Raw genomic sequence first — 131,390 nt, 5'->3', positions numbered from 1 at the left:
ATCTGCAAGCTACTCCTCTTCCCCTCTTCAAGTTTTTTTTTTTTTTTTTTTTTTTGCCTTCTACTGCGGATATAAGTTTATTTATAAATAATTTGTTGTTCCAGATTTTATTTTGGATTTACAAGTTATATAATGACTTAAAGCCATGAATAATGGATGTTCCTACATTTCTCGAGTCATTTTAATCCGTCCAGGACTCCAAAAACAACCGCCACTTTGTGTTTGCTAGGTATTTGTTAGTCATTAAAGTGACAGTAGGAGAGAATATATATGTAATTTTATCATGTGATTATCGATATGCATTCTTATGTGTCTATCGATTTGCTCTAAGTTTAGTATCTCAATTTACAGGGAAATAGAATATTATTTGTCTTGATTTGATTTTCTGCATGTGCATCATCGATTGATGTGATTGATATCACAAGAAAGATGTGAAAGACTAATTTATTTATTTTTTGGTTGAAGAAAGACTAATAATGGCCTTAAAAAATGGACCGTGAGAAGATGATGAAGCGAGGACTCTCCTAGGGATCGAAATTGTCGCATTATGGAACTTTTCGAGGCGTTGGTTATAGATTAACGCCATTCTGTGTGTGTGTCACTTGTAATGAGAAAATGTTGGAAGTTTCAATTTGTTATGAGAAGAAAAGATTAGCGGTGAAGACTAGGGCAATGGTATCTGTATTGTTGCCCTGTAGACAAACGGTTAGTGCGCAAAGATGGCTTTGCTTAACCAAGGGATTATTTCTGACCAAAAAAAAAAAAAAACCATGGGTTTATTCCTGTCTTGGTATAAGCCAAAGGCATTGACGGTACCTATGACAAAAAGATGATTGACTGTGCTCATGAGAGATCAAAGATTTTCCTATGGTGCGGGATTGTCATTGTTTAATGACCATGTCAAATGCCTTTCCTGCGCTGATGGGCTTTTGGATTACGGCACGTAGATGGACAGACCCATCACGTGAAAAGATATAATCTCGGAGGGAACGTGTTTAGTTGTGCTTTGATTGGGTCATATGATGTGTCCTTACGTTGTTAAAAATAAGGTCTTATGCTGTCTCACCTGACAAGATAGAATACTATTGCTTGCAATTGAACCAAAGTTCCAACACCTGTCTCTCTGGTCATTGGTCACTCTGTGTGGAAGCATTATGTCAGAGAGAGTATTGTCACTCCCTAGTCATTGTGAGAGTGACATGTCACCATCTTGTGAGAGAGGATCAGAAGAGTATGTCCCTCTGAGCAACGTACTCTCTGTTTATTGTGTGGTCATTATGAGAGAGTGACATATCACTTACCACAATTTCCTATGATGGATGATTTTTATTGTTCAATGACCATGTCAGATGCCTTATTTGGCGCAGACGTGCTTCTGGATTCCGGCACGTAGATGGACAGGCCCATCACGTGACAAGAAACGCGGGATCTTACAAGATTTAAGCAAGTAAAACTATAATCTCGGAGGGAAATTTGTTTATTTGTGCCTTGATTAGGTCATATGGCGTGCTCTTATGTTGTTAATAATAAGGTCTTATGGTGTGCTCTCACGTAATAATATTGCTCGCAATTGAACACTGCTCCTCTCTCTCTCTCTCCCTCGACAGCCAACAGGAGAGAAAGAAAACGCTGTGCTTAGCGTGGGCATGAGGCTTTAGGTTTTTGTCCTCCCTCTTCCCTCGCACGCCATCGCAGGTCTCTCCATCCTCTCGCTCGCTTGGAGCTCATTTCTAAAATATCAATGTTTTGCACCTTGTTTTGCCGTCAAATTGATCACACCATCTATACTTATTGTATAACACCCCTGCGGGCTCATCCACACAATTCTTGAGTATCGCGAACTGTCCCAGCAAATTCAAGTTGGCAACGATTCCAACTCCTCAAAATCACAAGACAATCAATTGCTCTGTTGATGAACGGTTTAATTTATTTATTGTCCCAACTAAACCACTATATAGCGGTAGGTATATAATATGAACTTTACTATTATCTTTTAGGTTCTTTTTATTAAGGCCCTAAAAAAAATTAAAATTAGATTTTTTTCTTTCTTGCTATAATTTCAAATATTATTTAAATATAAAAAGCTATGGAAAAACTATATGCAAATCTACGTGTCACAATTATATAGTGAATGTTTCAAGTGCTTAAGTTTGAATAATGTCAAAGTGCATAAGCTGTGATATATTAATAAAGTAAAAAGAAAAAGGTAAGTCATTCGAGACGCCCTCTGGTTAATCTTTCGCTTCGTTCAGCTAGTAAAGTTCAAGATGGACTTTCAAGTGATGTTGGGCACTTCCATTTAACATAATATATATATATATATATATATATACACACACATTATAACTAGAATGAGACCCCGTTTCTTGCACTGGACATAATGACTTTTTTTTTAAAAAAGAAGAACCAGTAACATTTAATATACCTATTTCCTGTGAGTTACTATGGTCACGTTATTTGATCTTAATCACTCTAAAAACTAGGAAATTGAAAACCTTTTATTGCATAAACATCTCTAATATATCGTATTAGTATTACTTCTCCAGACATATTTAATAGATAACCGAGACTTGAGGACCCAAAGGTTGATCACGTAATTTATCTACTTCGTGGATAAGATTAACTTGACCGAACGTGCCGGCTAATGGCTTGACCACATGAACACGATGCATCTTACTAAATACAATTGGAATTCATTGAAATGGCTCATTCCCTGCTCTAAATAGACAGCAAGTCATCTCAACAAATGACATATTCCAAACATTCGGTCAAATTTCCTCACATTAGATTAATGTACTAATTAATCACACTGTATAATACAGCTGGACTTAGTTCAATTAATTTCCTTCTCCTTTGATAGAGAAAACACCTTCATAATCGGGGTCCAACTGGTTTGCCCAAAATCAGTGAAAAAAATGTCAAGCGCACACACAGCATACGGACGAAATGTCCTGTACGCTGTCAAGAGTGATGGTTTTTCTTTTTTTTTTCTTGTCGAACATGAGAGATGGTTCGCTTGTGTCACTACCGTACTGTGTTGGTAACTCACCAACACTAGCGATTTCCGTACTAACTTGCCAAAGTTTATTTTACAACTTACTAAATGGTCGAATTCACTAACTCTGATACGAAAATACCAATGGAAAAACATCAAGAACATACCTCGCCTTTCACCCAATGACCACTATATAACTGTACTACTGAAAATACCAATTACCTATATGAGGTTTACCTTGGAGACTAATTTGGACCTCGCATCAATGTCACTTTCTTCTCAAAAATGACCATCCCCAATCCCAAATTCTCACACACCCCAAACGCTCAAAATCCATTAAAGACATACCCATCCAAACATGCTAAAAAGAGTATGCGAGGAGGGACAATTTGATCTTTTTAATGTAAGGCTTTGTTTAGAGGTATCTGAATAGCATTTGCAGAAATAAAGGTATGTAAATAGTCATTGGATCAAAAGTGAGGTATGTATTTCATGTTTTCCTCAATTACAAACCAATATTAGAGCAACTCACCGACTTTTGTTATTGTAAATTACCCATTAGTTTTGGATTAACAATTTTTTATTTGAGTACCTACCAACAGAAGCCCATAGAGCTAGTCTTAATGAATCAATCTGCTATGCACTAGATCCCTTAAGGATCAACACCAGACATTTCATTCTCCCGCTCTAATTTTTTGTTGAACTTACAGGTGAATAGTAGATCGGACTGGTGCCTATCATGATACTTGTTTGCCAGGGCAGGCTATTAAAGAATCAAAGTTATCTTATGTTAAAAAAATTCATAAATGCTTGCCCTCTTCATACAAGATTATTCAAATTTGTCCATTAGATGGTGATGAGCAAAATCATGCATATCTTTTAAATGAACAATGCCTACATAAACTTGACTTATGTGCCTTTCATGAAAAGCAGAGGAGATATTTGCATCACGTGTGAATAGAACAATTGATATGGTATTGAGAGAAAAAATCGCCAATAAAATCCAACTTATTAGCACCAATTTGTCAATGCCCTTTTAGATTTTTTTTTTGTTGATAGAAACCACACTAATATATTGATTATAGAGGAAGATTACACCCTGCAGCCAAAGCATTCGCATACAGTAAATCCAACAGTTCAAGCGGAGGAAAGAGATTACAGTTTTGGGCTGGGTGAGCTAACTGGGCTTTGGCAGCCCAGTCAGCCACTAGGTTAGCTGATCGACAACAGTGCCGCAGACAAAGGTGAGAGAAGTTGGATAGCTAGAAGAGAGTTTCGTCTATCACTGGTCGCTGCTCCCATTGCGGCGAGCGAACACCGTTCACGATCTCGACAAGGCCGAAGGCGGTCGGACTCAAGTTCGAGTGGAGCGTCTTGGAGGCCTCGTCGATGAAGATGTTGGAGAGTTAGATGAAGCGCCTGGAGCTCTGATTCGAAAGGTGAGTGCGCTAAATAACGTCGTGAAAAAGTGTCTGTGAGGCGACCTTGATCATCTCTGCAAATACAGGCCATGGAACCTTCAGGTTTGCCCTCTTGATAACTACCATCAATATTACATTTCAGGACACCCTTGTCCGAAGGTCGCCAAAGTCGATCAAGTTGAACAGGGTCCAGGCCAGATCGTGATGGATGGGATGCAGCAACAGAAAGCTGGTAAGATCTGGTTTGTGCCATGGCCGACTCCACAACCAGAGAAGGATTCGGCTGCTGATTGCGAAAGATAAAATGATTTATATTCCGCGGATCTACCAAAATATACTAGCTACAACCTCTAACCCAGGAGATGGATCGAGGTAAAATTACATGTTTTGATAACCACCACGTAATGCTGGAAACTAAGGTTGTGGAAGATAATAAATCAACCTGTGAATTTGATCAAATTGTTCTTGTCCAAGGACATTGTATAAGTAGATGTTCAATTGTTTCAGGAACAGATTGCCGGCATAGCGGACAAAAGGGGTCTAGAACAATCGACGGTGGAAGAAATTATCTCGGGTTGCAATAGCGTTCGGCGGACGGACCAGAGAAAAGTACGAAGTTTGGGGACCGTCTTCATCGACCAGATTGTTTTCCAGAGGCTATGTGAATTCCAGTAAGATGTCAAACCATTTGACACTTGTGGCTTGCTACTTGACTGTAGAATCGCATGATAGTTACTTTTTACAGTGTGCGTACCAGTCGATGTGGCTAACCATATCAATTTGTCTTCTGAAAATAAAGGTCGAGTTGGTATTGAGATAATTTCTGTAGCAACCTGTTCTTCAAAAAAATCTTGAATCACCGATGTCTTCCAGATTGGTTAGTCTGGTCAATGATATTTGCCACTTTAACTAGTTCCTCTCTTGCTATAGGTCCATAGATGATTCCCATAGGTAACCATCGATCACCACGAATTCGAATAGAATCTCCATTCCCAACAGACCAGCAAAGATTTGGTAAAATAGCATCCCTACCTTTTAGAAGGCTTTGCCACCCCTAAGATGGCCGATTTCCTCTGATAGCCAATAAAAAATCAGATGAGTGAAAATACAAACCCCTAAACAGAGCTCCCCATAACGAGTCAGGATTGTTCATCATTTGCCAAGCTTGTTTTCCCAATAGTGCCTTATTCAAAGTAAGCAGATCACGGAATCCCATTCCCCTTTGTATCTTTCGATCTTTCAAAACAGCCCATTTTTTTCTAATGCACACCTCCCTTATTCTGATTAGTTCTCCACCAAAATCGAGCAATGCACTTCTCAATAGATGAACAGATAGAAATAAGCAGCTGAAATATAGTCATCGCATACTGTGGAATAGCCTGAATAACGGATTTAATTAAGATTTCCTTACCCCCCTTGGAAATGAACTTCTCCTTCCATCCCTCAAGCTTAGCATTAACTCGTCCAATTATCCAAGAGAACACCTCTTTCTTAGACCTTCCCCAATCCGATGGTAGGCCTAGATATTTTTCAGTCCACTGTAAAACCGGAATCCTAAGTTCCTCAGCCATATTCTGCTGTAAAGAGATAAGACAGTTCTTGGAAAAGATGAGACCCGATTTATTTCGGTTAATCAATTGTCCTGTAGCCACACAATATAAATTCAAAAGATTTGCTAGATTGTGACATTCAGAAATAGTGCCAGCTAAAAAAGAAGATGGCATCGTCAACGAAAAATAAGTGTGATAAGGTGGGATACCATCTATTCAAACGAAGGCCTTTGAGATGTCCAAAACTGATAGCTTGGGTAATTAAAGTAGACAAAACATTAGCCACAAGAATAAATAGATAAGGTGATAAGGGGTCACCCTGTCTTAGCCCTCGAGTAGGAATGAAATAGGGTAAATTTTCTCCATTAAATTTCACACTGAGGGATGAAGTGGTGACGCATAGCATAATCCAACCTACCCATCTTGGATGAAAACCTAGTTTGAGGAGATAATCACATAAGAAATCCCATTCTACTTTGTCATAGGCCTTTTTCATGTCTGTTTTGAGAATTGCATTGAACTTTCTAGTATTCTGGTGTGTTCGAAACTGATGAAGAACTTCTTGGATAATAAGAATATTGTCTTGGATCTATCTGCCTTTAACAAACGCTTATTGTTCCTTAGAAATGAGAACAGACAATAAGGGTTTGAGGCGATTAGCAAACACTTTTGAGATAACTTTGTATGCAACGTTACACAAGCTGATGGGCCGGAATTGCTCTAGTGTTTCAGGTCGAAATGTTTTGGGAATGAGGGTGAGAATAGTCTGATTTAGACCTGGAGGCATTTCCTCGTATAGCATAAAATTATGTACTAATAAGAACAGGTTGTCTTTGATTGCTGCCCAATGTTCTTGATAAAATAGACCGGTTAAGCCATCCGGTCCCGGAGCTTTGGTAGCTTCCATTTGAAAAGTAGCTTGGCAAACTTCCTCTAGGGTCAGAGCAGCTGTCAGGTGAGAGTTCATTTCATTGGTAACAACTGTCTTGAATTGGTCCAGAAGCGGATGGTAGTTGCGATAACCCTCGGAAGTATATAGCTTAGAGAAAAATGAGAGTGTCATATTCTGGGGGCTGGGATGTCACGTATCCACTGCTGATTCTCATCTTGTAACATAGTAATTCGATTACGTTGTCGGCGCTGAATAGTTGATGCATGGAAGAATCGAGTATTTTTATCGCCCCATTTAAGCCATTTAATTCGAGAACGTAAGGCCCAGTACTGTTCTTCATGTTGCCAAGCTTGTCGAATTTCTTCTTTCAATCTTGATACCTGTACCCTGTCAATTGGGGAAGCCCTCTGGTTGATCAAATGCTGTAATTTGTCTTGCAGGATCACAAGTTTCTGCTGACCATTGGTAAACTTTCGGCGGCTCCATCTTATAAGGGCTGCTATCACATTCTTCACTTGCCTACTAAAATCAGCATTCCGTAAGTCTCCTGAACTCCATGCTTTCGAGATAATGTGCCTGCATTCAGAATCTTCATTCCAAAAAGCTTCAAATATAAAAGGCCTGCTATGTTTGCGTAAAACTGGTGAAGTATTAAGCACAAGGGGATAGTGATCAGAACCCACCAATGGAAGGGCAACAACTTCAGCTGCCGGAAAGAGTAATCGCCAGTCCATCGAGCAAACCATTTGATCGAGTTTGGCCTTCACAAGCTCCTCTCCTTCCTTATTATTCAACCAGGTAAATTTACAACCCTTGCTTTCTAACTCGGTAAAAGCACAATCATCTAACATAGTTCTAAAAGATTGCATTCTTGGCAGCAAGGCAGGTCTTTTGCCTATCTTTTCCCAAGGGTAAAAGGATGTCGTTGAAATCACCAGCACAAAGCCAAGGAAAATTGTTTTGGGAATGAATGTGGTGAAGGTCATCCCATACCAACTGGCGCTGATGAAAATCTGTAGGAGCATGAAGAAAGGTAATACGAGTAGTTCTTCCGTGCAAGCCAACCTTACAGCTCATGTCTAACAAGTGTTGTGTTGCTATTATCACCTGTAAAGAGATAGGATCGTTCCAGAACGCTGCTAAACCTCCCGTCAGACCAACTTGATCAAGTATATAGGAATGAGAAAAGGTGAGAATTCGCTGCACTTGCTCAAGCTTTTCTGCAGAGTTTTTAGTTTCCATTAGGAGTATTATATCGGGCTTTTCATTGGCCATCATGGCCCTAAGGGCTCGAACTGTCAAGGGATTGCCCAAACCCTAACAATTTCAACAGATAAGCTTCATTTGTCAACAAGTGGCTGTTGAGGGCCAGCCACTAAAGCCCAAACTTCTGCCTCGTTTGCTAGGAAGATAGGGGTTTCCATTAGGTGTAGGTCAGGAGGTTCCGCTATTACAACACTCTTTGAGTCATATGGGTTATACCTGCGCTGTTTTTTGGCAGATCCTAGAATAGGTTTCGATCTAGGAGTAGTCTGCTTCTTTGATGTTTTGCTGTCCAGAGGTGAGGACTGAACTCCCTTTAACTTTTTGTCAGCAACTACAAGGGTTGTACTATGCATAACCAATGTGGGTTGGTTCGGTAAAGAAGGTACAAGAGACTCAGTACGGTAACCTTCAAACTCCTTGTTTTGAATTTCTCCCATAATCGTAGATGGAGGAGGCAATAATGGAACTGTAGTTACCCGTGCAGGGGGAGTTTCAAGAATAACCTCTTCAGTTTGCTCTGATGTATCTAGTGGGCCATAAAAGATTTTACAGTAAGGACTATTCATTTTGACCTCGGCTCGGAGCCATGGCCCATAGGCCATCTTTTCTCTTCCCTCATGCTTATCTTCAGTGTATGGAATGTCCTTGCAGTACATCGCATAATGCCCGAGCTTGCCACAGGAAAAGCAGAAATGAGAAAGCCGTTCATATCGAAAGTCCAGCCAAAAAGGTTTGCCCTGTATTCGTATTAATTTCCCTATTACAAGAGGTGTATGCATGTTAAGTTGAACACGAACTCTTCTTGCTTTGGACAATTGACCTTCCTTGGAATCCACCTTCACGTCTCTGATCTCACCAAGGTGCTGTACAGCTTTTATTAGCATACGCTCTGAGTACCATTCCAAAGGTAAGCCAATCACTTGAATCCAAAAATCACAGATAGAGAAATCATAACAGTATAGAGGGGTATTGGGAATCCAAGGTTTGAAAATAACCAAATGTCCTGAAAAAAGCCAATGTCCGCCATCAAGAACTCTTTGCTTCTCTTCCTTGGTTTTAAACCTTGCAATGTAGAAGCCTATCTCACTTTGTGTTATTTCTACAGAGTCGATACGCCAGGCTTTCCGGAGTGTAGTTTGAAATTCAGGAAGATTGATAGATGGGTCGGAAAGAATTTTGCCAACCAGTGTTAAACAGCATTCCTCTACCGTGTCAGAGGGCGGAGCTTCATCCCAATCATCAATTATCTGTTCAGTAGTTAGACGACTCAAGCTAGAACGGAGAGCAGCAAGACGTGAAGATTAGGCCGTTTCATTCTAAGTCATTTCAATGGGAACCACATCCAGTGAAGCAGAAGACAGAAATAGAGACCACGGCGAGGACAGCAAATGGAGACTAACAACAATTTGATGCCGTCATTAAAGATCACCGAGAATGATAGACATGCAGAACTAACCAGTGACAATCGACGCTGAATTTGGCAAATCCAACATGGTTCTGAGTCCGACGGAGAGAGAGGTTTGAGCCAAATGAAGGAAGATTTCAAGCCATGCAACCTCTCAAAGGACGGGAGGGGAAGGGAACGGATGCGACCAGAATTGTGGATTCTGGGTTGGTTGCCAATTCGAGAAAACTGAGGTACAAAGTGGGGTGAAGTACTGTATAGAACTGATGGTGTATGTTAAGAGGGATGAGGGTTAGGGTTAAAGAGAAACTACCATTAGAAGTAGATGAAGCTCGACATAACGAGAGGATATTTGAATGGTCTGAAAACTCCTCCGGTCTCTTACATGCTTTCAGCCAAGGCAGCTAACTAAGAATTTTCCACACACAAGTGTGGAAAATCTAGACAACCAACTTGTGACCCTAGTGATGTCATCTCAACTTCATGCACCGCGCTGTCTTGTCTTTCGCCCTTTCTGCGAGGTAACCGGATACTAGGTGACAATCACTTTATTAGACTTAAAGATACTTTATCACTCTATCTTATATTCGACATTAAATCTAACTTCGAGAAATAACAATGTCGAGACTCTTCTGTTATACATGTTTAGACGCAATCCATATATATGTACTAGAGGCTTCACATTGCTAAAGGTTGTTGAATAGATAGCCTTTCTTCATAAGTATATTTCCTTCTGTGACTAATTAAACCTTTTAATTCTAGATTTGAAATTCAAAAAAGAAAAAAATCTGCAAGGTTGCGTTGTCAAAAACAAATATGTTTAAAGAAAATGAAAGTGAAAATGATTTTATCCAAACTCCACTTAATTTGAAATTGAGTTCTTACAAAAAAAAAACAATTGATAAATACATTTTTTTTATCTAAACGTTATAATCTCTTTAGCTTTATTAAATATCTTTCACAAAAAATGAAATCAAAATAAATTAATCTTATCTAAAACTCCACTTAATTCGAAATTAAATTATAATAAATAGATAAATGGAGAGTCCATAACCTTTAAACTATTTCAACATGAAGATAGTGATAAGGAGATACGATCTCAGTTCTAATTTATAGGCTGCATTTTGTATGTCCAATTCGACGAGTGTTTTTATGATTATTTTCTACGCTCATCGGTTAATAACCCAAATAAAATACATATGAAAAAATTAGAGACATTAAATATTCAATTAATGGGATACTTCATCCAGGGCGCTAAAAGTCGCCCCCGCAAGCACGGCACACTTTTGGTAGTAATAAGTGGGGAATAAAAACGAAAAACATTCCCCAACCCGCAAGGCGTAGATGTCGTCCTGTCGGAGATAATGCAAGGAGAAGAAGTTGGAAGGCTATGTGAGCCACCGACAAACCTTTCAGGGAAGACTTAGGGCCTCTTTGGCAACTTGCCAAATTTGTTCTTTTATTCCTGAGAGTAGATTTAGAACAGAAATGTGTTTAGCAAAATTTTTGTTCCCCAGAACAAATTTCTATTTTTTTTTGTTCCCGGAAGTAAATTTGGAACAAAATAGAGAATAAAAAAGAAAATTGATTCTTTGTTCCAAGGAACAATTCTAGAATCAATTCAACCTATTTTTTCTTTTTCCTCTTCTTTCTTCTTGTTCTTCTTCCCTCTCCCTTGTTCTTCAAGTGCTGCTGCCACTGTCGCCGTCCGCTGCCACAGGTCGCCAGCGAGCGTCACCTGGCCGAGTGACGATCGGCCTAGCCATGGTTGGGCGAGGCTCAACCTTGCCCAAATCTAGCGAGGCTGAGCTCGCCCGGCCGTCGGCGGGGCTCGACCTCGCCGGGCCACCGCGAGGTCGGCCTCGCCCGGCCGCTCGCCCGGCCAAGGCTTGGGCTGATGAGGCACGGCCTCGCCGAGGGCCTCGGCAATGCTCCGATGAGGTCGCCGGCCCTCGTCGGCCGGTTGCCCGAGTCATCCCAAGGCTAGCAACGGCCACCTTGAAGAAGAAGAAGAATGAGAGAAAGAAAGGAAAAAAAGAAAAGAAGAAAAAAATTGATTTGAAGTAAGAATTGAAATTTTGCTATATATAGAATACATAATTAATTTTGCATTTTAATTTATTATTTAGTATTTATATTGATAGTTTATACTATAGTTTATTATTTACTATTTAATAAAAATTTGATTAGTTAATATTTTTATTACTTAGTATAAATATAATTAATCGATAGAATTTCTATGATTTGATAGAATTTTAAAACGGAATAGAATTCTAAATTTGAATTCCTTTGAAATTGAAAATATAATAAAATATAATATGATTTTTTTCACTCATAAGAAAACAATTATATTGGTGAGTGGTTCATGAGAATTCAATATCAAATTTACACTCATCTAAAAAGGTATTTGAAAAAGAATTGGAATAGAAATTTTATACAGTTATCAAACGCATTTCTATTATTTTTCTATTCCAGAAATTGAAATTTTGTGCGGTTGCCAAACACGCTCTTTTGCTCAGAAATTGTTTCCGGGAATAGAATAAAAAATAATCATTTCTGATAAGAAATTGTTCCCGGAAACAAAATGGTTACTAATCGTACCCTTAGACTCCGTTCATTGTACGGAAAATAACTTTCTAAAAAATATTTTTTGGATTTTCCGACATTCGTTTCACGAAAAATCAACTAATCAAGAAAAAAAATTTCCACTATTGAAAAAAGATTTTCAAAAGTGAGGAAAATATTTTCCACGTTTCTTTCAAAAGTGGAAAACATTGTCCATAACTTCTTCCTCCTCACTTTCTTTCACCAAACTAATTTTCATTTTCATTTTATATTATCTTTATCTTTTTTTCTTTTTTAAAAAAATCGAATTTTTAATTTTAATTTTCTTTTCTTTCTTTCCTTTTCTTCTTATTAGATTGATCTTAAGATTCTTAACCCATTCAGCCAAAGCCGTTGATAAATTAATTTTCCGTGAAATATGTTTAAAAGCTGTTATATATTGTCTTTATTAGAGAAGATAGGTCAAAGTGGAACAGAAAAATGTTCAATGAGATGTTCAAAGTATCTTCAAATTCCAAATAATTCTCCTAAAAAATAATAAAAGAGAGTGCCAACCCCAATAATTTACTATCCATATCCAAATTACTTATCTACCACATGGCTATGGACATTGTCAAGCATGTCTTTATCAATGGTCACATTTGGCCCATCGATGGTCTCATAGATAAAAGATGCGTCTGCAACTTAAGGACATCGAACAGACTTCCTCACCATAATGGAAGAAATTCACTGGTAAATCCAAGTTATTAGATCAGCTATTCAACGCCCATTTCACATTGATGCCCTGAAGACGTCTCCAGTGTCTCTTGTGGATTCAGTCTAGGAATAAAACTATATGGCACAAGAATTGGCACACCCAAAAATTCAAATCAAGTAATCTGGTTTATGAGTACTGTGACAATAAGACTACGAATTCTATAACAATGTGTTTTGTATTTGCTCTTCTCCTTTACCTATTAGTTTTATATCCTTTCTTCTCGTTTATGCGTCTTTTTTTGTTGGTTTATATTTTTAGACACATCGGCCGCTCTCATTTTATGATGGCGATGTAGAGAAATTTCTCGAACCTAATCTCCTTTCACCCATTTACAGATTGTGTTTCTTTATACATAATCCTAGATTTCATCTGTCAATTCATCGATTTGAATCTGAAAACGCTTCAAAATCAGTCATCTTTCCGATATTCATGTAAGGAGCTTTACAGAAGAATCAGGGGACAACACAAAGAAACTCCTTGTTCTCGAAGAACTCTGTAATATGGACTGGACCCACGCTGATTTCTCGGAGGGTCTTCTAAATTTTCCATTCATGCTTATGCATTTCTCTCCTTCAGCTCGACTTATGCCGAGCACACAGCCCACAGTGGGGCGGAATGTCTTCCGAATTGTCATTATTGAAGTAATTTTCATGGACGGTTGTCGTTAGACGTTGGTGAAGTATAATCCACCGAGAACTTGCTTAGTCGGCAGATGCCGATAAGTCCTCCGCTTGCATCGCATAAATCTGTATCTTAAGCCTCAATTTCCTCATGGAACACACTTGTTGATTCTTCCTGAATTATCTTTATCTTTTTATATGTTTACTCGTATCTAAGGTTTAATGAGTGGCAATTTACGTACTTGTTCAAATAAAAAATATCATTTTCTTCTTTTCTTCTTAGTAACTAACCTTATGACTATTCGGTCCAAAATTCAAACTCCTAATAGACCTTTGGTACGCTGCGAAACCATATGGTATAGATCGGAGTATTCATACTTTCCAAAAAGATCGTATTTCACGTGCTTGTTAAAAAATTTAATCATTATTTAAATCCGAAAAGTTATGGAAACCTATATGTAAATTTATGAGTCACGTTTACATGATGAAAAGATTGAAATGCTTAAGTTTAAATAAAGTACATGCACATGAACAGTCAATAGTTGAACAAAAATAAAAACGAAAATGTAGAAGTCATACCAGATACATCCTAACTTAATCTTTTGCTTTGTTCAACTTTCAAAGTTTACATGGACTTTCATCTTATGTTGGGCACTTTAGAAATTCCATATTCCAGCTAGTACAATTAACACACGGGACTTTAGCTAAAATTGAAGAAAGTGGGGAAGAAATGGGTGGAGAGAGAGGGTCTAACTAATATTACTCATTGACAATGATTTGATCATGCTAACACATTATGCCCAAAATTTTGTTAGTGGAAATTTCCTTTTTCCCCTAAAATTGACTTGAGTCCTTTAAAACTCAAAACACATATATTGCGAATCAGCTTGGGATCTCCTAAACACATGATGCATTGGAATGCCGATCCCCCGATCCCTTAAGAGCCGCCTCCAATCCCGATTGACGTCGGCCAAATCCGGGTCAATGGACGTCGCACAGTCTCAAGAGCCATGCATCTGTCCTAACCAATTTTGGGCTACCCACCGACCACCAGGACGCGCTGTCAGAAGAGATTGCGGTATCCCTGAATGAAAGTGGTTCAACCCCCGGTATCCGAACGTTGTTGGACGGCATGATGACCTTAGAACTATGGGCAGGGGAATTATGGCACAAGAGATAGAAGCATCTCTATCTCACAACAAGCTAGGAAATTAACAAACGATTCGGGACTGAAAGGGCAAATCTTTGATCTGTTGGGGAGCTTTGAGCAGAGTCTGCAGCCGCTCGGATGCAGTGCAAGCACGTCTTCCATACAGAGAGACCGGCGGGTGGTCGGAAAGGAGCAAGTCATGTCCTCTTTCGCCGCTCCGTCATGCCATCTTATGGTCCTAGCCAATCCTATTGGCTTTTTCCTACTGTTCTACTTATTTATTAGTTGCTTTGACTAAGGCATGCCTATGAACGAATCACGAATAAAGCTTGCTTTGCCTTTTCTGATTATGCGATTACGCATCTCGCAAGATTAGGCCACGTTATCACTTTATCAAATGATTTCTAATTTGGGACGTGATAATCTTAAAGATTTTAGTTTCATTTATTCTCCTTATTTTTAGGATATTCTCTATTACAAGAATTTAGTCTTCGTTTCCATTGCGCCAGCTTCAAAAGCTGACTCTTGTAGATCGCAAAAGCATCTTGAATTCATGTATGATTGGACCAGCTTTTTTTTCCTCTATTCCCTGATAGACCAACATGCCCGGGTAGCCCTGCCAAGGTATTTTGCAATCTCTTTCCAATTGGTATGGTGCAAGCCCAGCAGTTCATCCTTCACATTATATCACCGCGCTTTCTTGGTGGCTGCTTCGCAAATTGAACAGTTTTATAATTAGTAAAGGTTAAAAAAAAAGCTGTGCTGTGCCGGTGAACATCCAAATTGCAGCATGGATCGTTGGGCAAAGAGAAAGGAAGAAGACTAAGAAACATAAATCTGCCATGTCCGGATCTTCCTGTGTAGATGAGGAACTATGGACATCCATGCTCCATCGCGTGTTCTGAAAATATCATATAATAAAATGTCTATCACATGTGCTCCGATATTCAATAACAAAAAGGGCATCAAAATGTTAGATTTTAGGACAGTTTAGGTCTTCCTTTACAATCGGACTCACCATATTTGTATATCTGTAGTAACTAGAATCTTGAGTCAAGATTACAACCATAAGCCTTGGCATACTAATGTATATAATGCCCCTCTCACCTGGCCTTAAGTTTCATCAGTCTAGACAACTGGTTCTATCAGGACCACTGTGAGAACCGGTAGCTGCAGATACCTATGGACCAAAAAGATATTCAATATCAATATGTCTTGTTGGCAACCGACTCCCTTCCGAGCAACAGGCCCCGCGAGATAATTTAAATCTATCAGCATGCGATTCAGATAGCAGACACAGAAGATGCACAAGAGAACACTTCTCCACAAGCAATCTATTTCTCATTTCAATGCTAGAAACTCTGTCCAGAAGAATCGAGGAGTGTATTTTAACAGACTATATGCTCTGTGTTCCTCTGGAAGACTGCGGGAATCGGGGCTGGATGCATCACCAAGCGCATCAAGTCAATAAGTCTGTGGGATCTCCTGGTCTTCTGGCTCTGAAGGCAGAGCTGCTATGGCATAATTCCAAGCCTCCGTAGTCACTCTTTCTCCATCGAACTTGCTTCCACTCGTTCCATTTGTAAAACCCATGGCAAATCAATAATCATAAATGAGTCAATCAAAAAGAAACATATGGTAAACAAATACACTAGCACGTGCTCATGGGCCACGGTTGACGAACCGCCTAACACAGTAGGAAACTGTCCCGAATTATTTCCAGAGGAAGACGCATTTTCTCTTAGCCATAGGATTAGAACTGGCACTTGATGCGTGGAAACTCTACAGACCTCTGCAGGCAAGTCTGGGACATGAGCTGTTGATATAACTGTGCCTATCCTCTGTGCACCGGACATTGTCTTTCTCTGTTAGACAGTGCAATTGAGAAGCAATTGATTACGGGGCACTGGCCGAAGGAGGTGAAATATCATCGAACGGTGATCTTGGATTGCTATGTAGCTCTAAAATTGAAGTGTCACATTTAGTAACTGACATTTGGCTGCTCTAAAAGAAGTTCAACACATTGAAAGCCCAGAGCCAAAATGACACTTTTCTAGTTTGAAACAAAAACGAACAGTTAAGAAGCACAAGCAAACTGCATCAACGAGAGAGAGAGAGAGAGAGAGACAAATCCACCGAAGCCAAAGAGAAGAATCAGAGGGCCACATCTGATAATTTATTGAAAGGGAAAAGAAAGAGGGGTTCAAGAAATCAGGAAATTCAGCAAGAAAGGAGTCGAAGAATTATAAAAACCTTCAGATGGGAGTCTTTGAGTAATGGCAGCGCTGGAGTCCATACCACCTATTTCGACCATTTTGCAGAACCTCTTGTCTGGGCCGGTCGGGCACCATCTCCATTGCACATTCGACTCGCTGCTCCAACTCCAAGGCAACCCCCTACGTGCTCAGCCCGTAGCGCCATATACACATGCACACATATATACATATATTTTATTATAATAGAGATAATTCAGAAATTTTCAGCCCCTCTTTAGGTTATGTATATGCATTTTCCTTAATCGTGCACGTTCTCATTTGACCATGATCGGTCATGATTGATGTGATTGATATCGCAAAAAAGATGCGAAAGACTAATTTATTTATTTATTGGTCAAAGAAAGACTAATTTATTAATGGCCTTAAAAAATTGGCTTCTGGATTCCGGCACAAAGAGGGACGGGCCGGTCACGTGAAAAGATATAATCCCGGAGGGAAACGTGTTTATTTGTGCTTTGATCGGGTCATATGATGTGCTCTTACGTTGTTAAAAATAAAGTCTTATGGTATGCTCTCACGTGATGAGATAGATTACTATTGCTTGCGATTGAACCAAAGTTCCAACACTTAGGTCATGTTTGGTAACCATCCAAATAGGGCCAAATTCTGATTTTTTGTTTCGAATCAGTTTGGATCCAGAATCGCGTTTGGTAAAATTTTTGTTTTCGGGAACAAAGTTGTTTCAGGGAACAGATTAGGAGTAGAATTAAGAATAAAAAAAAAATGTGATTCATGTTCCAGAATCAAAATTGAGAATCAAAACTCTTCTTCTTCTCTTTTCTTCTTCTTCATCGACCGCCATCCCGCGATCGCCGCCCACCGCCGCCGGTCGCCGGCAACCAGTCCGGTGAGCTCGCCAGGCCAAGGTGAGGTCCGACGAGCTCGCCAATGGCCAGACCGGCCTCATCGGGGCTGGGCGAGGCCCACCTAGCCTCGGTGAGGCTCGCCTAGCCCCGCCTGGCCACCAGCGAGGCTCGGCCGACGAGGGCTGGCCTCACCGAGGGTCGGCGATGCTCTAGTTAGGTCATCGGCCCTTGTCTAGCCGATGCCGGTTCGGCGACCGACTTGAAGAAGAAGAAGAATAGGAGAAAAAAAGAAAAAAAAAAAAAAAAAAAAAAAATGGAAAAAATGAAAAAAATTATACAAATTATTTAAAAATTTAAAAAAATGATTTGAAACAGAATTAATAAACACGGTACCAAACACAATTCTATTTCAAAATCAGAAATTTTGTACGATTATCAAATGCGTTCTTTTACTCATAATCAATTTCTCGAAATAAAATAAAAAATAATCATTTATAATCAAATTTATTTTCGAAACAAAATTGTTCTAAACGCGCATTTTCTCTCTCTCTCTCATCATTGGTCTAGAAGCATTATGTCGAGAGAGGATGTCACACTTCGGTCATTGTGCACCTACCAGAACCAGAGAGGATCGATCATTGTGCACCTACCAGAACCAGAGAGGATGTCACACTCCGGTCATTGTGCACCTACCAGAACCAGAGAGTATGTCACTCTCTTGTGAGAGAGATCATGAGAGAGTGACATATCACCAACCATTTTTTTCTATGGCGGATGACATTTATTATTCGTGACCATGTTATATAAATGCCTTATTCCGGCACGTAGATGGACAGGCCCACATCCCGCGACCCTCAACACCTCTTCCCTCCCACGTTGTCGCCGATCTCTCCGTCCTCTCGCTCGCTCGGAACTTACTGATCGTCGCCATGTCTTCGGAAGCGGAAGCCCCCGCCGCTGGAGCAACAACCCAAGGTGAGCAAGAAGGTCGCCAAGAAGGAGGAGGCCAAGCTGGAGAAGCTCCGCCGCTGCCAGGAGGCCTCGTCCGCCGGCGCAGGCGCCGGACGAGGAGGATCCCCTGGCGGGGAACTACGGGGAGGTGCCAATGCCGGAGCTGCAGTCGAAGGAGGAGGTGCGAGAGCCCTACACGGCGGTCAGGGCGCTCGCGGAGGAGATGAAGGATGAGACCGTGGTGGTGAGGGGGAGGGCCCAGACGATAAGGGCGGTGGGGAAGAAGATGGCTTTCCTGGTGGTGATGGAGAAGGGGTTCACCGTGCAGTGCGTCGTGACGGAGAAGGAGGGACTGGTCAGCCGGCAGATGGTGAAGTTCGTCGTCTCCTCGAATCGCGAGTCCATCGTCGACGTCCACGGCTCTCTCACCGTCCCTCGGTCGCCCATCAAGGGCGCGACCCAGCAGGTGAAGATCCAGCTCAGGAAGATCTACTGCGTCAACAAAGCCTTGCCCACCCTCCCCATCAATCTCGAGGACGCTGCTCGCAGCGAAGCCGACATCGAGAAGGCTCTTCAGGTACCCCTCTCTCTGATAATCGTTTCATCTCTCCGCTCGCGTGAAAGCTAGAGTCTCCCGTTTATGTTCCGTTTTTGCAAAATTTGTAGGCTGGAGAGCAGCTCGTTCGTGTTAATATATATTTGTAGTCTCCCATATATATGTATGTGTGGGGCGTGGCGCTGCATCTCTTCTCCACGGTCTCTTTCTCCACATCCGCCGAGGATAATATTGCTGTTCTTCATCAGAGGTGGTTCACATACTGAGTGCCCATAAAGTATTCTCAGGAAATGTTTTTATTTTTGCTCTCATATATATCTTTATTTATTTTTTGTTGTGGTCTTCAGTGCTGCTGAGGAAGGTGAAGAACATCGCCTAGCTCGGGATAGAGCATTAGAAGAGCTTAACAACATTCTCAGCATCATCAAGCTTGGATACGTACTCGTGCTGAGTTCGGCTAAACAAATCAAAACGCTTACCGAAATGATGCCAGAATTCTTTGCAGACCGAGGCAATCTTGACCGCATCCAGATTGCCGATCACGTTGTGCAGACAACGAGGAAGAGATAATATCACAGTTGGAACGGCTGGATTTATTCTTGAGGAGACCAAGCCGATCATCCATTTTTCAGGAGCCTAATTTATCTTCTTTTTAATCCTTCAGCAATGTAGTGTTTTGGTTTTCCAGAACTATTTCGTGCATCGTCACCGTTGATTGATCCGCACGGAAATTCCGATCCGACAGATCAGACGCGAACGGCCGGGAGAGAGGTACGCCGTGTCCGTTTTCTCCTCCTCCCGCTGCTGCCGGAACGACAAAGCGGGGAGCACAGCCTGCCTTCGAGTGTCGACCCTCTTTTGCTGCTCGAGCTGGCCTGGCCGTCGACGCTCTCCTTATCCGGGTTCGCCCTCGCGCTCTGCTGCTTCTGCTGCTTCGAAAGTCCCGCAGGAACCGAGAAGAAGACGATGCCCTGCCCCCCAATAACCGTCCCGGTCGAGTTCCCGAAAGAGGACGAGGGTACGCCTTTCTTGGATTTCTCTCTGTCCTTGCTTTGCTGAGTTTGTGGAGATTGCTACTCCTCGTTTTCACTTGGTGGGTTTTTTTTTTTTTTTTTCTAGGTTCGTGAAGCTTCGACCCTTCATACCAAGTTGCGAAATTTCCCCCTTTTTGCTCGCGCCGTCCGAGCTTTCCCGTCGCCGGTTGATGTTTTCTTTCGAAAAAACAGTTTTTTGCTGCTTTAAAAAAAAAAAAAAAAAAATTGGTGGGTAATCTGTGTTGCAATTGGTTCTCTTGTGTGGGAAGAAGAGAATTTGGGTTTCCATGGCGACAGAAGCAATTCGTGCGTTTCTGTTTCTTAGTTTCCAGGAGCAGAGAGCACTTTAATGTTGAGCTAATGCGAACCTTTTTTGTGCCTTTTTAGCATCGTTTACTTCATTCTGGGTTAAAATGGGTTCTGCAGGAACGGCGGATTTAGCTGGGGACTGTGGAGACTTCACATGTGCAGAGTGTGCGAAAAAGTTCTGTCTTTTAGGAGTTATCGATGCTAATAAGAAGGTCTTTGAGCAAATTGCTGCCGTCGGCGACGGGGATGGAGATAATCTTGGGCCGAATACTCCTGATACGGACAGAAAGGATGGGGACACTTTTTTGAATCTCAAATCCCCCATGATCCCACCGGAGATGACGTTGGAAGTAGATGTCCTCGATTCCTGACGGAAATCGGTGATCGGCCGCTCCCTCATGTCAATCAGACCAGTAGCATTACACTGCTGAAGGATTTAAAAAAAAAGATAAATTACGCTCCTGGAAAACGGATGATCAGCTCAGTCTCCTCGAAGAACAAATCCAGCCCGTTCCAACTGCGATATTATCTTTGTCCGCGTTGACTGCACAACTTGATCGGCAATCTGGATCCGGTCAAGATTACCTCGGTTTGCGAAGAATTCTAGCAGCATTTTGATAAGCATTTTGGTTTGTTCAGCCAAACTCAGCATGAGTACGTCTCCAAGCTTTATGATGTTTAGAATGTCGTTAAGCTCCTCTAATGCTGTGTCCTGGGCTAGGCGATGTTATTCACGTTCCTCAGTATTGAAGGTCACAATAATAAATAAATAAATATGTATATGAGAGCCTAAAATAAAAACATTTTCAGAAAAGAGATTTAGTACTCACCCTACGGTTGCCATTTATTGATATTTTGAGAATTCTTAACGTCGGAAGTTGCTTTGCAATGTGTTCGCTTGGATTATATAAATATGGCTGGCTGCAAGAGGCGGTTGGGACAATTTACGTCCATCGCCATCTCAATTAAAGGGGAATGGACCATGTTTGGCGGGCAACCACTCAAGGAGAATCCGTTCGACCCTTCCTCTTTGAAGAAAGCAACCAGTAAGAACAATCAAAAGAAACTATCGGTCGTGTCATGGGTGTCTCGTACAAAACAAATCTTACTCTCATCCACGCTAGGTTATCCACACTAGTTCACATGGAAATAATATAAAATTATTGCATTGGTATCAATTCAATTTTAAATGTTTTAATTTGACCAATTTCTTCCTAAATCTTTTCAAATTAGTACTAATTCATCGCCAACCTAGACATCTAAGCAAGGCAACCCTCGCTAGCCGTGGCCAACGACTTGCTGGCAAAAAGAAAAGGGAAAGAAAATGGAATGGAGAGAGAGAGAGAGAGAGAGAGAGAGAGAGAGAAATTCTATTGAAAACCACGTGTGGATTACAGAAAAAATATTTCTATACTCGTTATGGCAACATGCTTTTAATTGTGCTTATATTCCAAATAAACCAATGACCATCACGTTCAATTAACAAAAGGTAAATGGTCGATTTAGACGACCCTTATAATCGGACACGCAATTTTGTAAAATCTTGGAAGCTACCCAATACAATCTTATGCGTTGAATTTCAGGGACTAATAATACTCCGGCTAAACATTTACGAGAAACTGGTGAACGTGCTCTTTCTTTAAAATAAAAGGTTATTGGGTTTGTCGATTGTTTTACGATTTCTTTTTACCAAAGGTATAACGATCCTGGCCTATAATTATCATTTCTCGGAGCGTCCAATGTGATCCATGTACTAATATATGTCCCACGAAGGTATCAAACTTAAGCCGTCCAACTAGCCGGAACACAGACCAAAATTAAAAAAAAAAAAAAAAAAATGGCCCATGAACACCTGATTTTAGGAAAATTGTCCAAAATCCTAAACTTAAACTTATTGTTTAATATAAATAAATATATCGAAAATATATTTAAATAATTTTTTTTTAAAAAGTAGCAGTTTAGGATTTTTGAAACGGTTCAAGATGTGACCACCCAACGGGAAGGAAAAACAAAGATATCATCCCTTCATTCAGTTTTAAGCAAAATGTCATGGACCAATGTATATAATGGAAGCAAATTTTGTTTTCTTGTCCTCTATGTGGTTGACATTATACATGCAACCAATGATAAAGTGTCATTATATGAAGTGAAACAATTTCTTTCTAAGAGTTTTGATATGAAAGATATAGTCGAGGCTGCTTATGTCATTAGTATTCGGATCCACAAGGATGGACTTCGAGGCATATTAGGACTACTTCAAGAAACCTATAATTTTCAGACGAAAGATTGTTTATCAAGTATAACATATATTGTGAAGAGTGATCAGTTTAATTTGAACTAATGTGTGAAAAACGATTTTGAAATGGAACAAACAAAAAACATCTCATATACTTTTGTCATTAGAAGCTTGATTTATGCTCAAATTTGCACTTAACCTGACATTGCAATCACCGTGGAAATGTTGGGGAGTATAAGAGTAATGTGAGTATGTGCCACTAGAGAGTTACAAAGAAAATGATAAGGTATCTTCAAGGTACAAAAGGTTACATGCTTATATGTAAATGAACCGACAACTTAAAAGTAATTGGTTATTTGGATTCAGACTTTGTTATGTATATGTATAAGCAGCTTTGATCTACACATGTTTATTAACGGATTGTAGACAAAGCTTATTTTGCCTTTTTCTAATTATGCGATTCATATCTCACAAAGATTACGCCACTCTACCACTCCAGGTGATTCTAAATTAGGACTTGATAATCTTAAGATTTTAATTTCTCCTTATATTTAAGATAATCTCTATCTAGTGAATTTAGCCCTCCTATCCATTACGCCAATTTCAAAAGGATGCGACTCTTGTAGACCACAAAAGCATCTTGGATTCATGTGTGAATGGGCTTTGTGTTGGTGTTGTGGATTTAGTTTCTTGTTTCCTCTATTCCTATTGGCATACCTGTTCCTATCCCAATAGATCATGCTCTAATGAATTCTCCCACTGGAGAAGATACTAGAGTAATGTTTGTGTCATGCATGAAATGTATGAAAGTATTAAGATTAATCAATTATTCATGGGCGTGCTTGAATTAAAATCCTAGGATCCATTTGTTTCGTTTGCTCAGGAAAATGAATCAATGTAAAATGTTTTCCTAATCAACAAATAATATTTTCCTTAGAAAAATATTTTCCTACCAAATCTTAAATTCAGGAAAATAATTTCCCCTTTAAAAGAAATGGAAAAAAATTTCCAAAATATTTTCCTAATCTTAGGATCCTTGGTTAATGAAAAGTTTATTCTTATAAAAATAATTTAAAAAATAATCAATTTTTTTTTATTCTTTTATTCTTTCCCTTTTTCCTTCTTCCTTTACTGGCCTCGTGCCTCGGCAATGGCCACTAGCCCAATGATAGGCCATGATGCGAGTTGGCAAGCTTGAGGCTCAAGCTATCTAGGCAAGCCCAAGGTTTAGGACTTTTTTGGCACTTTTCCCGTTGAATTTTTGTAAATTTGGGCTTGGGCTTTGGTTAAATGAATTTGGACTTGTTTAATTTGGGAAATCTGGCCCGATTCGATATTGATAACTTGCTTGTTGAGTGTGGGTTCGATTTGGTGGAGTGCGTCTGGACTTGATTCTAGTTATGGTCGGATTGGGCTTTGAACCATTGAGCCCACTTCTTCCATCAGGCTTTTAGGGGGTGCATGACAACTGCCTTTTTCTGTTCCAGAAACAATTTTTCTATTCCAGACCTGTTTTTGGAATAGAAATCCATTTGATAAACTTATTCCGTTTTTCTATTTCTGGAATAGATTTATATTCCAGAAATAGGTTTGGAATAGAAATCAGAAATAGAAATTTTTTACTTCTCTATTTCTAGAACATAAATGAGAAATAAAAAAATTTCTCATCGTTCGTCAACTAGTCCTTCATCCGTTGCAGTCGACCACCGTCCGTTGGTCGTCAGCCGCCCGCCGGCCCCGTCACTCGTCACCGCCGCCACCATTCACCGGTTGCCGGCCCTGGCTACCGCTAGTCACCAATCGTCGCCCGCCGTTGGTTGCCGCCCGCCGGTCCACCGCCATCCGAAATGAAGAAATTTTGTATTGTTATCAAACGAATTTTTATTTTTAGAGTAAAATTTTGTGTCGTTATCAAATGGTTATTTTTGCTTAGAAACTCTTCTAGAAATAGAAATAAAAAAATATATTTATGTTCCAAAACTATTTCTGGAACAAAATGGTTGTCATGTGCACCCTTAGTGTTCACGGTTTGCTTGTTCTAGTGTTAGGTTACCTTTTTAGGATCTTAATGAGTACCAAGAAACATTACATAAACAGTTAATGGATGAAAACTTTAGGACTCATAATTCAGTAAGAAGACTACATGCCTAATTAGTTAACAAATCAATCAAGTTAAGGTATTGAAAGAGCTTTAATTTGAATTAGTGTAATTAAGTTCCTGACCCTAGATACTTAGTTGCATAAGAAGCGAGGTATGCTCACACATACCTTACTTGGTTTTTAGCCAACCTTTGATAAACTAGTGGTGGCTTCTGGTCTAGTTAAATTTCATAGTTAGATTTATTCAAATTGAATTTTCCAATACAGTGCGATGTAAGGGTTTGAGGGAACCGAGCCATTTCAGAATCGTCGGTCCACCCTCGGCAATACCTTTAAAGCCATCATACCCCCAACACTCCCATTCAGGAGGGTCGAGACAAAAAGACAAAGTCCCAAAGAATGGCACACTTGATATCCTCACATCTTTGAATTTGATTATAAAGAATTTCAAACATAGTTTGAATATTCTAACTATGTTTGCTCTATGTTGACAAGAGAAATGAAGTGCCGAAATTAAGGATATCTAGTGAGGGCAATATTGAAAATAAAAGAAAAAAAGTCATTAAATTCCCACAATTTCGAAAATGCTGAAAACCTAAACCAAGTCTCTACCTACCTTAAGCTTTCAACTTTCCGAAGTCTGGCATTTAGCTAATGGAGACTACAAAATACTTAATAGACACCTTATATATATTTTCTTCAAGGGGTTTTAGAGGCTCAAAGTCCCATGGGAAAGTTGAACTAAACGAGGCCAAAGTATTGGGTGAAAATGCATTTAAAATATTGAAATATTTTGACTCGTTAATAAATGAAAATTGTATAACACCGAAAAACCCCAAATTGATACAACTCTAATATTTTACTCAAAACTAATTTTTTTTGTGACCTAGGGAACCCGCGCACCGTACCAACACGGACAACCTAAAAGGCCCAGGGTAACGGGGGGTAAATCCTGGGGGCAACATGTGCTAGCCACCATACACGTGCCACCGGGTAAGTCACCCTGCGACGCTCGGGAATTGAACTCCTCCCCCTTGCGTTAGGGGGAGAAGCTCGCCGCCAGCAGCGCCACCCGGGTGGGTGGTTACTCAAAACTAATTTTCTTGATCATGAGAAACCCAAAAATAGTACACATGTGATAAATTTACCCCAAACTAATTTTTTGACCTCCAAAAATCTTAAACTAGTATATTTGTGATAGATATATCCTCCATTAAATTGGACTAATACCACAAAAAATAACAAAATAGGCACAATTGTGAATTCCAAACTAGTTCACTAGTTAACTATCATGTGTCATTCAACTCAGCAATTTGACAGTAAAATTTAACGGAAACTAACATAGGGTAAATTTGTCATAAATATACAAATTTAAGGTAAATTTGTCAAATGTGTAATAGTCTCAAGTTTTTTATGATAAAAGAAATTCGAATAAATTTATTATAAGCGTACTAGTTTAAAGTTTCTTATTATATTAACCACTTTTCCGAGACCAATTCGTGCTGTGTAAATCCAAGTCGCCCTAAGATTAACCCTTGTGTTGACTGGGCCTTTCACACCCACGTGCTCCGAACAGTGGACGCCCACCACGTGCGCATCTCATCCGCCAACTAATGCGCAGATGTTCGACCAAAACAAAAAAAGTATAGATAATTTACACTTCCGCATTTTATTCCTCATAAAATGTAATTGCAAATTTTAGAAAAAGTATACAAATTCGGACTTACGGCAAAAATGCATTTCAGTGGTATATTATAAAGATCTTTTTTTTTTCAGGATACTAAGTGAATTCTACTAGTCGCCATTGCGGGCCCTTCCTTTTTCTATTTTTTTTTTCTATTTTAGGATTTTTAAGACAATTTTTTTCCTTCTACAAACAAGTATTAGAGAGAAAATCCTTTTTATTTCTATATAAATGAAATAATAGAAGACGAGCAGTTTGGTTTTTTTTTTAAAGTATAAAATTCAATTTGAAACTAATCTTGCCACCTACTAAGCAAAGTTTGGCGTATCTTACCATTTTAATAATGGGGACTTTATTGAATGATATTACACCCCGTCAGCGACTTTAATTTCATCTTCAAGATTTACATTTCTCAAACAAACTACTGAGATTAATGTCTCGAATTCAAATGTGATTTATTAAGACCAAACTTAAAGTCATAACTCATTTCATAATTTATGGATGGTGCATAACACGTTCATATTGAATCCCAAACTAAATTCCAAATCCCTTTCATGATTTGTGGATGGCCCAGACTTTCACCACCACCTTCAAGCCCTATCCGCAACCTGATCTCAAGGTTCCTCACTAAGTTGACATGCCGATCCATGGAGTCATCCATTCTTCAAAGACAACAATAAAAAGAGAAAAAAAAATCAAAAAAATGAATCTCGATACAGATTGGGTATGAGTTGAGAAATTTGCTTAATAAATAAAGTGGTCAATATGGGTGGGGTCATTTATGACCCTTCCCATCCTACCCATTTTTTGCGGGCCTAGCAAGAATATATGAAGTCAAGTAAAATGCAAAGAGTTCGCAAATTGGCAGGCAACGCAGCAACCAATACGCAATTTGATAGATTAAGCAGGAAAATGAATGCCCTTTTCTGATGTCATACGTGCACCAAATAGATGGAGCCCTCCGAGGCTTGAAATGGGAACAGCTTGATGGCCTCCCTTCGTGCGCGTCTTCCGAGCTTTGCTGATCCTTTGATATCGACTCCTCCTTTTCTATAAATAGAGAGCCAGCGATTGAAGGTCAAATCGGAAGATGAATAACTCTCCTACAGGGAGGGGAAATTTCAGTAGAAGCTGATTTTTAAAGAAAACGCAAATGCTCCAGAATTTATTTGGTTGGCCATTGGCAAACAACTCATATCGTTCCTTGGTTGAAGGTCGTGATATAAACAAGGGAAAATTCCAAATAAGGACCAGAAGTGGATCAATTTTCTCAAATAAGGACTCCAAATGAACTTTGTATCGGATAAAGATCTAAAGTGAACTCATTATCTCAAATAAGGATCCAAAGTGGTTAAATGAATTTTAAATAAGGACTTGAGCTTGCTGGTTAGCCAAATATTCGCCGGTTATCAAGCATGTGACATTTCCGACGATCGAGTTTGGGCAATTTTTTCGAAAAAAAATCTAGGGAAAATTAACAAATCCTAAAATAGAAACAAAGAAACCCTAGTTTTCTACGGTCTCCCCATTCCTTGTACCCATCATTTACAAAGTCAAAGGCTGAAGTTCTCCCCATTCCTTATACCCATCATCCATGGAGTCGAAGACCCAAATTCTCCACCGGTTGAGGCCACGGATTCAAAAGCAAGAAGAAAACCATATGCTTCTTTCTTTGTTTATGGAGACCCAAATTCTCCACTGGTCAAGCAAGACGAGGAGCGATGAGAATCAAGTCACAACGATAACTGGGTAGCAATTTGGTTGAGGAGCAACGGGGGAGAAGAAAGAAGTAAACGTAAAAAATTGCCCCTATTTTAATCGCTGGAAAATGTCTGTCGACGAGCTAAGGTCCTTAATAGATATTAACTTGATCACTTCGAGTCTTTATTTGACACAAAATTCATTTCGGGTCCTTATTTGAAACAATGAGTCCGCTTCGGATCCTTCTTTGACATAAAGTTCACTTTGGGTCCTTATTTGAAAAAATAGATTCACTTCAAGTCCTTATTTGGAATTTTCCCTATAAACAATGGGTTTCTTGGAGTTAATCTATGAACATTTGATCGGATCCTTATTTTTTCTCATACAATAGCATCATATGAATGGTGAATTAAGCCTCTGATCCATGGTTCGACTCGAGACTATAAAGAGATTCATGTGCATGAGTACAAAAAAAAAAAAAATTGTATCTCATTGCAACAATTAAATTATCACATTTCATTGTTTATTTTAAAATCTCAATGTGAAATTTTCGAGTATAGAAAAGTCAAGGTGAAAAAATAAAAATTATTTAAACATGCCATTAGCGATAATATATTTCTGACAATGCTTTTTTTTTTTTTTTTTTTTTTTTTGGTGAGATAATTTTCAAAATGTTAATCCGTGTACATAATTAGAGAGAATATCGCTGATTAGGAATTTTGAAAAAGATATCGCATCGAAGGGTGTTTTTGAATTTTGCTTAAAATCTAATAAAGACTAAACATGTGATCGGGAAGGCAAAAAGATGGAGACGAACGGAAGGTGAACTAATGCCGGGGTCTATGGATTCTCCATCTGCAAAGAGGCTCCCCTCTGATTCTGAAGCCGAATCTGCCGACAAGGTAACGTTTTAGTTTTTGAGGTTGGAACTGATCGCAGGAAGAGCCCTGCCCTATCTCTCTTTCTCTGTGCTTGGTAAGCCAACGTTGCATACACACGTCTCAGATTACCAAGGAGGATTTTCAGTTGAATTTATTGGCTGGTAGAGCAAAGGCCGAATCTGCCGACGAGGTAAAGTTTCGTTTTTGGGGTTGGAACTAGTCGCAAGAAGACCTCCGGCGCGCTCTCTCTCTCAGATTACCATAGAGGATTTTCAGTTGCATTTATTGGCCAATAGAGCAAAAGTTGTGCCTCTTCTTGGTTGGGTTAATGGGTCTTCGATTTTCCTTATCTCGTTGTTTCTGACATGAAGCTGAGTTTTTTTTCTTATGTTTGACTGTTGAATTTTCCTGCGTCCTAGTTTCCATCTATCTTATTTCCAGATTTTTCTTACCTGATTCTGAAGCCGAATCGGCCGACGAGGTAAAGTTTCGTTTTTGAGGTTGGAACTAGTCGCAAGAAGACACCCCCGCCCTCACTCTCTCTCAGATTACCATAGAGGATTTTCAGTTGCATATGTTGGCCAATAGAGCAAAAGTTGTGCTTTTTCTTGGTTGGGTTAATGGGTCTTCAATATTCCTTTATCTCGTTGTTTCTGACAGGAAGCTGAGTTTTTTCTTATGTTTGATTGTCGAATTGTCCTGCTTCCTATTTTCCATCTGTCTTATTTCCAGATTTTTCTTACCTTGTTTGTTTCTCTTTTGGTGAAGCTCAACCCAAAGGATCGGATCAGCAGTTTGCCTGAAGATGCTATAGGCTTTATATTATCTCTTTTGACATCTAGAGAAGCACAAGCGACTTGTCTTCTTTCCAGAAGATGGAGGCATTTGTCTACCTGTCAGGTCACCAACCTTGACTTCGACTGGTCTTACTTGTTGGCCGAGATGAAAGCTAACCCCGAGATAGCTGAAAAGGAGAGGGCTAGATATGTGCAATGGGTGGACAATGTCTTGCATCGTCAAAGTGGAGGGTACCATTTACGTAGATTGGCATTACGCTTTGACTTGAATATCTCATATAAGCCTTATATTGATCGATGGATTAGGTTTGCATTGGCAAAACGAGTTAAAGTTCTCCAACTAGATTTCAAGCCTGCGGTTTTCAAGGATTTGACTGATGAATGTGACCCTAGTCAATTGCCATACATGTTAGGGCATGAGACACTTATGGATGATGATGTAGGGTGTTCACAGCGGACTTCAGGTCTAAGTAATGTTGGCTTGAGCCCTTCTATATCATGGCATGTTGGATTTAGGTATCTTGAAGAGCTCAGCTTGAATCAAGTAAGTGTGGATGGAGAACTCGTTGAGCAACTGCTTGCCAATTGTCCAAAACTAGAGCGATTGGTTTTGGAGGAGGCTCATACTTTGACAGGGTTTAGAGTTTCTGGCCGATCACTAAAGCTAAAGTACTTGCACATATTATGGTGTGATGATCTTGAAGACGTTGAGATTTATGACACTGATCTTGTGTCCTTCACTTTCGTGGGAATGAGTATGCTGGTATATTTGGAAAAGCTCCCCCAGCTGTCTGAGGTGTCTATTAGAGTAAACTCGTTGTTGCAATTGCCTTTTACGTTGCCTCCTTTTTCGAGCCTTCCTTGTGTGCAAATTCTCAAACTTGAATTCTTTCAGCTACTCAGTGTAAGAGCACTGACTGATTTTTTAAAGGTTTCATAAGTTATTTCCTTACTATAATCCGTGTTGCCTTTGATTCTCTCTCTATAATATGCAGGAAAATTTACAGATTCGTCAACTACCTAAATTGACAAGTGTCAAGCAATTGATATTAAGAGTTCCAGTATTTAAAGAAGCAAGTCTACTTCCCTTGACTCTTGTGATCGAGGCATGCCCCTGCGTGCGGAGTTTTGTGTTAGAGGTGGGTTTTCAGGCCCCATTCAAGTCTTCATCTATTTAGGTATTAAACAGATGCATTAGGGTCGAATATGATATACCAAGCCACTGTTGAATTCGGACATCGTGTGATTAGTATCTACTCGATGTGACAATCCACATAGACATACTTTGTTTTGCAAGTTCTTTTTTCCATTGGCATTCTCCAATGCGACGCGATTTTGTGTCAATTAATAATATGCGGCATTCTTATCTTGCCACAGTTGATGTACCCGGATGACATGCTATGCAGGCAGAGAAAATTGAAAAGAGTTGATGGACCTCCCCATCGATACTTAAAGGAGGTTGAATTTCATAATTATTATGGTCGACCTTGTGATCTTGAGCTAGTGATTTACTTTGTCGATAATGCTATTGCTCTTGAGAAGTTAGTGGTGAGTCCTTGTGAGGAAGAAATGGTCACGGTTGGCGAGCGGAGAATGTTGAAAAAGTTGAAGGAACCTAGAGAACGGGCTTGGCAACAACTCAAGGGAAAGTTACCTTCAAAGATTGATCTAGTGATTAATTAATGGAATCCAAGCCTGTTCACGCGGCATCCTCAGAGCCGATAAGGATGGCTATTATTCTGCGAGCTCATCCTCTTTCACTCTTCAAGTTTTTTTTTTTTAATATACTACCGATATAAGTTTATTTATTAATAATTTGTTGTTCCGGATTTTATTTTGGACTTGTAAATTATGTAATTACTTAAAGCCATGAATAATGGATGTTCCTGCATTTCTCGAGTCATTTTAATCTGTCAAGGGCTCCAAAAACAACCGCCACTTTGTGTTTGCTGGGTATTTGTTAGTCATTAAAGTGATAGTAGGAGAGAACAGATATGTAACTTTATCATGTGCCTTTTGATCTGCTTTCTCATGTGTTAGTATCTCAATTTACAGAGAAATATAATATTATTCCTCTTGATTTGATTTCTGCACGTGCTATGGAATCGATGGAGATTAATGTGATTGATATCGCAAGAAAGATGCGAAAGACTAATTTATTTATCTTTTGGTTGAAGAAAGACTAATAATGGCCTTAAAAAATTTACCTCCTTGTCTGCAACCCGTGAGAAGACGATGAAGCGAGGACTCTCCTAGGGATCGAAATTGTCGCGTTATGGAACTTCTTGAGCCGTTGATTATGGATTAACGACATTCTAAATGTGTGTCACTTGTAATGAGAAAATGTTGGAAGTTTCAATTCGTTATGAGAAGAAAAAAGATTAGCGGTGAACACTAGGGCGGTGGTATCTGTATTGTTGCCTTGTAGACAAACGGTTAGTGCGCAAAGATGGCTTTGCTTAACCAAGGGTTTATTCCTGTCTTGGTATAAGCCAAAGGCATTGACCTACGTATGACAAAAAGATGATTGACTGTGCTCATGAGAGATCAAAGATTTTCCTATGGTGCGTGATTGTCATTGTTTAATGACCACGTCAAATGCCCTACCTGCGCTGATGGGCTTCTGGATCCCGGCACGTAGATGGACAGGGCCGTCACGTGAAAAGATATAATTTGGGAGGAAAACGTGTTTAGTTGTGCTTTGATTGGGTCATATGATATGTTCTCACGTTGCCAAAAATAGGGTCTTATGCTGTGCTCTCACGTGACAAGATAGAATACTATTGCTTGCAATCGAGCCAAAGTTCACTCTGTGTGGAAGCATTATGTTTGAGAGAGTATGTCACTCCCCGGTCATTATGAGAGTTACATGTCACTATCTTGTGAGAGAGGATAACAAGAGTATGTCCCTCTCTAGTCATCACGAGAGAGCAACGTACTCTCTGTTTATTATGAGAGAGGATGTCCCTCTTTGGTCATTATGAGAGAGTGACATATCACCTACCATAATTTCCTTTGGTGGATGATTTTTATTGTTCAATGACCACGTCAGATGCCTTACTTAGGCGCCGACGTGCTTCTGGATTCCGGCACGTAGATGGATAGGCCCATCACGTGACAAGAAACGGGGGATCTTACAAGATTTAAGCAAGTAAAACTATAATATTGGAGGGAAATCTGTTTATGTGTGCCTTGATTAGGTCATATGGTGTGCTCTTACGTTGTTAATAATAAAGTCTTATGGTGTGCTCTCACGTAATACTATTGCTCGCAATTGTACACTGCTCTCCCTCGACAGCCAACAGGAGAGAAAGAAAATGCTGTGCTTAGCGTGGGCATGAGGCTTTCGGGTTTTGTCCTCCCTCTTCCCTCGCACGCCGTCGCAGGTCTCTCCGCCCTCTTGCTCGCTCGGAGCTTATTTCTAAAATATCAATGTTTTGCACCTTGTTTTGCCGTCGAATTGATCACACCATCTATACTTATTGCATAACACCACTGCGGGCTTGTCCGCACAATTCTTGCGTTTCGCGAACTGTCCCAGCAGATTCAAGTGGGCAACGATTCCAACTCCTCAAAATCACAAGAAGACAATCAATTGCTCTGTTGATGAACGGTTTAATTTATTTATTGTCCCGATTAAACCACTATATAGTGGTAGGTATATAATATGAATTTTACTATTGTCTTTTAGGTTCTTTTTATTAAGGTCTTAAAAAAATTTAAAAAGTGACTTTTTACTTTCTTGCTATAATTTCAAATATAATATAAAAAGCTATGGAAAAACTATATGCAAATCTACGTGTCACAATTATATAGTGAATGTTTCAAGTGCTTAAGTTTAAATTATGTCAAAGTGCGCAAGCTGTGATATATGAATAAAGTAAAAAGTAAAATGCCTCTAGTTAATCTTTCGCTTCGTTTAGCTAGTAAAGCTCAAGATGGACTTTCAAGTGATGTTGGGCACTTCCATTTAACACACAAAAAATTATACATTATAACTAGAATGAGACGCCGTTTCTTGCACGGGAAATAATGATTTAAAAAAAAAAAAGAACCGATAACATTTAATATACTTATCTCTTGTGAGTTACTATGGTCACGTTATTTGATCTTATTCACTCTAAAAACTAGAAAATTGAAAACCTTTTATTGCATAAACATCTCTAATATATCATATTAGTATTACTACTCCAGACATATTTAATAAATTAACCGAGACTTGAGGACCCAATGGTTGGTGACATAATTTATCTACTTCGCGGATAAGGTTAACTGGACCGAATGTGCCGGCTAATGGCTTGACCACATGAACACGATGCATCTTACTAAACACAATTGGAATTCATTGAAATGGCTCATTCCCTGCTCTAAATAGACAGCAAGACATCTCAACAAATGACATATTCCAAACATTCGGCCAAATTTCCTCACATTAGAAATAGAGCTGGACTTAGTTCAATTAATTTCCTTTTCCTTTGATAGAGAAAACACCTTCGTAATCGGGGTCCAATTAATTTGCCCAAAATCAGTGAAAAAAATGTCAAGCGCACACACAGCATACGGACGAAATGTCCTGTACACTGTCAAGAATGATGGTTTTTTTTTTTTTTGTCGAACAAGAGAGATGGTTCGGTTGTGTCACTACTGTACTGTGTTGGCAACTCACCAACACTAGCGATTTTTGTACTAACTTACCAAAGTTTATTTAACAACTTACTAAATGCTCGAATTCACTAACTCTGACACGAAAATACCAATGGAAAAACACCAAGAACATACCTCGCCTTTTATCCAATGACCACTATATAACTGTACTACTGAAAATACCAATTACCCATATGAGGTTTACCTTGGAGACTAATTTGCACCTTGCGTCAATGTCATTTTCTTTTCAAAAATGACCATCCCCAATCCCAAGTTCTCACACACACCCCAAACGCTCAAAATCCATTAAAGACCTACCCATCCAAACATGCTTAAAAGAGTATGCAAGGAGGGACAATTTGATCTTTTTAATGTAGGGCTTTGTTTAGAGGTATCTGAATAGCATTTGCAAAAATAAAGGTATGTAAATAGTCAATGGATCAAAAGTGAGGTATGTATTTTATGTTTTCCTCAATTACAAACCAATATTAGAGCAACTCACCAACTTTTGTTATTGTAAATTACCCATTAGTTTTGGATTAAAATTTTTTTTGTTTGAGCACCTACCAACAGAAGCCCATATAGCTAGTCTTAATGAATCAATCTGCTATGCTCTAGATCCCTTAAGGATCAACACCAGACATTTCATTCTCCCGCTCTAATTTTTTGTTGAACTTACAGGTGAATAGTAGATCGGACTGGTACCTATCATGATACTTGTTTGCCAGGGCAGGGTATTAAAGAATCAAAGTTATCTTATGTTAAAAAGATTCATAAATGCTTGCCCTCTTCATACAAGATTATTCGAATTTTTCCATTAGATGATGACAACCAAGATCATGCATATCTTTTAAATGAACAATGCCTACATAAACTTGACTTATGTGCCTTTCAAGAAAAGCAGAGAAGATATTTGCATCGAGTGTGAATAGAACAATTGATATGGTATTGCGAGAAAAAATCGCCAATAAAATCCAACTTATTAGCACCAGTTTGTCAATGCCCTTTTAGATTGAAAGGTATTAAAACTCCTCCAGTGTCTTACATGCTTTCAGCCAAGGCAGATAACTAAGAATTTTCTACACACGAGTGTGGAAAATCTAGACAACCAACCTGTGACCCTAGTGATGTCATCTTAACTTCATGCACCGCGCTGTCTTGTATTTCGCCCTTTTTGCGAGGTAACCGGATACTAGGTGACAATCACTTTATTAGACTTAAAGATACTTTATCACTCTATCTTATATTCCACATTAAATCTAACTTTGAGACAACAATTTCGAGACTCTTCTGTTATACATGTTTAGACGCAATCCAAATATATGTACTAGAGGCTTTCACATTGCTATAGGTTGTTGAATAGATAGCCTTTCTTCATGAGTATATTTCCTTCTGTGACTAATTAAACCTTTTAATTCTAGATTTGAAATTCAAAAAAGAAAAAAAAATCTGCGAGGTTGCGTTGTCAAAAACACATATGTTTAAAGAAAATGAAAGTAAAAATGATTTTATCCAAACTCCACTTAATTTGAAATTGATTTCTTACAAAAAAAAAAAAAACAATTGATTATTTTTTTTTTTACCTAAACGGTATAATCTCTTTAGTTCTATTAAAGCTTTTACAAAAAATGAAATCAAAATGAATTAATCTTATCTAAAACTCCACTTAATCCGAAATTAAGTTATAATAAACAGATAAATGGGGAGTCCATAAGCTTTAAACTATTTCAAAATGAAGATAGTGATAAGGAGATACGATCTCAGTTCTAATTTATATGCTGCATTTTGTATGTCCAATTCGACGAGCGTTTTTATGATTATTTTCTACGCTCATCAGTTAACAACCCAAATAAAATACATATGAAAAATTAGAGACATTAACTATTCAATTAATGGGATACTGCATCCAGGGCGCTGCAAGTCGCCCCCCTGCCAGCACGGCACACTACTGGTAGTAATAAGTAGGGAAAAAAACAAAGGAAAAATATTCCCCAACCCGCAAGGCGTAGAATTCGTCCTGTCGGAGATAACGCAAGGAGAAGAAGTCGGAAAGCTATGTGAGCCCACCGACAAACCTTTCAGAGAAGACTAAGACTTCGTTCGTTCCACGAAAATAACTTTCTGAAAAATTATTTTCGACTTATTCGACGTTCGATTCACGTAAAATCAACTAGTCAATAATTTTTTTCCACTATAAAAAACATTTTCAAATTTGAGGAAAATATTTTCCACTTTTCTTTCAAAAGTGGATAATACTATCCGTAAGTTCTTCCACCTCAATTTCTTTCACCAAACTAATTCTCATTTTATTTTTATTTTATCCTTTTTTTCTTTTTTTAAAAAAATCGAATTTTTAATTGTCTTTTTCTCTTTCTTTCTTCCATTTTCTTCTTCGTAGATTGATCTTAAGATTCTTAACCCATTCAGCCAAAGCCGTTGATAAATTAATCTTCCGTGAAATATGTTTAAAAGCCATTATATATTGTCTTTATTAGAGAAGATAGGTAAAAGTGGAACAGAAAAATGTTCAATGAGCTATTCAAAGTATCTTCAAATTCCAAATGATTCTCCTTAAAAATAATAAAAGAGAGTGCCAACCCCAATAATTTACTATCCGTATCCAAATTACTTATCTACCACATGGTTATGGACATTGTCAGGCATGTCTGTATCAATGGTCACATTCGGCCCATCGATGATCTCATAGATAAAAGATGCGACCGCAACTTTTAAGGACATTGAATAGAGACTTCCTCACCATGCATCATGTGGCAGAATTGAATGATGAAGGAAGAAATTCACTGGTAAAATTCAAGTTACTAGATCAGCTATTCAATGCCCATTTCACATTGATGCCCTGAAGACATCTCCAGCGTCTCTTGTGGATTCAGTCTAGGAATAAAACTCTATGGCACACCGAAAAAATCAAATCAAGTAATCTGGTTTATGACTACATGACAAGAAGACTATGAATTCTATAACAATGTGTTTTGTATTTGCTCTTCTCCTTTACCTATCAGTTTTATATCCCTTCTTCTTGTTTACGCGTCTTTTTTTGTTGGTTTATATTTTTAGACACATCGGGCCGCTCTCATTTTATGATGGCGTTGTAGTGAAATTTCTCAAACCTAATCTCCTTTCACCCATTTACAGATTGTGTTTCTTTATACACGATGGTAGATTTCATCTGTCAATTCATCGATGCGAATCTGGAAACGCTTCAAAATCAGTCATCTTTTCCGATATCCATGTAAGGAGCTTTACAGAAGAATCAGGGGACAGCACAAAGAAACTCCTTGTTCTCGAAGAACTCTGTAATATAGACTGGACCCACGCTGATTTCTCGGAGGGTCTTCTAAATTTTCCAATCATGCTTATGCATTTCTCTCCTTCAGCTCGACTTATGCCGAGCACACACCCCACAGGGGGACGGAATATCTTGCAAATTGTCATTATTGTAATTGAACCCATTTGAAGTAATTTTCATGGACGTTTGTGGTTAGATGTTGGTGAAGTATAATCCACCTCGTGGAACACACTCGTTGATTCTTCCTGAATTATCTTTTTCTTTTTATATGTTTACTCTTATCTAAGGTTTAATGAGTGGCAATTTACGTACTTGTTCGAATAAAAAATATCATTTTCTTCTTTTCTTCTTAGTAACTAACCTTATGACTATTCGGTCCAAAATTCAAACTCCTAAGATAGACCTTTGGTAAGCTGCGAAACCATATGGTATAGATCGGAGTATTCATACTTTCCGAAAAGATCGTATTTCACACGCTTGTTAAAAAAATTTAATCATTATTTAAATCCGAAAAAGTTATGGAAAACTATATGTAAATTTATGAGTCACGTTTACATTATGAAAAGATTGAAATGCTTAAGCTTAAATGAAGTAAATGCACATGAACAGTCGATATTTGGACAAAAATAAAAACGAAAATGTAGAAGTCATACCAGATACATCCTAACTTAATCTTTTGCTTTGTTTGACTTTCAAAGTTTACATGGACTTTCATCTTATGTTGGGCACTTCAGAAATTCCATATTCCAGCTAGTACAATTAACTCACGGGACTTTAGCTAAAATTGAAGAACGTGGGGAAGAAATGGGTGGAGACAGAGGGTCTAACTAATATTACTCATTGACCATGATTTGATCATGCTAACACATTATGCCCAAAATTTTGTTAGTGGAAATTTCCTCTTTCCCCTAAAATTGACTTGAGTCCTTTAAAACTCAAAACACATATATTGCGAATCAGCTTGGGATCTCCTAAACACATGATGCATTGGAATGCCGATCCCCCGATCCCTTGAGAACCGCCTCCAATCCCGATTGACATCGGCCAAATCCGGGTCAATGTAGGTCGCACGGTCTCAAGAGCCATGCATCTGTCCTAACCAATTTTGGGCTACCCACCGACCAGTGACCAACAGGACGCGCTGTCAGAAGAGATTGCTGTATCACTAAATGAAAGCGGTTCAACCCCCGGTATCCGAACGTTGTTGGACGGCATGATGACCTTAGAACTTGTGGGCAGGGGAATTATGGCACAAGAGATAGAAGTATCTCTATCTCACAACAAGCTAGGAAATTAACAAACGATTCGGGACTGAAAGGGCAAATCTTTGATCTGTCGGGGAGCTTTGAGCAGAGTCTGCAGCCGCTCGGATGCAGTGCAAGCATGTCTTCCATACAGAGAGACCGGCGGGTGGTCGGAAAGGAGCAAGTCATGTCCTCTTTCGTCGCCCCGCCATGCCATCTTATGGTCTTAGCGAATCCTATTGGCTTTTTCCTACTGTTTCTACTCATTTATTAGTTGCTTTGACTAACGCGTGCTTATGAACGAATCACGAATAAAGCTTGTTTTGCCTTTTCTGCTTATGCAATTACGTATCTCGCAAAGATTAAGCTACCTTATCACTCCATCAAGTGATTTCTAATTTGGGCCGTGATAAACTTAAAGATTTTAGTTTCATTTACTCTCCTTATTTTTATGATATTCACTATCCCCGTGAATTTAGTCCTCATTTCCATTGCGCCAACTTCAAAAGCCAACTCTCGTAGATCGCAAAAAGCGTCTTGAATTCATGCATGATTGGGCCAGCTTCATTTATGGATTTAGTTTCTTCATTTTTTTCTCTATTATCACTGGCATACCTGTTCCTAATAGACCAACATGGCCGGGTTGCCCTGCCAAGATATTTTGCAATCTCTTTCCAATTGGTATGGTGCAAGCCCAGCAGTTCATCCTCCGCATTATATCACCGCGTTTTCTTGGTGGCAGTAAAGGTTAAAAAAGAAGCTGTGTCGTGCCGGTGAACATCCAATTTGCAGCATAGATCGTTGGGCAAAGAGAAAGAAAGGAGACTAAGGAGGTTTTTCCATCCCCACGAAGCTCTTTGCCCCTGCCTTGCATGCCAGAAATCTGTATTGGGGAAATATAACCCTTTAAGGAGCTGAATCCATAGTATGGGAGAGTATTCTGCCATTCGCCATGCTTGCTTGCCTAACATGGCTTTATTGAAAGTAATGAGGTCTCTAAAACCCATCCCACCACTATCCTTTCTCATTTTTAATATATTCCAGCTTTTCCAGTGAATTCCAGCTTTCGCCTCATTGTTTTTCCACCAAAAAGAAGCTATCTTTTGCTCGATGGCTTTGCATATGGATACCGGGATTTTAAATATTGACATTGCATATTGTGGAATGGCCTGAACTACTGCTTTCAATAGAACTTCCTTTACAGCTTTAGACATCAAGTTTTCATTCCATCCCTCTAGTTTCATATTAACCCTAGCCAAACTCATGCAAACATCTGTTTTTTTTTTTTTTTTTTTTATAACTACCCCAACCAGAGGAGATGCCCAAATATTTCCCTGTTTTCTCGATCTCTGGGACTCTCAGCTCGCTTGCCATATTTCTTCTTAAACTTTGAGGACAGCTCGTACTGAAGAAAATTCCTGATTTGTTTAGATTCACCACTTGCCCAGTTGTTGTGCAATATTGATTTAACACCTTAGCTAGGTTTTGGCATTCATTAATCTTGCCATCTAAAAAGAAAATAGAGTCATCCGCAAACAGTAGGTGCGATAGTGTGGGGCAGTGACTGTTCAACTTTATGCCTTTAAGACTCCAATCAGCAACTGCTTTTTTCATCAAAATCGATAAAACATTGGCTATAAGTATGAAAAGGTAAGGGGATAAAGGGTATCCTTATCTAATACCTCGAGCTGGTTGAAAATAAGTTAGAGTTTCTCCATTGAATTTCACACTGAAAGATGTGGTAGTTACACATTGCATTATCCAGGATACCCATGTTGTGCTAAACCCCATCTTCAACATATAAGTTTCTAGGAAATCTCATTCAACTCTGTCGTAAGCCTTCTTCATATCAAGTTTGAGCACAGCCTGGAACTTCTTCTTTATTTTCCTAGTTCTTAGTTGGTGGAGGACTTCTCGGACTATGAGAATGTTGTCATGCATTTGTCTTCCACTCACAAAAGCGCTTTATTCAACTTCAATCGGCTCTGGAAGCCATTTTTTCAGTCTATTTGCTAGCACCTTCGAAATAATTTTATAGGTAAAGTTGCAAAGGTTAATCGGACGGAATTAGTCTAATTTTTCTAGGCTTGGGATTTTAGGAACGAGTGCGATTTGGGTTCTATTTAGAATCGGGTGGGGGTATATTTTCTCCATGAAGTCCCTACCATTTTCAGAATATCTTTTGGAATGGCTTCCCAATGATGTTGATAAAACTGACCATTCAATCCATTTGGTCCTGGAGCTTTGATGGCACCTAACTGAAAAACAGCCTCTTTGACTTCCTGTAGTGTAATTTTTGCTATTAGGTCTGTATTCATTTCATCAGTCACCACAGCGGGGCATTGATCAATAATGGGTTGGAAGTCGCGAGGTCCAACCAAGCTGTATAATTCAGTAAAAAGGGCTCAAGTTTCCTCTTTCAGTCTTCCCTCATCCTTGCTCCACTCACCATCTCGAAACTTGGAGCATGGATATTCTGTTTCGTTGCCTAAGCTGTATCGTGGTAGCGTGAAAATATTTAGTGTTCCCATCCCCCCCCCCATTTCAGCCATGAAATTCTCGATTTCATCCCCCAAAACATTTTTTCTTGTTTCCATAACCGCTCTATATTTCTTTTAACGTCTTGTACCCTATTGTTATCATGCTCCCCCTCTCGGCTATTAGTAATAGACTCAAGTTCTCTTTTTAAAATTCTGATATGCTTTTGGGCATTTGAAATTTTGTATTCCATGTCTCTAACGATGTAGTGGCTTGCTGTATCTTTTGCCACCAACTCAAATTTTCCATACCGAGATCATTCAACACTGCATGTATGTTCTCATATTCCTTGTCTTCCAACCAGTAGGCTTCAAACTTAAACGGCCTTTTCCTCTTCGTCCTTACATTCGTGAGAGACACCAGCAAGGGACAATGGTCAAAAATTTTCGCCGACAAGGTAAAAACTAAAGCTTCTAGGAAAGAAACCCTCCATTTTATAGTGCATAGGACTCTGTCCAGTTTTTCTTTTATAAAATCAGCTCCTTCTCAGTTATTTGCCCATGTGAACGCGCAACATTTTCCTTCTAATTCCATAAAGAAGCACTCATTTAGGACTTCTCGGAAAGATGCTATTCTATAATATTCAGCTAGTCTTCCTCCAACTTTTTTCCAATGATATAAAATATACAATTTTATTAAAATCTCCAAGACAAAGCCATGGTTGAGAATTGTGGGACTTGATATTTTTCAATTCCTCCCATAACGACACCCTTCTTTGGAAAGTATATGGAGCATGCACAAACGTACTTCGCAGAACTGTTATGTCTTCCTTCCACTTACAAATGGCATTTATCAACTCAGCAGAGTATGATTCAATTGATACCTGAATATCTACATTCCACATTAGAGCTAGCTCCCATACAATCCTAATTGGGTTCACCACAAAGTGATTCTGAAACTTCAGTATCTTCTTTAGCCTCGCAACCAGTTGTTCTTTGTTCTTTGTCTCCATTAGGAACACTAGACTAGGCCTATTTTGAGCCATTAAGGCTCTTAGTTCTTGAATTGTCAAGGGGTTGCCCAACCCCTGACAATTCCAACTTAATAGGTTCATTGGTACTCCGGTGGCTTATTAAGGTTAGCCACCAAAGCCGATGTACCCTCTCCCTTTACAACTTGGATTGGGGTTTCTAAGAGTTGTGTCTCATCCAAAAGCTCCCGGTCTAGGGTTGAACCTTTTTTGTTTCTTATTGATCTGCCTTGCTATTTTTCCTTCTTTTTTTCTGATGCGGTCCTTCCTGAGGGTTTTGTTTCTGAGTTGAAGAGGAAGGCGCTTTGTCTGGCTATGTTAATAACAGAAAATGAGAGCTGGATTTCCCTTGTGCTTCTATCGGCTAGAGACTCCCGTTTATGTTCTGTTTTTTTGCAAAATTTGTTGGCTGGAGAGCAGCTTGTTCATGCTAATATATATTTGTAGTCTCCATATATATATATATATATATATGTATGTGTGGGCCGTGGGGGCTTGCGCGCACTGCATCGTTTCTCCACATCTTCTCCACAGCCTTTTCTCCACATCCGCTGAGGATAATATTGCTGTTATTCATCAGAGGTGGTTCATAGACAGGAGTGCCCATAAAGTATTCTCAAAATATCAATTTTCGGCAACTATAGGATTAATAGTAAATCTCTTTTCTGGAAATATTTTTATTTTATGCTCTAATATATATCTTTATTTATATTTTGTTGTGGTCTTCAGTGCTGAGGAAGGTTAACAACATCGCCTAACTCAGATAGAGTATTAGAAGAGCTTAACAACATTATCAACGTCATCAAGCTTGGATACGTACTCATGTTGAGTTCGGCTAAGCAAATCAAAACGCTTACCAGAATGATGCCATAATTCTTTGCAGACAGAGGCAATCTTGACCGCATTCGGATTGCCAATCACGTTGTGCAGACAATGAGGAAGAAGATAATATCACAGTTGGAACAGCTGGATTTGTTCTTGAGGAGACCAAGCTGATCATCCATTTTTCAGGAGCCTAATATATCTTCTTTTTAATCCTTCAGCAATGTAATGCTTTGGTTTTCTAGAACTATTTCGTGCATCGTCACCGTCGATCGATCCGCACGGAAATTCCAATCCGACAGATCAGACGCCAGCGACCGAGAGAGAGGCACGTCATGTCCGTTTTCTCCTCCTCCCGTTGCTGCTGGAACGACAAAGCGGGGAGCACAGCCCGCCTTCGAGTGTCGACCCTCTTTTACTGCTCAAGCTGGCCTGGCCATCGACGCTCTCCTTATTCGGGTCCGCGCTTGCGCTCTGTTGCTTCTGCTGCTTTGAAAGTCCCGCAGGAACCGAGAAGAAGACGATGCCCTGCCACCCAATAACCATCTCGATCGAGTTTTCGAAAGAGGATGAGGGTACGCCTTTCTTGGATTTATCTTCGTCCTTGCTTTACTGAGTTTATGGAGATTGCTACTTCTCGTTTTCACTTGGTTGCTTTGCTTTTTTTTAGGTTCGTGAAGCTTTGACCCTTCATATCAAGTTCCAAAATTTCCCCCTTTTTTACTCGCGCCGTCCGAGCTTTCCCGTCGCCGGTTGATGTTTTCTTTCGAAAAAACTATTTTTTGCTACTTTTTTTTTTTAAATGGTGGGTAATCTGTGTTGCAATTGGTTCTCTTGTGTGGGTAGAAGAGAACTTGGGTTTCCATGTCGACAGAAGCAATTTGTGCATTTCTGTTTCTTAGTTTCCAGTAGTAGAGCACTTTGATGTTGAGCTAATGCGACCCTTTTTTGTGCCTTTTTAGCATCGTTTACTTCATTCTGGGTTAAAATGGGTTCTGCAGGAACGGCGGATTTAGCTGGGGATTGTGGTGACTTCACATGTGCAGAGTGTGCCAAAAAGTTATGTCTTTTAGGAGTTATCGATGCTAATAAAAAGGTCTTTGAGCAAATTGCTGCCGTCGACGACGGGGATGGAGATAATCTTGGGCCGAATACTCTTGATATGGACAGAGAGGCTGGGGACACTTTTTTTAATCTCAAATCCTCCATGACCCTACCGAAGATGACGTTGGAAGTTGACGTCCTCAATTGCTCGAGGGAAAACGGTGATCGGCCGCTCCCTCATGTCAATCAGACAAGTAGCATTACATTGTTGAAGGATTTAAAGAAAAAAAAGAAGATAAATTATGCTCCTGGAAAACGGATGATTAGGTCGGTTTCCTCGAGAACAAATCCAGCCCGTTCCATTTGCAATATTATCTTCTTCCTTATTGTCTGCACAACTTGATCGACAATCTGGATCCGGTCAAGATTACCTCGGTTTGCGAAGAATTCTAGCAACATTTCGATAAACATTTTGGTTTGTTCAGCCAAACTCAACATGAGTACGTCTCCAAGCTTCATGATGTTTAGAATGGTGTTAAGCTCCTCTAATGCTGTGTCCTGGGCTAGGCGATGTTATTCACGTTCCTCGGTATTGAAGGCCACAATAATAAATAAATAAATAAATAAATAAATATGTATATGAGAGCCTAAAATAAAAACATTTTCAGAAAAGAGATTTAATACTCACCCTATGGTTGCCGTTTATTGATATTTTGAGAATACTTAACGTCGGAAGTTGCTTTGCAATGTGTTCGCTTGGATTATATAAATATGGCTGGCTGCAAGAGGCTGTTGGGACAATTTATGTCCATAGCCATCTCAATTAAAGGGGAATGGACCATGTTTGGCGGGCAACCACTCAAGGAGAATCCGTCCCACCCTTCCTCTTTGAAGAAAGCAACTAGTAAGAACAATCAAAAGAAACTATCGGTCGTGTCACAGGTGTCTCATACAAAACAAATCTTACTCTTATCCATGCTAGGTTATCCACACTAGTTCACATGGAAAAAATATAAAATTATTCCATCGGCAATTCAATCTTATATGTCTTAATTTGACCAATTTCTTCCTAAATCTTTTCAAATTAGTACTAATTCATCGCCAACCTAGACGTCTAAGCAAGGCAACCCTCGCTAGCCATGACCAACGACTTGCTGGCAAAAAGAAAAGGGAAAGAAAATGGAATGGAGAGAGAGAGAGAGAGAGAGAGAGAGAGATTCTTTTGAAAACCACGTGTGGAATACAGAAAAAGTATTTCTATACTCGTTATGGCAACATGCTTTTAATTGTGCTTTTATTCTAAATAAACCAATGACCATCACGTTCACTTAACAAAAGATAAATGGTTAATTTAGATGACCCTTATAATTGGACACGCAATTTTGTAAAATCTTGGAAGCTACCCAATACAATCTTATGCGTTGAATTTCAGGGACTAATAATACTCCGGCTAAACATTTACGAGAAATTGGCAAACGTGCTCTTTCTTTAAAATAAAAGGTTATTGGGTTTGTCCATTGTTTTACGATTTCTTTTTACCAAAGGTATAACAATCCCGGCCTATAATTATCATTTCTCGAAGTGTCCAATGGGATCCATGTAATAATATATGTCCCACGAAGGTATCAAACTTAAGCCGTCCAACTAGCCAGTGAACACAAACCAAAATTTAAAAAAAAAAAAAAAAAAAAAAAAACAAATGGCCCATGAACACCAGATTTTAGGAAAATTGTCCAAAATCCTAAACTTAAACTTATTGTTTTAAAAATAAAATAAATAAATCGAATATATATATTTAAAAGTAGCAGTTTAGGATTTTTGAAATATGGAAAGGTTTAGGATTTTTTGGATTGATTAGTTATCTACTGAACAAAGTTCAACGGTTCAAGATGTGACCACCTAGCAGGAAGGAAAAACAAAGATATCATCCCTTCATTCAGTTTTAAGCAAAATGTCATGGACCAATGTATATACTAGAAGGTTAATGGAAGCAAAATTTGTTTTCGTGTCCTCTATGTGGTTGACATTATACATGCAACAAATGATAAAGTGTCGTTATGTGAAATGAAACAATTTCTTTCTAAAAGTTTTGATATGAAAGATATAGTCGAGGCTGCTTATGTCATTAGTATTCAGATCCACAGGGATGGACTCGAGGCATATTAGGACTACTTCAAGAAACCTATATTTTTCAGACGAAAGATTGTTCATTAAGTATAACACATATTGTGAAGAGTGATCAATTTAATTTGAACTAATGCGTAAAAACGATTTTGAAATGGAACAAACAAAAAACATCTCATATACTTTTGCCATCAGAAGCTTGATTTATGCTCAAATTTGCACTTAACTTGACATTGCATTCACTGTGGAAATGTTGGGGAGTATAAGAGTAATGTAAGTATGTACCACTAGAGAGTTACAAAGAAAATGATAAGGTATCTTCAAGGTACAAAAGGTTACATGCTTATATGTAGATGAACCGACAATTTGAAAGTAATTGGTTATTCGGATTCAGACTTTGTTATGTATATGTATAAGCAGCTTTGATCTACAAATGTTTATTAATGGATTGTAAACAAAGCTAATTTTGCCTTTTTTTCTAATTATGCGATTCATATCTCACAAAGATTACGCCACTCTACCACTCCAGGTGATTCTAAATTAGGACTTGATAATCTTAAGATTTTAATTTCTCCTTATATTTAGGATAATCTCTATCTAGTGAATTTAATCCTCCTATCCATTACGCCAATTTCAAAAGGATACGACTCTTGTAGACCACAAAAGCATCTTGGATTCACGTGTGAATGGGCTTTGTGATGGTGTTATGGATTTAGTTTCTTGTTTCCTCTACTCCTATTGGCATACCTGTTCCTATCCCAATAGATCATATGCTCTAATGAATTCTCCCATTGGAGAAGATACTAGAGTAATGTTTGTGTCATGCATGAAAATGTATGAAAGTATTAAGATTAATCAACAATTCATGGGCATGCTTGAATTAAAATCCTAGGATCCATTTGTTTCGTTTGCTCACGAAAATGAATCAATGAAAATGTTTTCTAATCAACAAAAAATATTTTCCTTAGAAAAATATTTTCCTACCAAATCTTAAATTCATGAAAATAATTTCCCCTTTAAAAGAATTGGAAAATTTTTTCTAAAATATTTTCCCAATCTTAGGATCCTTGGTTAATGAAAAACTTATTCTTATAAAAATAATTTAAAAAATAATCAAAACTTTTTATTCTTTTATTCTTTTCTTTCTTTCCCTTTTTCCTTCTTCCTTTATTGGCCTCGTGCCTTGGCAATGGCCACTAGCCCAATGATAGGCCATGACGCGAGTTGGCAAGCTTAAGGCTCAGCTATCTAGGCAAGCCCAAGCTAGCCGAGGCCACCGAGCACAAGGTTCACCAAATCCAAATGAGCTCGCGGTTCGACCAATCTGGTGAGCTTAGGCTCGCCTATGGTCCCCGCCGAACAAGCCTCAAGCTTGCGTGTGGCCATTGTTGATCGGTTGTGGCGAAGGAAAAGGAAAAGGGAAATAAAATATAAAAAAAAAAAGAAGAAGAGAAAAGTAAGAAAATAAAAAATAAATATCATTTTTTTAAAAAAGGAAAAATTGATAATTAAAATTCGATTTTTAAAATAAAAGTAAAAAAAAAATATTAATTTTTTAGACTTGAAATAAATTCATGAGATTAAAATCATTTTCCAATAAAATTCAAACATCCAAAAACGTTTTTGATCATATATCACAAAATAAATGAAAACTAATTGTGTTCTTGAAAAATACTTTTATGGAAAACAATTTCCTTTATTATTGAGTTTTTTGCGAAACAGCCACCTCGTATTCTTATAATGATTTGACAATATATTATTATATCATGAAAATGATCTTGATTAGAGCTTCCTATGAATGCTCTGGAACATTCATGGCAATTCGACAGGCGTGTCATTCACCCTAAAGCCATTGGACTGTGGGGATCGAGCGAGCCATCACCATCTTCCTCAGCGTGAGCTTCGCAGCCCTCCCAGCGCCTCCCGTCGCCGTCGCTTGGCCCTCCTCGGCCGTCGCTTGACCCAAACCCATCTATTTGCCCAAGAATTTGGCCCTTTAAAGATTTGGAGGGCGGGGCTCACTGGACCCACATAAATTGAGTCCACAATGTGTCAGTCAAGGGCTTTTTATAATACAGAAGGGCCCATAAAAGAAGCCCATTTGGAGAGCCCAGCCCGGATGGACGACTCAGACAGCCCTCGTCCCTCGCGAACGCTCGCTCGCAAACTCATGCGCAGAGAGGTCAAGCGAATCCGCTGTTTGGCTCTGTTTCCGGATCGAGAGCATGAAGAAGTGCTAGAGTTCCGGCTCGATTACTTCCATCGGTGTGGTTCTTCATCGTTGACGCCTTAAGGACTTTGACTCTTCTATTTGATCACCGGCTAAGTGTACATTCATTTCGGACAAAGGTACGGTCACTTCCTATATGGAGATATGATGTCATGATTGTTTGAATACTAACATCGACTGAGTTTGGTTTGATGATCTGAACCTGGGTTTTGGGTTGTCCGTGACAACTCGGAATGAATCGGTGTTTTTCGTTTTGCATATACACACCTCGGCTGAAACGCACGCGACCCGTTCGATAAAATGTTTCTATGATATGATTGAGAAATAATCTGGGTGCTGTTCAAACTGAAGGCCCGTGTTGATGTGATTCGTCTGAGATGAGCAGATATGTTAAAAATTAAGCCTGATTCGGATGCACGATGAGGTAGCCGAGATAGCCTTCCATGCGCCTTACGTCCTGGTCGTTTTATGCATTGTGTCTTCGATGTTGGACTGACTGCGCCCACTGATGTGGAAAAAGGCTTGGTGGACTTAACATCGTGCTTGATGTGATATCTAGAGACAGATGTTCCTGGGTTTGATTTCTCTTACTGCTCCATGCATTGTAGTCGCTTGTGGTGCATCCGCACGATATTGGGAGCTAATTTCCAACCAACCACGGTGGTTGACGGTGGAAGTTCGGGGATAAACATGGTGAACGATGAAGCTTATACGTTCATGGCTTGAAGCTACGTTGTGATTATTTTAATTTGAAGTTTCGAAATCCATGCTGATGAACAGAATCCGGTGTGTTCTTGTTTTGTTAAGAGGAAGACAGTGAATACGAGAGCCTAGGAAAAAGCAAGAGAATTTACCGAATGGAGAGAAAAATAAAGAAATAACAAAAAGAAAGAAGAAAAGAAAAAAAGAAATGGGCTTAGGTTGAATTTTGGTAAATCTGGGCTTGGGCTTTGGTTAAATGAATTTGGACTTGTTTAATTTGGGAAATCTGGCCCGATTCGGTGTTGATAATTTGCTTGTTGAGTGTGGGTTCGATTTGGTGGAGTGGGTTTGGACTCGATTCTGGTTATGGTCGGATTGGGCTTTGAACCATTGAGCCCACTTCTTCCATTAGGCTTTTAGTGTTCGTGGTCCGGCCCCGTGGAGTCTAGGTAAGACCTAGTTCCGGACCCGGCCCAATGGCTCAGCCCGAGTCCCCATTTTCGGATTACTCAAAAAAATTCGAAAATTAAAAAATATATATAAAATAGCTTAGAAGCAGGTCTTGATTAAGTTGTTAGATTTTAGTATTAGATTTAACTTAGTTTCATTTTAGTTAGTACATATAATTGAGACATTCTGGCAGATGCCTTTGACATAGTTTAGTTTTTGGAAGTTCAATATTTTAGGCAAAAAATTGAACTTGATTTGTAATTAGCTCATGGGGTATTCTGATCTGGGGTTTATTAACAAGACTATGTTGTATTTTTTACCCGCTCATATTATATCACTTTAGTCCACTCCGCCTTTTAATTTTTCTTTTATTACCGTTTTGATTAATGGGCTGTGATTCTTTTATATCTCTTTTGTGTCATGATTTGCTTGTTCTAGTTAGATGATTAGGTTACCCTTTTAGGATCTTAATAAATACCAAGAAAAATTGCATAGACAGTTAGTAGATGAAAACTTTAGGACTCATAATCTGATAAAAATGTTGCGTGGATAATTAGTTAACAAATCAATCAAGTTAAGGTACCAAAAAAGCTTTTAATTTGAATTAGTGTAATCAAGTCTTCGACATTACATCTCTGGTTGCATAAGAAGTAAGATATACTCCTACACCTCACCGACCTTTGATAATCTAGAGGCAACTCCTAGTTCAGTTGAACTTCATAGTTGGATCTATTCCAATTGAATTTTCTAATGTAGCGCAAGGTAAGGGTTTGGGAGAACCAAGCCATTTGAGAACTATTGGTCCACCCTTGGCATTACCTCTAAACCTATCGTTTCCCGACACTCCTATTCTGGAGGGTCGCGACAGAAAGATGTAGTCCCGGAAGATTGGCACACTCAATATCCTCACGTCTTTGAATTAGATGGCAAAGGATTTGAAACATAGTTTGAATATTCTAACTACACTTGCTCTATGTTGACAAGGAAAATGAAGCGCTGAAATTGAGAATATAAAGGAAAATTTGAAGATATCAAAGATTCATTCTAGTTGTGTTCACATTTGACCATCCTTTTAGATTACACGACAGTTAAGCTATTGCAAATTCATGAAGACTCGTCCAATAAAGGTACAAAAGCTGATTTTTACATATTTATTTTTAAAATAAATCATTACCTATTAATATAAAATCTATATCCTGATGAGAGATCCATAGAGAAGGGCGCATGCACTCGACATGCCTTTTAACATGCTGATATAAGGTAGAAAGCTTTTGCGAAAATAATTACATGTATATGTATTTTTATTTTTGCTCAGGAAAGCGAGACAGTGCACCGGCCAGGTGCATGACATTTTAGCATGATCTAAGCTCTGAAACTTCGGAAATCGGAAGCACAAAGCTTCCCGGAAAAGCCAAACACGAGCCAAGAACGATATGTCCATTGCCCGGAAACTCACACCAAACACCAGATCCTCGTCCTTGTCTCTCGACAAATTCATCAAATCCCGGAAACACCTCTCCAAGCCCACCCCGAAACTCTGGCCTCACGACGTCCAGCGACGGATTTTAATCACAGACGACGAAAAAGTTGACGTATTGACGTTAGCCCATCCGATCTTGCGCAGATTGGAGTCGAGTAATAGCATCAGAGAGTTCAACCAAGTCCATGCTCAGCTAGTTGTCACCTGTCTCTCCCAACACTCTCTTGCCACGAGCCAAGCCGTGAAAAAGCTCTGTTCTTTACGTGAAGTTGCTCATGCGGTTATGTTCTTCAAGTGTACCCAAGAGCCGGATGCTTTCCTGTGCAATACTATTATAAGAACCTATGTCAACATGGGTGATGCGTGTGGTGCTATGAGATTTTATTATGAAGAGATGGTGGGGAATGATATTGCGCCAAATCACTATACGTTCCCCATTGTTGTGAAAGGGTTTGTGGTCATTGGGTCATTGGCTGAAGGAGAGAAGGTTCATGGCAGGGTGTTAAAACTCGGGTTTGAGTTAGATTTGTTCGTGAGGAATGCGTTGATTCACATGTATTCGGCTTTTCAAAAGCCAGGAGTGCACGCTTGGTGTTTGATGCAGGGACTGTGTTGGATTTGGTTAGCTGGAATTCCATGATTTATGGTCATGTGAAGAATGGGGAAATCGATGTTGCTCGCGAACTTTTCGATGAAATGACTGAAAGGGACGTCTTCAGCTGGAACTCAATGATTGCGGGTTATGTTGCGCAAGGGGACATGGGCAAGGCACGATGGTTGTTTAATAGAATGCCGGTTAGGGACATTGTGTCATGGAATTGTATGATTGATGGGTGTGCAAGGATGGGAAACGTGTCAGAGGCTCGCGGCTTTTTTGATTCGATGCCTTTCCGGAATGTGGTTTCATGGAATACCTTGTTGGCTCTTTATGTACGTGTTAAAGGTTATACGGAGTGTTTAAGTTTGTTTGATAGTATGCTGCAAGAGGAAGAGATTGAACCCAATGGGGCTACTTTTATGAGTGTTTTGACTGCTTGTGCCAATACAGGGGACCTCACTACAGGCCACTTAGTTTATTCTTACATGAAGAACAACAGCGTTGAAGCTAACGTTCTGCTTTCAACTGCACTATTAACAATGTATGTGAAATGTGGCGCTATGGATTTAGCCAGGAAGTGTTTGATCAGATGCCTGATAGAAATGTTGTCTCGTGGAATGCTATGATCAGGGGGTATGGGTTACATGGGCATGGCAAGAAAGCCCTGGAAATGTTCTTGGAGATGCAGAAGAGAGGCCCAATGCCAAATGACGCTACCTTCGTCAGCATATTATCTGCATGCACACATTCCGGAATGGTTTTGGAAGGTTGGTGGTGTTTCAACATGATGTCTCGGGTTTACAGTATCCAACCTAAGGTGGAGCACTATGGTTGCATGGTCGATCTTCTTGCTCGGGCTGGGCTGGTGAAGGATTCTGGAGAGTTGATTAAAGATGTACCTACAGAGGCAGGATCTTCACTGTGGGGTGCTCTGCTTTCTGCCTGTAGGACCCATTCTCACATCAAACTAGGAGAGATGGTGGCCAAGCGTTTGATGGAGTTGGAACCAACAGATGTTGGGCCCTATGTGCTACTGTCAAACATGTATGCAGCCGATGGTAATTGGGATGCTGTCGAGAATGTCAGGATGATGATGAAGGCAAAGGGATTGCAAAAGGAGGTTGGGTCCAGCCTCATTCAACTTGGAGGCATCAAATCTACAGAGTCTGCAAAAGATGGCGTACCCCATCAGAGAAGTATGATTTACTCGATGTTGAGTGAGATTGGTTCACAGATGAAAGTGTCTTGTAGAGACTCCAGAGCAACAGAGGATCAAGAGTAGAGAGAGAGACTAAACCATATTGCTGGATTTTGTCAAAGATCCATGTTCTATATGTTACGTAGGATTAAAGGTGAAGACATTCTGCAAAGAATATGTCTTGCTTCTATATGTAGGCCTGCACAGCAAATCTCCCAGTTAAAAGGAAATTGCAGTATGCGAATTCATGAGTACTCCCATCTTGGAGTTGTTGAGAACTACTGCTGGAGCACTACTTCGGATGGTACTGTGCAAACTATTAAAGAGGTTGAGTTAATCCTCCAAGCATCAGTCGATGAATTTAGAAGTTCAGAACAGAAGTTGGACGATACTCTACATCAAGCAATCATCTCTTAAAAAAGTAAGAGGCTCATTGATTATTTTGCCTGGAAAATGTTTTAGCTGTCGACATAGATCATTTGTGAATCGTAATTGTATATCTGATTATTTATTAAGAAATATTGTCAATGCTTCGTCATAGTTTGTAATTGTGCTTTTGAATACACTGTGATAGATAATTAATGTAATTGCTAAAAAGAGCGACAATAACATCAAAGATCACATATTATCAATTTTACTGAGTTATTATATGTGGTAATTAATTTGTAATGGTAATTTAAATTAATTCGTAATTTATAATCATCTGTGCTTATTACCACGAAAAAAGTAGATATTGGTCTCACTTATTTGTATTTCTAAAGTACACTTACATCAACTAGTAAGAAGACGAGAAAAGACGTAATTAACACATATTTCCAGTAACTTCCAATTTTATTTACTTCCTCACACAACTATTCATTTTCTTCCTTCAGACAATTACCCAACTGCACGTGGCATTTAGCCGAACGGTAGTAGCTCATTTATTGGAGAAACTATGGGAAAATTTCAAAATATGTACTTGATTACACTCATTTTCTCAATAGAATAATAACTCTCTAAATTGGAATTGCGTTTCAAAAGACCCAGCGCCTCGTCGTTTACACTACGGACACGTCCCAGCGACCACATGTCATTCACGTGCCTCTTTCTTGTCGTTGGACCAGGGCTTATTGTCCCAATATTACGTCTCCCTTCAACTAAGCCCTCAAAACAATATCCTAAAATGAATGGAGTAATTATCACGTGAAATTAAAAAAAAAAATTACTATATCAATGTTATACATGATAATGGACTGTCATATGAAGTCTGAAGCATAGAATGAGAATTGATGAAGAGACACGCCGGGGTCAAAAGACCATACATGCCAAAGCATAAAATGAATAGCTCCTGACGGACTTCTAGGATGGTGATTAAGGGGGTAAAAATGTACCGAATTATACAGTAAATATAGATAAAACCAAGATAAACTCACAAAATGAGCCTCTTGAATAGGGGTGATTTTCTAAAAAATTGTCCATCTATAATCTCAGAATGGAATGAGACAAAACTAACAATACCTAAAATGAATTAATACAAAGGCGTCACAATTTAAGCGAAAAGCAAAAAAAAAAAAAAAATATAATCGTCTGAATTTTCTCTGGTTTTTTCAGCACACCTATTATTATCGTCTGAAGAAAAATGTGGTTGCAAAATTTTCTCGCTTGTTTTATCTATATTTGAATTTACCACTCTATCCCCCAGAAAACCGGAAATCTCGATTGAAGCAAGCAACCAACGGCATAAGGGGGGGAGCGGGACACGACCCCGGGCGGTTTGCAACCACCGAGAACCGTCGCGTTTCATGGCTGCTCCCGCCGTGGAAAGCTTCGCCGTCGCGGCGCTCCGCTCCGTCATGGTCCGAGTCCGCCAGGCGGCCGAGCGGTCCGGCGCGCGTGCCGAGAACGTGCGCGTCGTGGCCGTCTCGAAAACCAAGCCGGTCTCTCTGATCCGCGACGTCTACGACGCGGGCCACCGCCGCTTCGGCGAGAATTACGCCCAGGAGTTCGTCGAGAAAGCTCCGCAGGTCTCTCTCCCTCCGACCATTCACGCGGTCCGATCAGTTCTTGATGGTGTTTCCGTTCGGAGCTTTTTGGTGGGGTTGTGATTGTGACCTGTTGACCAGTTTCTCTGCGCGTTCGTGTGTCTGAATCAGTGTCTGATTGTGTGTTTGCTCGAAGAATTTGTTGAAATTGCGATCTGGGTTCGTGAGGTTGATTAGAGCTCTTGATGGGTTCGTTAGATTCGACTCATGGGTGTTGAGGAGGTGCAGTTAGATTGATTAGAGGGGGAAACGTGGGGTTGTGCTTTGAATCTGAATTGCTTGTGCCTCCTTGTGCAGTTGCCCGAGGACATCGAGTGGCATTTCGTGGGGCATTTGCAGAGCAACAAAGCCAAAATGCTTCTCTGTATGAACCGTTGTTCCTTATCATTGTTCTTTTTAAAAGTTAGAAGAAAGAATTTTACTCTCTTAGGACACATTTGTTGCCTATTGATGGAAACAATAGATCACTTGTGCTTTAGAGTAAAAATATCAAGCTTTTTGCACATTTTTTCATATCTGCATTTGAATAGAGTGCGTGATGTAAATTATCTGCAGTGTGTTTCTGTCTATAGTAATAGTTTGATCATGGCTATGGGACGCTTTGAATAGCACCAAAACTGTGGGTCATGGATTTGCTTTGAGATTTCTGTGAAACTTTTCTTTGTGAGCCATCACAATTGTTGCTTATGGGCACGGAAATGATATGGCGATTGCTGACAAGGTCTCCCTTTTAAATTTGCACAACTTTGCTCTAAAATTAGTTCGTCTGTCTTTACCACAATTTGACACATGATATTTTTATCTGTACATTCAGCTGCAGTTCCAAATTTGGCGATGGTTGAGGGTGTGGACAACGAGAAAGTAAGGACTTCGATTTGACTTTAGAAAGTAGGAGCTCTTGCAGTTCCATAGCCATTAGTAGCTAGACGTTAGAAAATTGTTTTTTAGCTTTAATTTGAATTTGGAACTGTTTATAGCGAGGGATAACATGGCTTACCAATATCTTACGTAGCGTTCAGACTTATGCTTACATATTGTTCTCCTTGTCAATTTTTAAGGCTACAAATTCCTATCAATTCACCATCTGTGCTTTTGGAGTTACTCAACTTTATAACAAAGTTTCATGACCTTGGCAAAATTGAAAAATCTCGAGGAGTTATGGGAAGCTTTCTGGATAAAAATGATCGCTGACTATTTCCTATTTTGCAGATTGCTAACCATCTTGATCGTGCAGTTTCAAGCCTCGGAAGAAATCCATTGAAGGTCTTGGTCCAAGTGAACACCAGTGGAGAAGTATGTGAGTAAGCAGATTTACCTGCTAGATTAGTGAAGCAATCTCTCATTGGGGGATTAGCTGTAGCTAAAGTAATTGCTTGTGACACTTTCAAGTGCTGATTTCTAATCCACATGCTTAGTATTTATTCATTGGGCATGTTATTTTAAGCATAGTCGTTAGTGTGTGCAAAATGATTGTAGCTGCTCTCTTGTTTCCTTAGCTCTTATGCTTCCTCTGATGTAGAGTTAAATTTTGTCTTTTCAGGCTTTTAAGTGGATTAAACTTGATGCTCTTTAGTTATACTTCTTCTTTTTCTTTAAACATTCAATATTGATAATGAAAAAGGTTCAAAAAGGTTTTTCTTTATGCTACACTTTTCAGTTACAATTCATCTTTTTTCTTCCTTGTATCTCCTGTCATGGAGGGCCTTTAACCAATTTATGTTCCCATCTAGTTCGTTTCATGCTGCCCACGTTTCATGGGGTTAGAATCTCTCCCCTGCAGCTTACTGAAGTTTTCATAAAGAATTTTGGGTATTATAGTAGATGGTTAGAACAAGAGACTTGTTTTTTTCTCTTCTTTTCTAAGAGGGGTAAATGGAATGCCAAAGTGTATGAATTTCGAAATTATGGTTGGACTGGAACTGATAGAGGATTTCTTTTTATCCCGGAAGGAACAAGTGAACATAGCATCAGTATCTTCTGGTTAGCCATTGTGGACCTTTTCTTTAGATAAATGATATGCTTTATTGACTGACTAGTCCTTATGACAATGTTGAAGCTAAATCTGGTGTGGAGCCTGCAAATTGTTTGGAGCTTGTGAAATATGTCAAATCACGGTGCCCCAACTTGGAATTTTCTGGCTTGATGACAATAGGGATGCCAGACTATACATCAACTCCAGCGAATTTCAAGGTGATGTTTTTTTCTCAATGTCGAGGAATGAAAATGAACCATCTTGTCCATTGTGAAGTCTGAAGAATGGAAGCCTAACTTTTTAGGTTTTGTCTACCTTCATCTGGCTCAGCTTATTCAGGTTCAGCTTGTTGCCTCTGCATGCTAATTTTTTATTGTTCATGCTGTATATCAACAGGCACTTTCAAACTGCAGAACTGAGGTTTGCAAGGCACTAGGAATCAAGGAGGAGCACTGTGAGTTGTCAATGGGCATGTCCGGTGACTTCGAGCAAGCGGTAAGTGACATATACTCACTACTTATTATTTATTGGCATGTCCAGTTTGAGATCCTCAAGAAGTATTCCTGGTGAATGTTCTATTGAAATGGCATGAACCATTTAGGAAACTTCATATATCTCATGTGACTCTCGGGATGTGCTTTCCTCCGCAATAGTTTGAGTTCGGAACACAAATCTCCTCGTTGTGCATGTATGGATCAATGATGGAGAATTAATCAGTATTTCTTTGTCTCACTGAACAAGATCGTGTCAAATCTTCTCTTTCCGTTCATGTCATATCCATGAGCATGCAGCCCATGTTTCAGGATAAGTTGATGAATGTCATGCGAGCAATTAGATCCACTTCCTGATTTATGCAGATTGAGATGGGGAGCACAAATGTGAGAATTGGTTCCACCATATTTGGCCCCAGGGATTATTCGAAGAAGCGAGCGAATTAGCGTGCTCTTTACCTGATGCATGAGTGAAATGGCATTGGTCCGTGCATGTAACCTTGTAATCTGTTGATTAAGGTATCTTGCAGTCAGTCAATTAAGTGTCTATTATTTGATTGATCGGATGTCTACAATGGCTAGGCCTTTGTATCCATGGATTCTGTAGTCATTGCTGCAAAACTTAAAGCAAAAGAAAATCAAGCTTCAAGCCCGAGAAAGAGTGTGCATTCATGGAATTTCCTCAGGATAGTTGCTGTTTCTAGAATTCGATAGGGATTTTTTCCTGATGGAAAGCATCTTGGTGATGCTTTCTTAACTTGCTCTGTATAGAATAGAGGAGCTACACAGATTAGGATCGTGATGATGATGATTACAATGCAGAGGCAATTAAGACGGTGATCCATGAGGACCAGAAGGCACTGTATAATACAGAAGACTTGAGTATATTTCTCCAATAGCTCAGAAAACTTGCCAAGCACGAGTATTGTCACAAATTACATGAGAAATGAGAAGTGAAGTGGTAGTTTTGGCACCCTGCCGGTGAAGTGAAATTCCGAAACTGCCCGCCATGGAAAACGGCACGTAGTATCATTGCATGCGTGCCTCCTCCTTTATTATGACTCGCGCATTTGTGGATCTATTCTTTAGACGTTTTATAATTGAACCGTGTACATTATCATTTCACCTCATTTTGATCTAGTCGGACCATGTATATCCATGATTCCCTAAACAGATAATTCTCTAATAATTGGACTGTGTTGGTAATTTCCATTAGTTATTGTGAAGTTGGAAGAAAATTTTAAACAAATATTTAAATAAGATGTGTTTTTATGGAAAGTAAATATGTAAAGTGAAAATTGCATTATGAGAATGAAATATTATGTGAATATACGCGTCGGTGGTTCAGGATATATAAAAGTCAAAATGCATCAATAGCAAAGCTTAAATTAACTAAAAAGTAAAAAGTAAGAACTTATCAAAATATTTAAAAGTTGAAGTGGATGACACATGTTCGAGTATTTTACAATACGATTGGAGTGTACTAATGTTCAAAGTACAAATGCTGTACTTACCAAAGCTTGTACGCTTTAATTAAGCGAAGGATTAGATCATTTGAGCATCATTTTAACTGAATGAATTTTTGTGACACTTTGCCAACCGACTGCCCCGTGGAAACGACACGTCGTTTCATTGCAGGTTGTCACTCCTCTATAATTCCCCCAATTTTCGATCCAATTTCGCGAACATCGTACTATCGGGAAATCCTGTCTGCTAACGCAGCAAGATGTCCATGCCGAATCTGCCCCAATCGCTGTCCATGAACGCGCCGTTCGGGGCCGGGCCGGGCGCGACGGCCCCGGGCGCCGCCGGCCCTCCGGCGAGCAAGGACCGGAAAATGGCGTCGGCGGAGCAGCTGGTCCTCGACCTCTGTAACCCCGATCTCAGAGAAAACGCGCTGCTCGAGCTCTCCAAGGTAAACTAGACGAAGGGGCTGCTTATCAAGTCTATTGGATTGCTTTGTTTTCCATATCCGTGTCGCGCCATGTCGTTTGGATAGTGGTTTTTTCTTAGTGGGTCATTTGATATTGCTGGAGTGCGTGTGTGTGCGGGAAAGGAGCGATTTTTAACAGATATCCTCGTGAAATGGTATAATGAGTTAGGGTTTTGGTGTGAATTCTGAATTTGCTTTGAACGACGGTGATTTTATCTGAGGTGGGTCGGTAAATTTTGGGCTGATTTAGTGTGGTAAAAATCCAAGTTGAGGTCCTTAGACTTGCATGGGGCTCGTTCTGTTGCTATTGCATTTTGTTTAATGCTATTGGAATAGGTCAGAAATGGTGAAATGGAGCTCTTTGTGCTATGCTCTCCACAACTCGCTGGTCACACCAAAGAAGCAGGGACTCTGCTTTCTTTTTTTCCATAAAATATAAGATACAACAAGGTTATAATGAGACTTCGAATTAATAGTAGACTAGGGTAACATGTCAAAAGACTAATGGAACAAATGTATGGAGGATGATCACGAGTATGTGGGCCTGGCAAAGACATGGTGTGAAGTAGGTGCAATGACATGAGAGAATTCTTGCAGCTGATCCAACTTAGCGAGAACACTCTTCAAGGTAGTAGTAGCGCTGGTGGTTTCCTTATTATTGTTTAAAAAGCAGAGCACTTTGAATTGCCTTCCTACAATTGAATTGATGTATTATGCGTGTCTGTCAGCGTTTGGTTTCATTTCATTGAACAATGAACTGGTTTCGAGAACTGGCTACTTTTTGGTTGTTTTAGTTTGTGCATATTGTTATTGCTGCACTCATGCAGGTATGACTGACACATCTTTGTTTATTGTTACGTTTTGTAGAAAAGAGAACTCTTTCAAGATTTGGCTCCCCTGCTTTGGAACTCCGTTGGTACCATTGCAGCACTTTTGCAGGTACGCCTTGGGTTTTATGCAAAACATGAAGCCTTAGGACAATTTGTATCTTGTGCATATCTTGTATTTCAAGATCTCGATCTTTTAATATTGTCCTTGTCATTTACCTGAGCGCCCTATCAGTAGAAGATGTCAGACTCCTTCCTTTGGTGAATATTATATTTTTGTTCATCTCAATATGAGGAACTTCTGCACTTCATTTTGTGTGTTTAATAGGCTTCCCTTATTGCTGTTATGATCTACCATTGCTTATTTTTACATTTTTTTCATGTGCTTATGCTTAATTTGTCATCCATTCAGGAGATAATCTTCATATACCCTGTCCTATCGCCACCAAATTTAACTCCCGCACAATCAAATCGAGTCTGCAACGCTCTTGCCCTTCTTCAGGTAAATTTCATATACTCTTTTGGTTATTGAATCTTCATGCGACTTTACCATCATGTGGGTGGGTCATCATTTTTTAAAGTCCTCAGCCCTCACTCCAACATTTCAATAGAAGTTTGTCGGAGTTCATTGAAGAATTTATACCAATGTTTTCTCTTCTATTTATAACATTGTCCTCAGTCCTAGTCAGTGATGATATGGCAACTATTGCTCAGAATGTTGTTTTTGCTTATGACTTTAGGTCCTCTTTCTTTTGGTAATTTTGCCTTACATTTCTATTGTGAGACTTGTAAGGATTTTATAGAAGAAAGTGCATATGCATTTTGTGAAGCCATTTAGCTTTTCTTTTGAGTGTTTTCATGCAATTTCTGTCTATTCTTCCTTTGTCTACCCCAACACTGATAATGATGAATTCTGTCTTTTATGCTGTACAGTGTGTAGCCTCTCACCCTGACACAAGAATGTTGTTCCTCAAAGGTAATATTCTAGATCATCTTAAAAGGCTATCTTCATTGAAACATTGTTTAATAAAGCATAAATTTTTTCTCTTGTGAAGTTTCATTATCAGAAATCACCTAAAATTATCTCTGAAGCATACAAGTTTTGGAGAACGATTTTTATCCCACCGTAATAGTTGTATGATTATCAGGATTAACTAAATTATGGATTTATAGAAAGTCTCAAGTTCAAATGTGATTCTTAGAGTTTACAATCAGATGTGGTTTAGGATCTATACCTTGACCAGAACCATGTTTCCACCTATCATTGGATATAGAATACAAACAAGCTAGGAAGTTGCTTTAATAATCACTTCGATGACTGTGTCAAAACGTGTAGCTGGAAATTTGGTTGCAGTAAACGGTTACTTGATGAAAACGTTAAAATCTATAAAAGATGATAGCCTTGAGGAACTTTGATGGTGTCATGTGACATGGCTTCCATCAGCAGGGATTGAACATTTGTTATGATATGGTTGATCCTAATAACTTGTCATTTTGACAATAATTACCTTATCATCAAGTTCCTATAAATTGCTTTGTCTGTGATTGATGGCATATTATTATAATGTTGTTTCTTTCTTTCAGTTTAAAGTCATGAAGCTTGTTTTATTGTACTTCTTACAAATAAAAATTCCTTTCAATTGATACTTTTCTTATTGCATCTTCTAGCCCATATACCTCTATACTTGTATCCTTTCCTCAATACGGGGAGCAAGACGAGGCCATTTGAGTATTTGAGACTGACTAGTCTTGGTGTCATCGGTGCCCTGGTTAAGGTACTTGATTCGGACCAACATACTATCACTTTCATATCTCAGTACATTGACTTTGCATTTGTGCATATGCATGTAATTATATACTTGATCCTTGACTTTGACCACTAATACCTTGTAAGCTATAACTCTGAAATTCTTTCCATTTCACTGGATGTCCGAGAACTTATTTAATTGTAAATTTTCTTTTAACAGGTTGATGACACTGAAGTTATTAGTTTTCTTCTCTCGACAGAAATTATACCACTGTGCCTTCGAACTATGGAGATGGGCAGTGAATTGTCAAAGACGGTTAAGTTTCTTCTTTTCTAATTGGATATATGTTTACATAAAGCAGTATTTCAATCCATAAGCTGTCTTACTTTAGAATTTTATTCCGATTTTTGAATTACATCAGGGTCATGGCCTTTTTTTCTGCTTGGTGCGATAAGTTCAGCAATAATTGGTCACCCAGTTGCTCTACTTTTTGCGCAACATAAAAGAAGAGTTCTTTTTGTAGATAAAAAGTCCATAAGTGCCTTCCCCATTGAAAGCATAGGAACAAGTCTTGGGCATTATTAGACTCGCTTGATTTTATAGTAGTGTCCTCCTTTGATTGAGTTTGATTCCTGTGAGCTAGGGTTATATGATGAAGCTTGTATCAGTTGATTTAGATCTTGAAATGATATCCTCATGCATTGCGAATGCCCTTAATACCTCTTTATGCTGAACTTAAGCATCTGGTATATAAGATTACTTGAATGGATTTTGTCACCATCGTCGAGTTGGTGTCTGCTTAAGGAATGTGTCTGGAAATTCTGGTTTGTTGCTCAAATGATTTTGTTATCTGAGAAACTTCTTGAACTGTAATACCATAGAGTGACAACATAGTTTGTCTATCTGATTTGAATTTTCGTGTTACTTTGCCGATAAAAGAAGGTACTTGTCTGAAGTTGTCATGAACTTCATCATTTGATTTTTCTCCTGAAAGGAGATTGCAAAGCTATAATGTTTATTTTCTGTTCCTGCAGGTGGCAACATTTATTGTTCAGAAGATTTTGTTGGATGACTTGGGCTTGGACTATATTTGCACAACGGCAGAGCGGTTCTATGCCGTAGGCCGGGTTTTGAATCACATGGTTGGAGCACTTGCTGAACAACCTTCATCGCGGCTGCTGAAGCACATTATTCGTTGTTATTTGCGTTTAGCAGATAATCCAAGGTTGTCTATTTGGGGCATTCATCTTTAAGTAGTTATCGTCTAATGGCTTAAGTATTTGTTTGGTTGACAGAAAATGTCTTTCTGTTCCTTTTCAGGGCTTGCGATGCATTGAGAGGTTGCCTTCCCGAAATGTTAAGGGATGGCACATTTAATTCTTGTCTTCGTGTAAGTGCTTTTAGCCATGTCCACTTTTTCTTCCGAAGAATGGGAAAATAATTCGTACATCAGTCAGTTTTTTCTTCATTAAGTGAACTCCAGAAGCTAGTGTTACCCCATTTGGATGTCCTCTATGTTAGCTTGTATGCGTTTTTAATTATTTTGGTTTCATGGCCTGATTACTGTTGGTCTCCGTTTCGCCAATTGCATATCTTAAGATACCTTTCTATATATGCGCATTGATGGAAGTTTGTATTGTGGTGTCAGCTGCTAAGTGCTTAACCAGTGCCGTTGCCTTTGAAGATGCTGTATTTTTACAATGTTTGTTATTGTTACCTGTTTGTAGACCAACTGATGAACTGCTGTGACATCCTTATTTTCATCTTATTTGTTAGTCGAAGGCATATTCCAATGTATCTCATGGTTATCTTGCTGCAGGAAGATCCAACAACTAGGCGGTGGCTTCAACAATTACTTAATATTGTAGCTGTGAACCGTGTGCCCGGGCTTCAGGCTGGCGGAGGTTTCGATCACATGCTGTGAACTAAAAAAGTTAAGTGGTGCACATTTTTACAGAAGTTTAGCATTCAGACGCTTGGTCCAGTAACATCAAGTATAGGAATGATTTATCATCTGCATTCAGCTCCTTTTTAGATTTTAGCTTTGTCCCGGATAGGGTAAGCTACAAGCTTTGGGAGTTCTTTGGGCTTTTCTAAAGGTAGTTTCATTGTAAATGAACAGAGATGAGGCTACTTATGTTTTTTTTGGGGGATTTGAGCGAATGAAGTTAAGTGCTTGTACTTAAAGAAGGAATCAAAAAGCTGCTTGGCCACTCATGATTTGAGCTCATGCTGGTTTCTCTCGGGTATTTTCGTTTGCTTGTCGTGTTGGTTCTGGCTTCTTTTCTGACCGAAGCCAATCGTAGCCTTTCCCAGAACGAAAAAAGGCTTCAACTCTAAGATGTGACTCCTGCTCTTTTAGTTTTGCTTTTGCTTGTGAGAAACTTGTTATAAGACATATTAGACATGAGACATAATCTTCAATAAGTTATGTATGTTGGTTTTGAAATTTTATTGAACTAAAGTAGCAAACAGAAAATCACTAGTGCATTTGGCCAAACTTCCCACTGGATTCTTATTTCATAGTTTTGACTGAATTTATGTTTACACTTGTCATATTCAATTTATATAGAAATTTGATATCTAATTCAATGACAATAATTGAAGAAAATATCACTGAAAAATTGTGAGGTAATATAGTATTGCAGGTTTGTTGGTCTTTTAAAAGAGGGACAAATGTATTGGAAATCCTAAAATCTATTAAATTAATGCACTCGAGTCATTAAGCTAATTTCATCTAACTTGACTAAAAGAAAATATGGATGACTTTTTTAAATATTTTTTCTTTCTTCCATGTGGCAATGACTTGGTTAAAATATGAAACGTAAAGGAAATTGTTTTGGTTCAAATTTGATTTTTATATAAATTTTATTTAAATCAAATTTAAAAAATAAGTTTAATTGAAAAAGAAGGAAAGAAAGAAAAAAGAAATAGACATGAGGAACTAGGCTATTAGAGCTTGCATCCCTCATCGGTGGGGTATGGTTGGTGAGGGTGGCCAAGCCCTGATTAGTGGTTGACAATCTTCATTAGCTGCAAGCAAAGGTTGTTGTTGGCGATGGTGGGTGGCAACGACTAGGGGTGATTGGATCCAAGATGGATAGGTCCTGATCTGGACCCTGTACCTGACGGTATCATAATCAGTTCCCCTTTTTAGACCCTATATTCAACTCTGTTTGCACTTGACCCCATTTTGGAACTACATTGTTTTTCTAGTCTAGTTCTAAAGTCAACCTTATTTATACTAGAACCTATTTTGTAACTGCTTGATATCATATACGGTTTTGAATTTTACATTAATGTACGAGAAAATAATATATATTGAAACATTAAACACATGTTATCAATAGTATATGAACTTTTTGACTAAACAAAAAACTAAGAATCCACGAGGCTAATTATTATAAACAAACATTATAAAGCAAAGCAAAAATTTTAGGTGATAGACAATGCGGTTGTTAGCTGGTGATGGATGGTGCAACCATGAGCCGGCAAGGGAGGGAAACAAGTGAGGAAAAGGAACAACAAATGAGGAGAGCCAATCCTGATCTAGTTCTCGAATGGGTATTCACTAGGAATTGGGAATCAAACCAGTTCAACCGGTTCCAAATTTTAGGAGCTAGTTCTCGAACCAGTTTTAATGGGAACCGGTTTTAGACCAATTTCAATGGTAACCAATTCCTAGACTTGTTTTCTAGGTGGGCAGGTTTGGTTTCCGAGTAGATGCCGTTCGGTCGCGCATGCCCTTGCTGGATTCTCAAGTCTCCTCCTTTTTTTTAAAAGAAAGAAAATTTCAATTAAGGGCTTGAAGTGGAACCGTTTTCTCAAAAAAAGACTTAAAGTGAATATTGTATCAAGAAATGGCTCGAAGTGACTGATTTAGTCTCAAATATGGATTTCAACTTGAAAGCTAGTCAAATCTTATTTGCAGTTAGGGGTATTTTTGTCTAAAGACTTTTTTTTTTTTCCTTTTTGTTTTTCTTTTCTTTCTTTTTTTCATCTTGCTCACCTCCTTGACAAATGCATCAAACTTCTGATGCACAAGCTTGCACAGTTGCAAAACAATTTGAACAATTTAAGAAAAGAAGAAAACGAAAAGATATTTGAGAAGTTATGCAGTTTTGCAAAACTACAAATTGCGTGCTTCAGTTTTGCAGCCTCCCAATCAGCAAACTTCAAAGCGCATGCTCTACATTATGCAATTTTGCATCCTCAACCAAGAACTCATCGATTTCGGCGTGAGCCGGTTTTTAAGTTATTCACAACCACTCATCTTCTCCGATGACGATAATGAACTTGAGAATCAAGAAATATCCATAAGTGGGTTTTGTTTTTATTCAATTTGCTTATAAAAACTTATTATGGAAATTAAAGTAACAGTTCCATGCTCTCCCCGCCAATGAAATTGCCTATGCCATGATAACTTTCACTCGTAGCTTCTTGGGAATGTTTTATTTGGTCCGGGTTGGATTATTCATAACATTCATAGACACAACTTGCATTGAGGTGAAATATGTGCCTTCTTGAGAGGGTCCAATTGTGTCGTGCATGCTGGTTATTATCAAAGGCTGCTGAATCATTCTGACCTGTGTCTATGTAGCATTGACACGGACACGCGACACGACACGACATGACACGCCGACACGTTATTTATTAAAAATAGAGAATTTCGACACGTTTCGACACGTTATATATTAAATATATTTTTATATATAAATACATAAATAATAATAATAATAATAATAATAATAATAATAATAATAATAATAATAGCCTATAATTAATTTACACGAAAAATATTAAATAATATCATTAATTATTTTAATTTGTTACAATAATACACAAAACTTAGAGGAAAAAAACATTGTTTAAAGAAAAATGCTGAAATGATATTTTTAAATTTATTTATTTATCATATATAGCATTTTTTATTACTTCTTTCATAGTAAAATACTTTTTAAAAAAAAAATTCTAAAAAAAAACTGAAAAAAAAAAAATTGACCCCGTGCGTTTATATTTATAGCAATTTTATTACTTCATTTATTACTTATTTTGTATATATTTATATTCTGACCCCTCAAGTATTAGAAATTTTTAAAATTGACCATGTGCATGTCGGAATTCTGGACTTGTGTGTTGGAGCGTGTCGGAGAGAGTTGACCACGTGTCGGATTTTTCAACACTTGTTGACTGCGTGTCGGAGCGTGTTGGGACATGTCGGATCGTGTCGGAGTGTCGGACATGACACGAAAGGTTCCGGAGAGTGTTCGTGCTACATAGCCCGTGATTGAAGATATTCGCCTTTGGTGGCGATTCCAATTAGACATCACTCAATCTAAAAAACGAATGACTCTGGTTTACACATGTTCAAACAAATTTGTCTCTCTGACTCTGAAATATTATCTACAAAGATTTGAGAAAGAATAACAAGATGAAAAAGGTGCAAAATCGCTCAGAAATTCCCAAAACCACGTATTTCACTGAACAAATCAATGCACATGAGTATCACAGAGATTCCTCAAAAACCTCTAATAAATTTGGCTTAGGCACCTCAATCTGGCTTCTCCTCGCTAAGATCGATCATAGCTTGTGTGAGCACCGATTTGAATTCAAGCATCGACGACAACGAGGGCAGCAGGCTAATGGCTTACATCTCATTATGCTTCGTGCTTGACCATGACCACAAGATGTGGGGATTGAATCGAGCTGAGCGTTACATCTTGTTTCACTTGTGCTCGATCTAGGGCTTAGATTGACCTCCATCTTTCAACAAAGGTATTGGAATTGCTGTTGAGGGCAATGACAAATGAGCTTGAGGGTGTTGATGGCTAATTCGGCAAGGAAGTTAGAGATGGACTTTGGAGAACGCAATCTAAAGAGTGAAAAAGGTGAAGGCTCGATGATGATGAAGAAAAGAAAGAGAAGGAGAAAATAAATTAAGAAAAGAAGGAAAAAAAAGTCTTTAGACAAAAATACCCCTAGATGCAAATAAGATTTGGTTGACTTTTAAGTTGAGGCCCTTATTTGAAACTAAGTTGGTCACTTGAGGCTTTTGTTTGAGACAATATCCATTTTGGGCTCTTTTTTTTGAGAAAAACGGTTCCACTTTAGGCCATTAATTGAAATTTTCCAAAAAAAAAAAAAAAAAATGTAACTTATTTTCTAATTTAATTTAAATAAAATTTATATTAAAAACCATATTCGGATCAAAACTTCTTTTGTTTTAGTCATGTACGTTAGCATTTTCCATCAACCAACTAGAACGAAGTTAACTAAATGACTTGATTACACTAATTTGATAAATTATAGAACTAAATTGCACTCATTTCTAGTTTTAAAATTTAATTACATTTTACCAACAATTTGTAGGACTTTCAATGCACTTATTCCTTAAATAAATTTGTTTTAGACTTATGAAATATCGTGTGTGTCCAATTTTACCAAAAATAAACTTATTCCTCATGCATAGTTATGTGAAAAAGTTGTTCAAAAAGTTTTGAATCTATTGTGCAGCAGCCGATTCAGTCCTAAATATTTTAATTGTGCCAATTTAATTATGAACATTTTGATAATTTGCCAATATAGTCCAAAACTTTTCGATCATGCAATTTAGTCCAATTTTTTATTTATTTTATGTTTTGTTAATTTATTATTAAATCTTTTGATGATTTACCAAAATAGTCAATCCGACCAATTATAAACAAAGTCCAATTTTTTATTTATTTTATGTTTTGTTAATTTATTATTAAATCTTTTGATGATTTACCAAAATAGTCAATCCGACCAATTATAAACAAAGTAGGTTTATGACTAAATTGGCAAATCATTAAAAGGTTTCGAATTGAAATGGTCATCATAATAAATTTAGAACTTTTTGAACAATTATCCTATTGTTGTGCTTACTCATAAAGTCAATTTTTCTCCTCTACTATTATGCATAAAATTTTGTATGATTTTTTTTCTATGCGTTACATGTTGTTCTTACTATAGTCAACTTTACTTAAATTTATAAGTGTTTATAGTATATCATTCTGAAAGAGTTGTTTTACTGTTTATTACTTTAAATATTGTCAAATACACATGATGTTTATGACTCGGTTCATATTTTGATTCTCTCAAAGTTTTCTTGAAAAAGAAAATAATTCTGTGTCCCATTATTGGTGCACTTAGTCTATCCACTTTACATATAAAACATCACATTATAATGTAGTATTTGTATAGAGATTGAAACTTTTAAAACAATTTTCCTTATAAATTTTACTTATCTTGGGAAAGATTTTAAAACTCTATATCGAGAAAAAGAATATTTTTATTTTATTTTATTAAATTGAATGCATTTCATGTTCAAATGTCACTTTTATTATAAGATTGTGGATTCTATACTCACATATGTATCTTAGTGCTCTATCTACACGTAGATATGTATGTAAGGGATCTCAAGACTATTATAAAAAATATTTATCTGTTAGCCAAGTAAAATTGCTTCATCGAGAAGGTAAGGAATTTCTTTTCTTGTTTTCTCCATCTCTAAGTAAATTTTCATATTCCAGCAATCTTGTTCTAATTAATGTCCAAAAAGATCTCATCCTTAAAACATTGATTGGCATGTTTCGCAACTTGTTACATGTCTCATTTGTACGGCACGCTAGGGAAACCTTTTAACTACAGATATTCTGTTATCGACATTCAAATTGAAATGGATCATTGGCTCATGAATAATGAACTCAAGTACCTTGGATTCACCTGTCACAAATAAGAAAACTCTCCGAATTTATGCCAATCGAAGATACACTAACACTTAAGTTGTAAAATATTTTCGATAATGAAGTCCACGTGGGATCAGAGAGAAGGTGGAAATATAAAGCTTGAAGAGGGGAGAGATGACAAGGATAAATTATTCAAAACCGATATAAAAGCAATAACTTTGAATTGAAAAATCCAATGTTGGCCAAAAACCTAACAGTAACAACTTCGATTTGCCCCATGTCTCCCCCATGTCTCGGGCTTAAAAGCATTTTTCATTCGGTTCTTGGTTGAATTTTGAGTCTGTTCACATTCATGTTGGAGGGTTTTGATTGGCTTAATTGGTATGTGAAGCAGGGTAGTTTGGTTATGTGATGCAAATTGTGCAGAGGACATTCTAGGTAAAAGAGAAGAGAGGAAGGCAGCGAATCATGTCGTTGGTCCTTCACATGCAACAACTTTGTGGTCACCGAACAGAGGAGAGACCATCTCATATGCCTTCTTCACTATTCCTCCGAAGTCCTTCCTTTGTTTTCCCCTATTTGCATTGACCAATTCACTATGCCTTACTTACTTTGGTTCATGAACATTCATCTCTTCTTTTTATTTTCTCTTTGGTGGCGGTGGGTTTAGTACAGGAGGGGGGGCGGGGGACAAGTCCTTTATGAGTTTTTGCCACCATTGTTATCACAAATGAAAACAAACCTAAGCATGATGCTCTGCTCTAAAAGGGTTGGTAGTTAATTTTGCTTCGTGCTTTTGTTCGAAGGTTTGAAGAGATAATGACTTTGAGCGAAGGGAAAGTGGCATTGCTGACATTCTCTGCATTAGCCTTGCTAGCATTGGCCTTGTTTTTACAATAACTGTTTCTAACCATTGGTAACAACTGGTTTTGGATCATTGCTTTGAGGCCCTTAGCATAATTGAAGATCGTTTTTCCTTGAAGAGTTTTGAGTTATAGTGTTCCTCATTTCTGAAGAATGGAAATCGCGTGTGCATATGCTGAACCCATGAAATGGAAGTGGGCATCGAGGAAGGAGCTAATTAAGGTAAAGATGATAGTGGCGGAAGAGAGGATGTTATCGGAGATCGTTGTTCAAGGGGATGATCAGCAAGCTGAGCAAATGAGGAAGGAGCTTTAGCTCAATGAGAAGGGCATGGTTTATTTAGTAGGCATATTTGAGACATGCCCAACTCCCCAGCACTTTTGATGGGGTGTTGGTCATCCGGCACTCGCAGCAATACTTACTATAGGGCCATGCTTATTAGGAAGCTTCATTCTCATCGTAAGGTGAATACCATAGAGAGTCTATCAAGAGAAAGACATAATAATTAATGAAGCGAGATGGAAGGCAAAAATTTCACTAAAAATAGTCACACCTAATTGACACATGTCTCTTTTTGATTGGGCTAGCATATGGTGATGGTGACTTGGCATGGCCGTCCACCTAATATTTTCTCTTTTTGTCTCAAAAGGAGAGAGCTATTTTTCCTTCTTTTTCACCCAATTGAGAATGGTGTGGGGATGGTCGGTAATTTTTGAAAATAACGGCGCGATGTGCGCTTTGCATCGACTCCGATCATGGGGTCCTACCTTATCACATAATTGCGCGTGGTTAGCGGTAAAAATAAACGACTTGCTCACCAAACGCTCTCTCTCTCTCTCTCTCTGTAGTCAAAATCCAAGCGTGATCAAGAAACTTGTCTAGATTACAGACAGAGATGTCTTTTCCCGCTTCCCTCCCTTCGCCGCCGCCGGAGAGGAGCTCCTCGATCTCCGACGTCGAGGCCATCCTGAACTACAAGTTCAAGAACCCGAAGCTGCTCGAGGAGGCCCTGACGCACCCCTCCGTCCAGTACACTCCAAACTACGAGCGGCTCGAGTTCCTCGGCGACCGCGTCGTAAACCTCGTGGTCGGCGACTACCTGTTCCAGGAGTACCCCGACCTAAATGAGGGAAAGCTCACGGACCTGATGAAGGCGAACGTCAGCAACGAGAACCTCGCGCGGGTGGCCTTGCGTCGCGGGCTTTATCCGTTCCTCAGGCACAAAATGCCGAACTCGGATGACCAGGCAAATGCTTCTCAGAATTTTGATTCTTTTTGTGTTCCTGTTCCGATTTTCTTTTTAAAAAAAAAATTGGGCCCTGTTCGGTGAATTACAGTGGTCTGAGATGAGCAGTTGCTTCCCGAGTATTAATTGTCTGTGGAGTCGACTGTCGGTGAGTAAAGTTCGAGGGGCAAGCAACCAGGCATCAGTCATCGGTGTAGTTTTGTCAGATAATTGTTTTCCGCTGTGTTTTGCTAAGTGACACTTTTGGCTTTTGGTACAGATTTGGCGATAAGACTTGGGTAAAATGAGGCCAACACTCAGCTATCTATGTATGTTCGATTCTCAGAAGCATACACTTTCTCTTCTGATTTAATAGGCTTCGGCTGGGTCCGCCGGTCGAAACAATGGATAAAATCAATGGCCCCGGATGGCCACTTTGGGGCTGCTGGGTGGTGAGGGTAGCCACAATGTGCTTGGGGGTCCTTGTTATTGGTTCAAAAAATGTTGGTGGTATTGGTTCTATTCCGGCCACTAACATAGATTGAGATCATATGGCATTTTCATATCTTCCAAAAGTGATGCCAATGGACTGTAGCCGTTCCTGCTGTGGCTGCAATGAATTTTTGTTCTAGGAAAACTATGTCGTTTTGAAGAAAATGTATAAGGATGATACCGCATTCCACATGACATGCGATGATATCGCCAACTAATGGAGTATGCATTTGATCAATGTGTAATGAACAATGGCACTTCATAAATTGTGGATATAATGTCAGCACCTCACATTGTGTAATCAATACCTAATATAGTTTTTCCTTCTCTAGTGGCTAGTCATTTACATACCCGAAGTCTGCATTCTCCATTTTTTCTTAAATGTTTACAAGAAGAAGAAAAAAGCTTTGCACCTTGATATTTATGATAAGAATGTTAAGCTGAAAAGATCTCCATTCTATCTCTACGCGATCTACGGTGTGCGATTCTCGAGAGATTTTCAAACTGCCTCCTTATGGAACTTTTCAGAAGCAACGTTACCATCCAAAGCAGTCCCACCTTGTGTACTAAATTTCTGTGGTTGGTATATTGCTTGCGAATTCTTTGTTTCTCTGGAAAGTTGGAAGTATAATGGCTCAATGAAATGCAACAATCTATTTATCTGTTTTAACTCTATGTGCAATTGTGAATGTACAAATTGTATAATATGGGAATGAGATGTAGATTGAGTTTTTATCTGTTACTTGGTAGTATCTCTATCACTCTTTTTCAATGGGATGTTTCCAGTTATTTTGCAGGTTAGCGAGTTTGCTAGAGCAGTTGAGGAGGAAGATGGGGGATCAGTTAAAGCCCCAGATTTTCTTGCAGATATTGTAGAATCTGTGGCAGCTGCTATCTATTACGATGTTGGCTCTAATTTAAAGAGATTTTGGAAGGCAGGGCATTTCTTTCTTCAATAAGATGATGCCTTTATTTTAATCTTCAAGTTATCCCTTTCAATATCATTGTCGTTTTTAGAACAGATTTGTTTGGCACATGTTCAGATCTTCAAAGGTTTACTGGGGCCTATTGTTGGCCCTGAATCTGTCAAACATGGGTTTGATGGCCCGTTGGAAATTGAGAAAGCCAAACTGGAGCTAGACAAGCTTTGTGTCCAAAAGAAATGGCACAAACCTAATTACAGTACACTTCCTTCTTCATTTGATTTATTCACCATTGTTTTGCCCGCTTTGCTGATGTTAACACTTCCAGGCAGTTTCCTTTCCTCTCTGCCTGTTATTTTGGATTTTTATTGCAAGAATCAGTGATATGGCCAATCGTCTTTGATATTAACTAAATTATTGCTTGCTTTAAGGTAGTCTTGCATATGCTCTACGAAAAGATACATGAGTGATAAAGCTAGTAAGAGCTCATCATGGCCACATTATTTTTGGTATTTTTCAAAAGAGATGAAATGCCAAATGCCTATTTTTTCCTTCTTCACCAATTGTTGGTGCTCTCTTTTTCTGTTTCTTTCTGCTGAAATTTCATGTGGAACTATTCTCTTGATGTCAGTCCTTTTGACTTGCAGAGTGGTGGTGTCGGACCCCCAGCAATATGTTTGTACAGTTGAAATAGTTACGGGTGATGGTGTCCCCTACTCTGTAAAGGGAGAAAAAAGATCAAGCAGAAGAGAGGCAGAGAGGTGTGCTGCTTACCATTTGTTTCTCGCCTTGAACGACCAAGCACAAAAGAGGCAGAGAGGTGAGCTGCTTACCTAATGTTGCTTGCCCCTGAACCAATCTAATAATCTTTGAGTCTCCCCCGAGCGTAAGAATGTGAAGAGAAACGCTTCGCTATTTCTTTGCAGCAGCTTCGTCCATAAGATAACCCCATAGAGCCAATAAGTCCATGTCTTGCTTTCTATCTCTGTCTTGTGATGAGCTTGCAAAGAAGCAACTATAAAAGGATGCGTTCTTTCATATTATTATGGTTGGTTGAGACTCATTGATGTGGACCACGTCACACAGTCCTCTCTTTGCTTCTCTCTATTTGCATATTAAAAAAAAAAAAAAATTCCTCCTTCAACTACCATTCCTGCCTATTCAATCCCCATCGCCATTGCCCTTGTCTTCTCTCTGTCACTATCTTTTTGTCTACCTCCATTAAAGGCCTCAGGATATGTTTGGTTCAGTTTTGCAAATAGGCTTTGAGTGCAATGCAAATGTTGAAAGCCAAAGCTATTTGCAAAAATGCAAATTGCGTTTGGTTTAAATTCTTTGCAGATGAACTTTGAGTATTTTTTTTTTCTATCTTTTTTTATTAAAGAAGGACCCAAACCCTTTGTTGGAACTAATGAAGGGCTATGGTCATCGATGAGCCACATCTAGTGTTGGCGGCCATTAGTTGAGGTCGCCCGGCCTTGGGCGAACTTCGATGAGGGTTCCGTGACCTTATGTCACCCTTGCGGGACCTAGGCAAGGGCGGCTACCTGGGTTGCGTGCACTGGGTTGAGCAACCCTTATCGAGGGTCACCCAAGGTCAAACGACCTCAATCGATGGCCGCGATGCCAAATCTAGCTTGCCGACGACTGTAGCCCTCCATAGGTCCAGTAATGAGGGATAATCACAAATTTTAATAATTGGCAAGGGTAGTTTTGAAAGAAAAAATTAGTTTCAGTATTTGGTTAAATATTGAAAGCCCAATGTTAGTAGGGACCGTCATTGGGCTTTCAGTTTTCCCAAGGCCAACATTTAGCTGAAAATTTCTTGGAAAAATCTGCCATTTCCCAAGGGCCTCTAGAGACCAAAAACCCCTTGAAAAAGCGGTACCAAATGCAACTGTCATTGTTGACCAAGTCGCGGGCCTCAGATTGATAAGTCAGAGTGTATATGACAACCACATTAATTAAGAGCTGAAAATCAAAATTTTCAGCTCATTTCCTAACTTCTAATTATACATAACTTAATTGGTTATTTCAATAGAGAAATCAAACGTAATAAATAAAGGCAGGCTTACTTAATTGGTTAAGTTATAAACTATTCAATTGAAAAGTAAAATGTTACCGACGGTAGCTGTTACAACCACCCAATAATCTTTTCTATATTGGAGAGAAACTAAGAAATTTTCATTTATTATCAAGCAACTTAAAGACTTCATTACATGATATCTTGATTCTTAAAGTTCTAGGATCTATTTTTCAATTTTATCATGTAATTGCACGTGATTAGTGGTAATTTAGAGAGTACCGACATTCTCTTAGAGCTTTCGTATCGTGTTCGATACTTCGACACGTGATACACTCTTCAACACGTGTCCAATGCTTTTTGACACTTGATCAACATGTGTCGAAAAATCTGATGCCTAATCAACTCTCTCAACGCTTTTCGATACGCAAGTTTGGAATTCCAACTTGCAAATTCAGAATTCTGACATGTGTTTTCATCATGTACAAGTCAATTTTAAAAATTTTCAATAAATGAAGGTTAAAATATAAATATGTAAAAATAATAAAAATAATAAATGGAAAAGAAAGAAAAATCTAATATTTTCTTCTCTTTTGACTCTCATTTCCTGTGACGCACAATTCACCTCCGAAGTTCATTTTTCGTTTCTCTTCCAACATGCTCTGTTATGCAAGTCCAAAATATAGACTGTTTTTTTTTTTCCTCTAATTTTTATGAATTATTAGAATATAATTGAATTTGTCAAATTAAAATAATGAATGATATTAAAAAATGGTGTATTAATGTTTTTAGTGTAAATTCATTATAAACTCTTTTATTATTATTTATTTATTTGTGAATTTGAATCAAATTAATTAATTAAAAATAATCATAAAAATAATAATTTATCATGTATATATAATATACAATAAATATAGATGTTCCAACGTGTCGGAATTAACTATATTTTTAAAAACAATGTGTCGGCATATCATCTATCAGTGTTTAGGATGTAATCACCAAATTCTCTCTCGCTCTCATCAAAATCCAAACTTGATCAAGAAACTTGTCTACATTCCAGACGAAGAGATGTTTTCTCCCACTTCCCTCCCTTCACTGTCGCCGGAGAGGGGCCCCTCCGTCTCCCAAGTTGAGGCGATCCTGCGCTACAAGTTCGAGGACCCGAAGCTGCTCGAGGAGGCCCTGACGCTCTCCTCCATCCCGGATGCTCCGTCCTACGAGCGGCTAGCGTTCGTCGGTGACTGCGTCCTAAACCTCGCGGTCAGTGACCACCTAGTCCAGGCTTACCCTGAGCTCGATCAGGGACAGCTCTCGACGCTGCTGTCGGCAAACGTCTGCAAAGAGAAGCTCGCGCAGGTGGCCTTGCGTTGCAAGCTGTATAGTTTCCTCAGTCACAAAATGCAGTACTCGAATGACCAGGCAAGTGCTACTGAGAATTTTGATTCTTTTTGCGTTACGATATTCTTTTTTAAATAATTGGGCCCTGTTTGGTGAATTACAGAGTGTTTGGTATGAGATGAGTAGTTGCTTCCTAAGTTAGGAAGTGACACTCTCCAGATCCCTTTATGATTTATCAAACACTCCAACAATCCATATCGAAAAATTCAATACCTAGTCAACTTTCCCAGCACTCTCCAACATACGGGTCTAGAATTCCAGCATGTGAGTTCGGAATTCCAACACGTGACGCATTGGGTTAATTTTAAAAATTTTCAATAAATAAGGAGTCACAATGTAAATATGTAAAAAACAAAGAATATAATAAATAGTAAAAGGGAAAGAAGAAAAATATAATCTTATCTTCTCTTCCGATTCTTACTTCCAATGACACATAGTTCATTCTCAAGTTTTTTTTCTCTATTCTTTTGACATGTTCTAACAGGCGAGTCCAAAATGTGAATTAACTGTTTTTTTCCTCTAAATTTTATGGATTATTGAAATGGAATTGAATTTATCAAATTGATATAATTAATGATATTAACAAATTGTGAATTAATGTTTTTAGTGAAAATTTATTTTATGGTCTTTTTTATTATAATTTTTTTGTGAATTTGAATCAAATTAGTTTGATTAAAATAATCATAAAAATAATAATTTATAATGTATATAGAAAAACATACATTTAATATATAATATATTTTAATGTGTCGGAATTCTCTATTTTTTTAGAAACGATGTATTGTGTGTCATGATGTATTACATGTCGCGTATCGATATCGGTACTATTTAGTTCCTAAGTATTAATTGTCCGTTAAGTGGACTGTTGGTGAGTAAAGTTCGAGGGGCAAGCCACAGAACATCAGTCATCAGTGAAGTTTGTCGGACAATTGTTTTTTGTTATCAATTACTCGTCCCGAAATAAAATCCTTAATTTCTTTTAGAGTTCAACCAACATGGCCTTGGTGCAGTGGTAACAACACGCATGTGTCTTGGGCATCACGCAATCTGACCACAAGGTTGGCCGATGGGTGGCTTGAATTTCAGGGTTACCCGGAAAGAAAGGAAAATGGGAGGCTCATTGCATCGAGCGCAACTCATGAAAAAATGTTCTATTCAGCATCCTATCAATTTTGGTGGATTAGAGAGTAGTGACCGACGTGATTTGCAGATAACAGATTCGTTCTAGATTAGTGACTATCGTCGGTATATATAGCTAAGGTCACTCAAAATACTTCGAGTTTTATGTTTGTGTCGCTGGGTTCAGCAAAAACTAGTGGAAGTTTGGTGAAACGGCTTCAAAGTTTAGAATTACTTTCCCGTGTTTTGCTAATTGACACTTTAGCTTTTGGTACTGATTTGGCGATAAGAGTTGGTAAAATGAGGCCAACAGTCAGAGAAACATACATTTTCTTTCTCTTTTGATTTAATAGGCTTCGGCTGGGTCCGCCGGTCGAACCAATGGATAAAATCAATGCCCCTGGATGGCCACTTTGGCGCTGCTTGGTGCTGAGGGTAGCCATAATGTGCTTGGTGGTCCTTGTTATTGGTTCAAAAAAATGTTGGCGGTATTGGTTCTATTCCGGCCACTGACATAGAATGAGGTCATATGGCATTTTCATATCTTCCAAAAGTGAGGCCAATGGACCGTAGCCGTCCTTGCAATGGCTGCAATGAATTTTTGTTGGAGGAAAACTATGTCGTTTCGAAGAAAATGTACATGGGTGATACCATATTCCACATGACATGTGATAAAATCGCCAGACTAATGGCGTATGCATTTGATCAATGTGTAATGAACAATGGCACTTCATAAATCGTGGATATAATGTCAGCACCTCACATTATGTAATCAATACCTAATATAGTTTTTCCTTCTTGAGTGGCTAGTCATTTACATACCTGAAGTCTGCATTCTCCATTTTCAGCAGAGTGCTAGGGTAAATATCCTTTTCTATGTCGAATAGTTTTCTTAAAATGTTTACAAGAAGAAGAAAAAAGCTTTACGCCTTGACATTTATGATAAGAATGTTAAGCTGAAAAGATCTCCATTCTATCTCCGTGCGATCTACGGTGGGCAATTCTGGAGAGATTTTCAAAATGCCTTCTTATGGAAACTTTTCGGAAGGAACATTACCATCCAAGCAGTGCCACCTTGTGCACTAAATTTCCTTTTTGAATATTGCTTTTGAGTTCTTTGTTTCTCTGGAAAGTTGGAAGTATAATGGCTCAATGAAATGCAACAATCTATTCATCTGTTTTAACTCTATGTGCAACTGTGAATGTACAGATTGTATAATTTGGGAATGAGATGTAGATCAAGTTCCTATCCGTTACTTGGTAGTATCTTTATCGCTCTTTTTCATTGGGATGTTTCTAGTTATTTTTGCAGGTTAGCGAGTTTGCCAGAGCAGTTGAGGAAAATGGGGGATCAGTTGAAGCCCCAAAATTCTTGCAGATATTGTTAAATCTGTGGTAGCTGCTATCTATTATGATGTTGGCTCAAAATTAAAGAGATTTTGGGAGGTGGGGCGTTTCTTTCTTCAATAAGATGAGTCCTTTATTTTAATCTGAGTTATCCCTTCTGTTATCATCGTCATCTTTAGAATAGATTTGCTTGGTACATGTTCAGATCTTCAAAGGTTTACTGGAGCCTCTTGTTGGCCCTGAAGAATTGCAGCAGCAGCCTGAACCCGTCAACCGAGGGTTTGATGGCCCATTGGAAATTAAGGAAGCCTAAAAGAAGCTACACAACCTTTGTGGCAAAAAGAAATGGCCCTTTCCTAATTACAAGTACACGTCCTTCTTCATTTGATTTAACACTTCCAGGCAGTTTCCTTTCCTCTCTCTGCCTGTTATTTTGGATTCTATTGCAGGAACCGGTGACATGTCCAATTTTCTTAGGATATTAACTATATTATTACTTGCTTCAAGGTAGTCTTGCATATACTCTACGAAAAGATGCAAACTCTACAGAAAGATATATGAGCGATAACGTTGGCAAGAGCATATCATGGCCACAATATTTTTGGTATTTTTAAAAGAGATGAAATGCCAAAAGCCTCTTTTTTTCTTCTTTACCAATTGTTGGTGCTCTCTTTTTCCGTTTCTTTCTGCTAAAATTTCACGTAGAATTATTCTCTTGATGTCAGTCCTTTTGACTTGCAGAAGGGAGGTGTTGGACCCCCAGCAGAGCAAGGAATATGCTTTTACAGTTGAAGTAGTTACGGTGATGGTGTCCCCCACTCTGTAAAGGGAGAAAAAAGATCAAGCAAAAGAGAGGCAGAGAGGTGTGCTGCTTACCTATGGTTGCTTGCCTTGAACCGATCTAATAATCTTTGAGTCTCCCTCGAGCGTAAGAATGCGAAAGAAACGCCTTGCTAATTCATTGCAGCAGCTTCGTCCAGAAGATAACCCCATACACAAGGGGAGTTCTCTGTCTTGTGATGAGCTCGCAAAGAAGCAACTATAAAAAGGATGCGTTCTTTCATATTATTATGGTTGGTTGAGACTCATAGTTAATTAGATCTGTCCAAAGCATGGAATGTTTGGGTGGGTAAATTATAAGAATACATGTTGTATTATCTATTGGATTTCAAATTTCTCAATGCTTTTAGTTATCTTTCCGTTGTTGAGAACTGGCATAAATGTTCAGGTTACCATTTCAAATAATTAGTTATTCATTAATCAATTTAGCAGTCAGTATAATCTTCACAGCAGAAGTCCCAAAGGACTCGATATTGCAGACTGACGGTTTCCGCACTCATTACAACGTCATTTACAGTCGGAAACTCTAATGAATCCTAGGGGACTCAGTTCCTCTTATTTCATTGCTTCAGAAATGTATCAATGATATGAAATATATGCAACTTAAGCAACATTATTGCCCTAAGTGACACATCTGCTGGACAGATCTTTTTATTTATTTATTTATTTTTAGTGTATTGGTTTCACAGTATTATTTTCAATATGAAAACAAAATTCATTAGAAAACATTTGGATGGAGAACCATTTACAAACCATTTTTTTCCTCAGTGCTCGACTTGGACAAACTAAGTGTGGCAGAGAAGACAATAACTCGCTCACAGTTGTTTGAGGAAGTGGCTGCCTCCGCTAATTTGTCGCGGTGATGGGCCTTGCGGCACCAGTAATCGGTTATTATAGTTGCGGCGTTGATGGTGGCAAGTGGTGGTAGCGGCCACGTGAAATAATAAGCCAAAATCAATTATGGAAAGGTCTAATATAATTAAAACTCCCAAATTGATACACATATGATATATGTACCCAAAACTAATTTTTTTCACCACCAAAAACCCCAAATTGATATACTTATAACAAATTTTTCATTCGTCAAAAAAATTGCTGACCTAGATGATACATGGTGACGTGGTATGGTGACATGGCAAGTCCATGTGGACATCCTTAGGGTAAACACAATAAATCTTAAATTGGTACTCTTATGACAAATTTAACGATACTTCTATAATAAAGTTAACGATACACCTATGACAAATTGAAAATTTATATGGATTTTCACGTGGACTTGCCACGTCACCATAATACGTCATCATGTATCATTCTCGTCAACAAATTTAACTGTAAAATTTGACATAAGGTAACGGATGATAAATTTATTACAAATGTATTAATTTAAGGTTTTTTGTGATTAAAAAATTAGTTTGGATAAATTTGTTACAGGTGTGAATAGCTCATCATTTTTTAAAGTACATCAACATTGCAATAACATTGCAATAGAAGTTTGTTGGAGTACATTGAAGAATTTATACCGATGTTTTCTCTTCTACTCATAATATTGTCGTCAGTCCTAGTCAGTGATGATATGGCAACTACTACTCAGAATATTGTTTTTGCTTACGACTTTAGGACCTCGTTCTTTTAGTAATTTTGCCTCACATTTCTATTGTAAGACCTTTAAGGATTTTATAGAAGAAAGTGCATATGCATTTCGTGAAGCCATTTAGCTTTTCTTTCAGTTTGTTTTCATGCGATTTCTGTCTATTCTTCCTTTGTCTACCCCAGCACCGATAATGATGAGTTCTATCTTTGGTGTTGTACAGTGTGTAGCCTCTCACCCTGACACAAGAATGTTGTTCCCCAAAGGTAATATTCTAGATCCTGTTAAAAGGCTATCTTCTTCATCGAAACATTATTGAATAAAGCATAACTTTTTTCTTTTACTTGTGAGGTTTCATCATCAGAAATCACCTAAAATTATCTTTGAAGCATCCAAGTTCGAGAGAAAGATTTACATCACACCGTAAAAGTTGTATGATTACCAGGATTAACTAAATTATGGATTTATAGAAATTCTCAAGTTCAAATGTGATTCTTAGAGGTTACAATTAGATGTGGTTTGGGATTTATACCTCGATCAGTTCCATGTTTCCACCTATCATCGGATAAAGCATACAAACGAGCTAGCAAGTTGCTTTAATAGTCAATTTGATGACTGCGTCAAAATGTGTAGCTGGAAATTTGGTTGCAGTAAACAATTATTTAATGAAAACTTTATAATCTTATGGTGTCGTGTGACATGGCCTTTCATCAGCAAGGATCAAATATTTATGACGATATGGTTGATCCTAACAACTTGTCATTTTGACAATAATTACCTTATCATCAAGTTTCTATAAATTGCTTTGTCCGTGATTGATGGCATATTATCATAATGCTGTTAATTTCTCAGTGTAGAGTCATCAAGCTTGTTTTATTCTACTTCTGACAAATTAAAATTCCTTTCAACTGATACTTTTCTTATTGCACCTTCTAGCCCATATACCTTTATACTTGTATCCTTTCCTCAATACGAGGAGCAAGACGAGGCCATTTGAGTACATGAGACTGACCAGTCTTGGTGTCATAAGTGCCCTGGTTTAGGTACTTGATTCGACCAACATACTATCACTTTCATATCTCAATACATTGACTTTGCATATGTGCATATGCATGTAATTATATACTTGACCCTTGTCTTTGACCACTAATACCTTGTAAGCTATAACTCTGAAATTCTTTCCATTTCACTGGATGTCTGAGAACTTATTTGATTGTAATTTTTCTTTTAACAGGTTGATGACACTGAAGCTAGCAGTTTTCTTTTCTCGACAGAAATTATACCGCTGTGCCTTCAAACTATGGAGATGGGCAGTGAATTGTTGAAAACGGTTAAGTTTCTTCTTTTCTAATTGGAGATATGTTTACGTAAACCAGTATTTTTCAATCCATAAGCTGTCTTATTTCAGAATTTTAGTCTGATTTTTGAATTACATCAGGCTCGTGGCTTTTTTCTCTGCTTGGTGCTATAAATTCAATAATAATTGGTCACCCAGTCGCTCTACTTTTTGCGCAATATAAAAGAAGAGTTCTTTTTGTAGATAAAAAGTCCATATGTGCCTTCCCCATTGAAAGAATAGGAACAAGTCTCGGGCATTATTAGACGCGCTCGATTTTGAAGTAGTGTCCTCCTTTGATTGAGTTTGATTCCTGTGAGCTAGGGTTATATGATGAAGCTTGTATCTGTTGATTTAGAACTTGAAACAATGGCCTCATGTACAGTGAATGCCCTCAAATACCTCTTAATGCTCAACTTAAGTATCTGGTATATAAAATTACTTGAATGGATTATGTCACCTTCGTCAAGTTGGTGCTCATGGAACATGTCTGGGAATTTTGGTTTGTTGCTCAAATGATTTTGTTATCCAAGAAACTTCTTGAACTGCAGGTAGAGCGATAACATAGTTGGTCTATCTGATTTGAATTTTCGTGTTACTTTGCCCATAAAAGAAGGCACTTGTCCAAAGTTGTCATGAACTTTATCGTTTGATTTTACTCCTGACAGGAGATTGCAAAGCTATAATGTTTTATTTTCTGTTCCTGCTGGCGGCAACATTTATTGTTCAGAAGATTTTGTTGGATGACTTGCGCTTGGACTATATTTGCACTACGGCAGAGCAGTTCTATGCCGTAGGCCGGGTTTTGAATCAAATGGTTGGAGCACCTGCTGAACAACCTTCATCGCGGCTGCTGAAGCACATTATTCATTGTTATTTGCGTTTGGCAGATAATCCAAGGTTGTCTATTTGGAGCACTCATCCATAAATAGTTATCATCTAATGGCTTAGGTTTATGTTTGGTTGACAGAAAGTGCCTTTCTGTTCCCTTTCAGGGCTTGCGATGCATTGAGTGGTTGCCTTCCCTAAATGTTAAGGGATGGCACATTTAATGCTTGTCTTGTGTAAGTACTTATAACCATGTCCACTTTTATTTCTGAAGAATAGGCTAGTAATTCGTACATCGGTCGGTTTTTCTTCATCAAGTGAACTCCGGAAGCTAGGGTTACCCTGTGCGGATGTCCTCTGTGTTAGCTCGTATGCTGTTTTAACTCTTTTAGTTTCATGGCCTGATTACTGTTGGTCTCTGTTTCGCCAATTGCATGTCTTAAGATACCTTTCTATGTATGTGCTTTGATGGAAGCTTGTATGGTGGCGTCAGATGCTAAAGTGTTTAACCACCACCGTTGCCTTGAAGATGCTGTATTTCTATAATGTTGTTATTGTTACCTGTTTTTATCGTAATGACAACTAATACCAACTAATGAATTGCCTTGACACCCTTATTTTCATCTTATTTGTCAGTCGATGGCGTATTCCTATGTATCTCATGGTTATGTTGCTACAGGAAGACCCAACAACTAGGCGGTGGCTCCAACAGTTACTTAACATTGTAAGCGTCAACCGGGTGCCCCGGCTTCAAGCTGGCGAAGGATTCGATCACATGCTGTGAACTAGAAAAGAACAGTGGCGCACTTTTTTACAGAAGTTAACATTCAGACTCCTTCGTCCAGTAACATCCAGTATGAGAATGATTTATCATCTGCATTCAGCGCTGTTTTAGATTTTAGTATTGTTCCGGATAGGGTAAGCAACAAGCTGTGGCCGTCCTTTGGGCTTTCCCAAAAAGTAGTTCACATTCAGACTCTGGTTTAGCTTTGGCCTTTCTTCTTTATCTTTGGCTGTTGTTAGGGATGTAAATCATATTTTTAGTCACACTTTAGCCTTTCTTCTACATTTTTGGCTGTTGTCGAGGATTTAAATTATATTTTTATCACACTTTAGCCTTTCTTCTTTATCTTTAACCTCTCGTCTCATTCAAGCATTATCATCGATTGAAACACAATTGTACAAGCACAAATTGTGTTGGGTTTTAATCAACGACAAAGCTTGGAGAACACAACCGCTTCAACAATTTCAAACATGGACAAACTATACTGAAATTTAATCGACGAAGCAACACCCAAGATAAAGATATACACTGGAATTTAATTGACAAGACTAGTACATAAATTAAAAGTGCAATATAAGAAAGTAAAGATAACTAAAAGATAGTAGATTTGTTTGTTTGTGTGCGAGAGCCTCCAAAGGATACGATGTGACTATTTAAAGCATACAATCAACAGTTATTAACATAGGTTACAAAGGAGGTTACAAACTATTATCAAACGGTTACACGACAATTACATTAACTCCACTACTTGACAATTTCTTTAACTCTACTATCTTAACGACTTCTTTGACTCCACTACCTTAATGGTTTCTTTATTCCGCTACGTTGATAGTTACTTCCTTAATGATCGTATCCGAGATTATTGACTCCACCTTTTTATCCATTCCTTCAAGCTTTTGATTTTGTTGATTCTTAAAGATGTCGATAATTTTGTTCATAAATGACTAAACTATGCTCTCATTGACTAAATTTATCACATGTCGATAATAACAAAAAATTGGTCATTTTTTTTGTTGTGTAAATATAACCATCATCTCTTATTTGTTAATAAAATGACAAAGAATTATTAACCTAAAGAAATCATCAATGACTTCAAACTTCATCATGCTATCGTGTGTTTCCAATCAAACAAGCTGATGGACTTTGATCTAATGCAATTACACAACTAAGGCCATCACATTGTTTTCTTTTCCTTTTTTTTTTTTTTTTTTGGCACAACATGAACGATGTGGGTCCGAACCAAAAAATAAATATGGATCACATGGAGAAGCTAAGATGGATATCTATTGCCTTTTATTAGAGAAGTGGAAAGGCATCTACTTGTTTGTTTAATCCAATGTATAATTTTCATTTGAACCAAAAATAGTTATCTTTAAAATTTCTAAGCATAAGGTGATTATTGGTAGGTTATCCTCTATCTCCTTTACTTTTCAAATGGCATGACGTGGAGCAGCAAAGAGGTATGACATGGACATGCATGACATCAAAAATGAATTATTTACAAAATAGGAGTCATGCTAGCATTAAATAAATAGAAAAAAAAAATAAAGGCAAAGAAGAGGAGTCATTACTTACCAGGGAAAACATAGCAAATCGCATTCATTAGATAAGATAGGCATGACCAAAAAAAAAAAAAAAACATAAGATGGGAAAATTATTTTATTTTTCTTTCTGCAAGGAAAAGAGCACACACTTTGCCCTTAGAAAAAAAAAATACAATAAAATCTATAAATTTAGAATTAATGGAATGATTCGAAGGAGTCAGCTTATTCACTATGACTGGTTCAGGGATTGGTCATGCGAAGGTGCTCAAGACGGAAGATCAATTCATGGCGAGACAAAGACCCTTTCTGTATCCCTGCCTTGATCGGCAACTGCTGGCTTTCCCCATCTCTCCTAAACTTCCCCCGGTCTTCGGACCGAGTTATATGTGGCATAAACTCATCTCACGTATAGTTCAAAGGCCAAAAACAAAATAGGCTATGTTAGTCAAATAGAGGGGTCACCCGGGGGCCTAGTCCATAGCTGTAGCCTTAAGCGTCTAAGGGTTGTCATTCTTGTATTGGGTGAAGAAAGAATTGGTCTTATCCTAGTGGGGCAAATCCGTTTTCTACGAGGTAGGTAGGTCAAATAGACTCACTTAGCTTGGGAACAATCTCTTTTCTTTCAATACGTGCAATTGCTTTATTGTGAGGAACGGAACTATTAGTGGTAGTGCAAAGCACTCGTGTCTGTGGAATTTTTATGCCCACCCTGGATAAGTACTTCAAGCTAAGTCACTTCCCTCCCGTGAGACCTTGAAAGGGAGGTCCTCCTTATGATGCTACAGATGACTGTCCAAAATGCAAGGGCTAAACTTGGACTCGGATAGGATAGGATTGTGCATGCCGGGCCCTTCGGGTGTCCTATTTTGGCCAAGTTTATCGTACCTTAGGCCCAACTCTTACGCAATCGTAATATTTTGTTACATTCCACCGCTCTTATGCAAAAAAAAAAAAAAAAAAAAAAAAAAAAAAAAAAAAAATTCACATGAATTCCCGTTTTGCGGCGTGGCAGGAGACGAACGATTCAATCCATGAGAACTATTCAAGGAGTTAGCCAAGCAGGAGTGGCATAGGTTGGGCTGCGAGGAATTGTCCTATTAGGAGCGATCATCAGCCGTATACTTCTTAATGAGATAGCGCTTATGGCTCCTTTAGGCCATGGCCATAACCATTACAGTTGGCAAGGCTTGTAAGCAAGCTACGAGCGCTTACGATGAGATTTAGGCTTGGCTTAGTTAGTAGTGCTCACCCATTTTGTCTCGCCGGCCTACCGGCCCATGAATTCTTTAGATTGGGCCGGTAGGCCGGCAAACAGGATCATCGAAGAAGTTTCTCAATGCGCTGCAGCCACTGTTTTTTCTCCTTTTATGCAATTATGAACTCCACGAAACTTTCTCAATTCCAATGCAACTTATCCTTTTGGAGCTGATGTAACAAAATACAGAAGCCTCCCGACAAAGCCAACATAAATCCTATCCAAATAAATTTAAAGAAGAAATTCCTACTAAAGTACTCTTAGTCGATACCCAGTATCTCCTTTATATAGGGGGAGTTTTGACCATGCATTCGAAAATCTTGGGAAACTCCATTAAAAAAATGGAGCTCCCTTTGGTCCCTTACTACAACATCCCTGCCTTGGAGATCAATTTGAACCCGCTTGGCAGTTAAAAAATCCATGAATGTTTCTTCCGGATTGTAAGCTGCATTCTTCTCGAAGGTAGGATGTTGAGCAAGGATATCCTTCAAGATAGAATAGGTTATATTCTTCTCCTCGCAGATTTGTAGATCTCAATTCTCAAAGTCTAGTAATTGATAATATTTCTTTTAAGAGGAACAATTATCGAGTTTAGCTTTGATATCGAACCAATAGATCCCTTGATGGAAACAAGGGAGTTGGCTGAAAAAGATGGATAGTAAGGATTGCGTAATATCAATTTATCGGCCTCGTCATTGAAAGCGGCTTCCAACTACTCGGGATCGATCCCTTTAGTTCATACCCGGCTCCCCGGGTGAAAAAGAGAAGAAAGATCCTGATGTTGTCGAAGAATAGCCTAGTTTCAGTGTACCTATGGGACTCAGGTTGTTACATTGGGAGCTCTTAGAAACTGTTGTTTCCAGGTCGGTCTCATAGCCTGTGACTTACATACTTGATCATGACATCTATCACCAACACCTTATGGGAAGGGGGAGAGGGACGAACCATCCCTTGTTCCACCTTGGCTCGAAACAACTTATTTCCTTAGGGCTTTATCCGTTCATGGGTTTCAGTTCAAGTTTCCTACCTTTCTTGCCTTCTTGGTTACCCATTCGATTTGGATGGAGGAGGTTAGGAGTTCGGTCCCTACCTTTGAGCTAAGTAGCACTAACACTGACATCGACACGACACGTCATTTTTTAAGAAATTGAGAACTTCGACACGTTGGGGTGCATTGTATATTAAATGTATATTTTTATATACCATGATAAATTATCATTTTATGATTATTTTAATCGAATTAATTTGATTTATATTCACAAATAAATAAATAATAAAAAATAAGCTAAAATGAATTTACACTAAATATATTAATCCACCATTTGTTAATATCATTCATTATTTCAATTTGACAAATTCAACTCCATTCCAATAATCCATAAAACTTAGAGAAAAAAAGTAGTCCACATTTTGGACTCGCATGTTAGAATGTATTGGAAGAGGAGAAAAAAAAAAAAAAAAAAACAAACTTGGGGGTCAATTGAGTGTTGCGGGGAAGTGAGAGTCGAAATAGAAGAGAATATTAATTTTTTTCTTTTCCCTTTAATTATTTTTTATTTTTACATATTTACATTTTGACCTATCATTTATTGAAAATTCTTAAAATTGACCACATGCTTGTCGGGATTCGAACTCGCATGTTAGAATTCCAGACTCTAGTATCGGAGAGTGTTGAGAGAGTTGACTATGTGTCGGATTTTCTAACATGTGTTGATCGAGTGTCAAAAAGTGTCAGACACGTGTTGAAGTATTAGACACAACACGAAAGCTCTCCGAGAGTTTCAGTTTTTCATAGCCTCTAAGGTTTGAGGATGGGGCCAGCCCACATGGCAAAAGAAAAAAGAAAGAAGAATGTCACACCGTTGGTGCTTTAACTTGAAAATTAATGTCTTCTCTCTACTTTTTTAGGATCAATTCTAGACGGAGGGTTTTGTTTTTGGGGCAAAACTAGGGAGACCGATGGTATTTTGCACGTTCTAATGACACCTTTTTCATCTCGTTCTAATGCGTGGAAAGTAAGTCCATTAGAAATTTACAGGATTTGAAAAGTGAAAAGAATGGAATTGAGATAATGTAATTAGATGTGTTGTCATGTAACGCATCTCAATGAACTAAAAAGAATAGAAATAGCATATCTTGCCTATGTGGGTCATACAAAATCCTTGGATCTTTAATTTGTCCAGTCAAATCGTCAAATTTACATGGCTTTTCTAATGAAATCTTTCGACTCTAAATTTGGTTACTTGGAGTGGGCAAGAATCCAACATGAAAAAAGATCTTTGGCCGTCATGAATTATCAATTGATCAAAGACCGCAACTAGACCACAAGTAACAAAAATTTTGAACGCACAAGCTTTCCACATCAGACTTTCGCCACCTTCGATGGACATATCGGCTATAGTTAAATTAATACTTGTAAAAACTTAGTGTATCTCCCCTATTAAAGTCAACAGCATCACATTGAAGGATGATTTCGTGGACTAAAAGCATCGACACAACCATCGAACACAATGCTTAATCCCAAAATTAAGCTAGACGGACACTCATCGTATCTCGAACCTTAATAATAATAAAGCTCAAGCCTAAATCCCTGGGTCATGATTGACAACCAAATCGGCACCAAATACCTTTCCTGGAAAATTTTATCAAAAACGTCTTAGATCCCGGCTTCTCCCCTTTTTATCAATAATAAAAGTCAAAGCAAGGAAAAGATGTTTGTTGATAACGAGATAACCCACTTTACGTAAATTCCTGATCTATAAAATGCCTTTATTAACTTAATTATTTTTTGAGTTGATTCATATTGTTTGGGCACCTTTTCTATCACATATGACAAAAATATGCCGAATTTTGTGCTTACATAATCAAAACATAAATGTTCAATTTGGTGCCCCAACATCCTTTGAGGCCTTATTATATACACATTTAAACAATTTACTTGAATCCGGCAAATAAGATTTGACTTGCATAAGGGAGCACTCTCATCAGGTAAAACTTTCTTGTGAGGCATCAACAAAGCGTATTATTTTTAGCTCATTTACAAATATCAACAAAAACTGCATAAAGAATTTTAAATAGTTAAATTCATCAACTGTCAAGTAGAGCTGTGAGTGCCGTGATATGGGGTGTTGTACATGTGGCAAGACATCGTGCACATGAAAGGTTCCAAGAAGATTTTTCCATAGAAATTTCTATGGCACTAAGAATTTTCCACACGCAAGAAACCACCACCATAGAAATTTTGTGTCCAATTTTCCACACGCAAGAGACCACCATCATGACAATTATGTGTCCCAATAATGCCATTTTGAGAAGACTTTGACTTTGAACTTCTAGAGAAGACCCGTGTTGATTACTTCATTATACAAAAGGGCTTTATCATAGGATCGTGCACATGAAAGGTTCCAAGAAGATTTTTCCATAGAAATTTCTATGGCACTAAGAATTTTCCACACGCAAGAAACCACCACCATAGAAATTCTATGTCCAATTTTCCACACGCAAGAGACCACCATCATGAAAATTATGTGTCCCAATAATGCCATTTTAAGAAGACTTTGACTTTGAACTTCTAGAGAAGACCCGTGTTGATTACTTCATGATACAAAAGGGCTTTACCATAAGATCGTGCACATGAAAGGTTCCAAGAAGATTTTTCCATAGAAATTTCTATGGCACTAAGAATTTTCCACATGCAAGAAACCACCACCATAGAAATTATGTGTCCAATTTTCCACACGCAAGAGACCACCATCATGAAAATTATGTGTCCCAATAATGCCATTTTAAGAAGACTTTGACTTTGAACTTCTAGAGAAGACCATGTTGATTACTTCACGATACAAAAGGGCTTAATCATAAGTGGAAGCACCCTCCCCTGTCAATAAACTCACTCGTTAAATTGCAAAATGAAAGTCATCAGTTCCCCTGCCTCCTTTGTTTCCACTTGTTCTTTCATTCCTCCTTCGCTTTCCTTGGCCTCTTGGCCCTCCTGACCAACACGATGTCTTGCTCCATTTAAAAAAATTCCTTCGTACTTGATAACATGGCATCGGACTCTTGTGATAAGAATGGCCATCCAAACACAAGCATCTTTTCCATCATTTAGGGAGAAAATGTGCCGAATCTTATATTTACATAACCAAAAAGTAAATGTTCAATTTAGTGCCGTGACATCTCTGAGACCTTTTATACCATGCTAAAAACAATTTACAATAATCCAACCTCCTAATATAACAAGCACATTAAAGGTGAGTTTGGTTCGACTTTAGAAATGGGTTTTTGGTGTAACACAAATGCTGACAGCTAAAATCATTTGAGAAATGCAAATTACGTTGGGGAAAAACTCATCTGCAGAACAACTTTGGGTGAAGTAGTATTTGGCAAAAGAAATTTCTCAAAGAGTTTTGACTGTAATTTTTCTTTTTTATTATAAAGAACTCAAGCCTTTCGCTGGCTCAAACGAAGGGTTCAGGCAACTAGCAAGCTAGATCTAGCACTAGCTCGTGACCTTAGGTGAACCTCAATGAGTGTCGCATGACTCAGGCGACCCTCACCTAGGTCACAAGAGGCCTAGGATTGCTATTGCCTAGGCGGTCACATGACCTCAAGCAGCCATCTCGTGGGTCTCACAACCTCACTAGTTGCCCTTGCAAAGAAGATGAACAATAACAATGAGGGAAAAATTGAAAACTTAAGAATTGGTGAGGATAGCTTTGGAAAAAAAAATTATTTAACTCTAGTCTCAACATTTGGCAAATGTTACTTCCAAAGGCTTACCAAACACCCCAACATTTTTTCGAAGAGTTTTGGAGGCCGAAAACCCCTTAAGAAAGCTAAACCAAATGCACCATAAGTTATGTTAAAAACCAATTGTGTGAAGAAGTGAAAAGATTTCAATAGGATTGAAAGTTATAATTTTGTCACAATGAAAATTTCCTAATAATCCTATGAATATCTTAAGAGCTTTTGTCATGGAGATTTATTAATTTTCGATAGCCGAGTTACGAGCTTTTATATATGTTTTTAATGGACAAATTGGCATTACAACCACCCTAAGTCTCTCTATTAGCAAATGAAATATAAAGAATATGCTTATATCATTCTTTAGCTCATTTACAAACGCTAGCAAAAATTGTGATAAAAGAATATAGAAAACTCAAATTCGCAGTTGTCAAATGGAGTTGTTAATGCCGTGACATGGAATTTGTACACGTGGCACGACATCGCATGCAAGGGCCATTTCAAAAAGAATTTTCCTTGGAAATTTTATGGCACTGAAATTTTTTTCACACCCAATAAACCCAACCAAGACAATAAAAAAATACCAAATATGTGACCCCAGTTATGTTGTTTCATGAAGACTTTGGTTTCTACCTAACCACGTCTTTTCTTTCCCTTTTCTTGTAATTGTAGCAGAAAATACTTGACAAGCATTTCTTTTAAATTAAATCATCGGAAGTAATGGAGAGATTAATTTCCAAGAAGAGTATTCCATTGAAAATTCTATGGCATTTATAATTTTCCACACTCAACTAACCCCCACCAAGGCTCTTTCCCATAGAGATTCTGGGATCTTGATCATTTCATTTTAAGAAGACTTTGACTTTGACCTTAAAGAGAAGGTTTGCACGATCACTTCACACTACATAAGGGCTATATAAGTGGAAGCACTCTCCACCACCAATAAACTCACTAGCATGCTAAATTGCAAAATGAAGTGGCATCAAATCCTCCGCCTCCTCTGTTTCAACTTTTTCTTACATTCCTCCCTTCGATTTGCTACATCCATTTGCCCTCCTGGTCAACGCGATGCCTTGCTCCATTTTAAGAATTCCTTCGTGCTTGATAGGGAGGCATCGGCCTCTTGTGATTGGGATGACCATGTCATATCTTATCCAAAGACAAACTCATGGAACAAGAGCGTGGATTGCTGCTTGTGGGACAATGTTGCTTGTGACGGTGTCACCGGTAACATCATCGGTCTCGATCTTACTTGCAGTTGGCTTCGTGGCACTCTCCATTCCAATAGCTCCCTCTTTCTTCTTCGCCATCTTCGGAGCCTCAACCTTTTTGGTAATAACTTTACTGGCTCTCACATTTCATCTAATCTAAGTGCATTTGCAAAATTGACTCATCTGAATCTCTCTCATTCACACTTTTCGGGTACTATTCCCAATGAAATCTCTCACCTCTCCAAGTTGGTGTCACTTGATCTCTCTTTCAATTATGCTTCCGTCATATATCAATTATATGTTCTCAAATTGGAAAATTCAATTTTCAAAATGCTTGTTCATAACTTAACAATGTTGAGAAAGCTTGTTTTTGATGAAGTAGATATGTCCATGGTTTCACTAAATTCCTTTGCAAACTTGTCTTCTTCAATGACATGTCTAAGTGTTTCTTTTTGTTCCTTAGGGGGGATATTTCCAAGTACTGTTTTTCAATTACCGAGCCTCACTACTCTCGATATAAGTGACAATTTTAACTTGTCTGGGATTCTTCCCAAATCCAATTGGACTAGTCCTCTTGAGTCTTTGTCCCTCTGGCATACAAGCTTTTCAGGAGAAATACCCGATTCAATTTGTGCCTTGAAGAGTTTAAAAGTTTTAGATCTTTCGGAGTGCAAATTCACAGGACACGTCCCATCATCATTGGCAAATCTCAAGCAACTCGAGGATTTATATATATATGGGAATAATTTTAGCGAGATTTTAGAATTTGAGATCTTTACAAAGCTTAAAAATCTATGTGTGCTTGCGATTTCTCAAGAACTAAATTTAACTCACAATACACTAAAGTATACATTCCCGAAGCTTGAAATTTTGAGTTTAAGTTCTTGCAACTTGACCAAGTTTCCCTATTTCTTGAATTCATTGAAAAGATTAACATACTTAGACCTCTCTTTCAATAGGATTAGTGGGGAAATCCCGATGTGGTTTCGGGGAATAAGCCATGATACATTGGAAGCATTATATCTTCATTCTAACCTTCTGGAGAGAGTTATACCACAATTGCCTTGGAAGCGATTGTTGGAAATTTCCCTTCATAACAACTCATTCCATGGACCACTCCCCATTCCTCCACTTTCTACTTCTTACTTTTCAGCCTACAACAATGGTTTCACCGGTGAGATCCCCTCCTTGATTTGCCAATGTAGTTCACTCCATCAATTAGATCTATCTAATAATAACTTCTCTGGGAATATGCCATCATGTTTTGGTAATATAACCAATCTCATGTATCTAAACTTGAGCTACAATAAATTACAAGGATCATTACCGCGCTCCCTAATCAAATGTGTGAACTTATCCAGACTAGAACTAGGTCACAATGAGTTCAATAATATCTTCCCACATTGGCTAGAAGCACCGCAATTGTATTACCTTGATTTGCAATCAAACAAATTTCATGGTATGATCAACTTCACTATCCTTGGACTCTCCTTCTCTGCTTTGAAATTTTTACTTATTTCCAATAACAATTTCATTGGACAGTGGCCCACAAATTGTTTCTCAAACACCTCATTATTTATTATAGATTTGTCCAACAACAAGTTTGGAGGGCCAATTCCACTTCCATCTCCTGCTACATATTATTATTCCATTGCAAGTAATAAGATAACTGGAAAGATCCCCTCCTTGATATGCAATGCCACCCAGCTCAAGATCATTGACTTGTCCAACAATAGCTTAACAGGTAGCTTGCCTCGGTGCTTAACAAATTTTAGCACCAATCTATCGGTTTTGAACTTGCGAATGAATCACCTCGAGAGTACAATTCCTGAATTTTTTCCTTCAAGAAGTGGGTTGATGACTCTTGACTTGAGTCGAAATCGGTTTGAAGGCACATTGCCCCGGTCGATTGTCAAATGTAAATATCTAGAAGTTCTAGATCTCAGTCACAACCAAATAGAGGATACATTTCCCATATGGTTGGGAACATTCTCAGAACTAAAAGTTCTCGTTTTAAGGTCCAACAATTTGAAGGGTTTTTTGAAGATTCCTAAGGGAGCTCACCTCTTTCCCAAGCTACACATTTTGGACCTCTCCAACAACAACTTTAGTGGTCCTTTGCCGACCAACTTGATAATCAACCTTAAAGGCATGATGAACAATGAAAATGGGCACAACAAATCATTGTATATGACAAGACCTTTCGGAATGCTGCCATATGAAAACTCTATAGCCGTAATGATGAAAGGGCTAGAGATTGAGCTAGTTAGGATCTTGACTATCCTCACAACCATTGACTTGTCGTGCAACTCTTTTCAAGGGGATATTCCGGGAGTTATTGGACATCTTCGCACTCTCATAGGGCTCAACCTCTCTCATAACCATCTTACAGGTTCCATCCCCTCAACTCTAGGGAACTTGACCAATCTTGAATGGCTTGATCTATCTTCAAACGAGCTTGGTGGAGTAATTCCTAGAAACTTTGGAGATATGGCATCCCTTGGGTACTTAAACCTTTCAAAGAACCAACTCACTGGTCAAATTCCTCAAGATAAGCAATTGAGCACATTTTCAAGTGACTCATTTAGTGGGAATCCGAGGCTATGTGGAACTCCATTGCCAAAAGCATGCCCTGGCAATACGCAAACTCCTCCACCATCATCCTCAACAACTTTCAACCGTGAAGAGCACGAGAGTTGGTTCAAACAGAAAACAATGTGGATAGGTTGTGCATCGGGAATTGTAATTGGGATTTCAATAGCATACATTGCACTTGAAATAGGAAGGCCGAAATGGCTCATGCGAGGTGTGAGAATGCTGGAGAGAAGAACAGCCGAGTGGATGGAGAAGCCAAAGCGTAAGGTCATCAAATTAAATAGACAATGAAATTGTTTGAGGAGCTGTCTTTGTAAACTGGCATTGTAAATTCAGTTAATAAAGATTTCATCTAGACAACTCGAAATGTCATTTCCTTTATGAAGGCTTGTTTCTAATGTCTTCTCTTCATATTTCTTGGTGCAATTGTATATCGGTTGAGTTGAGAAGATGACTAATATGACCTGTCAAGCACATGGCTTTAGATAAAGAAGAAGCAAAAAACCAAAAAAGACAAAAGTGAAGCAAGTGCCATTTATCCCTACATATATCTTTTCCATCTTCCTGTGTGCGTAACTTTTATTACCCATGAAGAATCATAAGTGAAGTTTGGCTTAACCCATTCAGTCAAAGTCATTGATAGACATAATCTGCCGAAGAAATATGTTATGTAGAGCACTAAAATCTATGTATAGGTTCTACTAGTTTTTCTATTCCAAGAGTAAATCTTTGAATGGAACGTGCTTAATATTATGTTTCATTAAATCAAATTGGGGTATTTGTACGAGTGGTGGGTCTCACAATATACGAAGTTATTGATAGTCAAAGGTTAGGAAAATTTTACCAATCTCCATAGCATAAGTTTATGCTAAACCTTGGTCTTCGAACAATTGACTTACACAAACTATAGTCTTTATGAATGAAAACCAACTATGATGAATCTTCTTTCTTCTCATGCCTTCTTTGAAAATAGGACTCTCACTGAGTACGGTTCATCCACAAGTTGGGCCTTCCACCATAGTCCTCTCTATGGCATTACTTCACTCTCGGGGTTTTTTCTTTATTTTATGGTCGGACCATATTGTTTACTCTCTTTTTTCTTCTTTTTAATTTGGGAAGTATCTTAGAGTGCATTTGGTAATCATTTTTTTCTCGAGAATAATTTTTGCTCAGAAATGATTTTTTTTTTTTCGTTTCTGAACAATTTTTGAACTTTTGAAGGCATTTGATAACCGCTGAAATTTTTATTCTTAGAATAGAAATGCATTTGGTAGGACTCTTAATTTTTTTTGTTTCTTTTAATTTTTAATACTTTTATTATATTTTTTATTTTTCTTTTCTCTCTTCTTCCTCCTTTGTGGGAGCCGGTTGCCGCCACCATCGGCGGGCTGGGGGTGGCTAGCGGTGGTCGTGACCGGTTGAGAGGAAGAAGAAGAGAGAAGGAGAAAAAAAGAAAAGAAAAGAGAAAAGAAAAGCTGGGCTTAATTCTAAAATTATTCTCGAGAATAAAAAGCAACTTTTTATATTTCTTGATTCTATTCCAAATCGATTCTAGGGAACAAAAATTTATCAATGAATTTTTATTATTTTTTTATTCAAAGAACAAAAGAATATAATCGACATTGTTTGTAGTGTTACCAAACGGATTTCTCTTGCAAATTTTGTTTCGAGCATGTAACCTAGATGTGCGCATTCGATCCCATGGAGTGATTCGTGGTTAGCTTAGCTTATATTTCAAGGACGAGTGTTCACATTATCATTTATGCACACGAAAACTTAAGATAATTGAGAGAACCAAAATTATAATTTGCAACAACTATTACCACACGAGAACTTTCAATGTGATCCCTAATTTAAAAATATTGTCATGTTTAACAGAGAAATTAGTTTTTGTGATGTGTACCACAAGTGTGTTAGTAATTTTAAAAATTATTTATCAAATTTGCTTAAATAAATATAAATGAAAACAAACCATTTTTGGTAGCGATGGGAGACAAGTACAATGTTGAAAGGGATAAGGAAGGGGAAGGGCAGGGGTGGTGCTGGGTCCCAATAGATAAGGGGAGGAGCAGCTAGCCCCCGAAAGGTAAAATCCCACCACCACTCAATACAACAAATCATGGCCGAATTGCACTGGTGTCAATCCACCCTCGTTGTCTTTAATTTGCTGAGCTTAGTCTCTACCTGATGGTAGTCTCTCTCTACCCCAGGGTAGTTTTGCCCTAAAATCCCGCATGAACCCTAATCTACCTCACCCCAAAACCCCAAATCCTCTCCTATAAGATGTTTTCACACAGATCCACCCTTCCCATCCCCATACCCAGCCATCTTCCCATTTAACAAGTCTTTCCCAAACCCTAAATGGCCGAAATCCAACCCACGAATCACAGGTCCATTCGGGGTCTTCTTCGAACCTCCTCTTCCTCTCGGAGATGAAGCCAAGATTGCTCCTCTGTAATGCAATTTATGTGATGAGTTTTTGGTGAAATCAGTTGCTTGAAAGGTATGTTTAGAGCTCCCTTCATCTGAAAGACACACCAAATGGGTATTCGTGGTAGTATGGTGTTAGTTAGTTCTCTCCCCCCAAATCTCTTATAATATGTTGCCCAAGTATCCTGTTGTTGGGGTCTGTAGTTCGATTCTTCCCCTGTGTGCTCTGTATTTGCTACAAGAGTAAAATGGAAGGTCAGGCTCCAAAAGATAGAAAGTTAGCAGCTCTATGTAAAAGCATGGGTAAGCTATGGTCAAAGGAGGATGTGATTCATATCAAAGATAATATTCCTGAAGATAGACTAGTAGAATGCAAATTAACTCTGTATGGTAAACTTTACTCCAAACCTAATGTGAATTTCCAAGCGTTTTTAAACACAATGAAAAGGGCATGGAAGACTGAAGCTGTTAATTGCACCCTATTAGAACCTGGTCTCTTTTCCTTTTCCTTCAAATCAGAGGCTGAAAAATAGAAAGTACTAGATTCAAGGCCTTGGTCATTCTCAAGCAATCTCCTAGTGTTGAAGCAATGCAAACCAGACACTCCCGAAATGTGTTATGATTTCACACACTGTCCTTTTTGGGTGCATATGTATGGACTCCCATTTGGGAGAGTTTCAGAGGAATTAGTGAATGAAATAGCCTCTAAACTCGGGGAGGTTATTAATGTTAAGCTGGAAGCAAAGGGGAATAGCAATTATAAAGTAGATAAAGCTAGAGTAGTTCTGAACCTAGTTAATCCTCTCAAGACAAGCATTGTTATCAACCTAGGAACAAAAAACCTCTGGATATAATTTAAATACGAGTGGCTCCCTCATTATTGCTACTCTTGTGGTAAGATTGGGCATTATGCCACGAACTGTAAAGAAATTCCATATGAGTAGTCAGGGTTAGAGGAAAATTTACCATGAATTTTTGGGCATTAGCTTCGCGCGGAGGTGAAAGAACTAAGCCCTTATGGGAAAGTATTTTATGGAAAACAATTGACACCGTATCAGCACTAGAAAAGGGGCCCTAATTTTGTTGCTAATAGAGAAAATCAGAAAATAAAAGATAAATTTGGGGAGCCAAATCAAACAGGGGATGAACAACAACTCACTGTAGAAACTGCTGATAAGGAGGGTGAGAACTCCTCCCCTTCATTAGCAATTATGCTAGTTGATGACAAAGGTACTTAGAAAAGAGGAAGCAGCTGCTTAGATGAGGAGTCTACCCTGGTGTTATACAAAGAACAAATGAGAGAATTAGAAGCTGAAATGCTAGAAGTTCCAGAAATTTCTCAAAACCTAGTAAGGTGTAAAGCAAAGAGTACCAAACTTACATCTGCAAAGAAGGGCAAGAGATTCTGTCCTTACGGAGCAAACTCTTCAAAATCAGCCTCTCTTAGTATATCACAACTGGTGGATAACCCTATCACTTTGGAGGAAAAGGAAGTTAAATAGGTTTTGGTGGCTAGCCCTAATAAGTCATCAAGAAAATCATGAAGTTTCTGGGTTGAAATTGTTAGGGGTTTGGCTCACCTTTGACAATTTAAGCTCTGCGTGTCTTAGTGACTCGGGAAAAGCCCAGTTTAGTTTTTTTAATGGAAACAAAAAATAAAGAGCAAAACGTGTTAAAGCTTAGGCGAAGGCTCAAATTTCAGAACAGCTACCTGGTAAACCCTGTAGGAATTGGCGGGGGAATGGCTATCTTCTGGAATGACTAGGTAGATATATCTGTTGAAGCAGCTATAGACCACTTCATTCATATCCTTTGTCACCTAAATGAAAGCAGACAGCTCATGAGAATTACACTTCTACATGCCCCAAATGAATTTAAAGAAAGAGTATTATTATGGGAGGAAATACAAAAAGTTTATGCTATTAACATGCTACCATGGTTATGTATAGGCGCAATGAAATCTTATAACCTTAGGAAAAAGTGGGAAGAAGAAGGCTGAACACTTTAGGTTCATAGCATTTAGAGACTTTTTTCATGCTTGTTCTCTAATGGACTTGGAATCAAAGGAGTGCATGTTTACTTGGACTAATTGAAGAGAATGGGAGGAATTTGTAAAGAAGAGGCTGGATAGAGCTCTATGTTCAATGGAGTAGAGGGTTGCTTATCCAAATGCTAAGGTAGTAGCCCTACCAGCTATTAGCTCAGACCATAGCCCACTGATTTTGTCAATCTTCTCGGAAAGGAAGTACCGGAGAAAGGAATTCAGATATGAAGCCTTTTGAGATGAAGACGAGGAGTGTGAGCGCATAGTTAAAAGAGCTTGTTCTAATTCAGCTTCCCCTAGAGCAAATATAGATGGGAAACTCAATATAGTGTCAACATTTAGCTGATTGGAGCAAAAATCGATTCCCTAATGCACAAAAAAGAGTAGTATGATAGAAAAATGAACTCCAAATTCTACAAAACAGGCCAGATATACATGCGGATAGCCAAAGAGTTCAGCAAATGAAAAAAGAGATAGAAACTTTATGGAGACAGGAGGAGATGTACTGGGAATAAGATTGAGAGTTAATTGGCTGAAATGGGGCGACAGAAACATTAAGTTTTTTCATGCAACAACTATCCAAATGAGGACTCAAAACCGAATTTCTATGCTTAAGGATGCAGAAGGGGCTTGGGTTAGAAATGAAAATACTCTCAAGATTATGACTAGCGCGTTCTTCACTGACCTTTACACCACAATGGGTTCCCAAAATTTCTAGCCTATTTTAAGCAATATACCTAGCTTGGTTGACACTTCTAGGAATCAAAAATTAACCAAACCTGTCACCATGGAGGAAATTACAGCAGCCACTTATCAATTAGGTGCTTCTAAAGCTCCAGGTCGGATGGATTAAATGGGATATTCTTCTAAAATCATTGGCAAGTTATCAACCAAGACATTTTCCAAGAGATACAACAATTCTTTAAAACTGGAAAACTAAACCCTGACCTAAACAGAATTGCTATCACCCTCATCCCCAAAATACCTAACCCTGAAAAGCTAGAACAATTTCGCCAAATCAGTCTTTGCAATTTCGTATACAAAATCATTTCCAAAATTCTTACAAACATACTAAAACTTATGCTTCCAGATCTAGTTACAGCAGAACAAAGTGCCTTTTTAGGGGCAAGCAAATTCAAGACAATATTCTGATTGTGCAAGAAGTTCTACACAAACTAAGAACTAGAGAGAGGAAGAAGAAATTCCAAGCTATCCTAAAATTAGATATGCAGAAGACCTATGATCGAATAAAGTGGGATTTTCTTCAAGCATGCCTTACAAATATGGGTTTTTTTGGGAAGTGGGTGCAGTGGATCATGCAGTGTGTCTCTACGGTCTCCTTTAACATTAAATTTAATGGAGATCCTTTGCCATATTTCAAGCCAACCCGAGGTATTCACCAAGGGTACCCGCTCTCCCCCTATCTCTTTATTATAGTAGTTAATGTCTTATCTTATATGATGAAAGAAGCCATAGAAACAGGTTCTTTCAGGAGAATAACGCTAAATAGAAGTTGTCATACTCTCTCCCATCTACTATTTGTGGATGATTCTATTTTCTTCCTTGATGGTACAGTCTTAGAGTGTCAAAAACTGGAATCTATTTTGCATCAATATTGTTTTGCATCAGGACAGGCCATCAACTTAAACAAATCAAGAATCTATTTTAGCAAAGGCTGTCCGGAAGGCTTAAAGAGGAATATGGCAGCAGAGTTGAGAGTTCCAAAAATATTTAAAACAGGAAAATACCTGAGAATTCCGTCGGACTGGAGTGCCACCAAGAAGGACATGTTTGCATGGATACTTGCAAGGGTCAACATGAAACTGAAGAGCTGGAAAGAAAATCTGTTATCAAAAGCCAGGAAAGAAATACTTATAAAATCTATGGTGTAGGCAATTCCTCAATATGCAATGTTAGTGTTTAAAATCCCAGTTTCCATTTGCAAAACTATTGAAAAACAAATAGCTAATTTCTGGTGGAGGAATAGTAAGAAATCAGCTGGATTACATTAGAAAAGATGGGAAATTTTGAAGCTTCGCAAGGATGAAGGGGGACTCGGCTTCAAGGACCTTATAGCGTTAAATAAAGAGATGCTAGGTAAACAAGCATGGCAAATGTCCCAGCATCCAGATTCTCTTCGGAGTAAAATTATGAAGGGGTTATATTTCCCTAATTATGAGTTTTGGCAAGCAGGAAAAGGATCGAGTCCTTCATGGGGATGGCAAAGCCTATTAACAGGTAGAGATGCTATTGCCCCATAAATTATGTGGGCTGTTGGCAACGGAAAAAGAATCTCTATTAGAGAAGACAAATGGCTCAAGATCGGACCAATAGGTGGCCTAGCAAACAGAGATGAGCCACTCAAAGTGGCTGAGCTAATAGATATGGAAACAACGCAATAGAATGAAACTTTGTCGAGGTCTATGTTTGATGAGCAGTTAGTATTATAAATCAAAAGTATCTCTATAGGCCTCCCATCCGCTGAAGACAAATTAATTTGGATAGATAACAAGTCAGGAATCTATACAGTGAGAAGTGGATATCACCGTAACCAGAGTACTACAGCCAGCCCATACCTACTGTCTCCAACTATATCCTACCGAGCTAAACCAGAACTGTGGAAGCTAATATGGAAATTAGTAATTACACCTAAGATTAAATTCTTCCTATGGAATGCATGTCAAAACGCCCTGCCAACCATGGAAAATCTATATAAGAGGAAAGTAGTACCTGCACCCATTTGCCAGATTTGCAAACTCGAACCCGAAATGGTAGAGCACACTCGCTACTTTGCCCATGGACTTCTCGAGATTTGGAACGCCTTACCTTGCAAGAAAAATTTCAAGAGTGGGTTTAACCCGCTTTGATGAATGGCTGTACAAAGTAAGAGAAGACCCATGGAGTTTACCAACATTTGCTCAAATCACTACGGTCTTGTGGTGGATTTGGAAGGATAGAAACCATTTTATATTTAGGAAAAGCTCCCTGAACCCGCTTAGTACCCTGTTCAAAGCCTCAACATCACATGACAACTTTGCGAATTGGAATGTAAAACAAAAGGAACAACAAAAACAGGGTACCTCACCTCAGATTTTCTTCTCCTCACGCTTCCCCTGAACAGAACTCAACTCAAACTCCAAGTACACTCACTGCTGGGGTCTCGTGCGAAGCATCAACAAGCCGGAGGAAAGTAGCTGGGACACACGTCCACTGGTGGATCAAGCTAAAGCGAAGATGAAAGACTTACCGGGCCTAACACTGGCCCATTACAAAAGAGAAACCAACAAAGTAGCGGATTGGCTTGCGAAAGCCCACCGTTTAGATTTTCTTCCTACTAATTGGGTATCCCACCCCCCCTTTTGCTCTATTAGATTTACTTTGTTCATACGCTCTTGATGTAATTTCCAAGCAATCGGCTAAGTAATACATATAAGCCATAATTTTGTCCAAAAAAAAATCCACCCTTGTCTTCCTCCCCTTTTTGCCATATTGGAAATCGTTTCTCTTTTATCTTTCTAAATTATGGGAAAACAAAAGGATCTATAAGAATTGAAAGATCTAACCGACCCGAACCTCCAAACGTTGTTGCATGCTATATACACCTTATCGTCCTGTGCTTCTCCATCAAAAGCCGAGAAAAAAAGAAGAAAAAGAAAAGAGAGAGAAAGAAAGGGGGGAGGGCTGTGATTCCTGGACATTAGGGATGTAAGGAATCGAACCGAAAATCGAATTGAACCGGATCGAATCAAAATATTCAATTTTTTTGGTTCGGTTCAATTTTCAGTTCAATTCTCATTAAAAACTAATTTTTTTTATTGGTTTGGTTTTTATCAGTTAACCGAATCAAACCGAACCACATTCTGATGAAATCCACAAACCGTTTTTATCTCTCCCGACTCCTGTCTCCTCCTCTCCTCTCATGTCTCGTCTTGGTCAGCGACGGCGACTGCGACGACGATGGCGACAACAATGACGACGGCGAATGCGACGGCGATGGCGGCAGGGACGGCGACTGTGACGGCGGCAGCGACCGATTGAGGGATTCTTGGCGGCCGATCATGATTCACTTCGGAGCCCAGTTACAGCCGATTGCTCCTTCCGCTTCTGCGTGCTGTTCGTTTCGGTTGATTATCAAAGCGAAACCTAGTATCGTCCTTGCATCGCGAACCCTTAATGCCCATTTGGTCCGCATCGAAATGCGGATGTCTTGTTGTGCAATTTTGCGAGAAAGTTTTCTTTTTTCTTTCTTTCCCTCTCTCTTTCCAACGATTGCGAATGATTGATTGGGGTTGGCTTGGCTTTTTGGTTCTTAATTGTCTCCCCAGGGGGGTGTGATCTCGGAGGCAAGGCTGTCCTAGAAATGGGTTTACTCTTTTTTAGCTCGTGGATGATGAGGGAGTGAGCTTGCCCAAGTTTGTCTCGCGTGTAAATCGTGGAACTTTTTCTGTGGGAGGAATGCTTCAGACTAAGTATAGTCTAGCCAATATGTGGTTACGAACATTGTGGTTGGGGGTTCATCGGGCAATATTTTGCAGCTGCTCGAATGGGTTCTGAATTTCCAATGATCTGGTGTGGAGAGCTTAAACTCTTTGACTGAGGATTTGAACTCGTCGAGGACTGCCAAGTATTGCAGAGTCTAGCAAGATAGTCTATGTTAAGTAGTTCGTGTGCTTGTGCTTCTTTTAATGATTGAATGGGATAACAGCTTACACGAAGTTGTTGGTGGGTGGAACATCGGGTTAGTTATGACCATTCTAATTCTTGTTTTCTGGATGACAGTGGTCGCTAATCAGGACACGCACCAGCTCTGACTTTGTTTGCAATTTTTGGATGACAAAGTGAATTTATATATTAGTTTTTTGGAAACGATGATAGATGCATTTTTAATGGAAACGGGAAACTCTTGGAAGATTTGGTTCTAGCAGCACAAGAAGGTGTCTTTGTCAATGTTGACAGCGAATTTGACTTGGAGAACATAGTTGCAGCTGCAAGAATAGTAGGCAAGAAGGTTAATGTCCTACTTCATATTAATCCAGACGTGGATCCTCAGGTAGTTTTGGTTCTTCCACTCATAAGACCTTTACATTTCATACCTTACATACTATTCTCTGTCAAGCTCGTTTTTTTACAGTATTTGTTGTGTGCATTTCATACGATTTATGGCTGGTGTGTCACTGGTTCCTTCCTTCTCCTGAAAAAGTCTCAGACTAATTCTGTGGGCTTTTTTTAATTCAGGTCCATCCATATGTTGCCATGGGAAACAAGAACTCTAAGTTTAGAATTAGGAATGAGAAGCTGCAGTGGTTTCTTGATGCTGTAAAATCACATCCAAACGAGCTCAAGCTTGTGGGTGCCCACTGCCATCTTGGTTCTACAATTACCAAGGTATGGTCTTAATCTTGTTTTGAATCACATTAAAGATTACAACAATCAAAGCTATTATTGTCTAACTATTGGTTTACCTTTGACTGGTTGTACCTAACCGAGTATGAGGATCATATGAATCTCTCTGTAGTTCATGTGTTTTGCCCATCTATCTGTCAATTCTAATTTACCCAGCAATGGGCACACTTGTGATATTGAGAAAGTCCTTTTTCTCGTACTTCTCAGGTTGACATATTAAGAGATGCTGCAGTTCTCATGATAAATTATATCGACCTGATTGGTGAGCAAGGATTTGAGGTTAATTATTTGAATATTGAACAATAGAATTGTCTCTTAGAGAATCATCAAGAGAGATTATGTTAAGCAATTGTTTAAATTGGATATCATTATTTGGCCAATGCTTAAAAAAGGGAATGAAGTATATGATCTAAATTGCAAAATCCTCTAAGCTTGAAGTGCAGTAACATATTGAATTTAGATTATTTTGAGTTGAACAAAAAAAAAAAAAAAGCTGAAAACCGAAATTTCGGTTCGGTTCGTATTCGGTTCGGGTTTCATTCGATTCGGTTTGGAAGATTTTTCTAACGGTTCGGTTCGGTTCCATAATCTATACATCAAAATCGTGAAAACCATGCTTGTTCAGGACATGGAAACTTGCAAAAGAAGCAACAATGCAGCCAATTGCGATAGCTCGGTAAAAGTACCCTGATGGACAGTGAACAATGGCAGCCTTGGTATAAAAAAGATCATATAAGAAGTTGAGCTCCGCCTCAATGACCCGAAAAGCATTCTTCGCAGTTCTCCTACTGAAAAATCGCATGCTATCGTCGCGTACATGGAAGCTAAAGATGACATCCACAAGGAGGCCTTGGAAAATTTTGAAGTAAAAATACGCCTTTTTTATCACTGTTCTGTCGTCCAAACTTTTTTCACCTTCTGCTCCTGCATGATGGGAATGATGTCGGGCCTTTGGCAATGAGGCTGTTAAAGGTGGGATATGAGCTTCGTTCAAAGCAATGCGGTCTTCCATGATCTCGGCATAGTTTGGCCCAGGATCAGGAGATGGGAGCAAGGAATTGCGGAACATACGGAAGCTTGCAAGATACAGAGTGCGTATTCGCGCAGTGTATTTAATGGTTCCTCCAATAAACATGAGGAGGGTTGGGACAATTAGCTTGTTACTGGGGAGGGATTGGTAAATCACCAAGCATGCAATGCCTAGATGTAATAAGAGACTAAGCATGTGCCTACCCCACAGCTCATTATCCTCAAGGGCGATAGCGGTTATGGTGTCTGGTCCTCCGAGATGGAGCACAAGAAATGGAGCCCAAAAAGCCAGAAGGTCACCAGATACATCAACATGGGAGTCTGAAGTACCCCCAGTGATTTGGGCTTTGGAAATGAGTCCAAAGGCATAGACAGCGACCCAGTCGGCAAACAAGTAAGCTGACCACAAGAGCGTCGAGATCCACCAGTTTGACCACCTCTTTCGAATGGGTGCAAAAAAGATGAGAAAGACTTGAACAGATAGGCTCGTAAGCATCGCCCCTCGGAGATTGAGTTTCAGCCATAACTTCTGGACTTCTGCGACAAATTTCGTAATTTCCATTTGATCCTTACTCTCTCACCAGATCCTGGAAGGAAATGTTTTAGATGGCACGAGTATTATTACAATAAGGCAGCAGTTATAGAATGGATATGCAAAGCAGGAGAACATAATGACGGAGAAGGTGACTATTGAGGGCAAAGAGTCGATAATTCATTGAAAACTATTTACGATCCGATAAGAATGAATGCCTTGCTTTACGCGACCGAGTGTCAAGTCGAGCAATGCGTAGTTGTCAAGGAGGAGAAAATATTGGGTGGTCCGGGACCTCCACATCAGCGTGGTCCCGGACCACTCAGGTGGCGCCACGTGGAAGCGTGGCCCGCTTGCTGTCTTTTGCATTTTTCTTTTTCTTTTTTCTCTCGCTAGCCTACACTAGCCTTCTCCTGACCTTTCAACGAGCTATTCTAGGCCCACCAGAAACTTTTCCCTCTCGGGAAATTTGAAAAATTCGGCGCCCTCTCTCTCTCCTCCCAAGAAAATAAAAGCAATCCTTCTCTCTTACAAATTCTCTCTCTCCATATTTTCGTTTGACTCGCGCCCGGTTGCTCTACCCTCCGCTTCTTCTCCGATCGGACGATGGAGCCGCCGTCCGACGAATCACGCCACCGACCCCGCTTCCGCATCCACCTCGTCAGCTGCCGCTGCATCTGAGCTACAGCTAATATTTTCTTGTTCGTTCTGCCCCTTCGTCGCGTTGCTCCTCCGGCGAACGACGGAGCCCACCGTCCGACAAACCACGCCGCCGCACTTACGCATCCGCCTCGTCCGCCACCTCCGCATCTACATTCTCCTCTGTCTTCAACGGCGACTGGGCTCTTCCTCTCCCAGTCGCCGTCCTTGTCGCTGATGCAGGGGATGCGAGGGAGGCGGAAGCGGGACCTCGTGGATGCTCCGGGTCGATGCATCTTGACGTGGAAGACTAGGGTCTTGTCGAACGAGAGCTTGCGCTCCCCGTAACGGATGGGCATCGAGCTGTGGTAGCCGCAACCGCCACCGATGCTCTTGATGAATCCAGCCACGGCAAGACGGAACTTGACCGCGAGGAGCCGCCTGAACGCCCCGCCTCTCCTTGGCCATAGCAGCGCAAGGCAAACCACGTCCCAAGCTCTGCGGGTGACGTCGGAGTCCCCCGCTTGCCATTTCCGGATGCAGAACGTGTTACAGATACGGTGAGGACAGGGAATCACAAGCGAGCGGAAGCCCAACGGCAGAGAAGATGCTCTCTTGGTGTTCCGGAGGACGGCCTCCCCAACCAGCGACGCGATCGAGGGAGCCGAGAAGGAGGCCGCGGTGGATCTGGATTTGGTCATCCACACTAACTCCTAAAATCTTGCAAATGTAAATAGCGATTGATTGTATTATGTAATCTCAATCTCTCTCTGAGCTCATAATCTCTTGCGCGTGTGAATAGGGGTGCATGTCTGTGTGCTTGTATGAATATGTTGGGGTGTGCAATGAGGAAAGATCAGCTGGCTTGTTTTGGGTTTCATGCGCAACTTTAGTAGGAAATAGCAGTGTTGTACAAAAATCCTAGTTTTGCGAACTAGAATGATAGTTTGCTAGGTTATGCTTGCCCAAGTTGATTCACTGTACTCGGTGAAAGCTAATTTTCATCGTTTGAAGAAATCTCGAGGCCTTATCCGATGATTTCTTGGCATATTTTGTCTCTCTTGTGTCTTCTTTCGCGTGTCCCAGTTAGATATTTGGGGTGATGACGAATTGAATTCTGACTAGCAAGTGGACAATTTACAAAACCACCATTCCCGTCACTCCATCAAAGTGTTTTTGCAAGAGAGGGAAAGAAACTGTTAAAAGTGACAAGTGAATTTCTGTTCTTCTGAGGTGTTGTGAATATCGTCGGGATTGAGAACCGCACCAAAAGCAATTTCCCTTCTTTGTCATGATTTTCCGAATTCTATTCTGACTTTGTTTTGTTTTAAAAAAGTGAAAGATCAAAGATTCTCAGATCATTGCCCTGTGGTTAGCAAAAACTCTAATCGATCTCCTCTTTCGCATTATGCTGCATCGAGCCTGGGTTATCTTCAATCAAATTCAAATTGGGGCTGCCGATCTATCACGCTGAGCACAAAGCAATGCCCGGTTTTTATTATATGCTTTGCCTGCGCATACAACTCTTCTTCTACCTAAAAAGATTCGAGCTTTGCAAGGCATTGCAGTTTACCACACACTCGATAGCATGCATAAATCTTCCGAATTCCCACCTTGAGTTCAAGTACTGCTACGAAAAATTCGATTTGACTTCGCCCATTTCGCATTTGGGAAACCAGTAACAGCGGCAGAGCCATGGCATTCAATTAAAATTTGCAGAAACTTCTTGCTTCGAGCTAAACTACAGTAGGGAAAAGAACAAGATAAATCCTCTGGCTCGCTAGCGAAAGAAAAGAAAGACAAAAAAGTTGCTCGATTGAGCAAGATTCCAGATCACTCCACTTCTCATCCGATTACCACTGATTTCAAATACATCTCTAACACATCCAGAACCCCCATAAAAGAACAAAAGAACTACATCAAGATCAAGATCAATATCATATCATAAGAACAGAGAAAAAACGAAACAGCAGAATCATCTTCTTCGAGAGGGACACACTCCATCGAAGAGAAAGAGCAAGAACGAAATCAAACCCCAGTCGAAACGGAATCACCATGGGAAATTCGGTATATACCATATCAACCAGACCAAAATCAGCAGCATCAACACGAACCCAATCAACAGCTCCTCCAATGACCCACAATAGCGGGCGGCACAAGAGAATTGGACCTCATACTTCTCGCTCAAATTCGCATACAAGATCCCCCAGTTCCTCGCACGAGCTTGGCTGCTCGTCGTCTCTTTTGCTTCCTCATCGACCAGCTCGTAAACGTAAGCCTCCGCAACGCCTTCCTTCCTCAATGGCGTCCCTTGCCCCGACCTCAGGTGTCCCAACAGGCCCTTCACGTACATTTCGGAGTAGAGCTCGTTGGCGTCGATCTCTGTTGTATCGGGGCTCGAGTTTGGCCACCCTGTCTCGGCCACAATCACCGGGATGTTCTCATGCCCCGCAACAGCCATGGCCGTGATCACTGCGTCGACCATCATGTCGAAGAGATTTCAGTACCGTGCTCTCTCGCATTCACTTGAACTCTGACTTTCGTAATGCCTAAAGAAGATCCGACCAGCCCAATCGTGCCCTCCGGACCCTGCCTCCGTAGCGACGACGTGGAGCTCGCCCACTTCGCCAAGCCGCCGCCTTGCCGCAACCAGAGGCGCAGCAGCAGCAAGTGCTTCGTCTACGCCCTCGCCCCGATCGTCATCCTCCGCGCCGCCTTCCTCGGGTTTGCCCTCACCGTCCGCGTCAAGAGCCCCGAGCTCAGGCTTCGCCGCGTCAACGTCAAGTCCCTCGACTACTCCACCGCGGCCTCCTTCTCAGCTCCCTCGACCGCGTTGCCGGTTGGGGAGGCCGTCCTCCGGAACACCAACTTCTCCAGCAACCTCGCCTCTGAGCCTCCTGTGTGTGGGGGTCTCGCTCGGCGGGCGACGCTCGCCAACGTTGAGGGGAGCTCGAAGAGGCTTGCTTCTCCTCCACGTGCTGCATCTGCGATCCTGGGAACGCCGGAACGAACGATGGAGCAGCAACGAGCCCGAAGAGAGAAGCGAGCGAGCATCGGAGTAGGGGCGGCCCGTCAGCGACGGGAGGGAACGGCCGCTTGATGCACGGCGGAGCAGCAACGAGCGCGGAGAGGGAGAAAAGTTTAGATTCAAAATTTCGAAAGGAGACAAATGGAGAGGGACAGAGGAACGAGAGGAACGAATGGCCGTTTTCTTTCTCAAAGGAAGGAAAGAGAAAGTTTTTCCTTGCAATAAATGCTCTGACAGGAGAGAGAGCGTGCAGGCTAAGAGGAGGAGAGGAGAGAGGGCGTCGACAGGCTAGGAAGAGGAGAGAGAGGGAAGAGGGCAGAAGACACCAAGTGGGCCCACCATCCACATGGCTCCTCGTGAGTGGCCGGGGACCACGCTGACGTGGAGGTCCCGGACCACCCAATATTTTCTCGTCAAGCGTCAAGGAGTGAGAAGCGACAGGACTCGAGCTGAGGTCCAGTATGACGCAGGAGTCAAGCAAGAAACTCGTGGAATCTAAATCAAAGGCGTGAAAACAGAGCGCTCTGGCTGTCGTTAGGGATGTAAATTATATTTTTAGTCATGCTTTAGCCTTTATTCTTATCTTTGTCTGTTGTTAGGGATGCAAATTATATTTTTAGTCACACTTTAGACTTTATTCTTCCTCTCTATCTTGTTGTTAAGGATGTAAATCATATATTTAGTCTCACTTTAGACTTTTTTTCTTCATCTGTGGCTGTTGTTCAGGATTTAAATTATGTTTTTAACCACACTTTAGCCTTTCTTCTTCGTCTCTGGCTGTTTTAGGGATGTAAATTATTTTTTTAATCACACTTTAGCCTTTCTTCTTCATCTCTAGTTGTTGCTAGGGATGTAAATTATTTTTTTAATCACACTTTAGCCTTTCTTCATTATCTTTAACTTCTCTTCTCATTCAAGCATCGCTGTTGATTGAAACAAAACTGTAAAAACACAAATTGTTCTGGAATTTAATCAATGACAAGCTTGGAAAATAGAATCACTTCAACAAAACCAAACATAAACAAACTATGACAGAATTTAATCGACAACACATCATTAAGGATAAAAATACACGTCCGAATTTAATCAACAATGCAAGTCTAGAAATTAATAGCACACTATAGGAAAGTAGAGATAACTTAAAGATAGTAGATTTGTTTGTTTGTGTGTTAGGGCCTCCAAAGAGTACGATGTGGCTATTTAAAACATACAATCAACGATTATTAATGGAGGTTACAAAGGAAAGTTATAAATCGATGTTACAAATGGTTACATTGACTCCATTACCTTGACGGTTTTTACAACTCCACTATCTTAATGGTTGCTTTATTCTACTATGTTGACAAGTAATTCTTTGAATATTGTATCCAAGATTGTCGACTCCACTTTTTATTAATTACTTCAAGGTATGGATTCATCAAGTTGTCGGTTTTTACAGTTGTCAATAATTTTGTTCATAAATGACCAAAATCTTCTCTCAATGAATAAGTTTATCACATGTCGATAATAACAAAAAGTTTGTCATTTTTTTTTGTGTAAACATAACCATCATCTCTTATTTGTTAATAGAGAGACAAAGAAGTATTATCCTAAAGAAATTGTTAGTGACTTCAAACTTCATCACGCTATTGTCTACTTTTGATCGAACAAGCTGATAGACTTTAATCTTATGCAATTAGACAACCAAGCCCGTTTGATAGTGTTCCCTTTTTTTTTTTTTTTGGCACAATGTGAAAGATGCGGGTCCAAATAAAAAAAACATAAATGTGGACCATAAGGAGAAGGATATCTTTTGCCTTTCATTAGAGAAGTGGAAAAGCATCTAGTTGTCTTTAATCCAATGTATAATTTTCTTTTGAACCAAAATTGTCATCTTTTAAATTTAAGCATACCGTGGTTATTGGTGTAAGAACATATCCTCTATCTCCTTTACTTTTCAAATGGGATGACGTCGAGCATCGATGACGTCGACATGATTATGATATCAAACATGAATTACTTTACAAAATAGGAGTCATGCTGAGTCATGCTAGCATTAAATAAATAGAAAAAAATAAAGGAAAAGCAGAGGAGTCACTACTTTCCAGGGAAAACATAGCAATAACTAAAGAAAATATCACGGAAATATGATGTGTATAGATAATCTAGTATTGTAGGCTTGTTGGTCTTTTAAATAGACGAATAAGTATATTGCAAATCCTAAAATTTAATAAATTGGCACACTCGAGTCATTTGATTAATTTCATTCAACTTGATTAAGAGAAATACCAATGTGATTTTTTTAATATTTTTTCTTCTACGTATCAATGATATGATTAAAATATGAAATATAAGTATAAAAGATGTGGTTTTGGTTCAAATCTGATTTTATATTAATTTTATTTAAATCAAATTAAAAAATAAGTTTTAAAAAAAAAAGAAAAGAGAAAGGGACGTGAGGAACAAGGTTGCAAGAGCTTGCATCCCTCATCATTGTGGCCCCACCATCGTTGGGGGCCGACAAGGGTGGAGGATGGTCGGCGAGGGTCGCCAAGGCCTCGTTAGTGGCCAACAGCCCTCATCAAATGAAAGCAAGGGCTGCCATTGGCTATGGTGGGCAGTGAAAACAAGGGCTTGCAGCCCTTGCCGGCTTCTCAAGTCTCCTTCTCTTTTTAAAAATAAATAAATTTATTTTTAACTTATTTTATAATTTAACTTAAATAAAATTTATATGAAAAATCATATTTGGATCAAAACAACCTCATTTTAGTGATGTCATCACTATGTAAAATAGAGAAAATAATAAATAAAAGAAAGCCACGTCAGCATTTTCCTCAGCCAAGTTGAATAAAGTTAATGGAAGAATTCGGTTGCACCAAATTGAAAAATTTATGGCTAAATTACATTTTTTTTCAAGTTTTAGAACTTAATTGCATTTTGTTAATAAATTATAAGACTTCCAATACACTTATCTCTTAAATAATTTTTTTTGTACACTTACGAAACATCGTATATGTCCAATTTTACCAAAAATGAACTTATTCCTTATGTCTACTTGTGCAGAAAAATTGTCCAAAAAGTCTTCAATTTATCGTGTGTGGTAGCCAATTCAGTCTTAAACATTCAAGTTTAGTCATAAGCATTTTGATAATTTACCAATGTAGTTATAAACCTTTGGATTGTGCAATTTAGTCCAAAATCTTTAATGATTTGCTAATTTAGTTTTAAATCTTTTGAAGATTTGCTAAAATAGTCATTCCAACCAATTATCCACAAAATAGGTTTAGGACTAAATTGGTAGATATTCCAAAGGTCTAGAACTAAATTTGACATAACTGAAAGGTTTATGACATAAATTGGCAAATCGTTAAAATGTTTCGAGCTAAAATGGCTACCGTGATAAATTTAAAACTTTTTAGACAATTATTCAATTGTTGTGCTTTCTCATAAGTCAATTTTTCTCCACTGCTATTATACATAAAATTTTGTATGATTTATTTCTGCACATTACATGTTGTTCTTACTATAGTCAACTTTTCTCAAATTTATAAGTATATCATTCTGAAGGAGTTACTTTACTGTTTAATACTTTAAATATTGTTGGATATATATGATGTTTATGAGTCGGTTCATATTTTGATTCTCTTAAAATTTTCTTGAAAAGGAAAATAATTCTGTCCCATTATTGGTGTACTTAGTCTATCCACTTTACATATAAAAACAACACATTGTCATTTAGTATTTGTATTTAGATTGAATTTTTAAATAATTTTCCTTATAAATTTTACTTATTTTGGGAAAAATCTTAAAACTCTATATCAAGAAAATGAATCTTTTTTTATTACATTGAATGCATTTCATGTTCAAATGTCATTTTTACTATAAGATTATGGATTCTATACTCACACACACACACACACACACACACACACACACACACACACACACACACACACACACACACATATATATATATATCTTAGTGCTCTGTCTGCACATAGATATGCATGTAACATAATCTCAAGACTATTGTGAAAAATATGTATATCTTAGCCAAGTAATTTTGCTTCACCGAGAAGGTAAGCAATTTATTTTCTCGTTTTCTCCATCTCTAGGTAAATCTTCATATTCCAGCGCTATTCATTTTAATTAATGCCCAAAAAGATCTCATCCTTAAACGTTGATTTGCATATCTGAAAACTTCTTACAAGTCTTGTTTGCACAGTACATTAGACAAAACCTTTTAACTGTGGATATCCTATTGTCGACGTTTAAGTTGAAACGGGTCATTTGGCTCGTGAATTATGAACTCAAGTGCCTTGGATTCAGTTGTCACAAATAAGAAAAGTCTCTAAATTTTTGCCAATCGAAGATACACCAACGCTTAAGTCGGTGTAAATATTTTCGATAATGAAGTCGGCGTAGGATCAGAGAGAAAGCGAGAATATAGGGTTTGAAGAGGGGCGAGACGACAGCGATTGATTATTCAAAACCAACATAAAAACAGTTACTATGAAATGACAGATTCAACTTTGGCCAAAAGCCTAACAATAACAACTTAAAATTTTCCCATGTCTGGGGCAACGACTTGGACAAGACTTAGGTCTTCATGGTCTATACTTGGCAAATTATCGTGTTAGGAAATTCCTAATGAAGTTTCGCCATAAACGACAAAAAAATTCCCATAAAATATAAGATTATAAGCCATTTATGGCAGTTGAATCTCTACATTAATGACAGTTTTTTTTTTTAACTGAACATGTATGGCAGTTGAATAGCTAAGTTTATTGAACAGTTCTTAATAGTAAGGATACCATTATTATTCATTTCACTTCATATCTTAGTTTGATATAAATTAAACTTACAAATATAGTCAGTAGAGACCACCCACCTGGGTAGCGCTGTTGGCGGCAAGCTTCTCCTCCTAACGCAAAGAGAGGAGTTCGATTCCCTAGCGTCGTAAGAGTGACTTACCCGGGGCATGAGGGGCGGTGGTGACTCACGTGCCTCCTCAGGGTTTACTCCGCCGCATTGTCGGCATACGGGGCTTCCTTGAGTCATAAAAAAAAAAAAAAAAAACACTTCTTCAAAGGATCTTGGTGCCATAGGCGATGATGAAGTGAGAGTTCAGACTTGGCAAACAACATCAAAATTCAAAAAGTGTTTGGATACGAGCTAATATTCTTTCTTCTGGAGTTAATTTTTGGCTTACGCTAATTTCATCTTTCGAAAATTTAAGTAGTGTGAGATAACCCTTTATATCAATATTTAAGAATGGGCATAATTCCCAAAATAAACTTTAGATCGAGTGATAAATCTGACCCAAACCTTTTTTTGTCTTGTAAAATAAGTACCAATTTTAAGTCGAGTGACACATTTGACCCAAACCTTTTTTTTTTCTCGTAATAAAAGCATCAACTTTAAGTGGAGTGACAAATTTAACCCAACATTTTTTTTTGTCTAGAAAAAAAAATCACTGATTTCACTTAAATCCCAAATCTAGTCCCCTTTAATTTAGATCCATTAATTGTCCTCAACAATAAATCCATGCACACTTCCTAGGCGAATTTAAAGCACTATTCATTGGTCGAAGCCATAGCATGGAGAATAACAGTGACATTATTCATCGTCTCTTACGCTTCACTAGCAAGTAAAAAAGATCTCCAGATTGAATTTCTCTTGCTAGAATTCGTTGCTTTATCGTAATATAAAGCTGTAAACCACCACTCACGAGAGATATCATGAATGAGATCCACCAAGCTCATGACTAGAAACTTTTTTTTCCTAAAACAAGGTTAACTTCAAATGAAGAACTAACAGTAGGGGCTAGATTTGAGATAAGAGTAAAAGTTTTATGATTTTTACAAAAAAAAAAAAAAAAAAAGCTTAGAATTATCACTCAACTTTAGCTAGATTTATCATTTGATTTAAAGTTGGTGTTTGTTTTTTGGAATTAGCCCTTTAAGAATGGGGAACTCCACCTCAAGGCATCTCCTAGTTAGGGGGCTTCTCATGTTTGGAGTGGAAAGATGTGTCATCTCTTATGGCTTTAGGATCATAAGAATATGCTCTTTTTCCTTCTTTATCGCTCGATTGAGATCAGCGTCCTTATAAAGGGATGGTCGGTGACTTTTTGGAAATATTGGCGCTTAGTGTTGACTTTGAATAAATACGATATTATCTCTTTATGAGAATAAATATAAATGTCACCAAACACTCTCTCTCTCTCTCTCTCTTTCTAATCAAAATCCGAATTTGATCAAGAAACTTTACTAGATTCCAGACAAAGAGATGGTTTCTCCCGCTTCCCTCCCTTCGCCGGCGCCGGAGAGGGGATCCTGGGTCTCCGACGTCGAGGCCATCCTGAACTACGAGTTCAAGAACCCGAAGCTGCTCGAGCAGGCCCTGACGCACTCCTCCGTCCCGGACGCTCCGTCCTACGAGCGGCTCGAGTTCTTCGGCGACCGCGTCCTAAACCTCGTGGTCAGCGACCACCTGTTCTGGGCGTACCCCGACCTCAAACAGGGAAAGCTCACGAAGCTGCTGTGGGCGAACGTCAGCACGGAGAAGCTCGCGCGGGTGGCCGTGCATCGCGGGCTTTATCAGTTCCTTAGGGACAAGATGCAGTACTCGGATGACCAGGCAAGTGCTACTGAGAATTTTGATTCTTTTTGTGTTCCGATATTCTTTTTTTTTTTAAAAAAAAAAATTGGGCCATGTTCGGTGAATTACAGAGTCTTTGGTTTGAGATGAGCAGTTGCTTCCTAAGTATTAATTGATCTGTGGAGTAAAGTTCGTGGGCCAAGGGCAACCAGGCATCAGTCATCGGTGTAGTTTATCAGACAGTTGTCTGTTGTTATCAATTCTGTCCCAAAATGTATAATCCTTAGTTTTTTTTTTTTTTTTTTAAGAGTTCTACCGACATGGCCTTGATGCAGTGGTAACAAGTAACAACACGCTTGTGTCTTGGGATCACGCAATCTGACCGCAAGGTTGGCCGATGGGCGACTTGAATATCAAAATTAACCTGAGAGAAAAAGGGAAAAAGGAGGCTCATTGCATCGAGCACAACTTATGAAAACTTGTTCTACTTAACATTCTATCAATTTTTGGTGGATTGGAGAGTAGTGACCTACGTGGTATGCGGGTAATGGATTCGTCCTAGATTAGTGATTATCTTCAGTATATATAGCTAAGGTCACTCGAAATACTTCAAGTTTTATGTTTGTGTGACTGGGTTCAATAAAAGCCAGTGGAGGTTTGGAGAAACAGCTTCAAAGTTTAGAATTACTTACTTTTCGCTGTGTTTTGCTAAGTGACACTTTAGCTTTTGATACTGATATGGTAATAAGACTTGGTAAAATGAGGCCAACAGTCAGAGATCTATGTATGTTCGATTTCAGAAGCATGCACTTTCTTTCTCTTTTGATTTAATAGGCTTCGGCTGGGTCCACCGGTCGAACCAATGGATAAAATCAATGGCCCTGGATGGCCACTTTGGGGCTGCTGGGTGTTGAGGGTAGCCGCAATGTGCTTGGTGGTCCTTGTTATTGGTTCAAAAAAATGTTGGTGGTATTGGTTCTATTCCAGCCCCCTGACATAGAATGAGGTCATTATGGCATTTTCATATCTCCCGAAAGTAAGGCCAATGGACCGTAGCCGTTCCTGCTATGTCTGCAAAGAATTTTTGTTGGAGGAAAACTATGCCATATCAAAGAAAATGTATAACGGCGATATCATGTTCCACATGACATGTGATGATATCACCAACTAATGGGGTATGCTTTTGATCAATTTGTAATGTACAATGACACTTCATAAATTGAGGATATAATGTCAGCACGTCACATCGTGTATCAATACCTAATATAATTTTTCCTTCTCAAGTGGGTAATCATTTACATACCTGAAGTCTTCATTCTCCATTTTCAGCGGAGTGCTAGTGTAAATATCATTTTTAATGTCGACTAGTTTTCTTAAAATGTTTATGTCGCGACCTAATTTTTTCGGGTTTGAACCACCTAGGGTTTGGCTAATGGATTGTTAAGCCTAGACTTAACTCGGGCTCTCCCAAGCCCATACCAATTCGCGACTTAAGTTTGAATTGTTAACATGCAATTTTTTTTTAATTAGGAGTCGCCACTAATCTATTTTTGGTGGGTCGATTAGAAACCCAAGTAAAGTAATGGGAGAATTATTTTACTTCTACGAATCGGAGATTATGGGTACGGGGACTTGGTTACACTAAATTTCTCTAATGCCCTTTCGGTACCATTCTTTTAATTTTGAAAAATGTTTGGCAAGGAGTTTGGATTGATTTTAAACTAATTCCCTAACATGTGAGGTGTTCATGCGGGTGCGCAAACCACCAATTTAACACTCAAGTAAAGCAGAAAATAAATTGCAGGACTTACCTCAAAGCAACGAAAGCATCCGCAATGTTAAATTAAAATCTACATCAACAACCCTAGATATGGTTTCTAATTAACACGCAATTTTTGTTTTGTTTTCACTTAATTAATGAGAATCATGCTTTATGCAATGCATGCCACTAATTTAACATGAAATGATATGACATGGCAACATGACTTAGCTATATGACCTAAACAATATGACATAACTAAGCATGTAGTCTATCATAAGCATGAGATGATTTATTCTAAATAATTTTTTTGTATTTTCTATGAGATTCGAAATTAAAGAAATGCAACATTTAAATATGCAATCTAAATTAATCTAATGACCTAATTCTAATGACAGGCAATTTCTAATTAAATGCATCTAACAAAAATCACTAAATGACGTGCATTGTATGAAACTAATTCTATATGACGTGCACATGATTTTTATTTTCCTAATAAGCATGCAATCTATTTAGGAGAAATTATCTAAACCTATAATATGCAATCTTAGCATGCAATGACGTGCAAAGAATGCCCTAATCCTACATGACATATGCATAATGACATTTTTTGTGTTTTTCCTTTTTTTCCCCTTTTTTTAAATTTCGAAATTAATAATTGCCAAATAATTAAACATGCAATCCAAATTAAAAGAACTAGCAACCTAAATGAATTGATTTGATTTTTTTATTTTTTTAAAATTCGAAATAAAATACCTATTGTGAACATGCAAACCCTAAAGCTACATTTTCTATTTTTTTTTTTTAAGAAAATTAATTTAAGCAACACCACATCAAATCAAGCCATATTGATACACAAATTGACGAACCATATCTCGAGCATGAGATCGGGTTGGCCAATTTCACATAAATCACGAATCGGATCTCGAGCGGGAGATCGGATTGGCAATTTTTAAGTGATTGCGAGTCGGATTTCGAGCTTGAAAATCGGACTGAGAATCACTAATTTCCAGGCAATTTCATGTCATGGAATTTCAATTTCAGATTAAGGAATAATTACACTAAAAGATAAAATAAAATAGCAAAAATAATTAAAAAATAAAATAAAGAAAATACCTAAATTTTCTTTCACTTCTCTTTTTCTTTTCCTTTTTCCTGAAAAAGAAAAGAAAAGAATAAAATAAAATAAAGCTGGTGGGTCCGGCGAGGGGAAGCCTCCGGCTAGGGTTCCGGCGAGGGCGTGACGGCGGCGCGGCACTGGGGGCTTCGGCGCGGGTCGTCGGGGACAGCTCGCAAGTCGTCGGGGCGGAAGAGGACCGCGGGCCCGGCTGGGTGCGGGCGTCGCGGCGGCACGGCGGTGTCGGGACAGGAGCACGGAGCCCGGACTGCGGGTGGAGAGATCCGGACGTGGGATCGCGGATCCGCCGCGGCGAGGTGGGACGAACGACGGCTGCTTCGGGTCCTGGTGCATCGCGGGCGGGGCGGCGGGACTCCGTGCGCAGGTCGGTGGCAAGGCGCGCTCACGGGGGCCGACGGACGCGGTGGAGGCGGATCGGTGGTGGTGCGGCCGCGGCGGAGATGCGGAGATAGCCGGTGGAGGCGGTGCCGCGCGGTCGACGACGTTGGCACGCGGCGCCGGCGCGGCAGGCAACCCGGCGAGGAAGATGAACAGTGGCGTCCCCTTTTCTTTTTTTTTTTTTTTCTCTTTTTCTCACGTCACTCCTTGTCTCTGTACTCTCTCTCTCTGTTTCCCTTCTGCGAGACATGACTTTTCTTTTCTTTTTTTCTGACTTTTTTTCTCTTCAAGACAAACCAAAGACAAACGGAAGAAAGCAATTTTTTTCTTGATTTTTCTTTCGAATCCCCGCTCACCAGACCCCAAGAACTCCTCACGTAATTGCTCTTCAAAAATTTCGAAAATCCCCCTTTGTCCGTACGTGTGCAACGCCTTTTATAGGGGAAAATTTTAGATCTTTGAAGCAAATTTTATTTCCAATTTCACTCGTGCATAATTTTCTGAATATATCATTGCACTACATGTGATATTCTCTTTTGTATTTTTCACATATTCTATCCAAAAAATTCCCTTTTGCACGAAATACACCTCGCAGTGTATATTACCCAAATATGTGAAAAATCCTAATGCAATATAACACAAAATAAAATTTCCCTAAACTATATGCCATGTGATTTTTTTATTTTATAGCAAAAATTAACCCTAAAAATTTAGGTGTCAACAGTTTACAAGAAGAAGAAAAAATGCTTTGCACCTTGATATTTATGGTAAGAATGTTAAGCTGAAAGGATCTCCATTCTATCTCTACGCGATCTACGATGTGCAATTCTCAACAGATTTTCAAACTGCCTTCTTATGGAACTTTTCAGAAGGAACATTACTATCCAAAGCAGTGCCACCTTTTGTACCAAATTTCTGTGGTTGGAATATTGCCTGCGAATTCTTTGTTTCTCTGGAAAGTTGGAAATAAAATAGCTCGACGAAATGCAACAATCTATTTATCTGTTTAACTCTATGTGCATCTGTGAATGTACAAATTGTATAATATGGGAATGAGATGTAGATGAAGTTTCTATCTGTTACTTGTTAGTATCTCTATCGCTCTTTTTCATTGGGATGTTTCCAGTTATTTTGCAGGTTAGCGAGTTTGCTGGAGCAATTAAGAAGGAAGATGGTGCTGTCGCACATGGGGGATTAGTTAAAGCCCCAAAATTTCTTGCAGATATTGTAGAATCTGTGGCTGCTGCTATCTATATCGATGCTGGCTCAGATTTAAAGAAATTTTGGAAGGTACAATGTTTTTTTCTTCAATGAGATGAGTCCTTTATTTTAATCTTCAAGCTTTCCCTTTTGTTATCATTGTCGTCTTTAGAACAGATTTGTTTGGTACATGTTTAGATTTTCAAAGGTTTACTGGAGCCTATTGTTGGCCCTAAAGAATTGCAACAGCAGCCTCAGCCGATCACAATGCTATATGAGGTTTATCAAAAGCAGGGAAAGGATGTAGAGATTACGCAAGAGAAGATAGATTCAACTTATATAGCTAGGGTCAGTGTAGATGGGAAGGATGTTGCCTTAGGTACTTCTGAGCATAAGGTAATTGCTAGGATTAATGCCGCTCGCAGATGTTTGTCTCAACATCCTCAACAGAACCCGTCATCCATCGGTTTGATGGCCCATTGCAAATTAAGGATGCCAAACAGAAGCTAAACGAGCTTTGTGACAAGAACAAATGGCCCAAACCTGACTACCGGTACATTTCCTTCTTCATTTGATTTATTTACCATTGTTTTGCTCGCTTTGCAGATGTTAACACTTCCAGGCAGTTTCCTTTCCTCTCTGCCTTTTATTTTGGATTCTATTGCAAGAACCAGTGACACGTCCAATCTTCTTTTGATATTAGCTAAATCAGTACTTGCTTCAAGGTAGTCTTGCATATACTCTACGAAAAGATATATGAGTGATAACGTTGGCAAGAGCTTATCATGGCCACGATATTTTGGTATTTTCCAAAGAGATGAAATGCCAAATGCCTCTTTTTTCCTTCTTCACCAATTGTTGGTGCTCTCTTTTTCTGTTTCTTTCTGCTGAAATTTCACGTAGAATTAGTCTCTTGATGTCAGTCCTTTTGACTTGCAGAACGGAGGAGTCGGGCCCCCAGAATAGCAAGGAATATGCTTGCACAGTTGTAGTTAAGAGTGACGTTGTCCACACTGAAGTGGGAGAAAAAAGATCAAGAAAAAAAGAGGCAAGGAGGTATGCTGCTTACCGAATGTTGCTTGCGTTGAAGCCAATCTAATAATCTTTGAGTCTCCTCCGAGCATGGGAATGTGAAGAGAAACGCTTTGTTATTCTTTGCAACTATGAAAGGATGCGATCTTTCATATTGTTATGGTTGGTTGAGACACATGGTTAATTATATTTGTTGAAAACATGGAATGTTTGGGTGGGTAAATTATTAGGTTTTCCATTGGATTTCAAATTTCTCAATGCTTTTGGTTATCTTTCCTGTTGTTGAGAACTGGCATGAATGTTCAGGTTATCATTTCAAATAATTAGTTATTAATTAATCAATTTGGCAGTCAGTACAACCTTCACTGCAGAAGTCACAAAGGACTCGATATTGCATACTGACAGTTTCTGCATTCATTACAACCTCGTTTACGGTTGGAAACTCTGATGGATCCTAGGGGACTCGGTTCCTCTTATTTCATTGCTTCAGAAAAGTCCCAATGACATGAAAAATATGCAACTTAAACAACGTTATTGCCCTAGGCGACACATCTGCTAGACAGATCTTTTTTTATTTTTTTTTTATTTTTTTTAGTGTATTTGTTTCCAAGTAAATTATTTTCTATATGAAAACAAAATTCATTAGAAAACATTTGGATGGAGAACCATTTACAAACCATTTTTTCCTCAGTGCTCGACTTGGACAAACTAAGTGCGGCAGAGAAGACAATGACTTGCTCACGGTTGTTTGAGGAAGTGGCTGCCTCTGCTAGGTAGCGGTGATGGGCCTGGCGGCACTAGCAATCGGTTATTATAATTTATAGTTGTGGTGCAGGTGGTAGTAATTGGCGGTGGTGGCCAGGTGAAACAATAAGCCAAAATCAATTATGGAGAGGGTTAATACAATGAAAAAACTCCAAGCTAATACATATGCGATAACTTAACTCTAAAATTAATTTTTTTATTACTAAAAACCCAAAACCGATACATTCATGATAAATTTACTCAAAATTAATTTTTTTATCACGAAAAACCTCAAATTGGTATACTTTGTAACAAATTTACTTGAAACTAATTTTTTTACCATCAAAAACCTCAAATTGGTATACCTTAATAAATTTACCCCAAATTAATTTTTTCATCATCAAAAACTCCAAAATGATATACTTGTGACAAATTATGTCAGCTTAATCATTAAATTGGTTGACCTAGATGATAACACGGCAAGTCCACGTGGACATCCATAGGATAAATACCAAATAAACCTAAAATTAGTATACTCGTGACAAATTTAATGATACTCTTATAATAAATTTAATGATATACCCGTGACAAATTGAAATTTTTTGTGGCATTTATTCTAAGGATTTCCATATGGACTTGCTCGTCACCATAACATGTCATCATGTATAATCCACGTTAGCAAATTTAGCAGTAAAATTTGACGGAAGTTAACGAAAGATAAATTCATTATAAGTGTACCAATTTGGGATTTATGGTAGTTAAAAAATTGATTTGTGGTAAATTTGTCACAGGAATGGGTAGCTCATCATTTTTTAAAGTACTCTTTCACTCCGACATCGCAATAGAAGTTTGTCAGAGTACATTAAAGAATTTATGCCAATGTTTTCTCTTCTACTTTATAACATTGTCCTCGGTCAGTCCTAGTCAGTGATGATTGGCAACTACTGCTCAGAATATTGTTTTTGCTTACGACTTTAGGTCCTCGCTCTTTTAGTAATTTTGCCTCGCATTTCTATTGTGAGACCGGTAAGGATTTTATATAGAAGAAAGTGCATGTGCATTCTGTAAAGCCATTTAGCTTTCCTTTTGGTGTGTTTTAAGGCGATTTCTGTCTATTCTTCCTTTGTCTACCCCAACACTGATAATTATGAGTTCTGTCTCGTGTTGTTCAGTGTGTAGCCTCTCACCCTGACACGAGAATGTTGTTCCTCAAAGGTAGTATTCTAGATCCTGTTAAAAGACCATCTTCATTGAAACATTGTTGAATAAAGCACAATTTTGTTCCTCTTACTTGTGACGTTTGATTATCAGAAACCACCTAAAATTCTCTCTGAAGCATACAAGTTCTAGAGAAAGATTTGCATCACACCGTAAAGGTTGTATGACTATCAGGATTAACTAAATTATGGATTTATAGAAAGTGTCAAGTTTAAATGTGATTCTTAGAGTTTACAATCAGATGTGGTTTGGGATTTATTCCTCGACCAGATCCATGTTTCCACCTATCATCGGATAAAGCATGCAAACGAGCTAGCAAGCTGCTTTAATAATCACTTTGATGACTGCGTCAAAACGTGCTGCTGGAAATTTGGTTGCAGTAAACGGTCATTTAATGAAAACTTTATAATCTATAAAAGATGTTAGCCTCGAGGAACTTTGATGGTGTCTTGTGACATGGCCTTTCATTAGCAAGGATTGAACATTTATAACGATATGGTTGATCTAAACAACTTGTCATTTTGACAATAATTACCTTATCATCAAGTTCCTATAAATTGCTTTGTCCGTGATCGATGGCATATTGTCACAATGCTGTTGATTTCTTTCAGTAATAATTGGTCACCCAATCGCTCTACTTTTTACGCAACATAAAAGATGAAGCCATATGTGCCTTCCCCATTGAAAAAATAGGAACAAGTCTTGGGCATTAGACTCGCTTGATTTTATAGTAGTTTCCTCCTTTGATTGAGTTTGATTCCTGTGAGCTGTGGTTATATGATGAAGCTTGTATCTGTTGATTTAGATCTTGAAATAATAGCATCCTCATGCATTGCGAATTTCCTCAATACCTCTTTATGCTGAACTTAAGCATCTGGTATATAAGATTTACTTGAATGGATTTTGTCACCATCGTCGAGTTGGTGTCTGCTTATGGAACGTGTCTGGGAATTTTGGTTGGTTGCTCAAATGATTTTGTCATCCGAGAAACTTTTTGAACTGCAGTACCAGAGAGTGATAACATAGTCAGTCTACCTGATTTGAATTTTCATGTTACTTTGCCCATAAAAGAAGGTACTTGTCCGAAGTTGTCATGAACTTCATCATTTGATTTTTCTCCTGACAGGAATTGCAAAGCTATAATGTTTATTTTCTGTTCCAGCAGGTGGCAACATTTATTGTTCAGGCGATTTTGTTGGATGACTTGGGCTTGGACTATATTTGCACTATGGCAGAGCGGTTCTATGCCGTAGGCCCGGTTTTGGATCACATGGTTGGAGCACTTGCTGAACAACCTTCATCACGGCTGCTGAAGCACATTATTCGTTGTTATTTGCGTTTGGCAGATAATCCAAGGTTGTCTATTTGGAGCACTCATCTTTAAATAGTTATCATCTAATGGCTTAGGTATATGTTTGGTTGACAGAAGATGCCTTTCTGTTCCCTTTCAGGGCTTGCGATGCAATGAGAGGTTGCCTTCTCTAAATGTTAAGGGATGGCACATTTAATGCTTGTCTTGGTGTAAGTGCTTGTAGCCATGTCCACTTTTTCTTCTGAAGAATGGGAAAATAATTCGTACATCAGTTATTTTTTCTTCACTAAGTGAACTCCGGAAGCTAGTGTTACCCTGTGCGGATGTCCTCTATGTTAGCTTGTATGCTGTTTTAATTCTTTTAGTTTCATGGCCTGATTACTGTTGGTCTCTGTTTCGCCAATTGCATGTCTTAAGATACCTTTCTATATATGTATTTTGATGGAAGTTTGTATGGTGGTGTCAGATAATAAGCGTTTAACCACCAGCGTTGCCTTTGAAGATGCTGTATTTCTATAATGTTGATTTACCTGTTTTTATCCTAATAACAACTTAGACCAACTAATGAATTGCTTTAACACCCTTCTTTTCATCTCATTTGTTAGTCGAAGCCATATTTCACTGTATCTCGTGGTTATGTTGCTGCAGGAAGATCCAACAACTAGGCGGTGGCTTTAACAATTACTTAACATTGTGGGCATGAACCGGCTGCCCGGGCTTCAAGCTGGTGGAGGATTCGATCACATGCTGTGAACTAGAAAAGTACAGTGGTGCACATTTTTGCAGCAGTTAACATTCAGACGCTTCCCTTACGGTAAAAAACGTTCAGACGCTTGGTCCAGTAACATCAAGTACAGGAATGATTTATCATCTGCCTTCGGTTCTGTTTTAGATTTTATTGCTCCGGATAGGGTGAGCCACAAGCTTTGGCAGTCCTTTAGGCTTTTCCAAATAGTTTCATTGTAAATGAACAAAGATGAGGCTACTTTCGCTTTTGTTTTGGATTTGAATGAACGAAGTTAACTGCTTGTACTAAAAGAGGGAATCAAAAAGCTGCTTGGGCATTCACGATTTGAGCTCATGCGTGTTCCTCTTGGGTATTTTCGTTTGCTTGTCGTGTTGGTCCAGGCTTCTTTTCTGACCGAGTCCGACTGTAGTCTTTCCCAGTACCGAAAAAAACGGCTTGAACTCTAAGATTTGACACCTGCTCTTTTTTTTTTGGTAAATAAAGGTACAAAACTCAGAAAAATTATTATTTAAAGTCTACAACGCCAATTTTATCACTAAGCAAAACATGAGATAATTCTTTAAGAGGCTGCAAGTAGAACGCATTATCTAAACGCTTCGTCATCCCAACATTAGCAAGCATATCAAACACCTGCTCTTTTAGTTTTGTTTTGTTTGTGAGAAACTTATAATAAGACATATTAGACATTATACATGATCCTGAAAAATTCTGTATGTAGGTTTTGAAACCTTACTGAAATATAGTAGAAAACAGAAAATCACTAGTGCATTTGGCCAGACTTCCCCATTGGATTTATTTTTCAGAGTTTGTTGAATTTACGTTTACATTTTCATATTCAACTTACATAGAAATCTGATACCTAAAATGTTTTAGGGGTATGTAAATGACAATAATTAAAGAAAATATCATGGAAAAAATTATTTGCATAAATATTTTTGGAGGTTTGCCGATCTTTTAAATAAATGGATAAGTATATTGGAAATCTTAAAACTTGATATGTGAATGTGCTTTTTTATAATATCTTTCTCTCTTCATGGCAATAACGTGGTTAAAATATGAAAGATAACTATAAAATGACATCATTTGATTTTTTTATGCAAATTTTTTATATTAAATTAAAATAAATTAATTTTTTATTTATTTAAAAAATTAGGGGATGTGAGGAGCCAAGCGGCAAGGGCTTCCATCCCTCACCGTTGTTGTCAATGATAGGTGATTGCCGAGAAGGGCCAGTGAGGATGGAGGATGGCTAGTGGCCGACAACCTTCATCAATGATAGGTGAGGGCTGCATTAGCAATGGGCAGCGAGGACAAGGGCTTGCAATCCTCGCTAGCTTCTCAAGTTTCCTCCTCTTTAAAAAAAAAAAAAAAAAAAAAATACCTTATTTTTTAGGAATAATGACACAATAGAAATTTGGTTTCTAAAATTTAGTTCAATGTAAAATGTGGTCCATGAACTTTTAATTTGTTCAATGTAATCCATGAATTTTTTATGCATTTTCAATATAGTTTCTAAGCTATATGAAAGTGTTCAATACAATATTTGATCTTGAATAATTATGGAATGACTATATTGAACATTTTCATATAACTTAGGGACTGTATTGAACATATACCAAAATTTTATGAATCATATTGAACAAATTAAAATTTTATGGACCACATTACATATTTGGCTAAAATTCAAAGACCATATTAAACAAATTAAAAATTCATGGACTAAATTACACATTGGGCCAAAGTTCATGGACTATCTGTGTCAATTTCCCTATTTTTCTAAGTATAAAATGACCTCATTTTAGTCATGTCATCGCCATGTAGGATGGAAAAAATAATATTAAAAAAAAAGTCATTTTCATCAATCAAATTGGACAAAGTTAATGAAATAACTCGATTATATAAATTTGACAAGTTTTAGAATTCAATTGCTCTTTCGTAACAAATTGTAAGTCTTTCATTACACTTATCCCTTAGATAAATTTGTTTTACATGTACAAAACATCATGTGTGTCCAATTTTAACAAAAATGAACTTATTCTTATGGCAGCTAATTCAATACTAAGCATTTCAATTATGCCAATTTAGTCATAAATATTTTAATAATTTGCCGATGCAGTCCTAAACCTTTCTATGCAATTTTTTAGGTTTATAACTAAATTGGCAAATATTTAGAATGTTTAAGAATAAATTGACATAAGTAAAAGATTTATAACTAAATGTTTCAAAATGGCAAATAATCGTCAAAATGTTTCAAACTAAAATGGCCAACGTACAATTAATCTAGGACTTTTTGGACAATTATCCTATTATTTTAGTTTATCCTACTATAAATTCTATCACTCGTCATGAAGTCAATTTTTCTCCACTATTATTATACATAAAATTTTGTATGATTTTTTTCTGCACATAATATGCTCTTACTACAGTCAACTTTACTTAAATTTATTAAGTATTAATGTATATCATTCTATTGGAGTTAATTTATTATTTATTACCATATATATTATCAGATATATAAATATTTTTATGACGTTTATGACTCGGTTCATATTTTGATTCTCTTGAAATTTTCTTGAAAAAGAAAAGAATTCTTTGTCCCATTATTGGCATGCTTAGTCTATCCACTTTACATATAAAGAATCTTTAGGAAAATTTTCAAATAATGACTTGAAGTGCCATTATCTTATCAAATAAGAGTCCAAAGTGAATACTATTTAAATAAGAGCTTGAAGCAATCAAATCATCTTAAATAAAGACTTTTGGTAGCCGATAACCATTTTGACCATCGGAGCAAGGGTAAGAAAAAAACTGAAGTATATTTTTAATTATTAAATTTTTTCTTTAATTTTTTTTTCTTTTTCCCTCTTCCGTCCACCAGCTATTATCCCATCTTGTCGATGGCTAGCAACGTCGAGATGGGTTGCCCTTGCTTGGGCGGGCGAGGGCACCCTTGCCAAATCCAGCAAGGCAGTCCTCGCCCTCGCCCTCACCAGCCCAAGGGAGGGTGGTCCCCGCCTAAGTCCGATGACCTTCACCATGGTTGGCAGAGGGAAGAGGGAAAAAGAAAAGGTCAAAAATAAAAATGCCTTTTGGCCAACGAGGTTAAACATTCTTTGAAATTGATATGGTTACTTTAAATTCTTATTTAAAATAAGTCTACTTTAAGTTCTCATTTGAGAAAATTAGGGTATTTTGGATTCTCATTTGTAACTATGTCCTTTTTAGGCTCTTATTTGAAATTTTTTTTAATTTGTTTTATAAAATTGAATGCATTTCATATTCGAATGTTACTTTTACTATAAGATTATGGATTCTACACTCACATATATACCTTAGTGCTCTGTATATACATAAATATGTATGTAATATAACTCAAGACTATTGTGAAAATTTTGTATCTCTTGGCCAAGTAATTTTGCTTCATCTGAGGGATCGAGAAGGTAAGGAATCTTTTTTATTTTTTTTTATTTTCTCCATCTCTAAGTAAAGCAGCATCATATTTCAGCACCTTCCGCTCTAACTAATGTCCGAAAAGACATGTCTTGAAACTTGTTATGGATCTCGTTTACATGGTACGATAAGCAAAACCTTTTATATTGAAACAAAATTGGATATCCTATTATAGACGTTCAAGTTGAAACAGGTCATTGGCTCATGAATAATGAACTCAAGCAACTTGGACTCGTCCATCACAAATAAGAAAAGTCTCTAGGTTATGCCAATTGAAGATACTCCGATGCTTAAGTTGGTGTAAAATATTCTCAATAATGAAGTCAACGTAGGATCAGAAAGAAAGCAAGAATGTAGTGTTTGAAGAGGGAGAGATGACAGCGATTGATTATGCAAAGCCGATATAAAAACTGCACTTTGAAATAAATAATTCAACGTTGGCCAAAAACCTAGCTACAACAACTTCCCCGCATCTCGCGCAACGACTTGGACTAGACTTAGGTCCTTATGGTCTATACTTGGCAAATTCTAGTGTAAGGAAATTCCTAATGAAGTTTCGCTATAAACGACAAATTTTTTTTCCATAAAACATAAGATAATACGCCATT

At 38.5% G+C, this 131,390-nt stretch overlaps 7 protein-coding genes and 1 pseudogene across 10 annotated transcripts; all 8 read left to right on the top strand.

Moving 5' to 3' along the window:
• Nucleotides 1-18,550: 18,550 nt before the first annotated feature.
• Nucleotides 18,551-21,100, top strand: LOC104428951 (aspartate--tRNA ligase 2, cytoplasmic-like). The gene is made up of 3 exons (XM_039315351.1): nt 18,551-19,231; nt 19,558-20,228; nt 20,671-21,100. The coding sequence occupies exons 1-2, from the start codon at nt 18,809-18,811 to the stop codon at nt 19,564-19,566; spliced, it is 432 nt and encodes a 143-aa protein (XP_039171285.1). The 5' UTR covers nt 18,551-18,808; the 3' UTR covers nt 19,567-20,228; nt 20,671-21,100.
• An 8,004-nt stretch (nt 21,101-29,104) lies between these two features.
• Nucleotides 29,105-30,892, top strand: LOC104428955 (F-box protein At3g59000-like). Its single transcript, XM_039314293.1, has 3 exons — nt 29,105-29,176; nt 29,280-29,345; nt 29,888-30,892. Exons 1-3 carry the CDS (start codon nt 29,105-29,107, stop codon nt 30,890-30,892), a joined length of 1,143 nt encoding a protein of 380 aa, XP_039170227.1.
• A 19,534-nt stretch (nt 30,893-50,426) lies between these two features.
• LOC104448206 (pentatricopeptide repeat-containing protein At4g18840) lies at nt 50,427-53,843 on the top strand. The gene is given in 3 exon segments (XM_039315141.1): nt 50,427-52,070; nt 52,073-52,678; nt 52,681-53,843. Coding segments are annotated over 3 exon segments (1,923 nt in total). The 5' UTR covers nt 50,427-51,460; the 3' UTR covers nt 53,388-53,843.
• Nucleotides 53,844-55,015: 1,172 nt separating this feature from the next.
• LOC104448205 (pyridoxal phosphate homeostasis protein) lies at nt 55,016-58,760 on the top strand. The gene is made up of 7 exons (XM_010061995.3): nt 55,016-55,306; nt 55,622-55,688; nt 56,139-56,185; nt 56,534-56,621; nt 57,381-57,514; nt 57,693-57,791; nt 58,154-58,760. Exons 1-7 carry the CDS (start codon nt 55,085-55,087, stop codon nt 58,232-58,234), a joined length of 738 nt encoding a protein of 245 aa, XP_010060297.1. The 5' UTR covers nt 55,016-55,084; the 3' UTR covers nt 58,235-58,760.
• Nucleotides 58,761-59,407: 647 nt separating this feature from the next.
• Nucleotides 59,408-64,544, top strand: LOC104448204 (CCR4-NOT transcription complex subunit 9). Its single transcript, XM_010061994.3, has 9 exons — nt 59,408-59,702; nt 60,588-60,659; nt 60,960-61,049; nt 61,481-61,523; nt 62,216-62,322; nt 62,515-62,610; nt 63,330-63,520; nt 63,616-63,685; nt 64,115-64,544. Exons 1-9 carry the CDS (start codon nt 59,514-59,516, stop codon nt 64,217-64,219), a joined length of 963 nt encoding a protein of 320 aa, XP_010060296.1. The 5' UTR covers nt 59,408-59,513; the 3' UTR covers nt 64,220-64,544.
• Nucleotides 64,545-71,563: 7,019 nt separating this feature from the next.
• LOC104448202 (ribonuclease 3-like protein 2) lies at nt 71,564-80,667 on the top strand. 4 transcript variants are annotated; one of them, XM_039315782.1, is made up of 5 exons: nt 73,626-74,325; nt 76,589-76,947; nt 79,358-79,491; nt 79,577-79,758; nt 80,134-80,667. In XM_039315782.1, exons 1-3 carry the CDS (start codon nt 73,968-73,970, stop codon nt 79,442-79,444), a joined length of 804 nt encoding a protein of 267 aa, XP_039171716.1. In that variant the 5' UTR covers nt 73,626-73,967; the 3' UTR covers nt 79,445-79,491; nt 79,577-79,758; nt 80,134-80,667. The 4 variants fall into 4 exon arrangements, with proteins under 4 accessions (XP_039171717.1, XP_039171718.1, XP_039171716.1 ...); XM_039315781.1 differs by having other exon boundaries at nt 79,598-79,758; nt 80,134-80,656; XM_039315783.1 differs by lacking the exons at nt 79,358-79,491; nt 79,577-79,758; nt 80,134-80,667 and adding exons at nt 71,564-72,111; nt 73,380-73,517 and having other exon boundaries at nt 73,605-74,325.
• A 1,301-nt stretch (nt 80,668-81,968) lies between these two features.
• LOC104451331 lies at nt 81,969-127,337 on the top strand (annotated as a pseudogene).
• LOC104448201 (ribonuclease 3-like protein 2) lies at nt 117,413-123,568 on the top strand. Its single transcript, XM_010061991.3, has 4 exons — nt 117,413-117,842; nt 122,216-122,368; nt 122,477-122,831; nt 123,218-123,568. Exons 1-3 carry the CDS (start codon nt 117,492-117,494, stop codon nt 122,786-122,788), a joined length of 816 nt encoding a protein of 271 aa, XP_010060293.2. The 5' UTR covers nt 117,413-117,491; the 3' UTR covers nt 122,789-122,831; nt 123,218-123,568.
• Nucleotides 127,338-131,390: the final 4,053 nt, after the last annotated feature.

Source organism: Eucalyptus grandis, chromosome 6 (assembly GCF_016545825.1).
Source record: "Eucalyptus grandis isolate ANBG69807.140 chromosome 6, ASM1654582v1, whole genome shotgun sequence".
Taxonomy (NCBI): domain Eukaryota; kingdom Viridiplantae; phylum Streptophyta; class Magnoliopsida; order Myrtales; family Myrtaceae; genus Eucalyptus; species Eucalyptus grandis.
This window is presented reverse-complemented; position numbering and strand designations above follow the sequence as displayed.

Bases quoted from the DNA above. Each gene is read 5' to 3' on its own strand.
- LOC104448201 (XM_010061991.3), top strand. From the start codon at position 117,492: ATGGTTTCTCCCGCTTCCCTCCCTTCGCCGGCGCCGGAGAGGGGATCC. The intron at 117,843-122,215 runs GCAAGTGCTACT...GTTATTTTGCAG, and splicing joins TGCAGTACTCGGATGACCAG to GTTAGCGAGTTTGCTGGAGC. The intron at 122,369-122,476 runs GTACAATGTTTT...GTACATGTTTAG, and splicing joins ATTTAAAGAAATTTTGGAAG to ATTTTCAAAGGTTTACTGGA.
- LOC104428951 (XM_039315351.1), top strand. From the start codon at position 18,809: ATGCCGGAGCTGCAGTCGAAGGAGGAGGTGCGAGAGCCCTACACGGCG.
- LOC104448204 (XM_010061994.3), top strand. From the start codon at position 59,514: ATGTCCATGCCGAATCTGCCCCAATCGCTGTCCATGAACGCGCCGTTC. The intron at 61,050-61,480 runs GTAAATTTCATA...TATGCTGTACAG, and splicing joins ACGCTCTTGCCCTTCTTCAG to TGTGTAGCCTCTCACCCTGA. The intron at 63,686-64,114 runs GTAAGTGCTTTT...ATCTTGCTGCAG, and splicing joins CATTTAATTCTTGTCTTCGT to GAAGATCCAACAACTAGGCG.
- LOC104428955 (XM_039314293.1), top strand. From the start codon at position 29,105: ATGCCGGGGTCTATGGATTCTCCATCTGCAAAGAGGCTCCCCTCTGAT. The intron at 29,177-29,279 runs GTAACGTTTTAG...CACACGTCTCAG, and splicing joins AAGCCGAATCTGCCGACAAG to ATTACCAAGGAGGATTTTCA. The intron at 29,346-29,887 runs GTAAAGTTTCGT...TCTTATTTCCAG, and splicing joins AGGCCGAATCTGCCGACGAG to ATTTTTCTTACCTTGTTTGT.
- LOC104448205 (XM_010061995.3), top strand. From the start codon at position 55,085: ATGGCTGCTCCCGCCGTGGAAAGCTTCGCCGTCGCGGCGCTCCGCTCC. The intron at 55,689-56,138 runs GTATGAACCGTT...CTGTACATTCAG, and splicing joins CAAAGCCAAAATGCTTCTCT to CTGCAGTTCCAAATTTGGCG. The intron at 57,515-57,692 runs GTGATGTTTTTT...GTATATCAACAG, and splicing joins CAACTCCAGCGAATTTCAAG to GCACTTTCAAACTGCAGAAC.
- LOC104448202 (XM_039315782.1), top strand. From the start codon at position 73,968: ATGAGTGATAAAGCTAGTAAGAGCTCATCATGGCCACATTATTTTTGG. The intron at 74,326-76,588 runs GTGAGCTGCTTA...TCTACATTCCAG, and splicing joins AGCACAAAAGAGGCAGAGAG to ACGAAGAGATGTTTTCTCCC. The intron at 76,948-79,357 runs GCAAGTGCTACT...TTATTTTTGCAG, and splicing joins TGCAGTACTCGAATGACCAG to GTTAGCGAGTTTGCCAGAGC.